Below are 144,179 nucleotides of genomic sequence, written 5' to 3'. Positions count from 1 at the left end.
TGCATACTCTCATTCCATTTGTTTAACTCTTCCAACTCATTGAACAACCATGTGAAGTCAGTATTATCCTGGCTTTTTTATATGAAGAGGAACCTTGCTTTTCAGCACACAATGAATATTTAGGGGAGATAAGATGCAACTCTGGGGCCATGTGGACTTTAATTTCCCTACTTTCCACTTCATAGAAATAAAACCCAGAAACAGAACATTGACACTTGCCTTCTGGCACAGTGAACGTGGACCTGGAAAACAAGGGCAGAAAGAAAGGAGGATGAAGACCCGGGCAGGTAAGGAAAAGGGGGCAATGGATTCAGCCCGTAATTCACCATTCATGAGTACAGAAACAGTTCTGGTTATTTAAGATGTTCACTCTGTAATTTGTTTTTGGATCTTAAACTGGGAAAATTCTGAAAGAGTCCAGTCTAATAAAGGATCCCAACAGGGAGAATTTCAAGGGGCTGGGAGTTGAAATAGCCTTAAAAAATTAACCTCAAGTCTCTGGCCTGGTGCTGGCCTGGCCGTGGGGCCTCCTGAGGGTGGAGGGTCCAAGAGGAGGGCAGGATTCTCTGCAAAACGGGTAAAAGGGACCAGTTCTCCCCCTCCTTGCAAAGCAGTAGTTCTCAAGCTTGTCTGCACCTTCAAATTCCCGGGGAGACTCGGAAAAATTCTTGAGACCCTATCCCCACGAAATCCCGATTGAATTGGGCTAGAAGGTGGCTTGGCTATGTGGGGTCTTTAAAAAAGCCTTGCTGGTGATTCTAATGTACAGCCAGGACTGAGACCTGCTCAGAAAGGAATAATATCTTCACTACGTATGGCCTTCCTCAGCCAAAAATACCTGTGTCCTGGCTGTGGAAGGTGACTGACCGTAAATCACATCCAAGAGTACCTTTGCTTCCCAGTGGTATCTAAAAATACAGAAAATCAGTAAACAGTCATCAGTAATTCTCAGCCCTCTGTGGGATATATGTCTCCTCTAGGACTCCCTGGAGATGGGACTGCACAATCTTCTCACCTGGGGGCAGAGTCTTGCATCTCAGAGTGTGGTCCTGGGTCCACAGCAGCATCCGCATCACCTGGGAGCTGGTTTGGGGGATGCCGAGTCTCAGGCTCTGCCCAGACTTACTACATGAGAATGGGCATTTCAACAAGACCCTAGGAGATAAAGATGTATGTTGCAGTTTGAGAGGCATTGTTGTAAGAAAAATAACATGTATTCATTAATATTTTGTAAATTATTTAAATTTAGCTATTAAAACTGACATGCATCCACACAGTACAGTAGGAATAAATATTTTAAAATCAGGACAGGAAAAAATATGTATTAGAGGATATTAAGAATAGGACCAATAATAAGTACACAGATAATTAAATCACAAGGAACCTTTGGGTGAAATTGTTAAGCACAAATTTGAATTTAAGTTTCCTAGACTCCAAAGAGGAAAATATATAGTTCATATTACCCAAGGGCAGCTGGAATTGTTTTTCACCGTGCTTCAAAGGGCACCCAGTTTTGGTGAAAAGTATCTTTAATAAGTACCAACATGAAGTCAAAGACATTCTGCTCATGCCACTTTCTAAATGTCTTCAGAAGACAAGTTACCTAACATCACCAGCTCTTAGCCTCATCATTTCCAAGACGGGCATAATACTTTCAATCCTACCAGATTATTTTGAAGACTAATTGCAGACAGTATGATAGGTCCCACTTCTTTGGGCTCAGAGTGAATTCACACTTCGGTTTTGATTCCAATAAGGTCAAAGCCTACTCTTACTACCTGAATCACAGCGTTCCATTTTGAAGAAAAAAAGATATGGGTCTTACCCTAACAGGTATCCTTACTGAAATCTATAATCATTAGAAGAATATTATGTTGGTTCAGAGACAGAGACATAGATTAATGAATTATGAAAGTGACAAAAAGCAGAACTATAGGTGTATCAGAACTTGAAATAGAACAGAGGGAGCATTATAAAGCAGTAGAGGAGATGATGTTCTTTTCCATAAATGATAGTTTGACATGTGGAAATTCTATATCACACATTATACAAAAATAAATTCTAATTGAGTTTAACAATTAAATGGGAGAATGTGAGAAATTAGAAATTAATCAAACTCTCTCTCATCTCTCTTTCTAGAGAAAGAGGAATCTCATATCTCTCTCCCTAGAGAGAGATGACAGATAGATAGATGGTAGATGTAGAGAAAGAGGAAGAAAAAAGTTAAAACAAATGAACGAGATCTTGTTCTGTATTAAATGGATAACTTTAAAAAGTTAATGTTGGGTGAAATTGAAGACAGAAACATAGAATATGTTAACATTTATGTAAATTTTAAACACATCACTACTTTATATCATTTATGGATACACACATGTATAGCAACAGAAAAACATGGCTAAGCAGTTTTGTACCACCTGTAGAAGAGAAGGAAGGAGGAAGGAGAGAAGAAGGAAAGGGAACAAACATGGGATCAAAATGGACTAGAGCTGTCTGAGTGATTTTTTGGTTTTTAATCTGAAGTAAATATGCTACAACCTCAATGCTTGTTAAATCTGGGTATTGGATATATAATTATTTATTTTATTCTCTATACTTTAGTGTAGTTGAAATCGTTCTTAGTTTTGTTTTATTTTTACAGTTCTCTTCCACAGGCCTCATGTTCTTGGTAAGTCCAAGAACTTTGGAGACTTATCTCTTTCCAAGACCATGTGAGTAACTTAGCTCAGGAAGAGGAAGCTGGCAACTGTGTTCCTTCCCAGAGGGGTTCCATGGGAGAGGTGACAAAGCTGCAGCCACGTGGTGTCCCTACGAGCCATCAGGCCAATTCTGTGTCATTCTCTCCAGAGCCCAAGCCTGGCAGCTGAGAAACTCAGGCTGTGGTTCTGTGCCGGCATCCCCCGCCCCCCAAGGCCCCTTCCACCACCCGGCATGGGCCACGTGCGTGCACAGGGGGATGAGCCCCAAGCTGCAGAGAAAGAACAATCTCCCCTGCTCCTGGGCACAGCTGGGCCAGTCTACACACCCTGGCACAGCCCGTCCCCAGCACAGGCCCAACTGTTCCCCAGGGGTGTCCTGGAAGGAAGGCAGGTCTTCTCGCCTGTCTGTCCATCTCTGTATCTTAGTATGGGCCCAGCTCTCTGTCGTTTCTTCTGTCCCTCCCTCCATGTCTATCTGGAAGCCCCAAGTACAGTGGAAGCCTGTGTGTCCCAAGTCCTATCTCAAGAGCTGGCCTCCTTTCGGTGTTCCCTAAAAGGTGACATCTCCTCCAGGAAAAACCCCAGGAGGTTAGAGTTTGCTAAATAAGAAATCTCAGGTACATTTGCTTAGTAATTGTGAAAGCAGTCATTACATGTGAAGACAAAACCCAGAACTACAGAGCTGGTTTCATTCAGCCATCGGTGGGCTCCACAGGACCGTTTCAGGGGCCCTGACCTCTAGTCCTTCTATTTATGTCAGACTTTCTCACCTGGAGCTACAAGGACTTAGGAATCTTCAGGGAAGGAATTGGACTGGCTCACTGACAGCTTGGTGACATGCTCAGAAAGTACTTTCTCTAGCCACTGCCTCTGTCACTCAACACTGATCCAGATGCTTCTTTCCTCACACTCAGTCCCTTGAGTCTGAGGAGCAGGCCAGTCCCTTCTTAGCTTCTGGTGCTGGCCCTAGAGATCAGTGCAGTTCTGTGATGAAATGGAGGTTTCTGGGGCTTTTGCCCAGTGACACCTTTGTCATTTGTCTAATCTGTTCCTCTCTTTCTTATTCATCTTTCCCAAGGCATGCCCACTTTAGTTTTATGATTGTATTAGCTGCCATGAGGCCTCTAAGTGGGTACTATGGACCTGAACGTGAAGACTCAGTCCAGCCCTGTTTGTGAATATAAAACTTCTCATTTCTTCTGTCTCAGAGCTTGTGACCCCTGTTGAGCCACCTACTGAATTCCCTTTTCTTATTTGATGATTGCCTCTTATTCACAGTTCGCTTGCAAAGAGACGGAGCCCTGGTCCTGACCTAGCTCCTTCCCCATCTCAGATTCCGTTGGATGACTTCCCACAGCTAAGCCTCTAGGGTGTCATTAGTAAGAACCCTCTCTCCACTGTTTTACAAATAAATAAGACTGTGTACATATGATTATACATGTATACGTTTCTTATCAAAAGAATTTTCTTACTCATCTAGATATTTCTGAATATATATCAAGTGTCAAGCACATAAAATCCTACCACTCTTTGTTAACTGGCTAATCAGTATCAATAATATATATGAATGTCAGTGGCATGGTTGAATGTTCATGAGTCCCTTATAGATATAGGCGGTAGTATGGTTATTTCTAGTTTTGATAGGAAGATATCTGTATGTGTAACAATGTGGCATATGACTATACTTATAATCCAATCATTACACACCACTGTGGGGCGAGTAATGGAAAAGCATTCTAAAATGTGATTTGAATGCAGGAAAGACCTTTGAGGAATCAGGAGACTGGAACCTGAATTTTACATGAACCCCACCCATTTCAAGTTTGCATGGTAGACCTGGAAGCTATTGTGTTCATCTGATGATTTTAAGCTTGGTTCCCTAAACCATCGGCCACGCTACTTTGGCGTTACAGCCTAGTGTTACGATTAAGCTTACCCACTTCAGGTATGCATCTGGCTTTGCCACTTTCTACCTGTGTGACCTTGGGCAAGTAAATGAACACTTGTCTATCTCATTTCCTCCTTTGGAAAACGGGGGGAACAACAGACCAACCTCCTAGGTTCATTGTGAGGACAGCCAGTACAAGGAAAATCACTTAGCATAGCGTGGGCAAGTAGCACTCAATAAATCACTAGGATCATCACCATCACTGAGATTTTCATTTAAAAGGAATATCTAGTCTTCGCTGTATACAGGATTCAGGGGCTCCAAGCCCTGGGGATGGGGGAAAAACTGATAAAAACAGGGAGGAGTCTCTCTGGCCCCAAATAGTGGGCTGGAGTTCAGGGAAGAGCCCCAAGCCCACTGGGTACCTGGTAAGTTGGGCCAGGAAAGGGGGCAGAAGTCCTGCCTGGAGGAGGAGTCGTGGGGAGGGCTTATTGTACATGGAAGACTGCCACCGGGAAGGAAGATGCCCCCTCCTCACCATGGGTCATCCCTGACATAGTAGATACCAGCTCTACAGGTGGTAAGATCAATTTCAAGCCTCACTGAATGGTGGCCCTGAGGTTTTCGCTCTATTTTCTGCCTTGGCTGTGAACGAGCACTATGCTTTGTTCCAGAGATGGGGGCCAAATTGTAGACAAAACTCTAAAAGTCATAGAATAACATCATGGATAAAATCATATGCCTTGGTGCTAGGTAGGGTCGTGTCTAAGCTCTGCCCCTTTGTCATGAATGGCTTCTAAATTGTTGCCATGAGGAGTAGATGAGATAATCTCTCCAAAGTCCTTGGCTTCATATTTGGCCTATGGCAATGATCATAACCTAGTGGGCTAACTGTTGTCACTATTATTATTAAGTTAGTCTGGTAATGATGAGGGAGATGAAGATGATGAACATGATGATGGAGAGAATGAGGGAAGAGGCCAAGGGAGGGGAATAAGGATGAGACCTTCCCCAGCGATGGAAAAAGAGGTAAAGATTTAATCAATTTTTAATCAAGTAAAATGAACCCCTCAAATGGGACATAGTTAGTTCATCTTGCACAAGCCACCTCTCCCAGACACAGGACTCTCATGGTTCTGAGTTAGTTTGTGGGGCACACTTCTTCCCACAACCCCTGAAAGACCTGTTTAGCCACAATGGGCTAAAAGCCCACATCAGACTCTGCACTCAGGAAACAGAATTTAAAACGCAAGGAGCAAAGGTTTAAATAACAGAGCTGACAGCCGAGAGTTACATTCCCACACCTTTGGCACCGTGTACAGATCTTTGACATTTCACCAAAGCTAAATGTTCCATCTCTAGAACCCGACTCGTTCTTTACTATTTTTATTGTGTTGCAGCTTAAAAAAAATTGCCAATTAAGTTAAACTAAACCGTCGCACAATCAGCTTCTATAATTACCAGCAATGCTTTATGATAGGTTCAAGCAAACAGAGGGTTTGATTTTTTTTTTTTTTTTTTTTTGCCAGAGTTGTAGTTTCTTTTTGTAGAAACAATTATCCTGGCAGTGCTTCCCAGCAAAGGGAACACATAGCCCGAAGCCATTGCATATTTCATTTTCAGTCCAGCAGTTTTAGAGTTCTCGCTTTTCCTAGTGACTGTTCAGTGGGAGGAAAAGACAACCAAGGCTCTGGGCAAAGAATGGCATCTCGCAAGGTAGGCGGCGAGGCCACCGGGAGCTGGACAAAAAGAACACTGCCCCGTTTTGGTGCTGCCAGCTTCCCACATTCACCCACAGGATGGAGTAATGACAGGTTAAGGTCCAGTCCCACAACAAAATTCATGCATGCCTTCTCCAGCAACAGATGTCACAAGGCGTAAGGATTCAAAATCTAATGGTATATTTACTAACACTAGCAATGAATGGCAAAAGACACATAACAACTTGCATTGGGAATATGTTGGGTTTTAACTTCCATACCATCACCTCCTGGTTGAGTGACCAGTCTCAGTTTTCCCAACTGTGAAATAGGGATACCAGTAGCATTTAGCTCACAGAGCTGTTTTGAAGATTAGGTAAGCTAATGGGTGGACTCACTGATTCAACAAATATTTATAGAGTAGTTACTATGTGTCAGATGCTGTTCTAGGTGCTGGGGATACAACCATGAACAAAGAAAACAAAACAGGCCAAAGGAATTCAAGGGAATATTAGCTAAGACAGTGCTCAGCACATAATAAGCACAAGAAAAATATTAGCTATTTTTATGTGATATTATTTCACTTTTACATATGGATTTTATTTTTGTTATTGGTACCTATTATATTTTACACAGACCATTGTGTATTTTATTGTTGCCACATCACATATGGGAAAACTGAAGTTCAGAGAGCCCAAGGAATTTGTACAAGGTCATATAACTAATATGTAGGTCAAATTTCAAACCTGAGTTTATGGGACTTGGGTCCATGTACTTCCAACTCAGAGCATAGTGTTGATTTCTAATGAGTCCAGGCTCTAAGTCTCTCAGCTACGATCCACTTGGACTCAACATTTCCCTTGTTTCTACATCGTGGTATGATAATATTATCCAATTCTTCATCATACATGGTGATCAGAAGCTAAATGTATGCATCATCCTTTACCTGGAGAGGAAAGCAGGATAGAAGTAGTGAAGAAAACGTCAGACTCAGGTAATCCTAAGGAAGAGCATTTCTATAATTACAGTGATTGGACTTTGCTGTGGGTTACAGTAAGAGCTAGCATAATCGGTGGTGAATTTCCTGTCCTTGAAATGTTCAAGGAGAAGCCAAAGAAGTATTGAAGGAGAATGTAATCCAGGGGATTTATATATCTGTTAAGAAGTTGGTCCAGATTTCCTATTTCCCAACCTGGCTGACCTGAAGAAGCTTTCAAAGACCTCGATAAAAATACAGATTCTCTACACTCCTTTCCAGAGTTACAGGATATCTGGAGTATTTAGTATTTAGCTCAGAGAACTGCTTTCCGATTAGGTCAGCTAATTTATTTATTATTTATTTATTAACAAATTTTTATTTAATGAATTTATTTAATGTATTTGCTTATATTTATTTAACAAATATTTGTCAGTTATTTAGCAAATATTTATTTATTTAACGAATATTGATTGATTGATTTAACAAATATTTATTTAACAAATATTTATTGAGCATTTACTATGTGCCAGGTCCTGTCTTAGGAGATGGGGCTATAACAATGAACAAAACATTCCTTCACTTAAAGGAGCTTAGAGGAAGATGTCCAGTGCAGATCTCAGCACATAGTAAGCATGTGATGAATATTGGCTTTATTTATTTATTTATATGAATATTAGCATTATTTAGTTAAATAGATTCATTAGTCATCTCTGGTCTTCTAATGTAGCCTGTCCTTATATATTCTGAACTGAAGGATAAGCTCTGGGGTGTGACCCTTTTGGGTCTTAGGAATGGTACCTAGCACAAAAACTCTCCAAGTGTTTCTTGACTGGGTGATGAGAATACACCACCAGTGTTTCTTCATCTGCATCACTGAGTTGTAGAGAAGCTTAAGACAAAAGCATGAACTGGAGCTTTCTGGGAGCACCACAAACTTCTAGTTTCTGGACTCCTGGGGGGCAGGACCCACCTCTCTTCCTGCTCTGTCCCCACAGTTTCTAGGACACCTCCTCATGCAAAACTGGTTATCAAAGAAGTTTATTTAGAGAATGGATAAATAAATTAGGGCAGTGTTTTCTCACCTGCCAAATCATAAGGTTCATCCAGAACCCTTTAAAATACTGATTCTTGTTACCTACCCCAGGCTGACCGAGTCAGAATTTCAAGGTGAGAGGTCTCTGGGAATCAGTATCTTTAACAACTGGCCTCTCTGAGGACCCCTGATGTCAGGAAAGTTAGGGATACACTGATATAAGCTGAAATTCCCTGGATTGGCTAGACTTGAGGATGCTCTCAAGTGGGTTGACCATCAGGGACACTGGTTTGGAAACCAATTCCCATGCTGGGCTTTTCCCGCTCATTTCTGAAGCTGCCATCCATGTGGAGACCAGGAGTGACAGTGGCTCATGCTGAATTAGGCACTTGAGCTTAATTCACCTTGTTTTTCTGTCTCTTTCTCCTCTGTGCTAAGCACCTATTTTAGAAGAATTTCCAAAGAGGCCTCTGAAATGCTCATTTTAAGAAAGGGAGAGAAGCTGTAAGAAATGCACCTTCTTTTTGTTCCGCTAAAATCAAAACCTGCATTTTCTCCTTCTCCCACTGATTAGAATCTCAGCATTCCACCAAGACAATCTCCAAAAAAGGAAAAGCAAATGAGCAGGGCTGTTTCTGAGGATATGAAATACTTTACAATTAAATAAGGTACGGTCGGGCTTGGGGCTGATCATCGGTGATGGGTAGGTTTCTGCGAGGCTGCAAATGAATTCAGCGCGGGACAGCGTTCCAAATGGCTCCTACAAGCTTTCCCTTTATTATTTTTATTTGGTTATGTGCTGACTCTCATCCAGAATTGCACTTAATGCCCTAGTCTGAAGTTGTTGAAATGGCCCCCCATGGCATAGTGTGACAGTGAAAGGATATTGCCTTTGGAAGCTGCTAATGGTCCATGAAAAGGAAACAGCAGCAAACAGGAAAGCAATGCTCCAAAATAATGTCAGATAAAAATATTCACATCTTCGTTTTCATGTCCATTTATTGAGAGAGAGGCATGATCCCAGGGAAGGCAAGCATTTCCAAAACAGGCAAAGGTAGAATGCAGAGGTAGAATGCAGGCACCCAAGGTTTAAAATACACCCACATTCACACATACATTTTTCTAAAGTTCATAATTAAAAGACAGAATTTACATTTGGAAGCCTAATTGAGCGCCAGACTGAGCACAGAAGGGAAAGAGCTCTGGGGCTATCATGGTAAGAATGGCGGTCAGCTGGGGGCAGGATCCTTAATTCCTTTATCTAACCCGTCTGCACGGGCACTTAGGATACACCAGGCCATGTGCTAGGAGCTGGGGATGGGGAAGTGAGTAAGGTGGGTTCGCCACCTCCAGAAGGAGCCCCCATTGGTGGGGAAGAGAAACTCAACACACATCTTCTGGTAACTTGACGGGTCAAAACAAAATACCGGAGGGGCCCAGGAGCATTCAGAATTCAAGGAAGAGCTGGTATTGGAAGTTGTACATTGCCAAGAAAAGGTGAAGAGAGGGTTTGGGTAGGGAGAGTGGGGAGTGGTAAGAATGTTCTAGGCTGAGGGAAAGTAGGTGCAAAGACACAGTATGGATAAGGGGTTGATGAGTCGATAGAGTTTTGAGATGTTCAATGTGGAAGAAGCAAGGGGTGTTCATGGGAAGAAGGTCCCGGTAAAGCTAAGGCAGGGAGAATAGGGAGATGGGCAGCAGAGACACTTAGAGAGAACCCGTCAGACGCCGTACAAGTCTACAAGTACAAACAGCCAGCGACCCCTTCACTAATGATGAGGGCACCCACATACTCTCCTCTTGCTCTCAGGGAGTGTTCGGCTTTGTCTTGAGTGAGAGTATGTGAGAAAACATGTATTACCTTTTGGCTTCTAGAATGTGACCTCCATTACATTTGCCTCCCACCAACACTCTCAAAGGGAAGATGGTAAGACATTCCAGCAAGAAGCAATCTCTTCCTAGAAGAGAATAACAAGTAATCAACATCTTTTGAAACTCAGTTATGTGGCAATTTTATCCATCCATAACAATAGACATATATTAAACACTTAATATGTACCAGATTCTACTGTGATTTTTAATGTCTTGTTTTATTAAATCCCTCCAGTCACATTATGAGAGAAGTACCTCTTTTCTTCTTGTTGTATAGATTGAGGAAACTGAGTCACAGAGAAATTATAAGCCCAGACCTCACAGCTAGTCCATCTGGCCCAAAGGACTTCCGAACATGGCCTTCAGCCAGGATAGAGAAGAGAAATAAATGGCAAGAGAGCCTAAAAATATTCTGAGAGGCTGAGGTATATCAGTATATATTTATGTTAATTAACAAAACTTATTCATTAAGCCCCTTCCCTCCTTCTTCCTCCCACCATCCCCACACATGATTTATATGACTTGAGTATGTTCTGAAATACAGTTATTTTGGTAAGGATTACAAGACATTTTGGCATCAATTCAGAAATGTCATGATTTATTAAAGATTAATGGATACAGGGCTGAAAGACCCAAGTCTTAGTCTTAGTTCTGTTACTAATTAACTGTATAATTTTGTCAAACCAATTGCTTTTCTTTTCTGGATTTAGTTTCCCCACCTGTGACTTGCACTGAGGTGAGAAGCTACTGAGGTTTCCTGGAAGGTTAGTTAAGAAGGAAGATGTTAGTCAAGACAGAAGCCAGGACCCAAGACCACAACCAGTGGTTCCATGTTCATGCCTCTTAGATAATCACAAATTTTCTTTCTCCTTTTAGTCATAGACTATAGTTGAGATGAGTTAGTATACATATTTAAGAAGACTCAAGAATTTATTGGCTCATCACTGAATATGCTTTTATAGATATGGTAGACTTATTCCAGGTTACTTTTGCATGAGACTAACTAATTTGAACGAATCTAAACTTGTACTGTCCAATATGAGAGCCACTAGCCACATGTGGCTATAAGCACTTGAAATGTGCTTGCTGAAGATAGGCTGAAAATACACACACATCAGAGTTTAAAGATTTGGTTGGGAAAAAAAATGTAAACGGTCTCAACAATTTTTACAGTGATTATAGATTGAATTTCTAGTTCTGAAGAAACAAAATATACATTCAATGAATCAATAAACAGAAGTAATTGAGGGGCAGTATACAGGGGCATTCATGCACACACAGTTCAGAGGGTCGAAAATAACAAAAGCCTTTATGGTCTTCAGTGGATGAACATTAGTAAATACAAAAATGTCTTCAAATTAAATTTAAATGTGCATCTTACCGACCTTGTGTCTTAGTCTGCCCATGATCCCATAACAAAGCACCACAGACCGGGTGGCTTAAAAAACAGAAATTCATTTCTCACCGTTCAGGGGGCTGGAGGTCTGAGATCAAGATGTTGACAATTCCATTCCTGTAAAGGGTTTGCTTCCTGGTTTGTAGCTGGCTCTGTTCTTGCTACATCTTCACATGACCTTTCCTTTGTACACACACACACACACACACATGGAGATCCTCCTCTTTTACAAGAACAGCAGTCCCATTGGGTTAGGGCCCTGCCTTTTTACCCCCACTGACCCTTAATTACTTTCCAAAGATCCCGTCTCTAAATATGATCCCATCGTGGGTTAAGGCTTCAGCATGAATCTTCGGCCAGAAAACAATTCAGTCCATAACACTCAGTGTGGCTATCCTTTGTTGGAAGGTGTAGGATAATTCACTTCGTAAGTACCTACTACATTCCATGTTGCCTAGAAATAAAAGATTTTAATTTTCCAGGGTAACCATAACTTGGCAGCTTCAATCTTGAGTATTTTTTCATCTCCTCTTCTTCCCAATACAACAACAATAATAATAAAATAATAATAATAACATTTAGGAGGAAAAATATTACCCTAAGAGACACCCATGTTTACTGTGTAGTGATTTCCCAACAGAAATTAATTCCAAGCAAATTTACATTCTACATTTAAAGAAGGTATAAATAATTCATATTTTCATATCATCAACACTGTGCATTTCCTACACCAGGGTACCTGTAATTTTTTCAGCTTATCTGTTCTAAATTTTGGTTCCGTAGCTCATTATCACATTGTTTGTGCTTCTGTTCCAAGGTGGTAATTTAATAGCCTTCCATAGAATTATGTTCAATTAAAATGTTTTCGGTTTTAACATTCAAAACCTTTTTAGTTTTCAATTTAATTGCTATAGCTTCGTTTGTATGTATCATTGACATACCTCATTTGCTCACTGCACTCACACAAATACCAAACCTTCCGACTACATGAAACCTTGGACACCTAGGAGTGTGTCCAGCTTCTTCACCCTCCGCACCATGTGATTCATTCATGCCAGCCTCTTGGAAGGGACTGATTCAGCAACATTTTCTGTCTAACATCTTCAGCATTTTGATTCTACAGTCTCTTTAATGGGCTGCACAGTGCAGAAAATGGAGTTGAATTTTTTTTTAACTCCTGTTGCTTTTCTGAAAAGCCCAAGAAGCCTATTTATATCACAGTGCTACATTCAGCATCAGTCTGCATGTTACATATTCATGGCATAGATCTAGATAGATTTACAAGCAAGAACCCAGGGAATTCCAAGCTGTAAACTGCAGAAACCACACTGATTTCTTGACAAAAGTTTGCAAATTGTAGGTTGTGGTTTTCATTAGGGAAGCTGTCTAAAAGTTGCAAAAGCATTCCATCTACTATCTACAATACTTTCACTTTAAGTGAAAGTATTTCAAAGGGGACATGACATGCCTCGAGTTATAGAAAAAAAGTCAAGTGGGCTAGAAAAGGTAATATGTAGAATTATAAGTCCAATTTCATTTATTGCACCTAAGAAATGGTGAAAAGTTTAATACTATCCCTGGTGACCTATGTGTCAAATAACTGTGACAAAAATAATAAAATGATAGTTCATGGAAGCAAACAAATCACCTACCGGCCCTCTGGAGGTGCTAAAGCCACTGAACCCTGAGGTCTCCAAGATTATAGCACAAGTGACTCCTTCAGAGAAGACTCGCTGGCCCAGGATTTGTGCTAATGCCCTAAGAACCTACTAATCACCACTAAGCCGCTTGAATTTTGTTTACCCCCTCTTAATGGGTAAAGATGAATGAGGAACATGGAGGTCAGACATGTTGTAAGACAATTCTAGGGCAGCTGAAAGGCAAGGAAGAGAATGTGATGGGGCTGTGGACTCATGACTTGGGATTATGAAATACACCTTGCCTGTTCGTTGAAGGTAACAAAACGCACAGCACAGGCCTTCTTGATACTCCCATGAACCTTATTCCTAATGCAGCGACTTCCGGGAGTCCTGGCTACAGTTGCTTGCAGAAGGATGAGTCCCTCTCGGTGGAATGTCTGGGTCAAGTTGCTCACAGGTACTAAGAGCTCCTTTGGTTCTTGCTAAGTTGCCATCTTATTTGAAAGGATCAAAAGCCCACAATTTATGAGGTTATAAACAAGACCTTTGAAAATATGGGGATGGGTGGGCTTAAAGCACTGTAATAATTCCATTTTCTTAATCCAAAAAGGAAAATGACTGTAATTAGGCTGAGTTGTCTGCCAAGTTTCAGCCTGGAGGGACTATTTTGGCCAAGATATAAACCCCTGAGAATAGAGGCTCATAATGGACGCATCAAATCACACTTAACTATGGCAGAACAAGTAGCTGCTTTGTAATGCAATCACTCAATGATCATGCCTTATGTTAGCATTTTAATTAAAATAAAGAATACTTCCTCCTTTTTACTGTCTATCACCCTCTTCTCAGATATTATTATCGGTTAAGACATTTAGATTAACCAAAAAAATCTGTGAAGTACAAAAGTAGAAATGAAACCTCACCTTCATCATGTCCTGACTTACAAGATACCTTCATTAAAGCAGACTGGGAGGCAAAGAAAAAAAAATTAAGTAATATAAGCCTCAAGAAAAATTCAGGTTTTGGTGTGTTCATGCTTCAATCTATTCAGTGTGAATCTCAAATTCACTGGGGATATAGAGAATTTCATTTTTAGGGAAGTTGAGTATAGTTTAATTAATTATAGCTACAGAGCACTAACTGGAACCTTAATGACTTGAGAGAATGAATTCACCTCCCAATGAGCCTAACCTCCTCTCAGGGAAAATTTACACAGAGGGAAAATCAAAATGATTATTAAATGAAATTACTCAGTGCAGTCAGACAGTGCAGCTACACCATGATTTCATGTCCCATCCAATGGGGGCCTCCAAAGCCAAGTGGCACCTGGTTTACAGTTCTAAAGTAACAGCTTAGATGAAAACTCGTAACAGTGGCAAAGCTTAGCCTGAAAGGTAATCACATCTTAGTATCTAAGGGTAATTTCCATGTGTGATGAACAGGGTATTATTCAAAATACTATCATTCAGACATGAGTATAAATCAACCAAGACAGATGCTGGCCATGAACAGACTCTAATAGTCATAGTGGGAGGTACTGGGCAAACATCAGTTATACAGAAGGGGGAATGGGGTTAAAAGGAATCTACCCAGGCTTCGTTAAAGGAGGCTTTATGAAACCAAATGAGATCATGAGCAAACAGGAAGGAGAAAGATGCTGTCTATCCCCTGACCTGGCACTCTGATGCCTACATCTGTGAAAGAATGAGACATCCCCTCCACTTCTGTGCTGTTGAAGTCCTTTGGAAGGTGGATGGCTGGAGGATAAACGTCTGACAAGATCTCTGTTTTGTCTTCCCACATCCACACAGGGGCTGAAAATTCCAGAAAAAATCCAAGACAGGAAAAGGAGCTAGGGGAGGGCCGATGGTGGTACACTGCATTCAAAACAAAGCACTTCCAGTCAGAGACACAAGCAAGGAGAAACCTAGAAATAGCAATTTTGAAAAAGAGGAATAAAGTTGAGAGACCCCGTGATTTTAAAAGCTATTACAGAACTCTAGAAGACAAGACAATATGGTAATGGTATAACAATAGACATACTGACATATTCCGTAACAACAGAATAGAATTGAGAATCTAGAAATGGACCCTCCCATTTATGGTCAATTTATTTTCAGTAAAGATGCAAGACAAATTAATGGGGGAAAGATTAGTCTTTTCAACAAATGGTGCTGGACCAATTGGATATCCACATGCAAGGGAATGAATTTGGACCCCTACCTCATACCATACACAAAAATTAACTCAAAAGAATCATAAGCTTCCTTGTAAGAGCTTCAGCTATAAAACTCTTAGAAAAAAACATAAAAGTAAATCATTGTCACTTAGGTTAGACAATGGTCTCTTATGATTAAGTGACAAAGCAAAAAAACTTCATCAAAAGGATGAACTTTTGTGCATCAAATGACGCCAGAAAGAAATTGAACAGACAACCCATATAATAGGACAAAATATCTTCAAATTATATCTCTGACAAGAAACCTGTGTCCCAAATATGTATACCATATAGAATTCTCACAACTCAACAATAAGAAGACAAATAACCAAATCAAAAATGTGCAAAGCCTCTGCATAGATAGTTTTCCAAAGAAGAGATATAAATGTCCAATAAATACACAAAGAGATACTCAACATTGTTAGTCATTAGGGAAATGCAATGTAAAAGTACAATGAAATGTCACTTTATACTTGCCAAGGTGGCTAAAATAAAGACTGACAATAACAAGTGTCGGCAAGAATGTGGAGGAATTAGAACTCTTCTTTCCTGCTGGTGAGAATGTGAAATGGTTCAGCCTCTTTGCAAAACAGTTTGATACTTTCTCAAAAAGTTAAACATAAAGTTATCCTAATACACAATAATTCCACTCCAAGCTATGTATACTCCTAAGAGAAACGAAACATCCTCACACAAAGCTTTCACATGAAGGCTCATGATAGCCCCACAGTGGGCACAAGTCTAATATCCAACAAGGGGATGGTAATTTTATGAAATAGATAAATAAAATATAGTGCATTCAAACAATGGGATATTATTCAGCAACAAAATGAATGAAGTACTCCTACATGCTACAATGTGGGTAAAACTTGAAAACATTGCTCTACGTGAAAGAAGTCAGTTGTAAAGGCCGTGTATCGTATAATTCCATCTACATGAAATTCCTTAGAATAGGCAAATCCATAGAGACACAAAGTAGATTATGGTTTCCAAGCGCTGGGAAGAGGAAGGGAATGAAGAGTGATGGCTAATGTGAATGGAGTTTCCTTTTGAGGTCCTGAACATGTTCTACAACAGATTGTTGTAGCAATGGAAGGACAGTTTCATGAATACTAAACATCACTAAAGTACACACTTTCAATGCAGGAATTTTATGCTATGTAAGATATGTCTTAATGAAGCTTTAGAAAATAAATACAGGGTTCTGAATGGGAAACTTCATGATCTGAGGCAAAGTTGGGTTTTTACATGTGAAAACATGGAACTAGAGTTTCAGATACATAGGAAATTTTAAAATGTACTCTTTAAAAATATTAATTGATTATCTACTTCAACTAACCTCGGAAGAGGTCAAAAAAGAGGAATTCGGCAAGACTGTTACCTGTTCAATGTTGATTTTCCCTTTTTAATTGTGTTCATGTTAGTGTGTCCATCAAAAAGCTACAAGTCTCCCTGGAAGAGGGGTGTGTACAGGAGCTGGCTGGGCCGGACATAGTTCTGGCCAATGAGATGTAAGCAGAGGGTGCTGAGGGCTTCTGTGAAGGTATTGCTCTCCTGAAACATAGACAGCCTTCCTTCCTTCCCAAGGCCCTTCTTCATAACTGTTGAATCCAATGCAGCCACCTTGGAGAAAAAAGACCACATTCCAGGGATGGTATAAAAGATCCTGAGTAGCCAATGATATTGTGAAGCTTCTATACCAATTCCGATTTCCCTACATTTAGACTTCTTGTTACACAAAAGAACGCAAATAGCTATCTTGTTTAAGCAACTATTATTTAAGTTTTCTGCTACATATTGCTGAGTTTACTCTCCAGCTAACAAAGGTTATGAAACAGTGAGTTTAAGTATTGCAACCAGTTAAGTTAGAAATAAACCTAGGGGTCCCTCCCCTGGGTGGCTCAGTCAGTTAGTCTGCCTTCAGCTCAGGTCATGATCCCAGGGTCCTGGGATCGAACCCAGAGTCAGGCTCCCTGCTCATCAGGGAACCTACTTCTCCCTTGCCCCCTCGGCTTGTGATCTCTCTCTCTCTCTCTGTATCTCTTTTGTTATCTCTCTCTCTCTCAAATAAATAAATTAAATTAAATTTTAAAAAAAGGAAGCCTGAAGAACATTTGAAAATCTAGCTAAAACAATGAATAACCTGAAAAAAATATATATAAAGGAAGAACTAATAATGTAATGCATTTTTGTGTATTTCCTTTTAGAGTCATGAACATGTTCTAAAATAGATCTTGGTGATGGGCACATAGCTCTATGAATATGTTGAAAACCAATGAACTGCATAATGCAGAATATTTTATTCTGATCTAAATCTCAAATATTCATATAAGTCAGGTAACAGGAGTGTGATTAAATATAACAAAAGGGAAAGTTGGGAATTAATAATTACTTCTCTTAAATAATGAGATATTGAAGATTTAATTCAATTTTTGAATCTTATAGGAAAAACAGGTTAAAAATCTTTTTCAACAAACATTAACTAATAGTAGAAATTCTAAGAGAGGAGAAAAAGGAAAGAAACAATCTACTATATAATGCTAAAAGATAAAAAGGGGGAGAAGCATAATGAGAGGATTAAAATCAATTATAATAATAAATCTAAATGTCACATTTCAGATTGCTTTAAAAAATCATAATTTTTACTTCCAATAGACATATTGCAGCAGACAAGAGTTAGTTGGTTAATTAGCCAGATATTTCTGACTCATTCTTCTTTATCTTCTACCAGAGACTCTAGAATAGATAAATACTTTCTAGCCTCTCTTGCAGCTACGGCTGGTCATGTCATACAGGTCTAGTGAAGGACAGGGAAGTGTGGGGTGTCTGGGAAAGTTTTTACTTTTCACATGGAAGAAACTAACATAATAATGGTGCCATTCTTACCCTTTGTCTTGGCTTGGAAACTGTTGTGATGTCTAGAGCTGCAGTATCCATCTTGCAAACACGAGGCAACAAAGTAACATGCTAAAATGGATGGCATATGAAAAGAACCTATGGCCTTAGAGGTCTTAAAAGGCAAAACAAAACAAAATAGAAGAGCAAAAGACACTATTTTTATTTGTTTAAGCTTTGGTTAGTTCTGATATCTGACTTATGGCTAAAAACATTCTTTGCTGATCTTTACAACCTACACAAAATAAAATGACAGAAAAAGTTTTAATTAATGGAGTGTGGCATAGTAAGCAATAGCAACACAAAAAGAACCTGTTTTATGTTAATATAAGAAAGAATGAAAGAAAAAGTCTGGAATAGAGAGCCTTGTTTATATCGATAAAGAACAAGTGTTATAAATGTTAGAAATAAAACAATGAGTAAAAGTAACAAAGAAAAGTTTATTGAAATATGGAAAACACTTGGAATCAATATAAAAATATTTTATAGAAAAATAGGAGGAGTAGCTTTTTAAAAAACTTCCATCTAAATAAAATATATGATAAGGTCCATAGAATGTAACAACTCTTTTTTGTTAAGACCAATGAAATAGGCAATTCTAAGATGGGTAAAAATTATTTTAAAAAATCAGAAATGTGCAACATTCACAATTAGACTAGAGAGTATGAATAAGAGACTATAACACCTGTAAGTGAATACTAACTATGATTCTTTGAAACTAAATGTAAAGATGCAGATAAAATGAGTAATTTTCTAAAGAAATGTAAATGACCAAAATCTAACCAAAGAAGAAAATTTGAATATATCAATAATCATGGACAAAATTGAGAATACATTCCAAGAATCACTTAGCTCAGATGGTTTTATAGGCCTCACTGTAGATCCTGTAAAAAGTAGATACGTTTTATATAACTCTGGGACATATTAAGAGATGGAAATTCCTCAAATGATGTTAGTAAGGTGGCAAAGCCTTGACACTAAAAAAATGTTAAGATAAGTTGCACAACACTGATGGTAAATGTCACTTGCTAATAGAGAAACTAAGACCCTAATTAAAAATTAACAAATATAAGACTATATACATCATGGCCAAAAAATAGTTCAGCTAGAAACTGAAGAATGGTTTAACATTTTGAAATTAATGTAATCCATGCTGATAATAGCCAAAGAAACAAAAAGCATGTAATCACTTTGGAAAATGCTGCATATATATGCAAGCCTGTTTTAAAAAAGAAAAATATATAAAAATAGAAGAAATCTGTAAGTAAATGGGATAAAGGAGAGCACTTTCCATGCATGGCAAAACTGGAGTATGAATGGCAACTGGTTTTCTCTGCCTTTGCTCATTCCTACCAGTTGGCAATAGCTGTGGGTAGCTGTCAGAGCAGAAGAGGTATGGTGTTCTGCAGAAAGAGTTCTGAGATTGTTCTGCAGAAAGAGTTCTGAGATTGAGTCTCAGTTTCCACCATATTAGTGCAAGGCTGAGGAGGGCCAGAACATTTCATGATATCACGAAATCAAGACTAAGATTAGGATTTTCATTTTCATGGTATTACTTAACGTTTTCTGAAAGTTCTATCAAATATAATAATTGCTGGAAAGAAGGGGAAAATGTTACCATTATTTCTAATGAAGCCCCTTAGCTTAAGTTAATTCAGGACATGTTAAGTGAAGATTACCATTACGTCAGTTCCTACAGCAGAGGGATGTCATGAAAACCAACCTGAGTGGTGCATCAGCCATGTAAGAGCAGGGAGCAGGCCACCGGTAATGCACAGAAGGAGGCAGCCCACCCTGTCCTTCCTCCTTTAAGCCTGCTCCTCCATGGGAAGAAAGTACCTCCAGCAAATCTGGCCCCAAACTGTCTCTACTGGAGGATATTTCCAAGGAATTATGAACTTACTAAGCATGAGGAATCCAAAAAATAAGGAGGTAATTTATTGTTATGGGAAGATCAAGACCTAGCAAGCAAGAGTCCTGGATCCTGGCCCACCTTTGCTGGGTAGCCTTGAGAATATCAGTTGACTTTTGTGGTCATCATCTACAACATAAGCAGTCTTTAGGAAAAAAATCAATAACCCACCTACTTTTCTACTATGTAACCACATCCTTCACTGGCAAAAATAAATGCACTTTCTAGTCAACTGAGCCCAGAAGCTGTTCGTACAAAAGCTCATCGCATTGTTATTATTATAATCACCTTATTTTCAAGAAAATACATGTAGAATAACAATCTTGATCTCTGATTTTGCTAAATAAAGACTTTTCATATAGTCTGTGCTAAATGTGTTGAACGCCGAGTTATTATCTGAATGGAGTTCTATTTGGCAACTGGTTTAATCAACTGTTTCACAATTTGTCATGTATTTATGCCAGTTCAGTTGGGTGTCTGACAATAGGAAATTTACTTTTAAAGGCTGTGATCATTGTATGAGTGGCATCACTCTTTCGACTCCTAAATTAAGTATCATGAATTTGAACAATAATGCCCCATCTGCCAATAAATGAGCAAACAAATAAATAGATAAATAAATGGCCTTAGTTTTTCAGGAGCAAAGGAAAGAAATAAATGTCTTTCCCTCAGCAGCACCTCTTAATTACTCCATCAAAATCATGAGGTAGTATTTTCACAGTCACTTTTGAATGTGTCACATTTGGTAATTATTATATAACTTCCTTTCAAATGCACTCCTACACCCACTGTGCACGCAAGGTGATTTTTAACACAACTCTTTCTTTAAAAAAAAAAAAAAAGATTTTATTTATTTATTTGAGAGAGAGTGAGAGACCACGAGAGAGGAAACACAAGCAGGGGGAGGGGGAGAGGGAGAAGCATGCCCCCTGCTGAGCAGGGAGCCCAACACCGAGCTTGATCCCAGGATCCTGGGATCATGACCTGAGCCGAAGGCAGACACTGAATGACTCAGCCACCCAGGCACCCCAACACCACTCATTCTGTTTCTGCAAGAATTTCCAAAGACACCCTTGAGAAGATTTGGGATAAAGGAAAGCTAAGGCATAATAGTATTTCTAGTTCACTTCGAATGAGACTTTGCAGTGTTTGAGTTGATGCTCTAAATGTAAAGAGTGGTGAAGAATGTGGACTTGCAAACAAAGTTCAGCTTTGTGCCTCCCTTTTCTCACCTGCCAAGGAATGGACACAGTATGTCTCTCACGCCGTTGTTATGAATAAAGTAATATATACAGCATTTGGAATAGTGCCTCGCCCACAAATGCAAGCTGCTCGTTTTAAGTGGGTGATCTCATTTCCTTCTCACGACAGCTCTAGAATGGAGCCATGAGCTTCTTCCTTTCATAGCCGAGGAAAGGTTAAAGGTTAAGGGACCATCAGAGGCTGCACAGGACTCGGGATAAGGAGGCGAACCCCCATTCCATGGTTCCTTGAGGCCTCACTTCTATTTTATTCCAGCCATTGTGTGAGAGAGCAAGGCTCAGAGCAGAAATGCTAATGTCCCTCGTGACCTCAAATATGAGGACCCCATTTCCAGATTTCACCCCAGTCTTAAATTCCTTAAACTCTCCAAGTTTAGGGAGAAGTTGTTAATTTTACAATTCTCCTCTAAACTGATAATAAAGTTTTCAATTCTTCCATAGTTGGAAGCTCAAAAACAGAGAGAATCCCTTAGAATAAGATAGTAAAGACAATCATCTATATACAGCTTATGGAAAACAAATAGCTATTAGACCAAAAAAGTTATATTTATCAAGTGGCTTACACATCCATATATTTTACCCTCTCATTCTATGACCTAAAGTTGGCAGGATGATGCAGCTTTTGGAATGGGAGTAAGGCTTTTAGGCAAAAGAGAAAGTAATAAATATCTCACTCATTATTTATCACTTTAATCTCCTGGAGAAATAAAAAAGTCAAGTAATTGAGCTGACATGTTCATGTTCTATAAGGATCTCAAGATTTGTGAAAACAAAGGTCTTATCAAGATGATGAGCATATATATAATCTCAATACAAAATCAATATGACTCTCCAAGTGAAGGTCAGTATTAACAGAAATGTGGTTAAGAGCTAAACATGCTCTTGAACTGAAGAATTTGGAACAGTATAAATGATTTGGAAGGAAGGAGAGTCAGAGTCTGGAAGAATAAAAGATTTTGTCCTTCTGCCCACTCCTTGTATCTATCACTACTCAGTGTCAAAGGACTGCTTATCTCACTCCTCTCTTTAGATCCACTGAAGGTGAGGACAGAGCTCTGTGGCACAGCTCATGGACTCCCTGCCAATATGGCTGCCTTTGCAGTGATACCACCTTGGCATGATAGAAATCAAATGCCTAGATCTGTCTGGATGGAGACATTCTTCTCCTGGCCTCTATTTCAGTTTCACCATTGGTTGGGCTTCTATTTACCTTTCTGGATCTCCCACCTCTCAGCATCTTATTTATCCTCTATCCCTCACCTCAGTTATACTCCAAGGAAGATGGGTCCCAGGTCACTAAAGATGATTGTATCTTCTGCACTTTGAACGTATATCCCTCTGCTCCAGTTTATTTTATCATGTTATTGTACTACAGATCGGAGAGAGCATTGAACCAACAGGATTGACACAGGCTGACATCATTCATGAAGATTTTTATGAATTTTCAGAACATAAAACAAATGAGGTTATGAGCTTAAACTATCTATGTACAGGCCATATTGATTTTGTGTTGCTGTGTTCTGTTTTATCATTTCCACTCTGTTTCATGGCCAACAACCACACCTTAACCCTGCAACACATTCTCTTGTCCAAACCATCTCCTTTGATGGCAGTGCGAGATACCACAATAGAGTCAATTGTGCCAAAACCTCTCATCATGTAGAAAAATAGATAGGCACAAACTCTTGAGTCAGGGGCATTTGTTACTTTGTTTGAAAGGTAAAACCTTCTTATCTAGTTCCCCACATAAGCATTGTTCAAGAGTTACATTTGAAAACACTTAAACGGAAGCAGAGGTCAAGTGTCTCACTTTCTCGAACCAAACCCAGTGCTCTGGCACGTAAAGCTGTTTAAGGAATGGTGACTCTCAGGGGCACCTGGCTGGCTCAGTTGGTTGAGCAGCTACCTTCAACTCCCGTCATGATCCCAGGGTCCTGGGATCGAGCCCCACATTCAGCTCCCTGCTCGGCAGAGAGCCTGCTTCTCTCTCCCCCTCTGCCTGCTGCTCTGATTACTTGTGCTCTCTCTCTGTCAAATAAATAAATAAAATCTTAAAAAAAAAAAAAAGAATAGTGACCCCCCCCTTCAAGTATATTCCAAAAGCTCATGGTTGAGCTGCTGCTTGACTTCCAGAATGTTCCCATTCTATCAGTCCGTCATGACTGGAGTCCATCATTTCTTCTGGGAAAGACTATGAAATTTATGTGATTTCAAATGTTCAAAGAAAGTATTTACTCATGCATGATGGTCCCTCCCTCTCCCCCTTCCTTCCTGCCTTTTGTTACCTTCTTTCTCCCATTCTTTATTCATGTGTGATTATATCAATTTTCAATGAATAAAAAGCTACTAATTCAGAAATGTAATGTGTACCTAACCTCATTCTGGATTTGAAAATAAAAACTCTTAGTTTTCTAAAAATGTTGCTTTGGTTGTCATTAAAATTACATCCAATTTCACTGTGCTGGTGAAGACACTGCTAAAATCATCATTTGGTACTAAGAAACATCAGGGATGCTTGTTTGTTTTTTTAATAAATAGTTCCAATATTTTAACTTAGAAAATTTTTAAGTAAAAAATTTAAAAAGTACTCTGGGAAACATGAAGAAAAACAAAAGAGAGCTGGAATGACTTGTAACCTCCGTACAGGAGCAAACAGTTGATCCACAAGTCTGCCCATGTTGACGCAGAGAGATCTGCAAAGACATCACTATGATGGCTGAGTGCAGGTGATTGAATATAGTACAAGGAAAGGGAAGCATTGCAGGGAAAAGCAAGAATATTTGGCTAGAGAGATTTAGGGAGCAGGTCAGGGGAGGAGGAGAGGAAAAGATGCTGAGAAAAAAGTGAGAAAGTGTGAAAGCTGTTTATTCCATATTCTATACACTACAAAGGTTGGGTGAACCCCCGCTAATAACAAATCCATATATGTGACATGTGGCTAACCATAGTCTAAGAATGACACTAATGGTAGCCAGACACGTATAAAGAGGGAAAAATAGGTGACAAACCCTCTAGAGAGGAACTAGAATGTGAAATGTGGAATGGAGGGGCCTGGGAAGTATCACTTAGGATGCAAAGGTAGCCTGGGTTCACACAGCCACACCAGCCTGGGGAGAGTCCATTTTTCTCTGGCTCGACCTTTATCTACTACTTGGTAGAAATTTGAGCATGACCTCAAATACCTCCATATTGGTTCCTGGGTCTTTACAGCTAGTGCATCTGTCATTCTTATCTCCTCCTGCTCCTGCTGCTGTGTATGGTACATCTACTGCGGACGGGACCCAGAACTTCTGAAGGAGGTGGTCCCATGTCTCCCATAGCTTCTCACCATGTCTACCGCTCGTGCCAATGCTAAGGCTGCCATGTGGACAGTGCCTACCTCACCATGTGGCACACCTGATACCTGGGCAACCACACAGCGGTGCTGACTTCTGCTCATGCCAACTGCAAGCTCTTGTTCTGCTTCATACTTGTTCTGTATTAGACTGCTTTTCCTGAGATGAGGCGGAAGTCATGAGACTAGGGCCACAGGACAGTCCACGTGATGGACACCACTGTAGCCAGAAACACCCATCCCCTTGCATGACAACCTCAAACAGACCCCAAACATCGCTTCTGCGTTGGTATAAATTCCTTCCTGGGAGGGCCTCTGTACAGCCCCTTCCAAATAAGTCTCTGAATAGTAATGACTACCGCACTTTGACCTTTTGGCAGCACTGAATTTCACAGGAGTTTTCTTTAGTGAACCAATAATCCTTTGGGATGGAAATTATCTCCCCTTGGCACATGAGGAAACTGAGGCTCAGAGAGGTGAGAGCCTCGCCCAACACTTGTCAGCCAGGATATTATGGAGTCTGGATTTATATTCAGGTCTTCTGTGCTCCAAGAATGAAACTCTTAACAGCTAGACACAGTGGGTTTCAGAGGTAATGCCACACAGACAGGGTCCTGACTCAGGGTGCAGGGCTGTCCCTTGCTTGGGTTTAAAGCTACTACACTCCTTTAAATGGAATGCCCAAGAAAAGGGACATGGTAAAATAATTTATTCTTCCTCAGAGCTTATGGTATCCCTTGACAACTTTTGATTCCTATGGACCAGTCCCAATCACACCGCTAGCAGCAACTTGGTGTGAAGTAGAGAGAAGTGGCATGTTACAAGTCTGGAAAGTCCCAAAATGAATTAGCATAATACATGTACACCGGTAATGTGGACTTTCTTATAGTAATAGTGTATGCTCATGTCAGAAATGGTTTTTTTTTAATATTTCAGTTTTATAAGACAATTAGCTACAAAGAACATGGCCATAGGAAATTAGATGTCATTGTTTGACGCTGCTTTATGGAGTGGAAACAGTGTAAATTTTAATTCCGTGACCTGAACGGTTCTAAGTAAGACAGCAGAGAATAATCATTCTACCTGATGTTTGGAAGGAACTAGACAGGGGTAGACGTGTATCTGAGTTTGTAAGAAGCTGTAAATGACAGTCAAAGTATGTGCAAACATTTGTCTCACATGTAGAGGAGAAAACAACTGACCATGCAGATTCCAGGTATAAACCAGCAATGGCAAAAGTATAGAATGAATCTGTTTTGTCCACTTGCCTAAGTTTGCTTCACTTCCCCTCCCCCAAGCCCATGATGTTCTCACTTACAACAACGTTCTATGCTCAGGTGTAAAGCCCAAGACTAAAAATTCTATAAGAAGCATATCCCAGGGGCACCTGGGTGGCTCAGTGGGTTAAAGCCTCTGCCTTCAGCTCGGGTCATGATCTCAGGTCCTGGGATCGAGCCCTGAATCGGACTCTCTGCTCAGCAGGGAGCCTGCTTCCTCCTCTCTCTCTGCCTGCCTCTCTGCCTGCTTGTGATCTCTCTGTCAAATAAATAAATAAAATCTTTAAAAAAAAAAGAAAAGAAAAGAAAAGAAAACATATCCCAGAGGCACCTGGGTGGCTCAGTCAGTTAAGTGTCCAATTCTTGGTTTCAGCTCAGGGATCGAGCCCCTGCATCAGGTTCTGTGCTCAGCAGCAGAGTCTGCTGAAATTTCCTCTCCCTCTCCCTCTGCAGCCCCACACCTGGCCCTGCTCACATGTTCATTCTCTCTCTCTCTCTCTCAAATATATAAATCTTAAAAAAGAAAGAAACATATCCCAATATGTGAAATTCCAAGCACCATGAGAAGTGTCTTATACCCTCGTTTCCACACCTTGGGGACAATTCCCTTCTTTAATTTCATCACAGTAGATACTCTTTCTTTATGAATATGCTGATGTTCCTCAATGAATAGGTTAACTTAGTTTTGCCCTGATTAGCTGTATTTCTATCATATTTGCTTTATGTATTTCAAATCTACACACATTTAGAATGACTGCAACTTCCTAAATGGATTGAGTCTTTTATTTTTTATAAAAGGGTGTTACTTTATGGGACTCGAATATATCTTTTTCTATATTTTGACTTCCATTTACAGCATCCTATTTTTAAGATGTTTCTTTTGTAAGTAGCATATGGTGGTTGTTTTTTAATCTACTTGGATAATCCTTATGCTTTCACTGGGGGATAATAGTACCACTGTATTTTGTAGCATGTGCTTTGGTACTGGTGTCCCATGCCCAAGGCCCACCTCTGACCTGAGGTGCAGCTTTTGTGAGCAATCCTGAAACATCCTGACAGTGTCCCACCTCAGGCACCCACTGTGCATCCTATGTTCCTTATGTTTCCTTGTGTGTGTGCTTTTCATCTATTTTTCTATATTTGAATGCCGATATTTTCTACTGGCCTTGTTTCCAGTTCTCTAATCGTTTCCTTGGCTGTATTTAATTTGTCATTGAACCCATCTGTTTATTTCTTAATTTAATTAATTTCTTATATATCGTTAAGTTCTAGAATTCCCATGTGATTTTTAAAAATTATACATTATAGTTGCCTGGGGAAATCCCTCATCATTATTTTCTTGAACTCACTAATTAGTTATTTCAAAGTCTGTGCTGAATAACTCTAGTGTCTGGATCACCCGTAGCCTTATTGCTCTTTTTTTCCCCTCAGTTTTTCATTATTTCTTCTTTTCCTAATTACGTTTGAGATTTTTTTGTTAAATGCAGACAGTGTGTATGAAAACAATTCAAGGCTCAGAGTGATGTTATTTTCTTTCAGAGATCATTGATTTTGCTTCTGGATGGCAGGTAGGTAGGCACAGTGTCTTTTAGTCCAATATAGAAGTTAGCTGATTTCCATTGTAAGGGCTGGTTAAATTCTGTTAACTCATAGTTCTTACACACAGTCCTTCAGGTGTCCAAACTGACTCCAGGTGATAGCTTGAGATGTTTACCAGGACTTGCACTCACAGAAGGCCTTGAATTCCAATTTTCTTGTCTCCCCAAAGTTCTGCCCACCTTCTCAACCTCTCAGCCTCAGTCTCTTAGAAATTGACAGATTCCTGGAAGGTAATTGGTCATACCTCCATGTGCTTACTTTCTCTCCAGGGTCCTGGTGCCCCAAACCCCGGCTATCTTCTGACTGACCTGACTGAACCCTGATATTTACATATATTCTGATACATGTGTGTGTTTACACACATATGTCTACACACGTGCACATACGCATGTGTATATACACATGTACACATATGTACACACATAATATACATCATCTCCAGCCTTTCTAATTGTTCTAGGTGAGAGGGTTTGTCCACTGAGTTAATCCCTCACATAGTCAGAGATGGAATTATCCATCTCCATGGGTCAGCACTGTGGGAGACCGTTGGCATTGTACTGGAGCCGTAAGTTCACCTAGTTCATCAGACTGAATCTGCATCCAGTGCACTGTGTAACCTTAGGCATTGATTTCACCTCTATGTGTCTTATGTTCCAAATGAGAGGTTCAGCTGCACAACCTCTCAGGTCTGCTCCAGCCATGTCGTGCTAGAATTCTGTTCTGCTGATTCACAACATGATCTTCGTTTAAAAAATGAAGTACAGCTGGGATTCAGAAGTCACTGGCCAGTCAATCTAAAAATAATTTCCTAACCTTGCATTTTAAAACTTCACTGGTGTTTCTTAGTATTTCCTTTAAGAGGCTTTAAGAACTTTCTGTGAGACTTCCCTTTAGATCTCAGATAGTAAGGGAAACAGCAGACCACTGTTAACCCATAGGCCTATTAGCAGTTTTGCATTCCTGGGATAAACACTTCTTGGTTGTATCTTTTTTGCATATGTTATCTTGGTTTGACCATAACTTATTCAGGCTTTTTGTGTCTATGTTCGCATGTGCGTCTGGCCTACAGTTTCCTTTTCTTACGCTATCCTTGTCGGTTTCCTGCATCAAGGTTATTTACCAGGCCCACGGAGGCAGGTGGTATCATTTTCTCTTGTTTTATTTTCTGGAACAGTTGGATAAGACAGATGCTTTCACTTCCTTGGCACTCTGATAAAACTGAGTGTGGTAGTTTGAGGAGTAGATCTTCATTAATGCTTTAAATTCTTTGAAGATATTAGGGTTTTCTACTAATTTTCCAGCCAACTCTGGCAATTTTTGCATTTCACCTAAGTTTTAAAATCTATTGGCCTAAAGGTTTCCAAGATATCCTCTTATGATTTATTTGATTTTTATCATAGTTGTGACCCTTCTGCATTTCTAATATGAGTTTCTTTTCTTTTTCCTGAGCGATATAATTTTTTTATTAAAAAAAGATAATATTTTTTTCAATATCTTTAAAGAACTAGATTTAATTTTCTTGATCCTCTCCATTGTATAGTTAGTTCCTGTATCATTAATTTTTTTTACTAGTTTATTTATGCCATTTCCTTGGATTTACATTTTAAACTGAAATCTTAGCTCATTTGTTTATAACCTTTGTTAATTTCTAACATAAGTTTATAAGTCTGTATTAAATGAGTCATGAATCATGAGGGGCACCTGGGTGGCTCAGTGGGTTAAAGCCTCTGCCAGGGTCCTGGGATCCAGCCCCGCATTGGGCTTTCTGCTCAGCAGGGAGCCTGCTTCCTCCTCTCTCTCTCTGCCTGCCTCTCTGCCTACTTGTGATCTCTGTCAAATAAATAAATAAAATATTTTTTAAAATAAATAAATAAATACAATGAGTCATGAAATTATGACAGAAAATAGTATATTCAAATGAATCAATTGATAAAAGCTTAATAAAGGAATTATTTTGAAGTTGTGGAGAGAGTTAACAAGTCTATTTCATATAATGAAGTCTAAATATCAGAGCTGTCTATCCTACAATTGTGTGCCATTGGGAAGCTTTATACCCACTTTCCCATTCTCATTCTGCCATCTTATTCTGTCTCATATCTTAGGTCTAACTTGTTTTTAACTACCTTACCACTCTTTAGTTGTTATTGTCCCAGTTTTGCTTTTATAGTCATTTTATTTAGATTTACATATGTGTTTCCACGTGATTTCATTCTCCTTCTGGTCTTTCTGGTCCAATTTCCTTCTTTCTAAAATTTAGCCTTTATTTAGTATTCCTTTCGATGAGGGTCTGTGAGTAGTAAACAGAGTCATTTATTACATTAGTATGGTTTTGTTATTTTGATGACAACTTATGTCAATTATTCAGCATGGAGTTTCCTCATTATGTTTTTGGTACATGCAGGATCCCTCACTACTGTGGTGTAGGCATAAGATTTCAAGTTTTCATGAGTAGACTTTCTTCTCTTACAGGGCAAACTCTTTTGCCCCTTTGTCAGACCAGGGAATGGAGATTTTCTAGATGCTGAGGTCAGGTATAACTTTGACACTGGAAACTTTATATGTAGAGCACTGTTCTTGTTTCTTTGTTCAGACAAAGGCTCAGTAGAAGAGCTAAACTTGAGTAGTTTAAAAATAATCCTTAGAAAGACTTTGCTCCAAATCTTGCTGTACTGAAGGTTGCTCAATACTGGCTCATTCTTCCTCAATGGACCATTCACAAAAATCGATCCCAGTTCTTACCAAGACTGAATCGATGATTACCCCTAGAGTAAAATATAAAATTGAATTCCTTCCTCATGCCAAACGTAAACTTTGTCTGCATCCTTAGTCTTTTTGCCAATCTGACAGGTGTGAAATCTTGTGGCTTATTTACATTTATCCTGATTACTGATGAGGTTGAGCATTTTTCATTTGTTTCTTTACACCTTTCTTTCTTTGTTTTTTGAGAGAGCGAAAGTGTGTGTGAGGGAGAGAGAGTGAGGGGAGGGGCAGACAGAGAAAGAGAGAGAGAATTCCAAGCAGACTTCCCACTGAGCACGGAGCCCCACACAGGCTCAGACCTCATGACCCTGAGATCATAACCTGACCCAAAATCAAGAGTCAGATGTTTAACCAACCAAGCCACCAGCTGCCACTACTCCTTCATTTCTTTCCTCATTTTTCTATTTTAAATTTTTTCTTCTTATTGATTTATAAATATATATTCTGGAGGCTAATATACATGGTTATGCAAGTTAGAAATATCTTCTCTGGTCTGTGGGTTGTCTTTGCAAATTTTCTTCTCTTTTCTTTTCTTTTTTTTTGCCTTTTGGTGAAAATAAAATTTTAGTATTAATGATGTTAAAATTGTCCACGTTTTTCTTTAGGTCCTCCATTATTTGAGAATGTTTAAGAATTTTTTTTTTCCTACTCCAACTTCATAAAACATCATCCTAGATTTTCTTCCAAACGTTTAACTTTTTGCATTTCATTTTTAACTCCATCTTTACGTTTGGCATGAGGAAGGAATTCAATTTTATATTTTACTCTACGGGTAATCATCAGATTCAGTCTTGGTAAGAACTGGGATCGATTTTTGTGAATGGTCCATTGAGGAAAAATGAGCCAGTATTGAGCAACCTTCAGTACAGCAAGATTTGGAGCAAAGTCTTTCTAAGGATTATTTTTAAACTACTCAAGTTTAGCTCTTCTACTGAGCCTTTGTCTGAAAACCTTTCTGTAAGACAAACAGTTAAGTGGCTCTTCTCTCCGCAAGCTAACACTGAATTTTTCTACTTATTAGCAAGTGTTTCTTTTTACTGGGATATCTATGTGCCCTCCTATTTCCCCCACTAAACTGTGGCACCTTCAGGTCAAGGGCAGAGCCTTCTGATCTTTGCATCCCGGTGCCTGACATGTAATAGATACTAAACGTTTGGCAGATTAATGAATTAATGAGCATATTTGGAGCACTCAGAGGGGAGCTTGGAAGAGCCGCAGACGGCTTGCTAAATGCTGGATAGAATCCTGTACAAATTCTTTACTCTTCTCATTCCTGCATCTAAAAATCAGGGAAGAGAAAGATATTCTAAACTGTGCAATAATTAGTTCTAGAAGTGTCTTGTCCTAGGCTTTTGTGAATTAATTTGGGAAGCAGCACAATGCCCCATTTACTTTCATTTTTCTTTTAAAGAGAGGCAGAGAAACATCATGCATACAAAAAGCTGCATTAGGCGGAATCCGGCTCCAAGTGGTTAAAGAGTTACAATCCAATCCTGTGCACATGATTCTAATCTTTTTTCATTTGTTTTATCCCAATGATTAGTTATTTCATACTGCACGTTTTTTTTTTACCTGCCTTAACATATTTGAACTCTGTAAAATTCTCCTTTGCACATGAGTTAGTGTGAAATTTATTACCATATTCTTTCCACTTATTAAAAGGGATGTGCTCTACAAATATGACTGTAGTGCAGATTTATTATTTACATCCCAAGCCCTAGCCTTCATAACTACTTAATATGGATAAGGTGTTTAGTTTTCCAATGGAGTCCAGCTGCATCACTGGAATCAAACTTGTAATTGCCTCTTTGGGATTTAAAACCATTATAGTTGTGCTTTTATGTTCTCTTTTGTTTTGCTTGAATCACTTTTTCAGGTCTATGAAGTACAGCTGGCACAATAAAAGTTTGATCAATGCATAACCAATGCGGTGTATATTTCTTCCAGAAATATAAAACCCAGGTGAAAAATGTTAATCTATGAAGATTATCTTTGTCAGCTACTTATTCTTGGCATTTAAATGGGTTTCGATCTTGAGGTGAGGACTGAACTTGGATTTCTGTGTGAAAGTTTTGTGACTTTGCCCATGTTGTTTGTGGAGGTGGATGTTAGGGGCTGTAGGATGGAGGCTTTCTGATACCAAAAGAAGACTTTTTATCGTCTATAAGATGATCCATGGTTAGATTGGTTAAATAATATTCACTTGATTGTCTTACATGTTCTCTTAATTAGAAAATGGGGCCAATGAAGTATTTTTTCCTTTGTTCAGGGGGGCAGATAGCACACAATTTTTTAAAAATATAAACATTATATTTATTAAGAAATCCTTTCAAAATCCTCACCATTTAAATTTGAGTACTAGCATTTTTTTTTTTTTGAGACAAAGAACTGAGGCTAGCTGGTTTTCACTTGAAGGTAATATGATTTCAAAATGGTGTGATTGTCTCTAATTTCTAAGTGCAATCGGGGTTAATCATAGACAGATGTTCACCATTAACTCCAAATTTCTTTGTTCTTATCCATGAAAATTAGCTATATTTTGAAGGAAACACAAAGCTGTGTCCATGGCCTCCTCCTCCAAGGAAAGAGAAAACATATATACCGATATGAAAAATATGACAGTGATAACCATTGCCTTAAAAGCTCCGGTTCCATCACTTCTACCACCTGGAATCAACCTGACTGTAACACAGATGTGTCTGTCAAATCTGTCCCCAGCCCTTCCTGTCTGTGCATGTTTTCGCTCCCAGGGCACATGGGTCCCTTTGCTCTTCCTCTTTACCTTAAATCAGAACCTTGGAAAGAATTAATATTAGTCATTTACTTAATAGTGTAAACTAAAGGCATTCTTCTATCTTTTCCTTGACATAGTAAGTCTGGAAGCTATTATTGTGGAATGAATTGAACTGCTTTATCCCTAGATAGATACATTTAAGCAGGTGCTCAGGAGAGCAGGGAGAGAGACACCATCCCAGTTTCCACGACATTTAGGGAGCCATGAGTCGGGACTAGGGAGAGGAGAGTGAGGCCCTTGCCTTGGGTGTGAAATTTATGGGGGTGCACACGTGCACCCCCAAAAACTTAGTAATCAAGATAAATATTGTGTGGCAAAATGTAAAAAATAAGTTTTGGTATTTTGTTTGTCTCAGCTAGTCATACACACTTAACATTGATCCTGAGGTGAATAATTCACCTGTGGCCTGGCCCTGCGTGGTAGTCCTGTTCCAAACATGTTTTAGAAACTACTTCTTCCCAGTATGTGCCTAGCGTCTCTGACATGAAGGACAGTCCGAACTAGGCCCTACCCACGGAGGGTAGATAACCAGCTCATCATATGAGAGAAGTGTTCATTGTCATGGCACGCCAGGCCAAAACCAAAATGATCAATAAATATTTTGAAATAGGATTGAATGAATGAATTCATGAATTCGTGTTTGGTTTTATTAGTGCCTAGATGAAAAGGAGACTTTTTAATGGGCTCCCTAAACAAAGGTTGCTTCCAATTGGGTCAGCTACATTTTTGGAAAGAAACTTAAGTAACAATAAACCTTAACACAAAAATTTCTTATTTAAGTCACTGTAATATAAGTTAGATATATAAGCTGGAACCATAAATATAAAAAAAAAGGATCTTCAGTTTCTTATATAATGCAAGTGTCATAAAGGAGTTGTTTTTAGTAATCATACTGCCTTTTAATTTTGAGATGAACGAGGGTAATTTTACTTCTTGGAGAAAAAAAGGACACTTTTTAGATAGCAAACTATATTGTAGATCTACTGATTTTTATATCTATGGAATGACAAGAACTTAGCTTCAAGACCTTTATTCAACCAAGATTAGACCCATTTTCATCTGCCTTGAAATATTGCATTGAATATTAAGGAAGCAATGTCTGTGTTACCTAATTAGTTCACTAGTTAGAGCACAGAAATATTTATATTATAGGTAGTCAATCAAGTCCTATAGAGACATTATAGAAATAATAAAGGGTATCAGATGATATAAAGTGGTGGAAAACCCAAGAATCACTAACATAGCATTTGTTTAAACGTCCAAGATTCGTATATTTAAATATACAGAAGTCTGGCGCTCTTGGAATTCAGTTTAAATAAAACAGCTAAAACACATGATGAAGACTTGGTTCAGGAAGAGCTGGGGATTTGTATCACTTCCTTCGTTTACCTGTGCCTGGAGCTCTCATCTACCTCTCCCTGCTCTGCTGGAATTTGACCAAACCCCCTCAGAAAGAGGCAGGTTTCTTTTATTTTATCTGTGGCTCAGCCAAGCACAGTCAAATTCATTGAGCAATGTCATTGGTCCCAGCAGGGCAGAAAGGAATATGGAGGGAGGACCAGGCAGAAGGGCTGAGGTAGGTAAAGGTCCAGAAAGCATTTCCAGGTAAGAAATGGGCATGGGGTGTGGTGTTTGAATGTTCGAGGTCTGGCCGGAATCACAGAAATGCGTGGGGACTACCGTGGGCTGAGAAAGCAGGCAGGGTACCATCATGTGAGGTCTTAAGTTTTCACTTTCTTCTGAAATGTATGTGGCTATTGAAAGATTTCAAACACACCTTCCCACCTGCAGTTTGGAAGGCTTCCTTGGGGCAGAAGCTCAAAATGGTTGGAGGGAGGTGAAGCCAAGAGGCTACCGCTAGTATGGTGAAGGTCACAATAATTTGGATGACAGCGGAGAGTGACCTGAAGTAGGATTGAGGCTGTGGGGACAGAAAAGAGGGCACGGAGCACATTCTGGTTTAAAGTATATATTTCTACTAAAAATACCTTTGCGGATGGCAAGCTCCAAAGGAAGCAAGCTAAACAAGAGATGGCAAATGATTGAAGTTTGTTAAACTCTGTAAAATTTCACTATGAATTTCAAGCAATCCGTTTCAGATAAATGGAGGTTTGGATCATAGTCATAACAGATGTGTGCTGAACAGGTAGAGTCAGACCCAGGGAAGAAGCACATTGGTAATTGTTCCCTACAGTGAAGCTTTGTCTGAGCTCTGACAACCCACATAAAACTTTGTCCTGCTGTTTGGCCCACAACCTATTCCACTGGATTAAAAAAATAATAATTTTTAAAAATTAAAAAAAATTTAATTAAAAAAATCTCTTCCAACAGATATGTTCACAAGTCCTATCTATTTCATACAGATTTATTTATTTATTTAGGTTTGGAAAAACATTACTTTGTGGAATGTAGTGATAATTACACTAAAATACCCAAATATAGTGCTGGTCCCATTCTATGGGTGCCATACCTGATGGTGAATGTTTCCAGACTGTTGTTTCAATCATCTCAAAAACATTTAGGAGGCCACCCCTCCACGGGCAAGCAAAGAAAAAGTCTTCGGACTACATCTTTCCTTTAACAAGCATCCATTGGGATGCTCTCAGCAGCTAGAGGAGTTGCTGGAGCACTCGTGAAGGATTTGCTGGTGGATAGCCCCTTTCCTCCCCTACACTTCTGCCTCCCCGAAAATACAATGATCCTTAGCAGAGGGAACGTTCTTTGATAATGGACATACACTCTTTCTGTCCCAAAGAGCAGCCACACTGTGTTTTTAAGACTCTCCCCTGTAGCAGGCATAATTGCCACTTTTGCATGAAATGCTTATCTCAACTCCAGGAGGAAGATCTCAGATCCTTGCACATGTGTCAGATGGACCAGCAGGCTCTCTGCACGTACGTGTGTGTACGTACAGCATTGAGCACCGAGGCAGGTACCTGCATCACGTCCTTCAGCTCAGGTCCGATTTCAGGGCCAGCTCATCCAATGTCAGACTCACCTACCCTCAGTGACACCATGGGTCTCCACCTTCTGTCCCAGGAACTCAGACTCACCTACCCTCAGTGACACCATGGGTCTCCACCTTCTGTCCCAGGGCCTTCTACACTCTGTGCAAAAGTACATCCCCTTCAGAGGCACCCTTGACTCACATGAGATGGGGACCAGTAGTTAAATGACCTGGCTTCTTGTCCCCGGAGACCCTTCTGAGGAGGCCTCACTGGAATTGAGGTGGTCCTCATCAACCCTTGCACAACATCCCCTTAAACTGGCTTTTCCTTGTTCCTGCCACATTCACCCTTGACCCCCGCTACTGCTTGCTCCACGCTTTCCAAATAAGCTGCTGTGCCCTAGTCCTTATCTCTGGCTTTGTTTGGAGGAATTCCAACCCAAACAAAAGCTATGCCCAGCACATAATAGGTTCTCAACAAATGCAAAACTCTTGACCCCTTCTTCTTCCCACTGTGAACAAGAGAACTCTGAGGCTCAGGCGCACTGAGTAACTTGCCCAAGACCACACAGCCTGAAATGACAGAGAATTCAAATCAAAGCTGCTTTCTGGTGGTTTCTAGTTCAAAAACTGGCTTTTGCTCTGTCCTGAGTAAACCAATGAGGACCCCTAGTGGTGCAAATAAGATGGACATAGAGGAACCAAAAGCAGTGCCTTGAAACAGTCCAACACCATTCAGCGGAGAGGTGTGAGATCCAGGTCTGCACCCTGGTCCCTGGGAGAAGTCCAGCTAGCAAGTTACAAGCAGGCTTCAAGCAAGGCTCCATCCAGCATAGCTTCACACCACGGAGCTGTCCCCAAAGTGAGCATTTCTCTTTCTTGTAGAAGAAAGATAAACATCTTATTCCTGGGTTTCCAAGGGAGGTTTCTTTCTCTAGATCTTAAACCTCCCTTTCCTGGTTTGGATAACTTCTAAGCTTTCCTGTCCCCACTAATTGGCTTATTTGTCTACCTTGGAAGTGAGGGAGAGCCCTGCCCCCAGACTGAGCACCAGTGAAAGGGAGGGTGGGGGAGGAGGACAAGGTCTACATCAAACCTGGTGTCAGATTACAGGGCTTTAGCTGAGGACCCACACTTTGCTGTGTTGGAACATCCTGTCCCCAGGCTGGGCACAGATGCCCCGGCCTCCCATAGCGCAGCCCATATGAGAAACAGCTCTCATCCGCACTCTTTTCAGAAGCCAGCCCACAGGCATCACTGCAGAGGTGTTTGGTGAGTACCCTCCTGATCCCCCCATAAAGTCAACCATTCTGCTCCTAATGTGCCACCCACATCCTACTACAACTAGGTCTCTTTATCGTCCATGCTCTGTAGCCAGCTGTGTCACACTTACTTCTGGGAAGCTTGGGTACATGGAGCCATTGTTCTGAGCAGACCCTGTCAAGAGCTATGGGCGTTGCTTAGGGGCGAGGAAGCAGATGGTGCCGATGGAGACCCAGTGACAGAGCATAAGCCCAAGAGTAGACATCATGGGTGGACTGGCCCGGCACAGGGTGAGGGAGTAAGAAGGAAGCAGAATCTGGGTTGACTAGTCTTTACTGGTCTTTTTATCCCAGCTGCAGAAGCCACCCTTTTCTCTTTTACTAGCTCCCCACATAAGGTATGGCCCAAGTGTCAGGAGTCCCTGCTCTCCGTGAAAGCAGGGCAGTCTCACCACATCCTCCCTCCCCTAGAACTGCCTGCCTATAAGCAAGATTGCTTACAGACAGATAACTTGGGGGAAGTGTAAAACAAAATAAGCTAAGTGCAAAGGGCAGATATGAAACAGATTTTTTTCAGGGCTCCAACTGTGGTAGATATTATAAGCAGAACAGATTTCATATGGAAGACATTGACAAGGAATAAACATAGTGCCCAAAGCTAGCGTTTTTAAGGATTTGCTTCTTTGAATGTAAGCGGGTTTTTTTTTTTTTTAAAGCCACACACATTCTTATTAAACAATAGGCAGCAAAATCTCTCCCCCAAAATGGCAAAGCCAGATCAAACCTAGGTATGGGTTACCTGTATTTGCAAGACCTGCTTCAAAAATCCCATTTCAATTTGCTATGAAAGCATGTGCTGCCCTAGCGTTCTAATCTATGTTGAAAACTCAAAGGTTAAAGAGACTTGGCTGAATTTGTCTTAAGATATATCCTTTGTTCTGATTCAATCATTTATTTGAATTTAATATTTTAAAGAACTTTTCAAACAGACTTCACAAAGCCCTGTTACCATCAGGTCCATATTTATTATTTAATATTTAACTGGGGAGATTTGTCAAAACCCTTAAGAATTAATGGTTGCAAACTTGTGGAGTGAAAAGGTTTGTGGAGGAAACCATTTGCTGACAACAGGGGGACCCTGCCCCACAGGCTGGGCCACCACACAATGTGAATTCACACTTGGTGGGGGGTCTAGTGACATGGTGAGCCGTCTCCCTGGAAAAGGCAGGAAGTACAGTGGCCTTTAAATGAATGTTCTAATGTGTTTGACTTCTGAACTCAGCTTGCACCATAAGACAAGGTGGGAGTAAGAGCAAAGAATTTGAATGCAAGTCATAAACAAACTATCACTTCTGGTCTTTTCCAGACCTTCTGGAGAGAGTCCCAGGGGTCCAGTGCCATCGACCGGAATCGACTGGAATGTACCTCTGCCTCAAAGATCTCAGAACTTGGGGGAAGTGATTTTTGATCTTGAAGATCCATGGGTGGTGTCTATATTTTTATGATGCCAAATGTCAAGAAGAAAACCCAAAGCCTTCATATTTATATGTAGGCAAATGGGTCACATCACAGAGATGATGGATCATGGTGATTCCCGAATTGTTCACTCAGACAGTACTGTGTCCTATAGACCAAGAAGGCTGTTAGGTGGAAGTTGTCATAGCTCTCAACAGCCTTTACAGTCATTCAGTAATTTTGATTAATGGCCTCAACTATGCAAAGTCCCTGAACATAAAAAGAGGTGAAGATCTGTTAGCAGCAAGCCAAGAATGTCATAGGATGGACGCCAGACATGAAGCTGACTGGGTCGAGATTGAGGAATGGAATACCCAGGGTGACATTTCTGGCTGTGGAAGGATGTACTTTCCTAAGAGGAAGGTAAGTCACCGACCTAGCCTCACAAATACCCCGGACCAATGAGAATAGGGGCTAGGGTAAAGGGTGGGCCATGGGAACAAATCTCAATTTTATGAATGAGGCCAGGAAATAATGCAGTTTATGAGCTACCCACCTCTCTCTGAACTTAAACTTGGCCAGTTGGAGTGCAAAGCCAACGTGGAGTCACTATAAATGACACCAGTAGAGACCACAATGGCCTATGGGGCTGTCTCCGCCTCTAATCTGGAGTAGCCAGCTTCTCCAAGCAAGAGTGAGGGACACAGAGTCAGCAGGGTGAAAAGAAAGCCCTGACAGGGGCTCCCAGAAAGTGTGAACAGGATGACAACAGAGGTCATCCCCATCCTGCTGCCTGGGCTGCGTGGGGCCGGCCAGACACTAAGGGACACCAAGAAGAAAGTCATGGGCTCCAGAACTCAGAATTCCTTGTCTCAAGCATCTGGAACCTCTATCTGCCACAATAAGAGTTCCCCAAACATGTCATTCTCTTTGTCTGGAACTCAAATACCTGTGAATGGTGATTTATAAAACTGCCAACGAAGCCATCACAATGCTTTAAAATAAATAAGCATCAATCTCCGTTTCGACCCTCAAAGGTAAACATTCACCAGACAAATGAAAAGATTTGCTGGGCCAAAAGAAGCAGCAGAGTCAAATTCCCAAAACGATACCGATTTATGACCAAAAAACTTGTAAATATTGTACATTCGAAGTTGCATGTTTGGTTTCTATGACAATATATCCTGTGGTCCGGTCAGTATATTGCAGTTGCATCTCTACAAGGGAAAAATCCACTGCCAGGAGAGCATGCTTTCAGATGAAAAGCAGGATTTTCAATGCAGAAGTGCAGGTGCAGCGGTGAACAGCAGAACAGGGAGTGCAGAAAACGGAATCCCTGAACTAAGACAGCTTCAGAGCTTTGCGCAGAACTCAGTGGGAAAGGACACACAGAATAAGCGCTAAGCAGAGAGAGATCAGTGACATGGATGCTAGAGCCACAAGACGATGGGAAAAACACCAGAAAATAGAAATACACGGGAGAATGAATTGTCTAAGAAATAATAACAAAGATTCGTGTGTTGAAAAAATGTTAGATGAATCTGGATTTCATGGGTCCATTCCACCAGGTAGGAAGAAAGACACAAACCCACACACAGACACACACACACATACACGCACAAATTCTAGTTATGGTTTTCTATTGGAAAGACAAAGAAAAAAATCTATATATATATTTAGGCATGAGTAATTTTTTTGAAAATGGTATTCCAAGAAGGAAAAAAAAAAAAAACAGATCAAAACTCAAAGCCAGAAACTAATTGGGAGGAATATGCAAAGAAATTTGAAGAAAAACTTCAAAACAAATCCTGTGCCATTTATGTTTGAAGGCAAGATAAAGGGTTTTTTTTGATATGCAAGTACTAAAAATGCTGATCACCCACATACCCTTTCTGAAAAATGTCCTCAGAAAGTATTTCAGTTCATTGAGAAAGGTATCAAAATAAAGTATTTAAATATACGTCAAATGTTGTTTAAAACAAATGGCAGTGAGCAACGAGAGCAGTCAAGTCCAGACTTACTAGTAAACAATTGTTACTATGAATCTAAGCAATGCAAGTGTCGAACACAGTTCTGGAAAGGAGAGCTACAAACTGTATTTCAAGAAATGGATCTCAAAACCCCCAATTATTTAAATATCAACTGAGAATTGGAAGTGGGAAGAGATAATAAAAACAAAAGTATCTTCTCTCACAGGAAAGTGGAGGTGGGAAATTAGCAGAAACTGATTAAATCCTAATGCTGATAAAGATTGATTCAAATATTTTCAATAAAAAGATAATGAGTACTAGAGAACAATAAGTGTAGAACAAACCACTAGTGGAAAGAACTGTAAGCAACAAAGATAACAAAGGAAAAGGGAGGCTCACAAACATAAAATAGGATGACATATAAATGTAAAAAAGACTGAACTGAAAACAATTCAGAATGTCCCACAACATAAGACTGGTTGAATAAATTGTGGCATCTCCATTCCCACAACTGAATACTCTGCAGCCATAAAAATGAGGTTGTGCATTTTGAAAAAGTGACACCAATGAGTGACAAACATGTGCACATATACACACACACATATACACACACATACCCTAAAACAGCAGCAAGGGGTTGACTGCACTTTTGTTAAACAAATACCAGGTGCTTCTCAACGTATTTATCAACCAGGGAAGCACGGACTCTAACCAACCAGAAGGAGCCTTAACCCACTGGTCCAGATGCAGCATCAATGCAAACCCCAGCAACACCAGGGACAAGTGTGTAGAGAAGTACGAATGTACATAAACACAGCTCTAGACGTAGCTACAGATAAAAGTCTGGAAGGATGTAATCCTAAATGTTCATGGTGGTCATTTTTGAGTAGTAAGATTAAGGGTGATTTTCATTTTTCTTTATGCTAAAACGTGAATATGAAAGAATGTGTTTGAAAAGGGCATAGATTTTAAATTGCTTTTCTTGGAAACCTAAGGCATTTCCTTTTATAAGCAACAGAACCTGTTTTCAGACGAGGCGGCTACAGGATGGAGGTACAGAAGAGAGTTTCTTGTGATAAGCCCGCTGGTCATTTTAGGACATGAAATTCTTAACCTCAGCTCAGCGTCATCCTTTAACTTCAGAAGAATTGCCAAGAAATGGTGAGATCAAAAACAAAACAAAACTCAGTCATTTCCCATTCAAAACATGGGCTAGGAAAAATAATCTGTTGAAAAATATCTCCTCTTCTAGAAAAGTACGACTCAAACACATTACACATCTAATATATGGTGCAGGGTTTCTAATGTAATTTTCTGAAGAAAACATGTTTACTTTTTTTTCCGTTTCACCTTTGTAAAGCGTTAAGAACATTTATTTTTTTCTTTCAGATGGAATTTTGAAGGTTCGGCGCTGCAGATTTTGAACCATACCCTTTTGTATTCTTAAAAATCTGCATCACTATTCACGTTCATCAGTCTAATTATGATCTAAGATTGTTAGTGCTCTCAGGCTCTCATATTAAATAAATAATCAGCCCAGCTCTTCCCCTTTGGGCCCCACAGAGCACAGCCATATGCCCTGCAGAGCGGAAGGGTAGGAATTCTTCCACACACATAAACCCACAGAAGGGCCTCACAGGCCTTTCCCGGGGCTGTTCCCAGACCAGAAGGTTGGAGGATTCTGCTGAAGAACTGTTAATCATCACAAGCCAAGGAACATTCAAACGAAGTTTATTTTGTTTTATCTTTGAGAAAATAATCTCCAAATTGTGTTCACCTCAAGACAGAAAGGAAGAAAACTGAGCCATGCTGGGGGAAGATGGGGGCTGTCACAAGCCTGGGAAACACTTTGGGGTCCACCAGTCGATCAATGAGCATCTCTCGTACACGTATGATTGGGCAAATTGTCCTTGCTAACAGGGCATAGACGAAGACATAAGTTTTTTATAGTTTATTAACACACACTGAAATATCATAAGAAGGAAAAGGTGCTTCAGAGAGAGGGTGAGTTTAGTCATGTTTCAAAACTTTAAAGTATGCATCCTTTGATCCAGCAATATTTTTCTACATATCATTCTACAGATCTACCTCACAAGGGTGAAATCTTGTACATACAAGGATATTAACTGCAACATTATTTGTGGTAGCAGAAAAATGGGGGAAAATGGAATGTCCACCAATTGGTGGCTAATATAAAAACCATGACTGTGCTCTGATACGGTGGAAAACACGCAGGCTTAAAAAATGTGGCATAGCTTTTATGTACCAGTATGTGAAGAGTAAGATGCAGAAGAGCATTATGGTATGCTGTCATTCATTTGTATTTGGGAAAACACACATGTGCCTGTGTATGTGCACATGCACACGTGTATACGCACGCACACACACACACACATATACCCTATCTCTGTATCTTTGGGAGGATGCACAGGGTTAGCTGTTGCCACTGGAGAGGGGATCAAGGAAGGAGCTTCATTTTTTATTAATTTTCCTGTGTAGTCTTAAAATTTCATACCCTGGACATGTGTCTGACAGTCCAGTTTTTCAAAAAATCTGAAAGTAAAGAATTTCTATAAATAACAAGAGATCAAGAACTAAAGTCACATAGAAAGCAGGTGGGAGGTGAGGAATGGGCGCTGAGCTGCCTGACTGCAAAGTCCTGGCACCCACAGTGTGGGTGATAAAACCATCACTCTGTTTTTGCCCACGAGGAAACGGATGCCATGAGATTAGATGGCTTTCCCAAGATCCCCAAACCTCCAGTGGCTGAGCTAGGGCGTGACTGCCAGTTGCCCAGCTGTAATGATAGCAGCTTCCTCTTTATTGCTTACACATCGAATCTCACACAGAGAAGTCACAATAGAGAGGAAGGAGAATGGAAAGTTAAAGTAGAAATACCTTCTTGAGAAGGAGAAGGAAGTGAAGGGACATTGAACACGTGAGGATTTCACTCTTAACCACCATGGCTCCCTCCTCTCATCTCCCAATCACTGAGTAACACTTGGCACCTACCCAACAAAAAGGCAAGACTGTACATGAGTAACAGTTATTGTTACCTTAACTAGACTGGAAGTCCCTGAAGGCTGCAGCCATTCATCCATCCATTCATTCATTCATTTGGCAAATACTTCCTTTTTTTTTTTTTTTTAAGATTTTATATGTGTATTTGACAGAGAGAGAGAACACAAATAGAGGGAGAAGGGGAGAGAGAAGCAGGCTCTCCATGGAGCAGTGGGCCCAATATGGGGCTCAATTCCAGGACCCTGGGATCATGACCTGAGCTGAAGGCAGAGGCTTTAACCCACTGATTCACCCAGGTGCCCCACGGCAAATACTTCTTAAATGTTCTCTCTGGGTATAAAGCTATTAGCACAGAGGTAAATCAGACATAGCCTCTTATCCTCCAAGAATTCACCATCTAATTGGGAGAGACCATTTCCATGCATCACTTGCACGTCATTCTCTCCCCCACAGCGGGTAGCTGCTAACACAGTAGGTCTCCAATAAGAATTCATGAAATAAATCGAGGGCTCATCGTTCCTAGACATGTGGAAGACAGTTCCCTCCCCTACCAGCTCTTCCTCACCTCCCTTTTGCTGAGCCCCCTCCCCTGATACAGTTTCTTCAATGCGCCCCTAAACCTGAATGATAAAACTTTTCATTCAAGGGCGCAGGAAAGCAAGATGATCATTTTGGCTTAAATCAACAACGATAACAACAAAACCCTTGAAAACATTGGATCACAAGCTGTAGCATTCCAGCAAAGAAATGTGATTCCCTCTCTATATTCTCATTTTATTTATAAGTGTTTTGCTGCAAAGTGGGTGAACTGCCGAGCTCCGTGTCACAGCCTGCAGCATAGCAAACCGGCTTTTTCTGAAGCTCATAATGTGATAATTAAATTGCTAACAGGCACCTTAGTGATGGCATTTGCTGAAGATGTGAAAGCCCTCTCACAATTGCACCTTTCTGGAGGGGACTCATCAGTAGAGGCACAGGGATCAACTCAGGGTGCCTTTATATATATATATGTGTATATATATGTATTTTTTTCTTCCATGAGTACATTAAATTTTTATGTGGAGTGAAATGGGACAGGACTTGTTTCCCTTCCACTGCACAATGATTTATTACCCAAAAAAGACCGCAGAACTAATTAGCAGAGTAATTAATTAATATAAATTTGCATATTTGCATTTGCAATTAGTGCAGCCGACTGATTAGTCTGAAAATGAGAAGTTTGACTCATTAGATGTTAGTGTCTGCTGGACCAGAAAGCGGCTGCCAGATGAGGCGGAAAAGGGTGGAATAAGCATGTGTGTTTCTTTTGTTAGAAGAATGGAGAATATGCTCAGATATCTGGGGCCAGACATCGGGGCTTGCAATTTGAAAAAAAATAAATTATTTGCTTCCATTTCTGCTACTCAATGTTCCTTGCCCTTTTGCCTACAGCAAGTTATTCCAACCAACCCTGGAAGCCAGCGTGCCCCTCAGAGTGGGCTCCTCCTATTCCCCAAAGGCAGAGGGGTCTCTGTTGTTTGTGGGCGAGCAGATCTGTCCTGGTTTGATGTCCCAGGAATTTGACTCCTGCACCCAATTCAGTGGTTCTGTCAAAACAGTTCTCCAGTGTTGATGAGGACCCTCAGGGGACTGCGGGAATAGACTACCTTCCCTTCAGGGGCTTCTCCTGACTGCCATCCCTTTGTTCCTCCAGCTGAGAGCTAAGCTCAAAGCTCTCCCAGCTAGTTGACTGAGTGAATCCATCTCTGCAGAACGACACAGGGCAAATAAACTATAAACACACCCACAGATGCGCAGACACACAGACATCAAATAGCGAGCATTAAGCACCCATGGTAAAATGAGATCTGCTCACAAATTCCCAGGCAGGTTGGTGAAAAAGGGTGAATGGGAAATAGTATGTGGTTGTGACTTCCCTAAATCTATTTTCAAGGGAAGGATGCACATGGCAATACGAGAGAGCCTGACCTGTTATGAATGTCTTCTTTAGGAATAAGGGATATTTTTAGTCTCAAGTCACACCAAAAGGGAAATCAAATCATTTCATTTGTTTCCTTAACATTCTTTCTAAAAATGAAATGTACTGTATATACTTCCCTTGATGTTCATGTATCTTTTATGGATGCCAAAAGCAATTTCTGAGAATATGTCATATTGGCCCAATCCTATAGATTCTTCGTGGATGGAAAATTGTCACTGAGCTTTGTTAATTTATGGAAGAACTTTCTGAACCACACAATTGGTTATGTTGTGGCTCAACTCCTGCCCTCAAGAGATTCTAGAAAGAAAATATACATGCGTCTTGTATCAGAGTTGCACTTTTATTTTGCTTTTGCATTATATTTTTCAGATTCAAATAACATCAAATGCCTCCTCCTACCACCAAACCCTAAGCCAGGGCTTCCACAATGATGGCAAGCCATAGTGGTCCTGGGGGGCTCACTGCATCTTTTGTCCTCTAAAGCACCTTGTTCTTGACCCGGACACCCTGCTTGCCAGAGAGCATTCTAACCGTTTCCTTATACCTTTCTCTCACTCCTTAGACTGAGCACTTTTTTTTGACATGGCTGTCTTACACCTATACCTTGGTACCTGAGAGCCTAGAACACTACCTGGTACATAGCAGATAAGAAGTGTTAAATCACGGCGGGGACAAATCAATGAAGGTATTGATGGTTTGACTATAGAATGAATTTATCCTGGGATTGCCCACAAGGAGAGAAAGGAAGCACAAAACATAGGCAAGGAAATGGGTAAGAAGAAATGCAGTCAAATAGAGTGAAAGAGAATAAAAGTGACCAGTGGATCAGTGGAGTTCCGAGGTCCAACCTGTATCTGGGGTCCACGCTTCCCTTCTCTTGGTTTTTGCCTCTCTCGGCGCTTAGGAAAGAATCTCTGGCACTTCCTAGATATCTGGCAGATACTGATATTGGGTTCTTTGGCGTTGTATAACAAACGACGCCTTCTTCTTTACACGTAGGTTAAAAATAAAGATAAAATTTAGACACGTAGCCTGACTATTATTTTTAACCACAACCTAAAGCTAACATTTAACTAGTAGTCCTGAAAGAATTGATATTATAAACACATGTAAAAAACTTAAGGGCAAGGCAAAAGGCCTGATGTGGTGTGTGAATCTACATGTTTCCTTATCGAATGTTTTTCCTTATCGAAAGGAAACAAACCTATTTTGACGTTATCAAGTATTTTGTTGTTGTTGTTGTTCTGCTTTAATGCACCTTCCGTAATAGACCCCCATCAGGTCTTTTCCAACACTATATTCTCCCATCCCCAGGGCAGAGGCCTAGCAGGATGCCCGTAATGTGGGCCATACTGGGTCAGGGAGGAGCGGAATTAATTTAGTTAATCCAGTGACCTGGATTAACTTAGACATTATGTCTACCTAGCATCCCTGAAAATAATGTCCCCACGTATCTTAAGAAACACTTGGAGCATATCCTGAGTTATAAACCGTTTTTCCCGTACAAATTTTCGTACACAAATACTGCACCAGTCATCACTCAGTCACTTATTTCTTTGTTGGTCTGTCTGTTTGTTTTAAATTTATTCTCCACTTATCTCCGAGAAGATTTGAGGTAGCAATCGCACTGAACATTTTTATATCCTTTGTAAAGCAATTCACCATTTAAAAAGATTCCTTGTTTCCTAACAGTGCCATAATACATATGATAAAATATATCTTTATATTTGTTTTCTATAAACTGCATGGTTTATTTTCTGGAAATGTATCACAGATATATTGAGAGGACACCAGCAACGATGGATGGCAATACCTTCTGTCTTTATCACTGGAATAGAGGGAAAATAAAGTCATATCTCAGAAAATGTACGGTAAGAATAGCTATAATTGTCCATTCCATATTTGCTTGTTGAGAAAATGAGGAGTGATTTTTATACTTGTCTGAAAACATAAATTAGGACTTGCTTATCCATGTAGTCATTTCCAAATGAGACAGGAAAATATGGACTCATGCATTACTACCGTCCAAACACGGCACTTTTGCGCAAAGACTTTGTTTCTCTGGTTTTGTCTTTTTATTCTCCTAGTCAAACAGTGACCAGAAATAAAAGAGGTTTAATTGTGCGGGTGACTCCTTAGATATAGGAAGTTACAACCCAAAGGGGACGCATGGCTCTGGTAATGACAGAAACTTTTTCGTGCCCTGGTAACTTATAACACTGATTTTTTGAAAGAATCATTCCAGATCATTAGTCCATTAGGTGAATTAAACACTTGGCTATTTTCGTAAAACACATCGCAGGCTTTAAACATTTCTCGAAAAGAGAGACACTTATGCCCCTTGCAGGGCCCAAGTCTTTAGCAACTGCACATCTCTGTGGTTTTGCCTTCCTGGGTACTCGCAGACAGGCGGGATCCCTCTGACCACCGACCTTTAACATTTAAAATATATTTTGTGAATTCATCCTCTCTTTCACAAACTATAAGGTTTAATAGCGATTAACACTAGACCACAGCACTTTCAAATTAACAATAGCCCTGCCAGTTCTAATTGGTATTCTAATTAGCCCAACCGATTCAACTAATTAAGAACATTAAACTTTTTAACAAAGGCTATCTTGCTTTGTGTGTTGTAAAATGGAATTTAAGAGGGGTGGAGATGGTGGGGGAAGGGGGAAAGAAAAAGGCTGGATTTCCATTACAGGCGGAGGAACAGCCCAGAGTCTGGAGAGAGGGGGTGGGGAAGGGGGGATGCTTGATGGAGGGAGGGGTCAAGGCAGCCTTTGCATCCGAGATGGGTGAGAGCTGGTTCATAGAGCAAGGCTACCCTACAGTCCGGGTCCCTGCTGAGACTTCTCAGGGCTGGTGGTATTAAGGAGCAGGCAGCCCTGTGTCAGTTCACAATGAAGCGGAACCATAAACCGTCCAGCTTTAGGGACAGTATGACCTTTGCTACAAAGAAGGAGATTGGGGCGGCACAACTGAACCTGCAATTTCAAACTGTGTTTAACTGAAATCTCAGATTTTCAGGACACCTCCGTGCTGTGGTAAACAGGGTGGAACAGGGTGAGCAGCGCAGGCCGTGCTAGGGATGGCTGGGTTTATGGTGAAAACCAAAAACGTGGCCTCACACTCGCGTCCCCTCTTTCTCTTGTTCCATGTCTCATCTATCAGTAGATTCTGTGCCTTCTTCCTTCAAAACAGATGCCAATTCTGGCGACTTCTCTCACTTCCTACACAGAACCGCTCCCATCCAAGCCACCAGGGCCAGCATGCAAGGAGGTGCACACTCCCAGGATTGTAGTCCCAGGAGCATGACCCCAAGGATAAATGCCTCCTCCAGCTTAGGACCCCGGGTGCCTTCCTTGCTTCACCTCATCACGGCTCTGTCTCTGCCATCATCTTTCACCTTGACACCTGCGATAGCCTCATGACAGACCTCCTCCTTACTTCCGCCCCCTTAAGCCTATTCTCCAACAGCAGCTCAAAGCAGCTCCAATGACTGCCCATCATGGTTCAGAGGAAGTTCAAAATCCTCATCATTGCACACCAAGCCCTATGTGTTCACAACTAACTACCTCTTTGGCAATCTTTCTTGGTTTTTCTCTTAGTCACTATACTCCAGGCAGGAGGGCTCCCCTGGGGTGAACCAAGGAGCCAGGGCTGTCCTTGCTACAGGCTGTAGAGGGTACCTTGTCTGCAAAGAATTTAAAAACATTAAAACTGACATAGTGGTCTGCTTTTCATGGTCATCATTTTCTACCCATTCTAAGCCATGCCTGTGAAAACACCCATCTCTGCAAAATAGCGGTCTCTTATTATTCTGAGTCTGTGCTGTCCAACATACTAGCTACCGAGCACTTCAGATGGGACCCGGGTTACTGACAAACTAAATTTTAAATTTTACTTAATAAATTTAAGAACTGACCCTAGATTCAACTACTGGAAAACATTTAAAAATGTTTCTTAACTCGTGTACGTGAATCTGTTTTCTGCTGTACATTTTATGAAATCTAAATCCAGATTGAGTATTTCTGATGGAAACTAAGCATACCAATGGAGATGTGCTTCAATGTTAAAACACATTCCAGAATTCAAAAACTTAGTACAAATGTAAAGAATATAAAACACATCATTAATTAATTTTTATATTGAACACATGTTGAAATGATATTTTAGTTATATTAGAGGGGAGTGAAACATCATACTAAAATTAATTTCACCTGTTTCTTTTGCTTTTTTTTTTTTTTTTTTTTTACTATAGATACCAGAAAATTTTAAATTACATATGTGGCTCGCATTATATTTGGAAAGTACTGGTCTAAGTTCTAAACCAGGGTATGCAAATTACTGCCTATAGGCAAAATTCAGTCTACCATCTGTTTTTGTACAGACCAAGAGCTAAGAACACTTTTGCCTCTTTAAATAGTAGAAAAATACCCAAATAAGAACCAAGATTTTATGACATGTAAAACTGTATGAAATTCAAATTTCTGTGTCCATAAATAAAGTTTTATTAGAACCCAAGCACTCTCATTTGTTTGTATGTTGTCTATGGCTGCTTTCACATTATAACAGCAAAAAAGATCCCAGGACCTGCAAAGCCTTTAAGTATTTACTGTCTTTTTAGAGAACAAATTTATCCACCCTCGTTTTAAGAATTGATTCAGTTGCTATGGAGTTTTGATCTATGTTCTAAAGGAAAGTAAATTCAGAGAATTCCTAGTTAGGTAGCTGGCCCCTGACACACAAAGACAGTACTACACACCGGGCACGTGGACACAAAGAAAAAAAGCACAGGACTTTACTGGAGAATCGTGACAGTTAGATAATGTAATAAAGCACCCAAGAGAGGCTAACACTTAGAAGCACCAAATAAATGCTCTTCCCAAAACACAGCCTCCCGAGGAGCTTATCTAATTCCAGAAGAGGAGACAGATAGGTAAGCAGGCAATGATAACTTCTCACGGCAGGTGTGGCTGTTCAGGTCCTTCTAAGGCGGTATCTAACATGGTCTCAGGGGAAGTACCAATCAGTGGACCTTCAGACTGACTCTGGTTGCCACGCTGGTTGGCCACTTTGGTAACACAATCATCACTCATCTCCAATTCTGAAAGCCCTGTGCATAATGTTTGTCAATACTGTTAGTGATATGTGCCAGAAACTCCAACCAGAATTTTTTTAAGTGAATTAATTGTTCCCATAACTAAAAGTCTGGTGTGGGACTTGCTTCAGACATGGCTTGATCCAGGTGCTCAAAAAATGCCATCAGGAATCTGTCCCTGCCAGGTCTTGACTCCTCCCCCTCAGTGTGTGCATTCTTCTCAATCAGCCTCCCCTCAGGAGTGGCCAAGATGGCACCCGCAGCTCCAGGCTGACGTTCTTCCAGCTCAGTAGCCTCAGTGGAAAGGAAGGGCCTTTTTCTAATAATTCCATCAAAAGCCTGGGGCTGATTCTCATTGGGATGACATGGGTCATAAGCTGTCTGCTAGCAATCATTCCATGTTAGGGGAAAGAATTTGCTCATTGGCCACACCTGGCCCCTGTGTCCAGCCTATCCTTGAGAGTGCAGCCAGCCCCATGGGGGTCATGGGGAAAGACAGTGGAGGAGGTTTCATCAACCAAAGAAAAGAGGAGCATTTTTGCCAAAATGCTTGACTGACTCTTGGCACTCAGAAGCAGATGGTACTCAAAATAATAAACCAACAATTAAAGTATTCTAGAAACTTAAAAAAAAAATAACTAAAGCTGTGATTTGTTAAATAAGGACAGCTTCTTCTACATTGTTCGGAAGTTAGACTTAACCAGGTAATTGACTTAATATAGAGAAAGAAAAAATAAAGCAGGTAAATATATTTGGCCACAACTTTCTTTTTAAAGAAATTTGCCTTCTTTGGGACAATCATATATATGAGATATGTATAATTCTAATGACAGAACAATAGATTAATTTTACATTTTTCGTCTCCATTTACAGTTTTTTATTATTTTTTTAATAATTTTTTTAAATTTATTTGACAGACAGAGATCACAAGTAGGCAGAGAAGCAGACAGAGAGAGAGGAGGAAGCAGGCTCCCCGCTGAGCAGAGGGCCCGAGGCGGGACTCGATCCCAGGGCCCTGGGATCATGACCTGAGCCGAAGGCAGAGGCTTTAACCCACTGAGCCACCCAGGTGCCCCTCCATTTACAGTTTTTTAAAGAATGATTCCAGATTTTATGCCAGCTATTTCTAAGAAATCATATTTATTCATCAGGATACGTGGATGTATCTATGTATATATGTGTGTATTTCTGTGTGTGAATTGTAAAACAAAAATAAATGAACAAAATGTTCTCTTTTAAAACATAATTTTTTAAGTAATTGATAACCCATACTTTTTTCCCATCATCTTTTACTAGACCAAAAATAGGATGAGACCCCTCCATAAAATTTGGGGGACACCTATTATGAACTGAATATGTGTCCCCCAAAATTCATATTCTGAAGACCTAACTCCCAATGAGATGGTACTTGCCGATGGGACTCTTTGGGAAGTAATTAGGATTAGATTAGGTCTCAAGGATGTGGCCTTAGAAGAAGGGATTAGTGGCCTTAGAAGAAGAGAAAAAGGTGTCCCTCTCAATTCCTCTCTCTCTCTCTCTACTCTCCATACCAACCCCAACCTCCAGCTCCCATATGTGTACAGACAAAAGGCCATGTAAGGACACAGCAAGAAGGCAGCTGTCTGCAAGCCAGGAAGAGTGTCTCCCTCATCAGAAACTGAATTTGCCAGCACATTGATCTTGGACTTCCAGCCTTCCTATGAGAAGTAAACTTTTGTTGTGTAAGCCACCCAGTTTAGGGTATTTTGTTCCAGCAGCCTGAGAAAACTAAGACAGCACCAAGACAAGATAAATAATATCCATAATACTAATGTTTTAAAAATTCAAAATTAATGCAAAAATACACACTGAACAAAATACCAAAATTTAATGTCCTCTTTGGCCAACTCTAGTGACCTTGGTTTTGCTTTTGACCTTTGGGTATCTGAAGATAGTCCTGATTATTAATTAGCCTTTGGAAACTTCTGGGGGTTTCTGGGTGAGGACTCTCCATATTTTGGCATTGAGGATGGTGCATCAGCAGGGCTGAATTCATGGGGGTGCCACCTGTGTGCCCTGGGCTAGGTTTAATGATCTGCTGACGCCATCTTGAAATTTTTAATTATTTCTGAATAAGGGGTCCACATCTTCATTTTGTTCTGGGTTCCACAAATGAGGTAGCCAGCCCTGTACACTTGCTTAGGTGTCCTTCATTCAACAATAAGGAAAAATCCACAATTCCACAGACCCCAGATTGTAAACTCTATCTCCAACTAAACATAATCCAGTCAAAAAGGGGAGCCAGTAAAACACTTGAGATGAAAGAGAAAGGTGGATGTCACCCTGCTGTGTATTCCGCACCACAGAAGCCAGGAACAAAAGAGAAGAGGATAGTAAAGCAAATCAGTAAGGCAGATTCAAAATATCCATCACACTCAACATAAATAAAGACACATTGGCCTTTGTAGGGTATTAGGTGCATCCCATCAGAAATTTCAATCCTGTGAGAAACTCCAGCAGAAAAGGAAACCACTCAGTGGAACGATAAGTTTGGGACATGCTCCTCCCATATCCTGCTCTTGGAGAATCATAATGTGCACCGATATACAGAAGAACCCAACAGAACATGCTTTAAAGAAAACAAACATCTTCAACCATGCAACTTTCTCTCTCTCTCTTTTTTGAGTGATTCCTATTAATAGTTTACAGAGCGTTCTTTGGGCAACACTTTATTAGTGCATGGCATATTAATCAGAAAGTGTATTTTGGGAGGAAAAAACAACTTGAGTTCCAAGAATAGAGGAAGCATAGAGAGTTGCCAGGTAAAATACAGGATGCCCAGTTAAATTTGAATTTCAGATAGACAATGAATACTTTTTTAGCATAAGTTTGTCCCACACCTAAATATATCTAAAATACAAATTCAGCTGAGTGTTCTGTATTTTGAATTGCTAAATCTGGCAATTTCAGTAGCATACCTATTCTGCCATATCCCCACACCAGGTGTATTTCATACGCACAGTGGGTGGCTTATGAAAACTGGAAGGTGGAGAAAGTGGAAGAGGCAGACACTTGTCCAGACGCCTCTTCAGGTCCTTGTGGGTTAGTGGGTAACTCCCAAAGCACAGGGATTCTCAATCCTGTGGAGATTTAAAAAATGCTCTCGGCCAAGCCCTATCTCCAATGACGGGTGGACTTCTCCATCAGGCACGGTACCCAAGAATAAAAATGAATGTAGTCAACCTTGTATTATAGTTTCTTTATACCAACACAATCATCAAATATTTTTATTGTTTTTATGGAGGACAGAGCCTCTGGAAGCCAAGTGTCCAAGACCCAGAAAAATGATCATTTCACGCTACCCAGAGATTCTGAACCAAAGGCTACACCCCCACCTATCTGATTTCCTCTTTTCATATAGTTATGACTAAAATTCCCATGGAAAATAAAAGTAAGTTTTCTCCTGAGGAATAGTTAAAAACCAAATGCTCAAAAGGCCTGAAGAGTTACATTTTCGATTTGCATTTCAATCTGTCTTTTTTTGCCATAGAGAAATTATAATTCTCCAGGTAGGAAGGTCGATTTCACCCCAGTTCTGAAAGGGCTACTGTATCATTATTGCCATCACTACTAAAAATGTCTAGGGTCATTTCAGACCAAGAAGAGACAGACGATCTTGCCCATGCTTCAGCAATGTCTCTACATGAATCTAAATGCCCCTGAAGACCTGGAGCCCCTCCAGGGCAAGCACCAGGTTTGAGTCATTTGCCATGCGAGGCATTCAGTAACCGCAGTCGTGGAAGTACATGTCATCATTAAGTGTCCTCTCTGGCCTTTCATTCATTCATTTCTATTTCACTTCCAGCACTGAGCCTTGCTCGGCTCCCTCCCAACCTGGACTGTTTGTAAGAGAGTGGCTAATCTGGAAAGGCTTCTGCTTTGGAGAACAGAGATTCATTATTAATATCGTGGATTTCCCATTCCTTATCAGTCCACCAAATGTATGTGGTGCCTCAGTCGCCAAGTAACCAGCAGGGCCAGATGGAGCATGACGGAGGATGGTTCCTTCCATTCTTTTAATGTCAACCAACTCCAAAAAAAAAGGTAGGAGTGGAAAAAGTCGAGCTAGCGTAATGCAAGTTAGCATCGTCTCTGACAAGCCAAACTTGCATTCTGTGAATGGTAGACAGTCCAGCTGGGGAACGCTTAATCTTCAGATCAAAAGGATAATGATCGATTTCCTCCAGAAAATGACACTGGGCAATCAAAGAATTCAAAGCCATGTGCTGCAATCTTAGACTGGATCTTGAACCAATATTGGTGGCCAAAATGAACTGCAAACTGCTTAGTGGGAAAAGTTACTGTAGCTTTTGAAAGAAATAATTAGCACTGGAGAAGCCTTTTTGGATAAAGAGCCAGAAAGGAGATAGCTGGGTTCAGTCTTCACATACAGACTGCATAAAATTATGGATCATTATTGCCATGACATTGACTCTTGCTTTCTGAAGGATTTTTGCTGCTTAAAGAATTATATAATCTAGCGTCTAACTTACTGTATGTGGGGCATGCAGCTCTTTGTCACTGACTTATTACCTCATTGCTTAGCCATGGTGCTAATGAAGCAAAGATCACAGCTTTGATTGACAGATGGGTCTCATTTCTTTAAGGTGTTCTGCAGCCAAATGTGCTGTGCTGCCCCCAATCGACTCAATTCTACTATCACTATTTATTGAGTCCCTACTATGTACAAATCAGCGCATTGTGTGACACAGGACTGCAAAACAAAATGAAACAGACATCCAGGATAGTTTTTGTCCTCACAATCTAGTGGGGGGGACAGATGCATTCACAAATAAGATACACTACAAAGCAAATTATGCTAAGCACAATCGTAGAAGCACAAAGTGTAGTGGGAAATCAGAGGAGAAAGATTAATTCCAACCCATGAGGATGTGAATGGATCGCCACGAATTTATCACCACCCAGGAACAACAACTTACCACATATGTTATAATAACAGTGGGCTAGGATTGCTATTTTAAAACACAAATGAAAAATATATTGTAATTAGATGAGATTCGCCAGCCAAACAGAGCAAACCAACCAGAAGTCTAAAATACAAAAAGGCAAATAATGATTTGGGCTTTTGCATTTTGTGCAAGATTATTTAGCTGCTGATTTTATTGCTATAGGTGTGGACCATGATTTTTTATTTTCTAATGTGATCTGGAGGTTATAAGACTTACCTGCATATGGCAGATCCCAGGGCAAATACGTGCATCCCCTGGGGAATGATTGGATCATGCCTGTGTGCTTTTGAATCTGTGGCATTAGCAAGGTTAGGCTTTCAACCTAATGCTTTAGTTTCCAAAGTCATCTCTGGGCTTAGATCAGCAAGTATGTGAACATTAGGACTAAAAAAAAAAAAAAAAAAATCTATCTTTTGGTTGTGTAGTGTATTCTTCTATCAAAGCTGCTAAGAGATTCACAAGTAGGTAGAGACAAAGAGCAAAGCTTTTGGTGTTTCTCTGGGAAAGAAATGGAGTATACACAGCCATGAAGTTCGAATCTCTAAAAGATCTGTCGGCTCATTCGGCCTTAAATCAGAAGTTATTTGTCCTTAAGATGTTGCTATCTTTCCTGGGGTAAGGTGTGGAAAGTGCAGGCAGATATCTGTAATGTTTTCAGAACTGGTTCAACTGACATCATAAAATGAGCTCCCCATCTATACCCCAAATGCTTGAGTGACCAGAGGTCTCTGCCATAGACAGGAGCCTTTCCCTCACAAAGAGTTGAGAAATTATTTCACATAAATGCTTTATACTGAATTCTTCCCACTCCCATTCTTATTTTAAAATAATCTGTCAAATAATAGTGCAGTGTCCACCACATACCAGGGACTGTTCTAGCCACCTACATCTAACAACCAACCTATAAGATAAGAATAGAATTATCCCCATTTGACAGATGGAAACAGTGAAGAATAGAACCTTGCTCCGAGTCAACCAGCTAGAAGGTGGCAGCACCAGGGAGCCTGGCTCCAGATGCCATGCTTGAATCACTACACCAGTCATGCTCATGTATAAAGTCCTCATATAGCTGTTGTAAGAATTATATAACATACACAGAAAAGCTAGCACAAAGAAAGTATTCAAAAATATTAGGCAATAGTCCATTGATCAAATATTAGCCTCTGTAATTTAGCTATTATGTTTTAAAACTTAAAATGTGGTATGCTGTAAGTGCAAGTATTCTGAAATGTGTTCTTGGCAAAACTACTGCATAGTCTTAAATTGGTACTGAGCTCCTAAAGGATGTCGGATAAACAAAGAAGGGAGTCATTTGTTTGATACTCTGCACTGTACTCTACCCTTCGGGCTTCTCGATACTCTAGGTTTGTTACTTTTCTTTCCTCAATGGGACTTTAGATTCCTTGAAGAAAAGGATTATCTCTTCTACTCTTTCTTTCCACAATCAGAGTGGCTTGATGCATAGGAATCCTTCAGTAATGATTTGTAGACTGGTAATCAATACTCTCCTCGATTAGAAGACAGGAGTCCATAAACTTGGGATAATGTTATTGATCTTATGTAATGATTTTAGAACATGGGTGCTTGTCATGTGGGTAATTACCAAAAATCAACTTTTTGTCAATGTCTTATTTTAAACTTCTCTTAAAAATCATACATACAGAACACACATATGCATTTCTGTTGGATATATACCTAGGAATGGAATACACCTAACGTATATATGTTCACTAAAAAATATGTACTAGAAAGCATGACCTATAACATCCCCAAACTAGACTGTCCAAACATCTGTCAACAATAGAATGGAGAAACAGATTGTGGTCTAGTCACACAATTGAGTACCATACAGCAATGAGAGTGAACAACCTATAATTTTGTACAAAAACATGGGCAAAGGGCACAAACAAAATGTTGAGATAAAGAGTCAAATCCAAAATATATTTAATATAAAAATGTTTCTATTTATTTAAAATGCAAAATAAACAAAATCTATTAGTGCTGTTGGAAGTCAGGACAGTGGCTGGTCTTGGGGAGATGTAGTTGGTATGTTGAAGGGTCAGGAAGGAAGCTTTTCTTGATGGGGATCTTACTAAACAGATGTGTTCAGTTTATCAGAATTAATCAAGCCACTTGCTTATTGTCCATATGTATTTTAGTCTCTAATAGACTTCAAATAAAAGTAAAGGAAAAAAAACCCTACCTACCCATACTTGCAAGCTCTGTACTCAAATTTTTCTTCATTCCCTGCCAACAACATCTCTTATCACAGTGAGCTCACATTGTTTTTAATTAGACTATCGTGGACATATTTTATGTGCTAATTCAACTTGAACTTCCTTGACAGGTGCGGCTCTTGGTTATTTACCTTTATTTCCCCTTACAATGTCTATAGCGGTAATATATAAAAAGTGTTTTGTTGAGTGAATGAAAAATAAGGAAAAACAACTCCTTTTCCTGAAGGAACAGACATGAATAGATGAATAAATGGATGAATGAATGATACATAGCTATTAAACAGCAGGATCAGGATTTTAATGAACAGCTCACCCCTTCTAGAAGCTCACTGTCATGACAATTGCAATCATTGTCAGATGAATACATCATACATGGCAGTCTACTGACCTATCTGTAAACCTCAATCTAAAATACAAATGTATGAGAAAAAGCTTAAGTCACCAAATATATTAATGGGATGATTCTTCATTTTGTGAATAGGTTCATGGTTAAGTTTCTCTACTCCATCTAATATTTAGCATTTATTCAGGATTTGTTATGTACTAGAAACAGTTCTAGGCAGTTTGTTGACATTTGATTATTTAATTCCTAAGGTCAACAAGTGTAGTTGGTAAAAAACTAGAATTTTGATTCACACAATCCCAGGTCCAAATCACGATCCCTTCACTGAAACATGGAACAGTTCTGGGTACGTTAGCGAAGTTCTCCGGGCTGCAGCTTCAGGGCTCCTACAGTGGAGACAATCCCATCTACCTTACTGCAAGGATCCCAGGAGGCCATGGATGTGAAGAACCTGGCCTGGTGCTTGGTGGATTGCAGCGGAGGAGCACGGTTCATCGTCATCATGACCAGAGGATAGATCACTTCCCCACATCCTATCCACACCCATCCGTCCCTAAGTTCTGGAGAGTCTCTCTCCAAAATATGTTTCTAGGCTTCCTCCCTTCATTTCCTTCATCCCACCCCAAGCTAGGCCATGGTCAGCCCCTCGTGATCTGTCCACTCATATAGACTTTGTAAATCCACTCCCTGCTTCTTTTTCTCTTTCCAACTCTTCTCAGCCAGAGCCATCTTTTCAAATCTTTAATTGCCTGAAGTCCTCCCATGACTTCCAGTGAAATAAATTCTAAATACGTTCCATGACCTATACGGTCTTGTAGGATCTGATCCCTACTCTCTCTGTTGTTTCCCCCAGAACATTCGACACGGCACACATGCTCGTGCCTCTGCTTGCTACTCAGTCTTCATGACTCAGCTTGAAAGGTGACTCAGAAAGGGCTTCCCAGATACCCGAATCAAGCAAGGCGTCCCGTGATTCTCTGTAGCCACGTACATTTCACATTTCTGTGATTACGCTACATAAATTTCACATTTCTGTGATTACCTATTTATCACCTGTCTTCCCCCTCTAGACTCTGTACCCTCCAAGGGCTTGTCATATCTGTTCCACATGCCATCGAATGGCCATCACTAGGGCATTGTGTTAGCAAGTGTTGAGTGCTATGGAGAAAAGCAAAACTGGAAGGCAGATAGGAGGGACACATGGCTGTAGGGACACAATATAAAGTAGGATGGTCAGAGGGGACCTCCTTGACAGGGAGCAATTGAGCAGAGACTTGAGGGATGTGGCGTGGGGATACTCAGGAGAAGGAGTCCAGGTAGAAGTAAGTGCAAGGATCTCGATGCTGACATGCCTGGGAGTGGGAGGAACAGCCAGGGCCACTGTGGCTGGAGCTGAGTGAGTGGAGGGGAGAGCAGTAGAAGTCGGGAACAGAAAGACCAGAAAAAGCCTCTGGGCCTCTATGAGGACTTGGCTTTGACTCTGGGGAAGGGGAAGCCACTGCAGGGTTTTGAGCATAGAGGAACGCAGTCTGATTTAAGTTCTAACCACATGCCTCTGGCTGCTGAGTTGAGGACTCTGTACCAGATACAAGGGGCCAGGAGTGAAAACCCAGAAGCTATTTGGGCCAAGTGAGAGACGGTGGTGGTTTGGATGAAGGAAGGTGTGGTGGAATTACCAAGAAGTGGTCAGATTCTAGATGTAGTTCTAAGGTAGTACTGAGAGGATTTGCTGACACACTGGTTCTAGGATGTAAGAGCAAGGAAGGAGTCAAGCATGACTCCAAAACTGATAGTCAATAAACCTTTGTTGAACGGATGAATGGGTGAATAAGTGAGTGAGTGAATGACACAGAGCCATTAAAGGGCAGGATCAGGATTTCAGGCAAGTTTAGTAAGACATCAAAATAGTCACTGAGATTCTTAACCTTTTAGAATCCGACAGAGGGTCTTTCTTTAGAAAAATGCACATATGTACATACATGCCAAATTTGCACATAATCTTAGGAAGCTCCAGAACTTCCTGAAACCCACCCAGAAATCCCCTGTTAAGAGAGCCTGCATATCATCCTGTAAGCATGTAACTTAAAACTTGACTTTCAAAATGTGGTTTGCATGAAACCTTTGCAAAACATCTCTTGCCTGAAGTTCCCACTCTAATCTTAAAGTGGATTAATGTAACAGAAAAGAGACAAATTGTACTTCTGCTTTCTAGGCTTAAAAATAACCATCACAACACACATTATTGGAATATAACTCTAATTTCTAAGTCAATATCATAAAAAGTCATAATCAGGGCCAATAAATCATTCTTTCTACTTGTAAAGGACTAAAGGAAACTATACATTTTCTTACAGTAACATCACAAAACTTAATAAAGCACCTTCTTTACGAATGGCTGGAACTATAATAACTCAGTCCAATAATACCGGTCTTCTCATACTGATAGGAGTTTAACCGGAAGATTTAGAGGACTTTATTTAATAACAAGTTAGAAAACGAATTTAATACATGCCGTTGAGGGAGTCAAATAGTAAGTATGCTCCATGGAGGAAAAATAATAAAATGTATTTCTGGAAAGAACAGCAGTACCATTTTGTACAAAAGCTAAAATAAAAGATCGGATGGTGCCATGTTTTGTGAATTGCATAAACAACCATATAATTACTGCAAAATAATAGTACAATGCAGTTTACTCTTCACCCTGAAGTAAATCTGTAAAAGCAATTCAAATGTTGCCCTCAGATTTCCAGATTATCTGTTGGAGCTAAGTAATCCTTGCAGGTGTGTATATATTTATAATATACACATACCTATACATACACACATGCATATACATATGTATATATGCATATATAATACACACACACACATATATTATAAAACATTTAGACATCTACGTTCAAATCATACTTTTAAGCCCTCTAAGTCTTCAAGGGGAATAAGGTGGTGCCTTATTCCTTTTGCCTTATATTTTCAATACTTTTATTTAATACCCAAGGGCTGTTTCTCCAAAGTCGGTTGCTCTGCCACAGCCATAAAACTCTTTCAAGCCACAGGGGATGACAGAGTTAAAACTCTAAAAGATTAACACAGGGCTCGCTCACAGGCTTACACACTGCCCTGAAGCATTTGTCTAAGAGCTTAAAAAAAAAGGCAATAGAGAAAATTGTACAAAATCTATCTCAGGAAACACCCTACTTCTAGGGGAAAAAACTCTGGTCTTAAGGTTTCGCTGCCTGACCCTGCCCGGGTCTGCATTCTGTTGCCTTACTCTCTAGGAGAGCTGAGAAAAATGCCTGTCATGTACCAGACTGATCTCTTAGGTGATGAGAGGAGTGTGAAAGGGAAGTCAATAGAATCCTCCTTTGCTATGACATAGGTACTCACTGGATGACCTACAAATAACAATCCTTCAGCCTTGATTGAGACGTCTGGCTTCTACTGCCTTGCAATGAATCAAATTATATCTACATTTTCTGTGGGTCACTTTTATAAATGATATATGAGGAATTACCCAGTGAAAGCAAGACAGATGAAGACAGACAGACATTGGGCACATTAAAAATATAAATATATAAAATGTCTTGGTCCCAGAAACAAAGATCGTATCAGTTAAATCAGTATCAAATTGAGTTAAGATGTAAACTTTGGTGTGCAGGGATTACTGTAAAATGAGAAAATATATTATAGAAATGGGGATAATACACTCCCCATACTCGGAGTGTTCGTCTATAATTCAGAATGTATTTCTGTTTGGAGTATTGGTGTTAACATGCTTTCTTAGCAGAGAGTAGAACAGCCGTTATGGTGTATGTTATGAATGCATATTAACAGCAAAGGCATTTGCATATCTGGAACTATAGTAGAAAATGCATAACAAAATTTCTTTTGAAAGATTATTGTACAAACACACTGAATCCTTGCTAGATCTTGACATAACAACTTTTTGTCCCCCCTGCCTTTTTTTTGTTGTTGTTTGAAAAGGAAATCTGGGACATTCAAACAATAGATTAATACTCTGCAAACCTCAACACAGATTCTATCCCCCCTTCACCCCACCTCACCACCACCACGAAAGGTTTTTATTTCATGTTCAAAGGCAGAAATAGAACAGTCCCAAATGTTTTCATCAAAAAACTGTTTCTCATTTGTCTGCGCATTGGAAAGATAAAATATAAAGTCTATCCTTGCAATGAGCTACATTGGTGCTAATTTTCTACTAACATGTCATGTTAGCATTCCTTGGATTTTGATTCTCATGTTTGTGATGCCCGTAATACAATGCAGCTTCTGGAGACTTCGCAAGTTTAGAACATGGTACGATATGTAAAAAAAAATGAGTGACAGGCTTTGTGGCTCCTGACTCTTGATACTTACGCCCTTTCACATTTCAAAAATTAAGCCATACGTGAGGATAAACGAAAGTCTGCATCTGCTCTCCCTGTAGAAACTCTCTGTTTTGAAGTAAAAAGTGTGTGTAGTTTTTGAACCAAAGGCTATATGAAATAATCTCAGTGCACCCATGACCAGTAATATCCCCTTAAACAACACATTTTGAAATGTCTTTGGTGTGTCTGACTTTTTAAAAAGGTAATGAGGACAATCTACTTCACTTAACTTATTAATTTATAGGCTTATTTTTCTTTTAAATTTGCAATTTTAGCAGACCATGAGAGAGAAAAATTATTTTCTTTTACCTAGCATAATTCTCCTTTTTACCATCTTCCCCATCTTTTCTAGAACTGTCCAGGCAAAGCTGAATAACTTCGAGGGGGACGGGAATGAGTGGGATATGACAGGAGGAAAACTGAATTAAATTTGAGGCCCCCAATGCCAATTTGGAACCAAAGTGCATTAAAGCAGCAGAATTCTAAACCTTTCAAAACTGGGATTTATAAGGGGAATGCTAACACAGATTCAACAGTTACAACTCTGCCAGGGATTACTTTAATACCAAAAGCATACTGTCTCACTTTATAGAAAGAGATTATTCAGTTGTCAAACAACAAAGGTTGTGTTTGTCCATTTTTAAACTTTTTTAAGTGCACTTTTTGCTTTACTGATGGGCAATTCTGAAATAAAATAAAACACTCTCTTTCTTTCTTTCTTTCTTTTTTTTTTTTTTCTTTGCAAGGGAACAGGGTGACAGGGGAGCAGAGAAAAGGAGAGGAAGGTGGAGTTTGCCTCTGGTTTCACAGTTTATTTTATCAATAAGGCCTTGCCAGTTTTGCTTAACTCTTTCTACCCCACTTTCGTTAAGATACCTAAAAGGGGGAGTGGGGGAAAAGAGGAATATGAATAAATCTGACAAAGAAAAGCAATCGGACAGCGGTACAAGAATGAGGAGACTTTTAAATTGGGTGTTAGTCAGAGGGGGAGGAAATGTGAGGAGAAGATTTTTAAGAGAAAGGGAAAAAGAAATCTGAGGGCTTCAGAAAACAGAAAAGCTAATCTTTGATTAAAATACTCAGCAGAATGCCAGGGAGAGCAAGACAAAAACCTCAGAGCTATTTTTTATATTTATTGTGTATGAACTGAAATGAGAAAGAACAAGCAAGTTCACGCTGGAAAGAGACTGGGACAATGCAAGAGTGGAGTTGGGACTTTTCGGTAGAGGACACGAGAACGGAGTTTGAAATCTTTCACGGGGGACTTGCAGACGTCTCTGCATTTGATACAGATAAAGAATCTCTCTGAAAAGTTGTTGAAAGGTACCAGCAAGTGTAGAAAGGGGAGCGTCGGAAGATGTCTTTCAGACCCCAGATGGAGAGACTGTTCTTTTATTCCAAATTCCCAAGAAGCACAGAAGTCGTACATGTTAATAAGAGAACACACAGACACACACCCATAAGTTACATGCCATGAAACAAAACAAGGAAATAAGGAGACCTTTGTTGATCCCTGTTCGCTTACAGAAATCTTAGTTTGCTTAAGCATCTCAAGACCCTTTTCCCGATTTCAGCTCCTCCTCGCGGCTTTCTCTCCCCGGGTACCCAGGTGCACGAACGGGATGGTGATCTTTACAAAACGTCAACATCAACAACAACAAAAACCTCTCGCTCACACAAAAGCCCACCTTGTAAATGAATGGAATATTAACGACTACCTAATAGTTACACCGTTGGCAGGGCGAAACTGAACACTAACACAGCTATTTCTCCAGACTGCCAGTGAAGCCGAAGCAGCTCGAGGAGAAACACACCTACTGTATGTGAAATGCTGGTGCAGATTTTTTCCCTATCAGTCTAACCTTCTGTGTTGATGCATGAATGCTGGTACCCACTTACAGGGATGCCAGATGATCAGTGCAGAATGAAGGTCCCAAGAGAGAGGATCACATGGTTCTCTCTGCCCTGTGACGTCACTAGCAGATGGCATGGGTACCAGCTCTGGCAGTTGGCATCAATGTCACTTTTTAGAGATCAATGAGATAGTGCAGATATACACAGATCTAGAGACTCCAGGAGACGATGCGACACTCAGCCTGAAAAGATTTGGAAGATACAAAATGAAAACTGATTATTGAATGAAATTAAAACCTAAGGTAATATAAATAAAGATCTACTTCAATTGATGCTGGCTTTGCATGCAAGTATTTAAAGATACAGTGTCACTGTCTTATAGTATTTATATGCTCTTTGCCATCTATAACTTCTTATCATATTTCATTCTTATGATGTAATTGTCACATACTTTCACTGCTATTATGTAACACTGCAAGTATGTGGACATTACTAAGAGTTTGTGTGTGTGTGTGTATGTGTGTGTGCTGAGGGGGCTGGAGATTGTTAAATTGAAAAGTCTCTGTTTTAACGTGCCTATTTGTTTGAAGACTTTAGATGAAAATACTTGCTGCTTCACCAAACGAAAGCCAAAATTGCATTTGAAACACAAATTATTTTCCCCTTTCATTCGGGATTCTGAACACACGTGCACAATTGCAGTCAGAATCCTTGGACCGTTCCTGTCAGATATTAGCTAGAGGGAGACTTCTGTGGCTCGTAGAACAAAAACACTACGAGAGTGGTTTTTTGTCCAGGATGATTTGAACAGCAGCAAACAGACGATTACATTTGGAAAAATTGTAAATGTAAAAGCAGTCTTAACATTTTCTTTGATTAAAAAAAAATGCCAGTGATTTTTATTTTATTTTATTTTATTTATGGAGTTTATTCCAAATTAGCCCAAACCCCCTCCCCCCCCCTTTTTTTGTGAAGGCTGGGAAAATAGTGCTCTTTTACATATTTCTTCACTGATCAGAAAGAAATCAGTTTAAAAAAATTGGCTCTGGTTAATCTTTTCTTTAAATTTGTAAATGTCAATAGCCACTTATCTAGATTTGCAGTTATATAATACAGCAGATAAAGTTAAGGCTTATTTCTTTTTCTAAAACAAAACAAAACACCTCACAAATCTGTCAGCTAATGGAAAGATAACACTTTTTTATTTTAAAAACTGGGGTCTCTTCTCATTTGGTACTCAGGGGAATTGGAATTAATGAAATTCTGCATTGCTATACCATGTTTTGCATTTGCTTGAATTCCACGGTCCTTTTTGTGCATTAAAACCGTTTAAAATCAAAGGGAAGTGGAAATGGTGGTGGCATTATCATAAATGCTTCTTGTTTTATTTTCTTTTGATAATTTGCCTATAAAAATCAATCCTATTGCATGTGCCAATGTTTTTTTTATAATTACTAGTCTGCACAAACTCAAAGATTCTATTTAATGTAAAAACTCGGTCCCAGAATTAGTCTTATTCACGTGTTTTTGTATTCTTATGAATAAGTCATTAAATATGCTTTAAGTGTATAAACTTTTAAAATGAAAACACTTTAAATATTGTGCTGGCATTTTTTCAGGTAATTTAAGATTAGAGAACCATGTTAACACTACCGTTTGATGAGTCTGTTGTAATGCCAGAATCCCAGATGTGCAGAAAGTTTTCTAGAGAATGTGAGGACCAGAAGCAAATTAAGAAACCAGAAAGCTTTTCCAAACAGATTGTCCTTCGAGGAAAGAGCATCAAAAGGGCCCCAGGAGAAGAAACCGAGAAGGAAGAAGAGGAAGAAGACAGGGAAGAGGAAGATGAAAATGGCTTGCCCAGAAGGAGGGGTCTTAGGAAAAAAAAGACGACCAAGCTCCGACTGGAGAGGGTCAAGTTCAGGAGACAGGAAGCTAATGCACGTGAGAGAAACAGGATGCACGGCCTCAACGACGCTCTGGACAATTTAAGAAAAGTGGTCCCCTGTTATTCCAAAACCCAAAAACTGTCCAAAATAGAAACTTTACGACTGGCCAAAAACTACATCTGGGCACTTTCTGAAATTCTGAGAATCGGCAAGAGACCTGATCTGCTCACGTTCGTCCAAAACTTATGCAAAGGTCTTTCCCAGCCAACTACAAACTTGGTGGCAGGCTGCTTGCAGCTCAACGCCAGGAGTTTCCTGATGGGTCAGGGTGGGGAGGCTGCGCACCACACAAGGTCGCCCTACTCTACTTTCTACCCGCCCTACCACAGCCCTGAGCTCACCACTCCCCCAGGGCATGGAACTCTTGATAATTCCAAGTCCATGAAACCCTACAATTATTGCAGTGCGTATGAATCCTTCTATGAAAGCACCTCCCCTGAGTGTGCCAGCCCTCAGTTTGAAGGTCCCTTAAGTCCTCCCCCAATTAACTATAATGGGATATTTTCCCTGAAGCAAGAAGAAACCTTGGACTATGGCAAAAATTACAATTACGGCATGCATTACTGTGCAGTGCCACCCAGGGGTCCCCTTGGGCAGGGTGCCATGTTCAGGTTGCCCACCGACAGCCACTTCCCTTACGACTTACATCTGCGCAGCCAATCTCTCACCATGCAAGATGAATTAAATGCAGTTTTTCATAATTAATGAGGAAAATGAAAATAAACAGTGGTCATTCACCTCCCCCGTCTAATTAAGACAAAGCAGATGCTTGTGGGCTGAGTAATTGGCACAACTCTATCTGAGGTGTTTACTAGTTCCTGAAGTGTGTTTCAACTATTGTGAGAATTTTCTATGTAATAATAAATCTCTTTTCGTATGAGAACTTCTTTTCCTTTCCTTTTGTCTGTAAAGCACTGTGATTCTGTTTTTACTGGAAGGATTTTTTCCCCTTGTTTTATTTTCTCTTAAATTCACTTAATTTGTTTGGACAAGGTGTCTAAGAATATACTGTTGAATAAAGACATGCACACAGCATAACTCAATGTCTATTTCAGTTGTACAGTAATTATAAAAATGCATGTTATTAAAATCAGATGAATAAAATGATGTGTTTATAATTACTAGCAATTATATATTATGTATCTCTGAAAATTGAAAATATTGAGAATAACATGAAGGTGACATTGATATTGGAAAATGCATTTGAGGATGTGCAACAATATAAAAAGCTATGCAATTTTCTTTTTACTAAGGATGAATCTAAATGCATTCAATTGGTAACTATTCCTCTTCAAGTACTGCAGATGGGACAACATGATATTTGGGTGGACGGTGTCATGATTTGGGAACAATTATTTCAATCGTAAAGAAAAATTTTTCAGCACTTGTTTTGTATTATTCAGAAATTATCTGTACAGGTTTGTTATCACAATGTATAATTGTGTTTTTCCACCCCACATTTTTAAAGCAATTAAACATAGATATTTACACTCCTAAAGGACATCTATTAGCTGTGATATTTTTGCACGGTACTTATTATTTCCTGGTACGCAGCTGCTTTCTGTCTCTAACACTCCCTTCTCCCCATTTCAGAAATATTTCTGGATCTCAACCGTATGAGGTAAAACAAATTTCTTAAACAAAATGGCCAAAGCGCTTACAAGAATTTTTTTTCCTAAGTATGTTAAATGAAAGAAGAGGAGCCCATGAGGGTTAAACATCCTGGGGAAACAATGATAAATCCTGGTAACCTTCAGCTCCAGCCGAAATTCGGTGGCAAATTTCCAGCAAACACCAAGAGTGGATGTTAAAAATGGAAGGTTTTACTCTGCTCGGTTTAAATAAGTCTGGCCGATTAGAGGCTAGATTCTGTGTGATTAAAAGTTTCCTGACAAAAGGCCACCAAACACCTACTTGAATAGCTAGCGCCTGGGGAGCTCACCCTCTTAGGCAGAACTGAGCCCCTTCTAGAATAAAAACCAAGGTGGCAGTGACCTCCCTCCAGCTACCCTCTTGCGCAGGTTTGTCCCCCAGGGGGAGCAGGGCAACAGCTGCGAAGGCCGGCAAGGTTAGCAGAAATGGGTCCTGCGGTGGCGGGACGGAGCGGGTCGGGTGGGCCCGGGCAGGGGGTCCGCGCTCACCGCCGCCCGGCGCTGCCCACTCCTGCGCCCCGCAGGCATCGCCCGGGCCGGCGCAGGCCCGACGGCTCTTCTCGCGCGGCGCGTGGGGAGGACAGAGGCGGCTTCGCTCCCCGACACTTGTCACCCGGGCACAGGGACACAGGCTGCACTGACCGTGGCTTGCCCGCAGTGGGCGCCCTGGGGCCGGGGGCCCTGCGAGCAGCTCCGGAGCCGACCTCGCAGGCCAGGAAAGGGGCTGCGCGCTCCGGGGAGCCGGCGGGCCCGGATGCCATAGTCTGAAGCTGGGAGGAGCCGACCTCCTGGGGCCAGGACCCAAGAGGCTGGAAAGGGCGTCGACTCTTCACCCGCCCCGTCTACCGCAGTGGAGGAAGCGGCGGCGGCGGCGGCGGCCGCTCCAGTTTGCCCAAATTCCGCTGAAATCTGCCCCTGTCCTGCCCTCCCACGCCTGCGGGACTTCTAGAGCCCAGGCTAAAAGGCCTGCGCCGGGGTTCTCCAGGGGCAGCGGCTCTCCAGCTCCCCCCGCGTTAGCGCGCACCGCAGACGCGGTCCGAGGGGTAAAGGTGCCCAAGCAGCTGCTAGCGCAGGACTTGGCTGGTTTCGAACGTGCCCTTCTCAGCGGTGGTGACAGCACCTGTTCATTTCAATCCCTCGAGGGCATGAAGTCGGGGAAAGAGGAGGAAGTGTGCCCTCTAGGGGTGGAGAGAAGTTTGCCCGAGGTAGGGAGCCATCAGTCTCCTGTCTGTCCGATCAGGGAGTGACTCGCCCGCGTCCTCGAAGACGCGCACAAAACTTGCCTTCTCCGGGACTGTGTCCAGGATTGCCAGGCCTCTTTAAAGCCCCTTAGACACTGGGAGTCTCATCACTGCTCATCCCGTCTGAGAGAAGAGCAAGAAAGTGAGGAAGCATCTGGAACGAGAAGAAGGGGACTTGAAAAATTAAGGCATTTCTCTTTAGTCACTTACAGAGTAAGTGCGGTCTCCTCCACCTTGTTCCAAGGTGACCCGCTGCCTGACTGTGAACAGCATTGCGCCGGCTAAGAGTCTTCTTTGTCCAGACAGGCTTTGAAAACTACGGTCTTTCCAGGGTCACAAAGCCATGTTGGAAGTAGAGACTGCCACAGGAGTTGCATTCTTCCCTCTCCCTTCTGGCAATATGGGAACGCTAAGGGAAAAAGCAGCTGGCTGAATGTGTGGGGAAGAAGCAAACATGCAGAAGTGTCTTATCTCCCTGCTTTGTTTGAAATGAACTCAAGCAAAAGAGTGGGCTTTTCCCGCACAGACCACAGAGATCATGAAATTTCTTCTATAGTTTGGGTACACAAACCTGATGTGGGTGCTCTCCTCTGCAGGGCTGCTGAGATCTGGGATACCATGTTGTGTGTTAGTAGGGTGTGTGGGACTGCTCCCTGTGATTTAATTATCCTTTGCGTCCCACTTTGCCTCCCTATCCTTTGATGACCCCTGGTATGGGAACCACCCAGCTGGTCCCCTTTACACTAACCAAGGCCGGGGTGTCAGTTCTCTTCCTCAGCAGGGCTGTCCCTGTTCCCCAGGGACTGCAATCTTGAGAAATCATGACTCGTTCTTTCACATACCAGCATTGCAGATGCCATGCATTGCAGAATCTTGCCTTTTAAGGTCTGACTCCAATGGAAGGGGAAATAGGATAGTATAGAAAGTATACTTCAGGACTGGGAAGTCTTAGGAGTCAGATTTGGGTCAAAATCCTGTGTCACCATGAACCTCTTATTACAACTTCAGGGAGACCGCATACAGAAGCCAAAATGTCAGGATACCTTCGTTCCTTGCTCTCTTTCTGACCTTCTGCTTTCCTCATCTCCCAACGTGAAAGGATGAAAGGCCTTTCTATTTTCTGAATCTTTTAAATAATTACTGCCTTTCACATGGAGAGGCATCTCTTTTGAGTTGAATTATGTGAATATTACATTTATTTTTTTTTTAAAGATTTTATTTATCTACTTGACAGATAGAAATCGCAAGTAGGCAGAGAGGCAGGCAGAGAGAGAGGAGGAAGCAGGCTCCCCACTGAGCAGAGAGCCTGATGTGGGGCTCGATCCCAGAACTCTGGGATCATGACCTGAGCCGAAGGCAGAGGCCTTAACCCACTGAGCCACCCAGGTGCCCCACATTTATTTTTTATATTATAAATCTTGTATCTCTTTGTTTGTCCTTTCTCCCATGTCAGGACTTGATCAATAGGTAGATAGATAGGTAGACAGACTTAGATATAGGTATACGCTCAACAAAATAAAACAAGTAGTAGGTAGTACAGGACTGAAATGACTGTCCAGGGGCACCAGAGGCCTAGGTTCCTTTTACCTCCATTAACCTTAGTGTGGTGCTTCCATTTTCAAATTTGCCTCATGGCCCAAAATGGCTGTTGGGGTACTAACCATAATGTCCTCATTCCAATTAAGGAGAAGGGAAGGGGATGGCAAAAGGGTGTCCCATCCACCTGATCAGACCCTTTTAGAAAGTTTTTATGACTTCTACTTAGTATCTCACTGATCACCTCCAGATTTAAAAGAAGCTGGGAAATACACCCTTTTTATCAGAACATAGTGCCACCTGCAAGTAAGAAAGAAGACGACGCGTATTGGTCAGGCACTTACTAGGCCTCCCTTTCCAGACTCTGAATCCTCAAGAGGTTGGACCTTATCTTATATGCTGTGTGGACCACCTTAGCACTCTGCCTCGCACACCACGGGTTCTCAATAAGATTTTTAATTGTTTCCAAAATGCTCCCCACTGTTCAGGAGGCCTATGTTGTTGCCAGACATGTCCTCCATCCAGGTGCTAATGGGACACACCACACAGCACGCCTCCACTGGACCACTGCTGAAGTACATGCATTCTTCATCAGTGCCCTCATGAGGTTGTCTTGAACCATGCTGACCTTTCCCCCCACACCGCACTGCCCTGTCCTCAAACCTGACACATTCTGCATGTGGCATCCCTTGCCTTAGCCAGAAGGTTCAGTCTACCAGACAGGAGATTGTCTTCGTTATCCTCTTTGTAGTACCATGAGCCCCATCTGTGAACCCCATCTTTACATGCATTTTCCCTCACCAGCTGTGTGTGGCTGGGCTTGCTTACTTCTTTCCAGGACCAGTGCCTTTCACTCTGCTGTCTACCAAATCCTTCTTCTCCTCTCTGAGATCATATCCTTCGCCCAAGCATTCTGTTTCCTGTTTCTACCATCTCTTTCCCATCTGACTACATAAATCTGTGTTATACATGCTCTCTTAGCTCCCCAGTTTGTGGATTCTAAGTACTTTAATTCTTATGCCCAGTCCTCCTTCCTCCCTGTAAAATGCGTGACTTCAGGCCTCTCGCTCTGTTGGAAGGCATGGAAGGCCAGGGTTTCCTGTACCCCCAGGTCCCCAAGTTGTCTGTGCTCATGCCCCCTCTACTGAGGCATCCCATGGCTGGTGATGTACCCCAGCAATCCACCTCTGACCTCCTTGTAATGTCTCGTGGGCATCTGCCCTCTCCCTTGGAACTGCTTTCTCTCCCTCATCACCTGTCTATGGGTCTCTGGCCTTGAAGAAGCAACATGTTCTCATTTTAAAGGAAAGGCAGACTGCTCAGGCTCCTCCCCCTCAGGTAAGGGTCTCCAGCTTTAATCACTCAGCTCTCTTGGTCCCAGGCCCCTCAGCCATCCCAGAGAGTAGATTCAAGCAAAACCTGATGCTCTATGCAAAGCTCCTGCAGCCTTCCTTCCCTCCGGCCCCTTCTCACTTGACCTCACTCCATCTGGTACTTTCCGTACTTGTGGGGTCTCCCCCTCTCCCTCAGGGACCCTGTTTCTTAATCAGGCTCCAAATTAGGACAAGGTTCAAGTTCTTCCTTTGAGTAACTATACAGCAGGGGATGGAAGGGGAGGGTCTACACCCTGTCCTCTCATACTAGATGGGTAACGCAGTGAGTGCTCTAACCTCGACAGAGACTCGGCTGGGTATGTAAGACTTCCTTCCCAAACTGAAGAACCAAAACGGAACAACAACAACCGAACACCTTTCTTCATCCTAAAGCCCCACCTAGCCTCTTGCTCTCTTTCCTTCCCAGTCAAAACTTTCCAATAAGCGCTTGACACGAAATGTCACACCTTCTTTAGCGCCCTGCCTCTGTGCTCCACTGCGGTCCTTCCTCCACCTCCACCATCCAACAGAGACTGCATATGTTGTCATATTTACTCCGATGCCTATGGTATCCTTTGAACAAAGCATACTGATGTTTAAACATGAAAGCGTGTAAAAACCAGGGATAAAAAGAATTGAGAGAGCAGGTTGGAAAAGCCGACAAGAGATCTCATTATAGGAAGCCCTGGGTGCCAATGAAGGGGATGTGCAAGATCACCTGAGGGCAAAGCCTGAGGGCCCAGCTGTGTCCAGCTGTGTCCATTAGCTTTGTGAGTGAGGGCAAGGACACGACTTTGTAGATTCTTGGTTTCTGGTAAAAGAAGGATCATGAGAAGTAACACAAGTTACTGATGCCCAGTGACTGTCTTTCAGACCTTCTCTTTCCTTGCTCCCTGGCTGCCCCTGCCCTCCCTAGCTAGTGTGGGTCACCTCATACTTTGGTTACTCTTCTTCCGTCTCCTTTACCAGCTCTTCTTCCTTCTCTCATCTTTTCTGGGCATCCCCACTGAATCTGTCTTCATTGTCCTATGGATCCTACTTCTCCTCCTGGGTCCCCTCCTTGAGGACTACCAGACCTATACTTCAGGCCACTAAATACCACCACTTGGTGATCCCATTGTCCTCTAAAGCTCAACATGTGGACAGTAAAGCCCTCTCCAAAACACTACCACTCCTGCTAGCTGTTTCCAGAACTTTCTTACAGTGTGTATGAAAAAAAAGATATTAAATATTTCTCATTTTTCCTTTTCTTTCTGGCCCCTGTACTTTCAAGTTAGTTTCCATGTTCTGCTGATTTCCTCTTATCACTTCACCTCCATATTAAAACTGAAAACAACTTTTGATGTCATATAGCACTTTAGAATTTACAAAATACTTTTCACATATTCACGTTTTTTAGTTCCAGAAACTTCAGCATTAGGTGGTAATTTATATCATCCTCATTTTACTTGGAAACCAAATCAGCAGTCATGTCACTTTCCCATGGGCACAACGCTAATGGACAAAGGCGGACAAAACCTGTCCTGAGGTTTTTCATCCCTAGGCAGTAAGTATTCCACAGTCCCTAATTTGGCACACAATGCCTCGTGGGTGGGATCTGTAGTCCACTTCTCCAAACTGATATCCCATTTCATTATCAATGGTTTTCACCTGCTTTTTAAAACAACATCAGTATGCTTTGGTCAAATGGTAACTTAGGAGTTAGTGGACACATAAAAAAGGTTTCTGATCCTGATAAAAACAAGACTGGAGGGCCTGGAACCAAGACACCCTCAACTGTGTTCTAGCTCCTGAGATATCTCTGAGGAGCAAGATTAGACCACTTCATACTACAGGAAAATGTCACTGAGGTTGAACTTGTTTGTTGCACCTCTATCTGCCTTTGGGTCTCGTGCTGGTCCACCTATTTGGGATATCCTCATTTCTAGTCTTTTTACTTTCTCAAATTCACATGTACTTCAAGGCCACCTCCTATATGAAGCCTCCCAGAGCCCGCTAATCTGTAGGGCATCATGCTGCTCTGAAGTCACATCTCTGTTGTTTCAGTTACATAGTTGTCATCTAAATATATGCTGCCTAAATGTTATTGTATTCAAAATCTTACTTAGGTTTCATGTTGCTGTGTAACATATAGATATGACTAGATTGTATACTCCCTGAGGGCAGGGACAATATTTAATCCTCTTTGTGTCTGTATAGTACATACGTTCATTAAGTACTTGATTCAGTGATTGTGATTGGGGAGATAAGCTCTGGCTTTGTTACAGAAAAACATCATGAATCAGAGACAGAACAGCACGGACCTCTCACATCCAACAACAACTGACACTAAGGATCAGATTTTCACCTAAAAAGTGAGAATAATAACACATATGTCATCGGGTTGTGAAGATAAAATGTGATCACTTAGGAAAAGTACTAGCTCACTTCCTGGTTCAGAGCAAGCACGCAATTGATGAAACCAGCTATTGTCCTTATTATTAACATAGTATCAACATACTGACTCCTACTAAATCTGAACAACATGAACAACAATTTTTTAAAATACAGGTTAGATCCAAGTAGCACATTGTGATACAATTTAGGCTAGTGAACTTAATCAATGTAATTTTAGTATATTACAGAACATAATTCTATTACATGTAAAATATAACAAATTTTATTTACAGAATAAAAGATAGAGTCCCTCACACAAAATCACCAACCTGCCTTAGAGAACATTAGGGCAGTGTTTTGGCAATTGCTCCATGCCTTCAATAAGACCTCAGAATAACGGGTCATGACCTTCAAGTGTTTCCATCCTCAGGAGAGGCAAAAAGTGGAGGATACAATGAGAGTTGTTGATTTAACAATTATTTATTGAGTCCCTGCTCTGATGAGTCACGCACTGCTCTAGGTGGTAAGGACACAGTGAGGAAAAGAGGAGGCCAGCTCCCCATTCTCGTGGAGTTTCCGGTGTAGTAAGGATGCCTATGAGTCCCCCACGCAGGGAGCACTGCTGTCAGGGGTGCCATCCGGCTCCAGATGCTGTAGAAGGTGCTGGGAGAGGGGTAGACACACGTCTGAGCAGGACAGGGTGCTCTCTGTTCTCTTGGGGTCTGAACAACCAAGGCCAAAAGAACACCCATTCAACAAATATCTATTAATAAATTACTGTTTTTTAGACTCTGCTCTAGGGGGGCGCCTGGGTGGCTCAGTGGGTTAAGCCTCTGCCTTCGGCTCAGGTCATGATCTCAGGGTCCTGGGATCAAGCCCCACATCAGGCTCTCTGCTCATCAGGGAACCTGCTTCCCCCTCTCTCTCTGCCTACCTCTCTGCCTACTTGTGATCTCTGTCTGTCAAATAAATAAATAAAATCTTAAAAAAAAAAGATTTAGTCTCTGCACTAGGTATGAAGTGTATAAAAAATGAAAAAGACATGGCTAAGAACAGGGAGTCCAAGACAGAAGACATCATACAGTTAAATATAAATGACTAAATCAAAGGCATTACTGGAGGGGACACAAATGGAGGCAAAATCTGCTTATACTGGGCCAGGCCACGGGGGAGGCAGGACCAGGAGTTTCCTGTAGGAGATGCTCCAGTTAGAGACATTTCACAGGTGGACCAGTGTGAAAGGATGTACGGTGGGAATGCTTCTTTCCTCTTCCTGTTATTTCCACCCAAATGGAAAGGTCTAACATTCTTGGCTTTGCAGTAGCTCCTAAACCCCTTCTCTGGGGAAGAAATTGATCTCTAAATTGATTAGAGGATGTTGTCAAAGAACACTGGGCATGTGTGCCTCAGCCCCTCCTCCTTTCCATCCTCCCTTGCTCCCTAGAGTTCTAAGTTGAGAAATGATAGAGGTCCTGCAGTCTTCTGGTGTCTTCCAGTGTTTCCTATGATCACTTGAAACAATCTTTCCAGTTCTAGAGTTGTGTTAGCAAGCTCATTTAACTCACACTCAAAGCAAAATTCTCTAACTTTAACCTCATCAATTATAAGGTTGATCTTTGGCTTTCATCTGCCTATTTCTTATCATATTAAGCAGCTGTTACTTATTGGGAAGCCCCTCTGAGACTCTAACAGAAGGGAGTTTCAGGCAGAAATGTTCAGCTGGAAAGAGGAAGATGCAAATCAGTTCTGGAGTTGCAAGTTCAGTTTGACGGGGATGTTTGGAGTGAGCTGGGATTGGCCTGAGGTGGGCCTGGACTCGCCGGCCAAGCCAACACCATGGAAAGCCTCGCAGGTCTGTGGGGGAGTCTGCTGGAGGGTCTTTCTGGAGGAGCACATCAGCAGATGTGCACTGTGGGAGGGTCCCCGGGAACTGGACCCAGAGGAACCTGTCAGGAAACAGCTTCAATGCAAGATGACTGTGGACTAGAAAGGAAGGGAGAGGCCTAAGGGGTGATGAACAGAGAGAAACCATTGATGGTGACTGCCTGGACCTCGAAGTGAGGAAGAGAGGAGAGGCTGAAGAACAGGTAGACATCTGTGGTCTGTCTGTAACTTGCTGAGATGAAGCGCCTTGTGCTCAGTCCCAGTCGCATGGAGGGGCAGGCGGTCCAATGGCAGCTCTCTAAGTCTGGAGTTCAAGAGAGGGGTCTGTGCTGCAACTGGACGTTGGGGCAGGGGTGGGCTCAGACTCAGTGTGTGGAGACTGAAAAGAACAGAGGAATGAAACTGGGGGGAGAGGGGACACCAATAGTGTTTCTCCAGGTACAGCTTGTCTGCGGTGTTGAATGTGGCACAGTATGTTTGTGCTTGTGTTGGGGGTTGTGACCCCAGAATCCTCCCTGTATTGCTGCAGGAGCTGTACCACAGCTGACCTTGACTCCTGGGTAGGATCACTGAGGACCATGCAGACAAATGAAAACATGGCTCCTAACTGCAAGATTTTGGAACAATATTTTTGTACAGGTTTTTAAAAGCCCTTTGTTATAAAGTTTGGTGTCGTGAAATCAGATATTGTAACAAGAAAAGAAAAAGCTGAAACTGACCACTCGACTGCATTCCATCACACGCGTGGGTTGAACCATCAATTTAGGAAGTGACCGGAGTCTCTTTTTAAACCTATCATCAGTATTTTTACTTGCAATTGTGAGATTCTGTAACAATTACTTGATAGCATTTAGGGGAAGATTAGATTAGATCCTGTAAGTAGATCACTCAGTGTGTCTGGCACATAGTGAGCGCTCAATAACTAATGATCGGTATTGGTATCTGTGAAGGAGTTGAACATTTGGGATATTACCATTCCAATGACTCACATACAGATTACCCATAGCAATATTTTTTTCAGTATAAGCTAGTTTCCTCCTCCTTCAGGGGAGGCCATCTAATTATAATATTATCCATTATCAAACATAATTAGAAAGAAATATCTATAACAAAAAACGCAATATATTTTAAAAGTTATATATAAACATTTAGCACATTATTTGTGAGTATAGATTTTTCATATTACCCCTATTGTCAGAAGTCTCCTTTGGCATGGAGTCTAAGATTATAGGGGGAAATGGGCCATCTGACTGAGCTGTGACCTCACCCCCACCCCAAATAATAGAAATGAGGCTACTTCCCATGAAAGAGAGAGGAAATGAATGTGAATGAATATTTGTTGAAACTATTGCATGACTAGCATTATGTTACACTTTTTCACATTTTGTCTCATGTATCTCTCCTAGCAGTTCAGGGAGATGGGTTTGGTATGAGCATTCCATTGTACAGATAACTTCATTTCATTGAAGTTCAGAGCAGCGAAGCAACTTGTCCAAGCTCACTTAATGTCTAAGAACAGTAACCGGTAGATCTGGGGTTCCATGTAGGTCTGCCTCACCAGCAACCTCCCCAGCTTCCCATGAAACTCATTCTCCCCCAGAGAATTACAGTAGCTCACATTCAACGAGGCATCATCAAGGTGGCTCTCATCCAAGGGCTTTATATCCACTTTCTCTTTTAATCCTCCCAACAACCTGTGGGGTACATACTATCATTCATCCCCCTCAGAAAACCGAGGCACACAAACCAGCCCAAGGTCACACAGTTTGTAAGCAGTGGATGAAAGATCAATCCAAGTGAGTCGGCCCCCAGAACGTACAGTCTCCACCACCAAACTAAATAGCTTCCCTTGAGACCACCAACCACAATTTTCAAAGTTTTGCGCTGACATGAAAGCATGATTAGTTTTAATCCAACAGAAGGGAGGAAATGGGAAGTTACTCAATAAAGACAAATCACCTATGAAATCGGGGCAGGGGGTGGGCAGGGGAACACTTGCAACAGTGCAGTTCCCACTTGGCTGTAGTGCCGTGGGGGCCGCTCCTGGGTAGGAACACACCCATTGTTTACCAACAAACTTCTCCAGTTTGAGCAAAATCATTTTCTCTCTAAAACTTTGGTGTTGGGGGAAATAGTAAATGCACTCTTAAGCTTTCAAAATGACAATCTAGCATTACTTAAAAGTCTACAAATTTGTTCCTAAATGTATTTAAATCTTACCAGCGAACATGATGCTTGGTTATTAAAAAGTAATTCTGGAGAAATTAGCTTGCAGCTACAAAATTAATATAATTCATTTATTACTAGCAGCCACAAATCAAGATGCTGTTAACACTGCTACACACAATTTAATATGCACAGTAAGTTTCCATATGGCTTCAATTTTGGGTTTCTGGTCAGTCCATTGAATCATTTACAGAATAGGCCAGGATGTCAAGTCAGAGGGCACTTGACTTAACTGAAATGTGAAACACTAGCTTTCAAATTCTGGAATTAGAGGTCTGGTTTATTTCTTATTTTCATCATATTAGACAAATATATATTTTTAAAGCTATAGGCCTACTATAACATGGAGATTTACTGATGGAGAAAAACCAAAGCACCCAGTCATGAATATTAACCAAGACTCTTCTTCTTCTTCTTCTTCTTTTTTTTTTTTTTTGGTTCCCAGTTTCTTTCTAATTCACTGTTTTTCCTTAGAAGATGAAGAAGAAGGAGAAACACACACACATACCCTACTCATTTAAGAAGGTTGAGATAAAAGAATTTGTCAGGAGTTTAAAACTTCTTTTTCATGACCATGCCAGAATTGATAGGTAGCTTATGTTTCATAGCTAGATTTCATGCCTCGATGAGAAGGAGTTCAAGTTCCCTAATGAATGAGATACCTAACTTGCATCATTCTAGATGAGAAATAAATAAAATAATTGCTTTCATTTCTCAGGCTCAAAAGAGAACGGTAAGCTGAGAGAAAAACCTGTCACCTGTGACTTCCTCTAGTGTTAAGTGTTCTTGGGAACTTGTGTCTCATGGACCAGCGCCATGCAGTACCCCGATTTGTTTTGTGCTGGACAACTGCTTTTCTTCCTTTACCGTCCTCATTCTGAAGGCTGGTTGAACAGACCAGATGAGTCGAACCACTTTCCTTCCAGACTTTGTCCTGCAAAGAATCTCTTCATCAATCACAATGAAGTCTGTGGTTAAGTCACTGCATTTCACTCTAGAAATCTTGCCAGGGATGTTTTTCCTGCCACTTGTCAAAAGTTAAACTTACAAAGGAAACTGATGATTGGGGGGGGGGGGAACCCTAAGTGACAGAGTTCTCTTCTCAACTTTATATTTGGCAGTGGCACCTTTTCGCTTCTGTTATATACAGAAGGAGGGGCTGATTGAGGGGGGAGAAAGGCGAGAGCTGAGAAGACAGAAGGGCAGTAAACCTTTGCTTGGATCTGTACTAGACAAGGATGTTCCTGCTAGAAAAGGGGGCAAGGCTACGTGAGAGAAACAAGCCCAAAGGGCTTCTATTCTCAAATGGACATGAAGCTGCACATCTTTGTAGAAGCCTTCTGTGTTTTGATCCAAAGCTAGAAAATATGAAGTGATTAGAAAAGAAACACTCTATGAAGATCAGTGAAGAAATAGAATATTAGAAATTAGAACATTAAAAATAGAACATCAATAACCAGTAACAACTAGTGAAAAAAGTTTGTTATGATAATGAGCCCTCCCACCTGAATGATACCTGTGTTATTTTGCATAGATTATCACAACTATCCTTTGGGTAGATTGTGGCAAATAAACATAATTGCCAGTCTCGAATCTAGAAAAGCAGAGAAATTAGGTGACTCGCCCAAACTCACCCTGTTAGCAAGTGGCAGAATTTAAATTAGATCCTAGACTTTCAAACTCCAGCTCCACAGGCCATCCATAGCACGGCTCAAAAAGTCCTGGCCAAAAAAAAAAAAGAAAGAAAAGAAAAGACAGTGGTTAAGAAAACCTTAGGAAAAAAGAAAATATGAGAAAGAAAACCTGAATTATGGCTTCACTTTGTCCTTCCCAATCTGAAAATGCATTGCCAATCCCTCTCTTGACTTCCTGGGATATTTACGCCATCATCTGCTCATATGGTACTTATTCCCTTTATGAATATTTAAGATTCCATATTATGTCCATGTAAAGCCATATATTCTATCAAATTGCAAATCCTGGTCATACTGTTGACTCACAGAACTCAGTATAGCACTCAACATAACGTCTTGCACACAGCAGGTGCTCAATAAATGTTTGTTTAACTGAATCCATTCTTTCTGTATGCCAAAAGTTCCCTATGTGTTTATCAAGTGCTATTCCTATGGTAGAAGATGAGAATGAATCTAATTTGTGTTTCGTGTCAGTTTGAAATGCTAATTTCTTGCCTGGTTTCTGAATACCAACTATCTAGGCCACCATGTGGAATCTGACATATAGACAGTGCAAAAAGGCACCCCATCACCCGAATAAAAGATAACTGTATTTTGCATGTATTGTTTTCTCCAGGGGATCCCAGAAGGAAGTAGAATCTCTTTTAAGATCTTCTAATAAGTTTAGAAAAAGAAGGCACTGCCCCTTTAAGAAACCATTTCTGCCAAAAGGTTGGTCAGAGGTCAGGCTATAAAACTGCAAGATTAGTACAAGTACTAGTGAGTACACTTTCCTAGTTTGTTAATGGAAGGAAAAACTCAGCTTCAAAGGGCAGAAAGCTAGGCAGGAAAATAATGAGGTGGAGGAGAATTACTCCCTTCTGATTGGAAAAGGATCATTAGGAGGGAATCACACTGAGGAACCCTAGTGGGGCTCTGATCTCTCCCTTCCAGCTTTTCCTAAGTGATGTGGGGCAGAAAACCACGTGCATCTGAAAGCTGAACAAAATGCCAAGCCCAGTTCCTGTGTAGTGGACAGAGAGGACCTGTGTGGTTGGATACACAGAACTGAATTACAAGCAAGAGAGAGGGAAAACCAAAGGGGGAAGGTCCCAGCATCTGCAGGGACTGCTGGCCTGCTTGTCCTAAAACCCAGGTGGTTGGGACAACATTTTAGCACTGAGAACTGTGGACTCCCACCTCCTATGTGAGGCACAGAATCCGATGAGATTTGGAGGGGACCCACAGCAGTTACTTGACAATGGTCAAAGAGCAGATGAGAAGGCATCTGATTGTTTCTAGGATTATATTAACAATGTGTCCTCATTGTATCATTCTCTAAGTGTCACATAACACAAACAGTAGTGCTTAGAATTTTAAATAGCTGGGCAATAAGAATTCACCGTTTTGTTGAATGTCACTGTTCTTCTCTTCCCAAAGAGAATAATTTTCTTTCATCCAAGAATGATTTCTTTTTAGGAATATGACAGATTCTGGCTACATTATCAGAAGCATATTGAGCACTTGACTCCACCAGCCCAAGGTGGCCTTAGTCTGTAAGATCGCTGTGGTCTGCTCCATTCTGCAGGGAGGCATTAGGGAAATGTTGATCAGCGATGCTGTATCGCTTCTCGGCCTTTTGGCTAAGATCAAGTGTGATCAGCGATGGTGACTAAGCACCTATCACTGGGGGCAATGAGGTGTGCTTCTACTTGCTCAAGCCCCGTGTTCTGCTTTATAGTGCGTTCTCCAGAAGCTTGGAGCAGCGTTTGCTCTGCTTCTCCACCTCCCAGGCTTGGCGATCCTGGGAACCCTGAATGTTGATGCCAAAGTTCCTTCAGCAATCTTCCCGGAATCCAACAATTTTGAGCAGACAGATGTCCTAGTGCACTTTCTTGACACACCGAATGGAATTTCTAAATTGTATGACTAGATTAGGCCTTTCAAGTTTTGCTAGCTTGACAAGTTTTTCACTATTTGACATTTGACAATATGTGACAAGTTTTTCAATATTATTTCGAACAATACGAGTATTGCATATTCACTGTAGAACATCTACGTTGTAAATCTTGCTCTCTTGACAGATATGCCTGCCTAATGAATGGGAAGGCCTAGTTCAAAGCAAGAATACTCTGACTCCTTGGAGTTTTTCCTTGGACCCCCCTGCAATGTGGGGAAAGCCATCCCCCAGATGCTAGTCTGTCCCCTGTTCTACCTCCCCACCCCGGTTCCATTTGACCATCATTTGAGCTTGAGTAAGTGTGCTCCACACAGGGAGTGGTCAAGCCAGCAGGTCAGTGGCCCAGGAATTCAGGAAAGGAATTCTGGGCCCTGGCACCTGGAGCTTGTTCTAGAGTACGTGCCAGGACTCAAGGCAGGTATCTGTCCTTGACTCTCTGTCCTTCCGCCTCTCTCTCATATGGCTTCTTCTTACAGATGAAGGTTTGGGGAAGCTCACTTCGGGATCATTTATGTTGGGGTTACTGGGATATCTTCCTGTGGTTCTCAGTCACTTCATGCTACTGCTGCCAGCTCTGTCTGTAGGATTAGCTTCCTGGAATAGTCCTGCTACCTACATCCTGACCTAAGTGGGGAATGAAGGTGTAGCACCAGAAGCCTCGTGTCCTACAGTAACCAGCAGTGTGATAATGGGGGAAAATAAGAAGCCAGAAACTAGTCAGTGGGAAGTCCTACCAATGACTGGATATATGTAAGTGTTAAGGGAAACTTTCTGTCTCATCTCAGTCTGGTCAAATGAAAGCTCTCCTGTCAGGAGTGGATCTGGTAAGGCAGTATATCCAAGTATAAATGCACCTTACATTTCCCCCTTTTTTGCATACAATGGCTTATTTGATAAAACTTATAAAATACCATCTGAACTAAAGTTTGTAAAGGCATTTTAGGATGTTCAATAAGGCAAGTGATAAATTACAAAATCTTGATTTGAACATACATGAAATACATCTTCTTTGCTAATCCTTAAAATCATTTGTAAACACACACACGCACACACACACAACACACATAGAGAACCAAGTTGGATAAAAATGATGGGCCATCATTTTTGGTGATATTGTGATTAACTATGGTGGAGGAAAGACTGGCTCAGCTTTCTATCCTGTTAAAAATTGTATTACCAAATTGTTGTTCTGTGAAGAGAGGATCAATAATTATAATAATTATATAGCCAAAAATTGTAAGAGGGAAATGTATTTTTAAGTTGGCAACCAGTTAACTACTGAAAATATTGTGTGTGTAAGTGTGTGTACTTGGATGTCTTAATGTTTTTCGTATTTTCCAGCTTTTTAAAAAATCTATAAAGTACCTTAAGTAAATATTCATTTTGAACCTAATTTTGTATTTTTCATTTTGCATCCTTTTTGTTAAAGATCTTCCGCCCTCACCCAGCCTCCTCCCCATACAGCTCCAGAATCCACACACCTAGGTGTGCCACTGGCTCCAGGGTTAGAGTAGATGAGCAAGTGCAGGGAGTCCCTAGATCTTCAGGTTGGATTAAGATCCAGAAAGGCAGAGTCACAGCCAGAGAGTTTAAAGGGATAGAGAAGGTATTCTTTAAATCAAATTAGAAGTCATGATCATTGAGTAGAAGTCAATATATTCAGAATAGTAGAAGTAAAAAGTCAATATAAACAAAGTGTTTGAATTACAGATATCTTTAAAGATTTTTTTTAAATTTATTTGTCAGAGAGAGAAAAAGCACAAGCAGGGGGAGAGGTAGGCAGAGGGAGAAGCAGGCTCCCCACTGAGCAGGAAGCCCGATGCGGGACTTGATCCCAGGACCCCGGGATCATGACCTGAGCGGAAGGCAGACACTAAACCGATTGAACCACCCACGTGCCCCTAATTACAGATATTTTTAATAGAAATTTGCTTTATCTTCTTTCAAGTATGTAAGTGAAGGCTAAATTAGTTCAATAAAACATTTGGGTATACATATTCTTCAGTTAATGACTAAAATATAATTAATTTGTTATTTGGGGCCATTTATTATATTTACATGTTAATAGGTAACATATAGTCTTACAAACATACCATGTTATTTTTTTAAAGCAAGTGGTATATGAGCGCAGACTGTACCTTCATCCCATGGATGACGATTCTGGCTTCCTTGCTTACTATCTATATGACCTTGGGCAGGTGACTTACTCTCTCTGGACCTCAGTTTTCTTCCTTGTATATCTTGCTGACTAGTAGCTCCAGCCTCATTGAACTGATGTGATGATTAAGTGAGATAATACATGGACAATGCTGAAAACAGCGCCCAGCCCAGAATCAGTGCTGAATTCGTATTACCTCTAACTTGCTAATCAAACACCTCCTTTATAGATCATGATAAAATGAATTTCAACCAAGCCAGGACGAGTTACTACAAAACCTGAATCAGATGGTAGGCAAATCGGCTTGACTGAACAAATTGTTTCATCTTTAGCCCAGTCACATCGTGGCAGAGATTCTGACAGGTCATGCAGTGTTAGGCTGATGGGAGAACACGGCAAGAAGGAGATTAAATTAGTCATGAGCGTAGCAAGTGATTGATATCATCTGTAACCCTCTAGGATTTTTCTGCATTGCCATGCTGACCAATTTAAAGCATGGCATTTACTCTCTAGGTCAGATGTTTGAATTCTAGATTTACATGGACTGACTTCCATCCACCTGACAATATATGGAACAGAATTAAAGCAACAGAATAAATCTCTAAGTGGTTAATTGTCATGGCAATAAAACTGAAATAGATTTTTCATGTGATCATAGTACAAGATTCCAAGTATTATAAGTGATGTCCAAAAATATATATTTAAGAGTTTTCTGCTATAAAGCAATTCTATTGCAAATTAGCAAGTTGTAGTAAGAAAATATTAGCATTTCCCCTCTTTATCTTTACAATACAGTCCTTCACTTGAAAAATTATCTTTGGGCCTATGATAATGATGTCTTAGAAAAAGAAACAATAAATGCTGGCATTAAGCAAAAGGCTTAGTATTTTTCTCAGCCACAGACTCAATGACTGTCTAGAGAATAACATGTGATGTTCATTGCACAAAGATTTCTTAAAAAGACTATTAGCACCATAAGCTTCGTGGATTTTTTAAAATAACAATTTCCTACTAAAACACAAAAGAAATTAATAGAAGTAATTTAAACCATATTCAAAAATAAAGAAGAGATAAGAATTTGATAGTTCCTCTTAATGTGCCTATCTTCCACAGGAAACTTAGTTCAAAAGTAGCATGTTCCTCAGTCTTGAGTCAGGAAATGTGGAATGGATGGGGAGGTCCACTGTTACGTATCCTAATTAATGTACAGACCCATAGTGCTTTATGTGATTCATACTATTTCATTAAAGTCGTGTTTGCAGGTCACTGGCAAAGTGTGGGCAGTGCTACAGTTAAATTCTGTTCTGTTAAGTTACAGTTATGGTTATAATGGAGCCAGAACTAAGTCCTGTAAAAAAAGAATAGAGGAAGATTTCTAGATGACCGAGGTCATGTGTTGCCAACACTCTCTCCCCAAATTCCATTTAAAATGCAGGAAGAGATTTAAAAAATTAAATACACAACACTTGAAAGCTGGAAAACGTAGCGCCAACAGATCAGAACAGAGAAAATTTTCTCAAACATATAACACAGAGAGAGAAAATACAACTGAAAAACCTATAATCACTTTAAATAAAAGAGAAAACTTCCTGGTCCAGGTGAGTTTCCCCAACAGAAACCCTAGGAACTGCAAACTCAGAAACAGCAGAATCTGGAGAAGGAAGACAAGAGAGACTGCCTAGTTAACAAATCAGGTGACAATAAAAATGTTAGAGCAGCTCCATAATCTTGTGCTTCTGGATTTAACACTTGACTGTGGATTAAATTCTGGAACACCCTCTGACTTCAGAATTCTGAGGGGGCAGGCCTAACAACAATTAGCATGGGGCAATAGAAGCAAGCAGCACTCCAGTAGACCTATGGTCACTGAGAAATTAGTCTCTTAGCCCAGAGGTAAAACCACCTGTACACTTGAAAGCAAAGCCTGTCCTAACCTGCTATGTGTTCTCTTATTCCATTCAGCCAGCAGGAACTTTCCAAACCAGACTCAAATTCATGGGTCAGACAGGAGGTTTCAGTTGAGCTGAGGAAATAACTCTTCTTGACTAAATTAGAACCACATCTATAATATGAACAGATCGCAGAGTCACCAAACATCCAAGAAAAACTCCAGCATGAAAGAGACCTAATACTTAGCAAACATTAGAACTGCATCCAGAGAACACAGAATTAACACTGAAAACAAAAGAAAACTGAGTAGATTATCCTCTAAGAGATTTGCAAAGCCATCACATTTTTAATTTTTAAATTTATTGCAGGCTATGATAAGAAATAAGCTATGAGAACTCATATTAATTAAAAACAGATTGTTAAAAAAATCAATAGTTCATCTGAAACACAAAGTGCATGGCATTGAACATCAAAGTAGAGTTCTAGAACAATGTTCATGCAGTGTTAGTCACCTTCTCTCCTATTGGAAAAGAGATGGCCTGGAGGAGCATGGAGTTCAGGGCAAGGAGTCATTTAGTTTGGCTACATGGCAGTATGAAAAGTGAGTGTAGCAGGAGATCCTGCTGTCCCATGGATTAGCAGATGGCCAGGGAGAAACTAAGGTTGCCCCAGGGCTGGTGGAGAGTCAGTTACTGGGAAATGTGGCAACAGGGGGAGCAGGTCCAAGGTAGCTATCTGGTTAAGCCTCAGCTGCCTTTATCTTCCTCTCACTGTGAGCTAATCCGGGGAGAGCCCACAAATACAACAGAAAACATCTCTGACTGTATATTCTGAGTGAAGGAGCAAGAGCAAACTGTTTTCTAGCAGCCACACCTCCCTGCAGGTAAGGGGCTAAGGATCCAGGGAGGCTGCCTGACCCACAATGGAAGGAATGTCCCAGTCTTAGGCTCAGCAACACTGTGGAGTGAAAGCTAACTAGCCATAGGCATTCACCCATCTTCCAAAGGTGTCCCACTCCACAGTATTGCTCCTGCCAAGAGAAAAGCCCCCACCCAAGCCAGACTTCAAATAAACCATTTCTGTTAAATGGACACAGTGTTTCAGTGAAAGGAACTTATCCCAGGACACCCATGAGAGCTGTGTAGATAGTAGAACAGCATTTACACTCGCGTCATTGGTAAGAGCAGCAACAGTGCTAGACTGGTAAACATTTAACAGCTAGCTCTGCAGGGGAAAAGCCTTGATTGTGGCATTTGCCACGTTTTGTTTTGTAAATACTCCCACCTCGGACAACATCATCAAACTATCCATATAAAGGCACTGAGTGTGGTGCTGGGAGGAGATGCTTGGCCACGTCCCCTCACAGTGGTATACAGATGTACAGATCACTCCCATGTTGATGCTGGCCCCTCCCACAAAAGCCCCACAACCTGCTGTGATCTTTTGGACCCAAAGTGCATCTTCCAAAAAAAAAAAATCACAGACATTTAAAAATTATTGATCTTTCACTCTTTTGACAGTCAGCCAGCTCCTTGTCAGCATCCTTTGAAACGTACTTGCTTAACACCTTTTACCACTGAAATGGAACTCAACCATTTAAGCAGGTGTTTAGGTGAGACTGTGGATGTCTCCAAGAATGATCCATAGCAAACCAATTCAGAAACCTATTAAAATGACACAAAACGGGGCGAGGGGGGGAGGGAGAAATCCCCCTCTGCTTCTAAAAACCCGGAGACAAATCTGGACTCTATTCCACTATTTTCCCAGAGCTAGAAAGAAAGTAACTAGTTCATAAATTCCATCAGGAGCTTGGGGATTTTTGATGTAATGAGTTTTACAGTTTCAGAGGAGAATGCTTTGCTAATAATTATGTAACAGTAATTAAATCTGAAAAAGGCTGTACTCTAACTATGTTGATTTATTGCAGCTCCTACAAAGTACTCCTCCAGCGTGCATTGGAGTGTGCGCTGCCTCCCTCCAGTTTTCTTTAAATTCTCACAGAGCACTGGGTCACAGATGGTCTGAGCTGCTATATTTTCCCTATTAAATTCCTAATAATCTTTTTCTGAGGCTGAGTCATGGAAGCCTGGGGATTTCTCATTTTAATTAGAAGGTTTAAGGAGCTAACTCTGTTTGAAATTTTCTCCTAGGAGAGATGGGTGCAGGTGATCCCATTCAGAAGAATGACACAGTACCGTGGCCAGGACAAATTTCCATATTAGATTGCAGCTTGCTTGGCTCCGCTCCTATTTCTGAGGTTGATGATGCATTGTCTGAATCTGAAGAATAAACTTTGGAAAATAGGGTTATTTGGGGATTATTCTTTTTGGGGACATATTTTGGCATTTGGTTCCCATCCCTACTTTGCATATAGAGCAGTGATTCAGGGATGTGAATTATTTGTTCTTCCTGGTGAAGTTTTTAAATCATATCACTCTGAGCCAAAGTCACTAGGGAACAGATTTGAGGCCCATTTGTCCATCTTTATCCCCATCGTTTTCTCCCTTTGGCCCTTTCAGACTTGGTTTTTAAATCTTCCAAGTTTTGGGACAACCTCCTATTCAATCTCATCTTTTGTATTTAGTTTTGTTAGCAAAAGAACGTAAAAAAAAAAAAAAAGTGTGTGAACAGACAGGACAAGCTATTTAGGATAAATAATACCCATAATTTATTGAGTAACCAGAGAGTAACATTCAGGATGAGCCATAGAGCTGAAATAGGATTATCTTTTGGAGTGGACCAATGTTTGATCGTTTTTTTGTTGTTGGTGGTGGTGGTGATGGTGGTTTTATTTATTTATTTATTTTTTGGTAGAAAGCCTGTTATGTAAGACAGAGTATGTGGAGCTAGGCACCATTCCCTTGATATTATAATGTACAAAAAAGAAAATGCTTCTTAGAAGACAGCTGTTCGAGTTTCGTCTGTCTCCATCACAAGGCTGGTTTCTCTGCTTTTGTGAAATAATGAGCACCTCATGCTTTGAATGTGGCAAGATCCAGAGAAGAAGATCCACATGATCTGCCACCCCCACCTCCACGGTTTTCATGTGGGCACCTGCAAGGGAACCAGCAACCACTGCATCTTATAAAACAAAAAAAGTATAAGCAGAATGAATGCAACCTTTAAAAAATAGATTTTGTAAGTGTAGAATGTACCTGGATTTTTAGTTCATTGAAACCCCCCCAGAAAAAGACTCCCCCCCCCACACTATTACATCAAAATGGAGCTCTGCTTTCTGTCTGTATTATTAATTCTCTGGCCCCTTCATGTTCAGCTAATTGAGTCATTTCAAAGTTTGAGAAGTATCTTCACTTAGTTATTACTAATCTTCAATTATTATTTTTGTAGCTTTATATTTTTCATAGCAATTAATTAGGTTTCTCAGGACAGCTCCTAGTCTTTATGGTCATAGTTTTATATGTAAATATATTTTATTTTGTATTCTATACCTGTGGAGAAGAAAATATTAAATTATAGATATATTTTTTTTCATTCCTCCTGTTAGGATATGTGTCATTTGCCTTGTGTTAAAATTCAATCAAGAAAGGAAGTAATAGTTCCCACGCTAAATTCTGGGTTACACCAGAAGGTTAAAAGAGTAGAGACATGTACAGCTTGAGGATATTATACTGAAAAAAATTGTTTCGAAGGCTTTTAAGGATCTTTAATCCTTAAGAATAAATTTTCTCTCAGATAGCTGCAGCCCAAGCTGATGTTTCTAGAATGTGCTGGCTAGAGCCATATGTTTGGTGATTCTATTGGTGAAATGTGTGGACAAGGTGGCTGAGGACTGCCAGACTGCCACTGTGTGAGCAGGTTGGCCTGCATGATGGGTGTGGATAATCCTGTCATAATAGGCAAAATGACACCTGCACTGTCATCATGTGGGAAATCCAACCACCTTTGCTCCTAAAGGCCAGATTTAGAAGAGGAGCAATTTTGCATACCTCATTCACAAAATGGCTAGAGAGGAAACTAAACTGTATGAAACGGTCCGATAAAAATGTATGTGGGTATATGGAGGTGGAAAGAATCTCAAGTTGTAGATGTTTATCCACATTTTCAGATTAATGACTGAAAGCTTTCTCTGACATTCCCCAGATCTCCTGCTACCAAACCTCATCAAGGGAAGGGAGCACACTCTCTGAGCCTTTGGGCAGGGAAGAGTTAAGGGCTTTATGCCTGCGACCAGGTTCTTGAAGGAGTTAAACAAGAAAATGTTTCAGACTTCTGATTAATGGCCAGGGACATTCCAAGCTGCTTTGCCTACCTCAGCAGTACATGACTGGTACGGCAGGGTAATATCTAATAACTAATCTTTGACACAAGAATTAAGTCATTTTGCAAGAAAGCAGATCATTAGAAGCCAAATTGAATTATAAGTAATACTATCTCTGTAGAGGATTGTAAATTAATTGGTTTTTAACAATAACATTTCTGTGTTTTATTAAAGCAACGTAAGAATTCGGTGAAGAAGCGAGCGCAGCAGACAAACAGGCCAGGTGCCGGCGATGCAAATGAAATGGATGACAGATGGCGAGTAGCACGCTCACTCACTGCGCGTGTATAATGGATAGAGGTAATCAAATTCCTCTGTGAATTGGCGACTTTCTTTACATCAGGAACTTGAACACGGGCTCCCTTACACATCTCTCTACCCTGCACTCAGCACGCACATGTGCACGTGCATACACACCACCCTTTCATTACATACACATACGTCCTAATTATAGCCTATGTTAGTATCAGAAAGATGGGCTATAACTCTATTTACATAACACCACACGCAAATATCATTCCGCCAAATCAACCTGTATACACTAAACAACAGATTTCTCTGATGAGAACACCACACTCAGGAAACAAAGCAACCTGTTTCCATGAAAGAAGTTCCACTCAGTAACAGAAGTGATACTTAGACCAAGAGGCTGGGTGTCAGTGGGGAAGAATTACTTCTGGCTCCTTACCTTGATTTTTCCAGGAATATCTTTGAAAACTGAGGAGAATTCTGATGGGTTTCCTTTTGGCATTCAAATAATGGTTGAGGAGTCTCAACACTCAAAGAAACTGCTGATCCAAGTCAACCATTGGATTTACAGGTTGTAATGGAACTGATTTGTCTCCTCCCCATGCTGCTACCAAAGAGATTGCTTTATGTTACCGCTTCTTCTGAAAAAGGAAAACTACTCAACTAATTCAAGGACACAAATTCATATCCCACAAGAGATACAGAGAGTAGTGTCCCTCAGGATTGTAATATATGAACACCCAGATTGCTGAGAACTACCTCGCATGGACTCAAATCCATAATTCCAGTCCTATCCTGGCTTTATTCCCTTCTTTCTAACTCCTCATTGGACATTTCCATTTAGTTTTTTAAATGTCTCTTCAACATCAGTATGCCCCAATCTTACATGTATAGTCCTTCCCCCCCCCAAAACCATGTTCATATGGAAAGTATCCTTTCTCTGACCTCCATTTTACAGACTTGAAATTCTAGAACTTTCCTCTCTTCTTTATACCTCATGTACAGTCAAAATACAACATCCATTGATTGTTCTTCTAAAACATCCTAACTTTTATCATTTCCTCCACTGTCCCACTTCTGGATTCTAAACAGGGCATCATGGCTAGACAGCCTCATCTGCTTTCTGTATACTTTCCTCAGACTCTGTCTCTTACATCTCCCACTTTCTCTGTTCCCCTCCCAACTAGTCTCCCCTACACACTGTTTCCATGATTCTTTCCCACCTCATCCAATCCTTTGCTGGCCACCAGCCTTCTCCAGATAGTCCCAGTTCACACTGGCTCTCACAGGGTTCACAATTTGCTCAGTTAGGACCAGTCTCCAGCCATCTCTGCAGTGCCATGTTTGTTGTGGGTCAACCTACCGTGATCCCTGCAGCCGCCAAGTTCCTTCACCCTCAGGATCTTCACACGTGCTCTTCTTTGCTTGGGAGGCCCCCGATCTGTTTTCCCTTCTCCTGACCTTGTCAGGGCTGGCTCCAACTCCCTTCTCTGTGAGGATTTCCTTGACTATCCTTTCTGAACCCACACATTCAGGAGTCCATTATTTAGTCCATCATTAGTTGCTCTTTTAAACAGTTTTCTGATTGCTTCCCTTGTGATGATGGAGTCTGCCCAACTATACTGGGAGTCATTTGAGATCAAGGATTATATGTTGCATATGTCTATACCCATAGCCATTGGCACACACTCCATGGTGTTCAGAAGCCATCATGTCTGCTTTCTTACTGTGTAGCAGGTACCAGGCCAACAGGCCTATAGCACTCTCACTCTTCAGGAACAACTGACCACCCAGTTAACCTCACCGCCCCTTCTCCCTGTACCTTTGAGATTTGATTCTCACCACGGTCTTGTCTTTGACTATACCCCTTACTGGGTGCCCTGCCTTAGGTAAGCCCCTTTCTGGCTGACTTTGGTCCTGGAACCTGTACTCTTTGTCCTTTGAGGAATCTGCTTGGAAAAGCTACCCTTATGAGTGCTGAGCAATAGTAAGTGCCTAATTAGTGTGTGTTCATCAACGTGTTGTTTCCGGGAAAAATACATTTCTTTCTCTGTGATTTGTAGGCTATGGCATAAGTTTACCAGATCATTCTGAAGTACACTTTATATATATATATATATATGTATATATATATATATATATATAAAGTATGTATGTGTGTATATATATACATATATATATAAAGTATGTATGTATGTGTGTGTGTGTGTGTGTGTATACACACATATATATATATATGCCTGCCAGAACACCTCCATACACCAGGCCTTAAATTTGATTCCAAGAAGTAAAAATGACATTTGCCTTGCAGGATTCTGTGCTTAAGGCAGCAGAAAGCACTAGAGTTTGGCCTGGTGGTACTAATTTTGTGTTGACTCCTCCTAAGGGAATAGTATGCTTTTGGACTGTTTCTGATTTCCTATTAGATGGCATTAAAGGAAGTATATTATATCCTGAACCTAAAAGGATCAGCTCTTTAATAAACCAAATTGACCTTTCTGCTTTTTCCCCAAGGGGATTGGGGTCCTCTTCCATGCCTTGAAGCCCCCTCTCTGCCTTGCTAACAAATTGATTTTGTGACTGTTTTGTTTTTTTTTTTTACATGACAACCACATATATGGTGAAGAGTAATGACCAAAAGTCATATTCCTGGGCAACTGGATATAGCCAGATGAGACGATAAATATAATTTGTCGAATTACAGAGGTAGCTCCTGTTCTGCTGGGTGTGTGTTTCAGCTTCAACATCTTGGCAAAGAGATGATGTCACCAGAGTCATAAGGCAAGTGGCAGACCACCTGTTAAGCATCCAGTCACAAGTCAAAACCAAGAGCCCTGAGTCTAAAATGTCCCCTTTTAAATCTCATGATTCCAATATGAAGATATATTGTTTTCAACAAAAATCTTTTTATCACGAAAGCTCTATGTTAAGGATGATCAAATATTGGAAGACTTGGTGTTTTCATACTTTCCTGTAGTCACTGTATTTATCCTGGTTCATATTTCTGGAAATGGACAACCTTTCAACACACAGACAATTCAAACACTCACAATCCTGTGGCATGAATGAACTACATATATATTCTAAATGAAACATAGATGGGTATACATGTTACTTTTGTGGGGCTGTATAAGAGTAACTGATAAATGGGAAATATTCTGAACCTCACTCACCTTTCTTGTGGCCAACCAAAGCCTAGATTCTGATTTATTGTAACTGTAATGCTCAGTTTTAGACCTTGTGCTCTTACTGAAGATTAAATTTACTTATATCCTTTAGATGTGCTCCCTCTCTGATAATTTTGGCCTTTCTTTTGCACAGGAGAAATTCTGTAACTGAGTTCCAAAGCCTCTCCTTCCTAATGCATCTGTAAACAGCTGCAGCTCCCTGTTCAATATTGGCTGCAGCTGCCATAATGCCCCAGAAGGACGAGCAAATGGAGAGAGCTCCCCTTAATTGCCTTGCCACCCCCGATTGAATTTATGTTTTGTTTTTAAGTAACATTTTGTTGCATTTGCATTACTGAAATTACCAGGTTACAGTAAACTATATTCCCAAATCAATGTCCCCCCAAAGAAAGCAGACATGAACTTTATCACCAACAACAAATTCAATTTTCACATTACCTACTGACAAAGAAGCTTGTGCCAACAGCACTTGCGGATTCCTGAAAAGTCCGCCAAGCAAGAGGAAATCCACAAATCTTAGATTTTATTATCTCATAGTTTTGCTTTCTATTTAACTATTGCTTTCACCTATGGGTAAAAACTAATCTTCATATGCTTTGTTTTTATTTCAAAATCAGATAGGGTGACATATAAAGATAATCCCAACTGGAACCCTCATGCATTACTGGTGGGAATGTAAAATGGCGCAGGCTTTATGGAAAACCATTTGGCAGTTCCTCAAAAAGTTAAACATAAAATTACCATATGATCTGCCAGTTCTGCTCGTAGGTATATACCCAAAAGAATTATAAACAGGACTCAAACAGATACTTGTACACCAATGCTCATGGCAGTATTATTCAAAATAGCCAAAAGGTAGAAACAGCTCAAATGTCCATCGACAAATGAATGAATAAACACAATGTGGTATATACACATAATGGAATATTACGGAGCCACGAAAATGAATGAAATTTGGATACATGCTACAACATGGATGAATCCTGAAAACATTATGCTAAGTAAAATAAGCCAGGCACAAAAGGGTGAATACATGATTATGCTTATGTGATGTACCTAGAATAGGAAAATTCATAGAGACAGAAAACAGAGGAGAGGTTACCAGGATCTGGAGAGAGGGATAATGAGGAATTACTGCTTAATGAGCACAGAGTTTCTCTTTGGGATAATGAAAAATTTCTAGTGGTAATGTGATAATGGCTACAGCACTGAATTATATGTTCAAAAATGGTTAAAGTTTCATGTTATGTTATGTACATTTTTTCCACAATAAAGAAAGTTATTGCCAAATATCTAGAGTTTAAAGTTGTGTTTGTATACATTTTGATGTGAATTCTATTAAGAAATGAAGTGAGTCAAAGTATCAGATTCAAGTTGATAAATTTCTTTAAAATATTTGTCAAAGATAAAACTAGAATTAAGAAATGTTCTTTAATGTCTTTGTTGCATTTTTCTTCATGGTTTGTAGAAATACGTATATACACATACAACATTGCTTTGTAATTTTATATGTGTTACATACCTTTGAGTTTGTGACTTGTCTTTCATTTTCTTTATAGTGTTTGCGAATAAATTTAAAATTTTAATACTGAGAATATTTTGTGCTTCATCTAAAAAAGTCAGAAAGACTTCTTCCCTATTGTGAAGTCAAAAAGATAATATTAGATACTTATTTTCAAGCTTTTATTGTGTGTCTTTCATGATTAAATTCAGTAATTGAATGTTGTACATGGTGTGAGGTGGGATTAAGATTCATTTTTTCCACATAGAAAACCAGTTGTTCCCCTACACATTTACTGAATTCTCTGTCTTTCCTCCCAAGAACCTAAAACGTTTCTGTCTTCTATAAAAATTCTGTATATACGTATGTCTATTTCTGTACTCCCTCTTCTGTTCCATTCAATACTCTCTTCCTGCATCAGTACTATACTGTCTTAATTACTTAGTTTTATAAACCTTGATACCAAGTACACAAGTTCTTCTTCCCCTCTCTTCTGTAATACTTTGATTCTTTTTGGCTCTATGGTCTTACATATAAATGTTAGAATTTGCTTCTCAGGCTCCATGAAAAATACTCTTAATTAAGTGTTTGTTTGGAAATTAATTAAATTTATTTGGAAAGACTTAACATCTTTACAATATTGGGCTTATGCTATCTATAAATGTGAACTACTTACCATTTTTTAGCCTTCTTTAGTGCTTTTAAACAAAGTTTAATAAATTTCTCTATACAGATCTGTGTATATTTTATTAGGTTTATTCTTATGTTCTTTAGAGTTTGTTGTTATAAATATAAGGCTTTTTATTTGCATTTTCTACCTATGGTTGGCATTTATTGTTTTTGTATATTGGTTTTAAATTAACAACTTAGGTTTTATGATATCTAATAATTTGTGGATTATTTTGGGTTTTCTAGAAATATTCTATTATCTACAAATGGTGACACTTTTGTTTCTTCTTTTCTAGCCTTACAACTTCAAATTTTTTTTCCTTATCTTATTTCAACAAGTAGGATTTCCAAAACAAGGTAAAATAGGACACAAGAATGGGCATCCTTATCTTTTTCTGATATAAAGGGACCTCTTTTAAAGTTTTCCCATAAAGAATGATGTTTGCTGCAGTTTGGGACAAATACCCTTTTTTTATGATTTTATTTATTTATTTGAAAGGGATGGGGGCAAAGGGAGAGGGAACAGCAGACTCCCTGCTGAGCAGGGAGCCCAACATAGGGCTGGATCCCAAGACCCTGGGAACATGACCTGAACTGAAGGCAGATGCTTAACCAACTGAGCCACCCAGGTACCCTGGGACAAATATTTCTGATTTGCTATGGATTTTTTAAAAATATTGTATTTATTTATTGGACAGACAGAGATCACAAGTAGGCAGAGAGGCAGGCAGAGAGAGAGGAAGGCAAGCAGGCTCCCTGCTGAGCAGAGAGCCTGATGTGGGACTCGATCCCACACGACCCTGGGATCATGACCTGAGCCGAAGGCAGAGGCTTTAACCCACTGAGCCACCCAGGCACACTTATGGATTTTTAATGACAAAAAGGTATTGAATGTTATCAGTGTTATTGCATTTTCTCCTTTTATTGAGATGATCATATATTTCTTCTATTTTAATATATTAATGTGAATGCTAATAATAATTTTAGAATGTCTAATACTAAAAAACTGATAAAAATAATTATAATTATTCTACTTTATGTGACTAAAACATAGAACAAACTAAAACAACAGCATAAAACTTAAGGAATAATTGGTATCGAAGTGTTCTAAGGTCCTTTTTGTCTTTCAGGAAAGGAGTTACTATATTAGGAGTTACTAACTTAAAATGGATATTTGTTAAATAAGGGATCCTTAGAGATTGGATTCACAGTATATCTGCTCCTTAAAAATGTACTTCCTTAGATGCACCTCAGTTAGAAGAAATTATTACTCTGATTTTTTTATATGCATAAGCATATCTTTTGCCCTACACCTTCCATCCCCCTCTCCGGTGATGTCACTTCTGTATATGAAAGTCATTTTCTGTATAGCTTTCTCTTGTTACAATCTTCAATGTCTGCCTCAGATGGGGTCAAAGCTGTCCCCTGCTACTCTGAAAGTGTTTGAGAATCAGAAATATTTAAATCTCATAATATATAAAAGTTAGAAGAATTTGTTATCAAAATCTATCATTTAAATGACATATTTAGGAATCACTGAATTATTTTCCCTTTGAATTCTTTCAAACTGTATTTCTTCTTGAGCTGCAGAGAAGTAACAATGATTTTACATGGAAAAACAAGATAATACAGAGCTATGGGCCAAGGGTCTTCTCAGTTAAAAGAGACTTGAGAGGGATGTCTATGAGGCTCAGTTGGTTAAGCAGCTGCCTTTGGCTCAGGTCGTGATCTCAGGGTCCTGGGATCGGGCCCTGCATTGTACTCTCCACTAAGCAAAGAGTCTGCTTCTTCCTCTGCCCCTTCCTCTGTGATCTCTGTCACTTTCTTGGTCTCAAATAAATAAATCAAATCTATAAATAAATGAATGAATGAATGATACTTGAGTGTCCCAAAAGCCTGGTTTGGACAAACCAGTCGTAAAAGACATTTTGGGGATAATTTTTAAAATTTCAAAAATGGACTGGGTATTACTTGATATCAGTGAATTACTGTCAGTTTTGTCAGATGTAACAATGGTTTTGTGATTAGGTAGATACATGGAATCCTTTTCTATACGTGCCTATTAGGTTGTGGGTGAAATGTCGTGATGTCTACAACTAACATAAAAATACTTAAATAAAAATAAGAAAGTTAATGAAGCAAATACGGCAAAATGTTAACAGTTGTTAAAATTAGGTGCTTTATTCTTTATTATACTTCATTATACTTTTCTATATTCTTGGAACTTCTCATAAGAAAATAAGACAAGATTTTAGGTACTAAATAATAAGGGGAAAATACTGTGTTAGGCAGTGGCTGAGATAGCCCCAAATATCCCCACCACCTAGTATTCACACTGTTGTGTAATCTCCTCCCCTTGAGTGTGGGCTGGACTTTGTGAGTCACTACTAATGGACAGAATAGGACAAAAGTGATGGAATGTCATTTCTGAAACTAGATAACACAAAGACTGGCTTTTGACTCACCATCTCTTGTTTCTCTCTCCCAGGCACTCTCCTGTTCTCTCTCTTTCTCCTTTCTCCCTACCCTCCCTCTGGGAAAAGCCAGCTGCCATGTCCTGAGCTACCCCCATGGAAAGGCCCAAAGGCAGGGGATTGAGGCCTCTAGCCAACAGCCTGGGAGGAACTGAGGCATGCCAAAAGCCAGTGAATGACCGTGGAAGAAATCTCCTCTGAGTCAAGTTTCGAGATGACTACAGCCTCGTGAAAAACTCAGAGCCAGAGGACTAGTTGAACAGTTCTGGGTTCCTGACTCACAGAAGCTATGATGTAGTAGAAGTTTGTTGTTGTAAGCTGCTAAATTGGGGGGTAATCTGGAATTCAGCAATAGATAACGGATACGAATATTATGAGAAAAAAAGAGGCTAAACCCACAACATTGCTAGAGGCATTTGGAAGCATTGTGATTTCAATTCTGTTTTCAGTAAAGAGCTCCTCCTATTTAGGAGTTAATCAGTTTGGTGGGAAAGGAAAGTCCATGTGGTCATAGGAAATGATTGCTAGAAATTAAGAAACACTGAACTACCATTCTGCGAAAAAACACATCTATTAACTGATAATTAAATCAATAAGCATTTATAAGACACCTACAATTTGCGCAGCAGTGTTTTAGATGACAGAATGAGAGCCGCATAATTAAAAGATAGCCCCTACCACTGATGGAATTGGAGTCTATCCATGCATAAACCACTCGCTGAGATTACGCAAGGCAGGTTTTGAAGCCATTTTCATGCTTCCAGGCCATCTGGATACCTCACGTGGAAACTCCAAATGGACAACTCAGCTTCTAAGATTTGGTTAGCTTACTTCTAGAAATTAGTTTATGTTAAGAGGAGGAGCTGCAATTAAGCGCCCACGTCTGGCAACGTCTGTGTACTATGGTGGCGTAAGCAAAGATGTGGGGCCGACCTGCTTTCAGCCTTCTCTTTAAAATAATCATGAAGACCCACCAAGAGGAGAACATCTGTGACAATCATGAAGGAACCAATATTCACTGAGCCCCTACTGTGTGCTACGGACTGTGTTATATGCAGCACAACAGAGGTGACTACACTAGACGTGGACCCTGCCCTCACTGAGCTTATCCTGTCATTGAAGATGCTCAAATAAATTCCAACTAGTGCTACCCTGTATAGGAGGAGGGAAAAGCATATCGTGGGGAGAACACTTCACTGAGGAAGTTTAAGTCTAACTGTGACCCAAAGGATGAAGAAAAATGAGAATATATCCAGCATTTCCAAAGGCCTATGGTCTCGGGCCATGGCCCCGAAGGCACAGAAAGCCCAATGTGGCTGGGGTGGAGGGAGTATGAGGACAGAAGGTGGGGGGAGAGGAGGATGGACAGAATCCTGCTGCCAGAAGAGAATATTATATCTTATCTGAAACACAATGGGAACCCTCTGAAGGGAATGGAGAGGGGGTGACCCGGTCTGGTTTTAGACAGTTAGTAGATTGGTTAGTAGATCACCCTGGCGACTGTGTGGGGAAAAGGTCGGGAGAAGCCGCAGTGGAGTGAGGGGCTGACCTCTGGATTATGGGAGCAACTGTCTCTTGGGACTGTACCTCCTCTATCCTGTCTTATTCCCATTGTGTTCTGCTCCTTATTTTTGTCTTCCACATTCTGAAGGAATTTACTGAATTCATCTCTTAATGTGCTAATTCAATTTTCTGAAGTACCCAATTCTCTGTCTGGATTACAGATAAAAATTTTGCAATTGTGCTTTTCATCTTAACATAGACTCTTCAAAAATCTCAAAACTACATTTTCTTCATGCCTATGTTGTCTAGTTCCATGTGTGCAAGATATCTTTCATCTTTTAGAAACAATTTTATTGGCTTTTTTTGTTGTTGTTTACAAAATCACAAGACATCTTCACATGAGGAAAAACTAGAAAACACAAACAAGCCAAATGAAGAAAATAAAATATAGTTTTAATTGCACACTTCAGAGATAGTCAATGTATGCCTACAGGGTTTTAAGTTCTGTGCCCTTTTATTGTCTGTCTTCTTTGACTTAAAATACATCACAAAAATCTTTCCATGTGAATGTCCATCTCCAACATATTTTTTTTAAAGATTTTATTTATTTATTGACAGAGAGAGAGAGATCACAAGTAGGCAGAGAGACAGGCAGAGAGGGGGGGGGGAAGCAGGCTCCCTGCTGAGCAGAGACTCAGTCTCAGTCCCAGAACCCTGAGATCATGACCCGAGCCTAAGGCAGAGGCTTAACCCACTGAGCCACCCAGGCACCCCATCTCCAACATATTTTAAAGCTGAATAATATTTGTGTTTATGTGTTGTCATTTCAAGCAGTATCCTCTTTTTTTACCTACCCCCAAAATGCTATGCTTTCCCATGGGTATTCTTTCAGCCCCTCCTTTTTACTGGATGTAATGTCCTTGAGGGAGTTTACTATTCTCATGGTTTTAAGGATCATTTAAATTAAATAATGCAACCACAAAACCATAACCTCAGCCCAAACCATTTTCTACTTAACTTCAGACTCATGCTTAGCTACTGCCCAATAGATCTACCCAGATACCCTACAGCAATCTTTCTTCAATGTTAGCACATGTTAGAATCACCTGGAAGGTTATGCAAACAGATTGCTGGGCCCTGCCCCAAGGATGTTTGGTTCGGTGCATCTCAGGTGAAGCCCAAAGATATGCTTTCTTAGCAAGCTCCTGAGTAAGTCACTTTTCCTTAGGGGACCATACTCGAGAACCGCTGTCATATAGACATCTCAAATTCAGAATATGTAAACAGAAATCATCCTCTTCACCCTTAATGATTCTCACCCTTGCTTTTGACATTTTTGTTGCGGTATGAAATTCACATAGAAATATGTCCATATCACATGTGTACTGTTCAATGTATTTTTCATAAAATGAATGCTCATGTGTACCTAGTCCTTAGATCAAGAAACAGAATTGTCAGCACCCCCAAAAGCCACTTCACAGCCATTACAATTGCTATATCCCATCTACCAAACTGATTGCAGACACCCTGGATTGATTTTTGCCTAGCCCTGTAGTGATATAAACAGTGAGTGCTTCTTTGTATCTGCCTTCCTTCTCTCAACTTTATTATTACATGTGGTGTTGTTTTTATCCGTGGTTGTGCCTGTCAGGCACACAAAAAAGGTTAGGCATATTCTAGTCTCCCGTTTGTCCCCACTCTCACACCCATCTATGACCAGGTCCATCAAACTAACTCATAATTATGTTTTTGACTTATCCCCATAAAGCCTCAAAAAGGGCTCTAATCACCTCTCAGGGGAATTGTTAAGATATTCTGTCAACTGGCTTCCATGCCTCCATTCTCTTGGTCCTTTCACTTTTGTGTCAATTTAGTCATTTAAAATGGATGACATTCTCCTTGTCACTCTCTTTGACTTAAAAGTGAAGCACCAGGAGCAAGTTTTCAATTATCACCATCTCTTTTCCTTTCTTCCTGCAATTTCATTCTGTCTCACCACAAATGGGGATGGTCCATATGGCGGAAACATGCTTTACAGTTTTCTTCTACTCAGGAGAGCTAACTTTGTTAGCTTTGTTCCAGTTAAAAAGAAAAATCCTGGAGAAGGATGTTGATTGGCTCAACCTAGGTCAGCTGACCAATCCTGAATATCCAGGGCAGATCCAGACCAGAAAGCAGAGGCATGGCCATGGGAAACTCGCATTAGGTGTGGGATTGACAATAAGCACACACTGGAGCCCATACAAGGCATGTAACTGGAGTTCCAGAAGGGTGAATTTAAGTGGGCAGAGGGGAAACAAAGTTCAAAAATAAAAAGAAAGATGCCAAAACACTTGAGTCATCAGATCTAAAAGGTCCTGGGCAGGAATATTGAAGCACACTTCACTCATATCATAATGGCATTTCCAAATGCCAAGGATAAATGGCAAGTGAACCAGAAGAGATGTGGACTACATACTATAACATAGAGAAATGTTCACAAGTTATAAGGAAACAGGAATTTTCCCTTAGAATTCTGACTTGAATAGGCTGTTACTCAAACAAGAGTGGGAAAGTATGACATTTGTGGACAAAGACTGAAAATGTACCACCTATGTCCCTTTTCTGGGAGAAAAAAACTTTTAGGTCCCAGGGAAAATCATTGAGTCAGTCACTCCATAACAACAACAACAAAAAAGACTCTGAATACAGAGCTCAAGACAGGGAAAGTAAAGATACAATGACGAGCAATACGGCCATTAAAATATGTAACTAAGTCAAACAATGGTAGTTAGTGGAGTTGTGACATTTAATGCTACTATTTAGACAAGTACCTAAAAGTAAAAGATACTAAGTCAAAAGTATATTGAAACTAAAACAATTGGGAGGAGGACAGGTAGAAGGTAAATAAAAGCATATGAATATGCTTTTATGTGTGAAGGGAAGGGCAGTTTTATAAACACAATTAAATTCTTGTTCAAAAACATTGTTAAATTCTAATCCGTTTGCTCAAAAACTTAAATCAGCAAATTATAGCCCAAGGGCAAGCTGACTGTTTTAGCAAATAAAGTTTTATTGAAAGCAAGGCTGGGGCTGAAGGAAGGCCATTGAGAGGCAAGGTGTGCAGTGCAGGGTTGGATTCTTGTTTATTTAAAACTTTGATATATGGTTCATGGTAGACTTTTTATATTAATTTTAACTTTTTATTTATTGCAGGAACATACTTTTAAATCTTGAGTGTTGGGCATCTTCCTAAATTTTGCATTCAGTGTCTCTCACTTACCTCAATCTGGTCCTAGCTGTGCATCAAAATTTTTGAAGGAATAAATGAAACAGAGAAAAGCGGTCAGTCCTTTAAAACCACCAAAGAAATAAGGGGAAATAACAACACACACACACACACACACACACACACACACACACTGGGGGAAAACTGATAAGAAACGTATACTATATAAAGCTGATGATAAGAAAACAGAGGAAATAGTAAGCTCAGAGAACGAAAAAGTACATCAAAAAAGAGGAGTATTTAATATAGGTATAAGTACTTTTTTACTTGATACGCAAAATTTGAGACATCTATGAAAACATTATTCTATAGCAGATATACAGAAATATCATTTACCATCAATACTGGTAATTTATACATCATCTTCAGCTGAAAGACAAGGAAATTTATATAAAACTTTCAAGTGCTTTCCGTTTTTCTTAAGGTAAAATTAGAAGTCCTCTCAGCCTCTCCTAGGCTCCTAAATAAATTTGGTTTTTGAGCCCTCTCCCAAGCCTCTCCTGGCTTCCCTATACTCAAATGTGCCAGACTGTTCCCACCTAGGGTGGTTCCCCCACAAGAACCATGTCCTCCTGCCACTGGCCTCCTTAACCTGGCTTAACTGTAGTGATCCTTCAAGACTCAGCCAAAATATCACAGTCTCAGGGAGGCTTCTTATGGACCCACACTAAGATCTATCCCTCTGTTCTGCATTTCCTGGCACCATTCATTCTTTGTCCATGACATTGCTCATACCTTCCAAATATTCAGCCTATAATGAGGGCAGGGACTGTATATTGTCCACAGCTTTTTGACCTAGTGACTTAGCATAGCACTGGTACATAGCCTCTGCCTAATAAATTATTTCTTGCTGAGTGACTGCAATTAGATATTTACTATTATGTTTTCACAATTTATTTACTATCCGTATCCCAGTCCCATAGAATTTTCATTGCAATATTTTTAGTATTTATTTATAGCTGATAGAGTAAATACCTCCCACTAGTTCTTTTTTAAAATTCTCTTGACAACTGGTACATATTTAGAACCAGCTTGTCCTGGTCCAAAGACAAGCAAACAGAAAAGACAGTTGGGATTCTGGTTGTAATTGCATCACATATCTATATTCATCTGGGAAAGACCAACATTTGCATGACATTGTTTCCTGTCTAGCCAGGATGCACTTTCCCCAGTGAGGGTACCTCCCAGGGTATATTCATAGCATTCAGTTGGTTGGTGAATTTTAGGGGTTTTGGTTATCCCCATGGGAGAGGACGGACAGGGGAGTCAGGTAACCCTTCTCCCAACACAGTATACGAATATCCCACAAAAGCGATAGAGTAGTGGACCATAGTCTCAAGAGAGCTTTAACTTTCCTCACACTTCATCCTAGGAGTTCCTTAATTTTATCTTGTCCTTGGGTGCTCTTATGCCAGCACGATCTTTCCCATTGCTCATACACCAAAGCACCAGCATTAGCAACACCTTGGAACCCAGACTGAGACTCTACTATTCTTTTTTTTTTTTTTTAAGATTTTATTTATTTATTTGACAGAGATCACAAGTAGGCAGAGAGGCAGGCGGGGGGTGGGGGTGGGAGGCAGGCTCCCCACTGAGCAGAGAGCCTGAGGCGGGGCTTGATCTCAGGACCCTGGGATCATGACCGGAGCGGAAGGCAAAGGCTTTAACCCACTGAGCCACCCAGGCGCCCCGAGCCTCTACTATTCTAAGTGAACATCCTAGTTAGAGGAAATCAAGCATGGTTCACCTTTACCACCTGAAATCTTATTTATCCTGGACTGTAATGACTGGTAAGTCTGGAGGCAGTCACATTTTCTAAACAATGGAAATTCTCTAACTCAGTTAGCCAGGATGAACACAATAAAGGAAGGGCAGAGGTCTGGCAGCCATAAGCATTCTGCCTTCAGATGTCTCCAGGAATGAGTCTGATGAAGGAACATAAGTTGGCAGTTTTCTGCTTCTTTTGACTTTTCTGCACATTTTATTCTGCTATTAGAAAACCAAATGTTTAATCATATTATAACGCCAAGTTCCATTTATCCTGGTCGTGCTCTATGTCCTTCAGAAAAGTCACACACCACAGTGGAGATTTATCTTACATAAGGATTGATTTCCAAAACCTGCATTGAGGTGACAATTGCTTATGGCCAAAATTATTCTTGAAAATCCTTTTCAGTGCCCCAGAAGAATAATATGCGGATGTAATATCTTACAATAAATTCAACACAGTCAGCTTTTCCTTCAGGATTGAAACAGATTGCTGTTTCTCAACTCGAACACCCAGGAAAGGACTTGCCCTGTATTTGGGAGCTTTACTGCATGAAATATACGTATCTTCAAAAAGAAGCATGTGTAGCATGGAGTAAGTTTAATTTAATTTGTATATGATAAATGGGCATATGATATGACTTCACTATATTTCTCCTTATGTAGATTTTTTTATTAAACATATTTCTAAGTACTTTGTTGTTTCTGTAGTCATTACGAGTGAGATCTGATTTTTCATTTCAATTTTTTTGCCAATTATAGCTAGCAAATGGGAACGCTGCTGATTCTGTGTGTTGTCTGTGCTCCTCTAATTTAATAAATTCTTTTAGTGCTATTAATAGTCTTATAACGGATGCTCTTGTCTTTTGTAGGTATAAAACAAGACAATCATATCAACAGTTAATAAGAGTTCCTCCTGTATTCCAATATTTATATGCTGCTCATTTTGTTTTCTCATATTATGACATTTGCTTGAACCTTCAGAATGTCTAAAAAACAATGATGACAATGGGCATCTTGTTATTTCTTTAACAGGGAATACTTTTATTTTCTTCCTACTCTAAGTACCTGTTCCTGACAAATTATCTTCATGATTTTTGAAAAGTTTCTTTATATACATTGTAATAAATATAAATTTAATGTTTATGATAAATCATGAATGACTACTTCTTGTTTAAGAAGGCTATACAAAGATTACTAGACAGGGTCTATCAAGAGGCGAATAAGTTTATTGATTAAGTTAGATGTATTTGCCATGCTCTCAGGTGTTGGAAAATATATTCAGACTATCTTTCATAATAAGGAATTATTTTTAAACATATCCAAGAATATGTATTGGCATGGAACAGAGCCTCTGAAGTTATGTCCACTTGTTTCCCAGGCTCAGATAGAAAGCACAGAGGAGAGGACCTGGAAACATATTTCAGAGTTTCTTAGAGGCTGACTAGTTTTAGTTTCTTTTTTTTTTTTTTATTATGTTCAGTAAGCCACAGTATGGTACATCATTAGTTTTGATAGTTTTAATTTCTTTCAAATTGCTGGGTGTTTAAACTTTTTAAAAGAAGATCTGATGGGATGGGTTTAGTCACCCAATACTTAGCAGACTTTGACTGCAAACCAATTCAGAGTTGATTAACCTTTTTTTTTTTTAATCTACATTTATATGCTCTTATAAGTTTCCTTATGGCTAAGACTCGAAACACCAATCTAATCAGTTGTAAGCATATCCAACCTATGTTCTATTAGATATAGTGACACATAAAAAGCAACCAGTTTGGGCCACTTTTATACAAGATAGTTGTGTGTGGCAGATTTGAGGCTTCATGAATATGGTAAGTATTCTTCCCTCTGTATTAGGTTGAATCTCAGATGCTGTGTAGGATGTTTATAATAAAATGGAATTTAATGAACTAGATTTTTGAGGTAAAATGTTTATTGTTTCATTTGGGCATTTTATTGAGAGCAATGCAACAAATAATAGTTCACATAATGACTTAATCATGTAACAGTAAGTGAAGTCTTATTTTACCAAATCTTAATGTATTAAAATAATATGGGCATCTATCATGTGGATTTGGTTACTATATATTAAAAAATTATTTTTTGATATTTGGATTGCAAAAATAGCACTTTCTGGTTTATTGGAAATAGACAATGATCTTTCTACTCTCTATTACATTTAAATAGATGCGTATACAACTAATATACTGAGATATTTGATTTAAGGCCATGTGCCCCAGCTTCTGTATCTGTTCTTTTTTTTTTCTACCATAGTTATATATTTATCTTCTTTGTATATATTCTCACCATATGTTACATAAAGCAGCAGAAATGTCAATGCTATCATTGCTGTTAAACAGCAAAGTACTTAGTCTTTATACTAAAATTAATCAATTGCCATGCTTGTCACCATATAAATATTATTTGAGTATTTATAATTACCCTCTATGTATAAAAGATTTTTTAGCTCCCTTCTTGCTGTCTCAGTCCCTTAGCAGTGAAAGATGAAGCCAACCATCAAGACAGCAAGCTGTCAAATTTCTAGACCCGCAAACCTATCCTTAAAATCTACTACACTGAGAAAATAAGCCCTACCATTTCCCACGCCTGGAGTTGGCTTTTAATCAGTTATGGCCAGTCAAAGAACCAAGGTGGAGATCTGACTGTAATACCACCAGGGGAAGCAACACTTGGAGAACAATACATCTGGAGGAACAAATCACTATGGAATCAGTGAGTTCACATGCTTTCCTGTACAGTAAAATCTTTTATTTGTGACTCAAGACCACATGCTCTTGTCTCTGTCTTCTATCCTTTGCATATCACCACCTCGTTGATGACTCCCAAGACATTTTCTCAAGACAGGGCAGTGAGTCTATGTGTTTCTCTGTCACTAATGACTATTTAATTCATTTGTACCTGGCTTTTGTTCATTTTAATGTCATGGTCATGAATGAGTGTTCTAGAACTGAGGAGAGAAGAAGTGATACTTACAGGATTCAGTGTTAGCTGCATCTGCTCCACTGCCCCAAACATCACCTGTGTTCTGACTCACATGAAGCTTACAGTTTGAAGCATGTAAGCACTCAGTGGGCTCCTTAGGTAACTCATTTTTCCCAACGTCTTCACAGAATTTGTGACTTACCATATCCTATTTCTGCCCCCAAAACTAATATATTTCCCTCTTCCAATAAAATGGATATTTCATTGAGTCAAAACTACTCAATAATATTTATGAAAATATGTAGATTTCCCACTATTAGCTTTTAGTTAAATTCTGTGTTCTCTGTGTGTGTGCATGTGTGTGTGTGTTTCTGGAAATACTGCCTTTATCTTACAATTAGTAGTATTATCAGTTTACTTATGATCCTATTCACCCATAATTCCACCCACCATTACTGCGTGCCTACTGGGTGCTAAGTATTTTGCTAGGCAAAAGTTAGTGTGATTTAACCTCTTTTCTACAAATGGACTCCAGCTCAACAAATCCCAGGCACCAGGAACCTGAAGAAAAACTACATCAAATAACATCCTATTCAAACTGCTTAAGATCAAGGAAAAAGAGAAATATTAAGAGCAGCCAGAGAAAAACGCATAGGATATAAAGTAAAATAGATAAGAATGACAGCAAACTTCTTGTCAGAAACAATGCAAACCAGAAGTCAGTAGAACAATGTTTTTAACATATTGTAAGGAAAAAACTGTCAATCTGGAATTCCATACCCAGCAAAAAAATCTGTCAGTATTGAAGGGAGAAATAGAGACTTTTGCAGACATACAAAAGCTGAGAGAAATCATTATCCATAGATCTGCACTACTAGAAATGTGAAAGGAAATCATTTAGGCAGCAGGAAAATGATCAGTGATACCAGACAGAAATCTGGAGCTACAAAAGGAATAAAGAGCATCAGAAATAGGAAAGATGTGACTAAATATAAAACATTTTTTGTTACTCATAAAATTTCTTTGAAAGAGACTTGATTGTTTAAAACAAAAAAATAAAGACAATGTATCATAATATTTATAATATAGATATAAGAAAGGTATACAACCAATACAGCACACAGGAGAGGAGGGAGGGTGAATATATGCAATTATAAAGTTCTTACTCTATATACAAAGTAACATAATATTACTTGAAGGTAGACTGTGCAAAATTAAAGATGTATACTATAAATACTAACACAACCACTAAAACAAACAGAATTATAGTGAATGAGCCAATAAAAGAGATAAAATGGAATCATAAAAAATCATTAATCAAAAGAAGGCAGAAAAGGTGGAAACATGGAACAAAGAACAGATGGGAGAAATATATCCTATTCTGAGGGAATAATCTAAAACACAAAAGTTAGAAACAAAGGTGTTTATCATGGCATTGTCTACCACACAAAACACTAAAAACAACCTACGTGATAATAGGGAAATGGCTAGTAAATGACAGGATGGAATACCATGCAGACACTAAAACTGTTGTTTATGAAGAGCTTGTAATAACATGAGAAAATGCTGATGTTATAAAGTAAATTGAATTAAGGAAGAATATAAAATTTTATAGTGAGCATTACCTCAACTACAAAAACTATGATAGAAAAAGGGCCAGAAAAAAAAAAAAAAAACTAGATGGTATAACAGTGGTGATTTTTTTTCTTACTAACATTTTTTTTCAATTTTCTATAATAAGCTCATAGTCCTTTCATAATCAGGGAAAAAAAAGCCCGGTAATTAAACTCTTAAATTTTGTCCAGTCCTGTGCTAGACCATGCACAGGATTATCTCATGACTCCCACAACAGCCTTGCCAAAGAAGAGAGAGAAGAGTTTTCATATGTTTTTTAGATATGGAAATTGAATCTCAGAGAGTTTGCTTTGGTTCATGTAGCAAGTAAGTGTCAGACTGTTGGCAGTTATTCTGTCTTCTGAATATGTTTGATTATTTTACTTGGATATTAGAAAACTTGGTATATATTTGTTGCAGAAGTAATGATAAGAAATGGCACGGAATTCTCTTTGTGTACGTTTGCTCTTCAGTTTGGGGGATAAAAGATGTAAGACACAAGTCTTTTTCTTGATGGAGTTTAAGACTTATAAAAAGACTTTATGCACTGAACAATAAAAACAAATATCAACTTGCTGTTTGGAAAGTCCCTCTGCTCGGTAGTATTATAAAATACAGAACACCAGTGTATTGTTGATGTGTTGGGCATGCTGGCATTCATGTTTACCAAATAAATAAAATAAATAAATACATGGATTGTTAATTGTTATCCTTAATCACAGAATAATTTGTTATTTATCCCAACATAATTGAACCTGGTGCTAAGTACTTTTACTATTCATAAAGGCAGAAAAATCCAGTTTTAAAATATCTCAGGTATTAAACTTGAAAGAATGATCTGTTCCAACATCAAATAACCTAAAGAAATCTGCATGCTGTTATTTATGGCCTGCAAGCACATATTTATGGCATTTACACTTGAGTGTTCTTCATGTGTTGAATCCTCTAGCGAAAGAACTCTGATCTGATGCAAAGAGAGAGCAAAATATTGTTTTTGTTTCTGAATACCGGCTGCCTGGACAGCAGACACAATGCTTCTACTCCGCTGAAAAATCTGAAGCTACAAAGATGATTTTCAGAATTAAGGGCAACTCACAGCTGAAAATTATACCTTTGGGCAAAGGGCCAACTCGGGATGCGTTTCACTCCGATTTGGAGCCATGCCAGAGTCCCTCAGTCCCATTTGTTCGGTTTTATAGCTAACAAAAAGGAGATACTGAGAGTGAGCTGAAATGTAGCTGCTCGGAAGTCAGGATTTAAGGTCTTGCTAAGATTCGTGTTAACATGTAGAGTGGCATGATGACAACAAGAATCACTGGGCATTCTCGAACAACCAAGCAGAACAGGACTCTGGAAGGAAGGCTGCTTGTTAGTGGAACCGCGTCAGCGTCTCTTTTATGCACCAGCCAGCGGGCATTGCCAAAGGAGCGTGGGAGGGGCTGGGACGCGTGTGGAAGCAGGACCACATTCTGATGTTAGCACGAACACCAGGATTTGTCCTAATGGCCTCGCAGGTTGACAAGACCCATTTCTAAAATAAACGCATGGTGCAATTTCACCTGATTACCATATGAAAATCGTTGTTTATTTTCACCTTGCACTTACATAACGGCTAAAGATCAAGCTGATTGAACTTGACGGTTTTCCTCAAAATAACTTTATTAATACTATTAGTTTTTTAGGCTGCGGATAAAAAAAATCCTGGCCTCATTTTTCATTATGAACCTCATTTGGGGAACAAATTTAGTTTCCTGTGTTTTTCAGTTTAACAAGAGCTGAGGTTTGGGCGAGAATGTTACAACTTTTAAAAGAACTGACTGAAGAAAATACAAACAAGAAGAATAAAAAATATTCTGAGTTAGCCACTTCCGACATTTTAGGGTATTAACATCCTGCCACATATATATGCATATATACATATACACACACACACCCCATATATACATATGTGTGTGTGTATATATATATATATATATATATATATAATCTCCTACCATATACACTTATGGATGTTAATATCCTGCCATATATCTATATGGACATAAAAAGATATTTTTGTGCAGAAGTGGATCATTCTGCTGTGCAATGTGTGTTTTGTTTTGTTTTGTTTTCTTTCACTTAACCATATATCCTGAACAGCTTTCCATAGACTACTATTTTAAGCTTAGGTAAAGAAAGACTTTGAGGATCCCTTTTTGAATAGGCTTTAAATGGAATGTGAGTAACAGAGTGGAAACTACTTCTTCCTCAAATAGGCTCTAGACATGATTTGTAATACAAGAAATTTAAATGGCTGTCACACTTGCAATATGTAACACGGATATTTAAAATCTCAGTATCTGAAGACCTTCAGACCTGCGTTGGAGTACCAGTTCTACCCAGCTGTGTGACCTTTGGAAAATTAAATAACCTTTCTAAGTTTAGACTAAAAATTTCATGAGGATTAGTGAGATACTGTATATTCCTGCTTACCACCAAAATACAATTGATAGCTAGCACTTATTTATTCTTTTATACTATTTTAAAAATCATTTAATTGATCATACCCACATGCCACTTCCAGAAATCTCATAGATTTTCATTTGAACTTGTGGTGAACATATACCTTAATTTAAGTGAGATTTTCCATCTTATAATATTCAGGCTTCCCTACTTGCTTCAAGAAGTCCTTCATGTACCTTAAAGAGGTGGATCCAATCCAGGTGGGTTATTTTTCCCTCATATAGGTACTAAACATCTCTTGTTATTTCTTTCCCTAGATACTTTTTATTTCCACTATTTTAAACACAACTATTTTTCCAATGTATTTTCTTTTTTTTAATTAATTAATTAATTTTTAAAATATTTTGTTTATTTATTTGACACAGAGAGAGAGAGATCACAAGCAGGCAGACAGGCAGGCAGATAGAGGGGGAAGCAGGCTCCCCGCCGAGCAGAGCCCAATGGGGGACTTGACCTCAGGACCCTGACATGGTGACCTGAGCTGAAGGCAGAGGCCCAACACACTGAGCCACCCAGGCGCCCCTCCAATGTATTTTCTACTGATGATCAGTGGCATAGAGAAAAGCTATTACATTTAATTTTTTAGCTTGTTACATATTAAATAAATAAGTTCAGAACAGTCCACCAATACTCTTGGTAGAAGTTCACATCATCTATAAGTAATGATTTTTCTATATATTCCCTTTTGAAACTTTCATTTGCTTCTGTTTCCTATCTATTGCATTGGCTAGACTTCACAAAAATGTTCAGTAATACTAGAAATAGTAGGAATTTTTGCTTAATCTTGGTTTTAGTGGGAATTCCTCCATGTACTGTGAGCTATTGTTTTGAATAAATATTCTTTAGAAGGTAAAAGAAGTTTCCCACTATTTCTCGTTTTCTTGGATTTTTTTAATTAGTGATAGACATTAAATATTTTTAAGTGCTTATATACAACATCAGTTATGATGATTTTATGTTGTTTCCTTTGATCTATTGATTTAACAGATCAATAGAGATCCTAACACTAAGCTATTCCTTCTAGAATAAAACCTATCTAACTAGGATGTATTATTTGATAGACTGCTCTATTCAGTTTAGAAATATTTTCTTTTATTTTCTTTTTTTCTTTTTTTTTATTATTAAATTTTTTATTTATTTTCAGCGTAACAGTATTCATTGTTTTTTCACCACACCCAGTGCTCCATGCAATCCGTGCCCTCCCTAATACCCACCACCTGGTTCCCCCAATCTCCCACCCCCCCCCCCGCCCCTTCAAAACCCTCAGGTTGTTTTTCAGAGTCCATGGTCTCTCATGGTTCACCTCCCCTTCCAATTTCCCTCAACTCCCTTCTCCTCTCCATCTACCCTTGTCCTCTATATTATTTGTTATGCTCCACAAATAAGTGAAACCATATGATACTTGACTCTCTCTGTTTGACTTATTTCACTCAGCATAATCTCTTCCAGTCCTGTCCATGTTGCTACAAAAGTTGGGTAATTACTTAAATTGATTGATATTAATAAGAGTATACAATCTCTAGTTTTTGTGTTAGATCTATCTTTATCAGATTTTGATATTTCTGTTATGTGAGTTTCTGAAAATGGTTTAGGAAGTTTTTCATCCTTTCATCTGACCTGGGATAGTTAAGTGATTTAGGAATGTTGTATCCTTGGAAAGCTAGATCACTATCTGTGTTGTGGCATTTTTAATGGTTAATATTCAACTAATGAATTTTCTGATTGATTTTATGATTATTTGCTTGAGTCTTCTCCTCTTCTCCTGCTGATTTAAAATTTGTCATATATTTACTTTACTTTCATTTTTAGTTTAAAATTTTTTGTTTTATTTCTCTTTTCCACTATTCCTTGTTAACTATTTTATATTCAGCTTTTACCTTTATTATTGCTTTTCTGTCAACTTCTGTGTTTTAAAAACTGCTTATATTCTATAATTAGTTTTCAGTCTTCCCTTTCCTTCAGATCATTGTTTATTGCATCCTAACATCTTGCTTTTGAGTTCATTTTCCTTCTTTCTTTTAATTTAAATTAGCGAATGTATAGTACATCATTAGTTTTTGATATAAGGTTTAGTGATTCATTAGTTGTGTGTACATATATTCATTTTCCTTCTTGCTGAAGTATACATATTTAGTGATTCTTTAAAGGAGGGTCCATGAATAGTGCATGCACTTGGTCTGAGCAACTGAAAGTGTCTTATTTACCTCTCATTTTGTGGGACTACAGTTTAGATAAGCAGGGAATTCTAGGTCAACAGTTATTTCCTCATGGCACAATGAAGATGTCACTCTATGGTCCTATAATACCTATGGTTGCTGACAAGAAGTCTGCAATACCTCTGATGATTGCTTCTTTACAGACTGCCTTTTCTCTCTGGCAGCCCGTAAAATTTTCTCATTTCCCTAGGTGTTCTGCGGTTCCACTGTGGTGCGAATCAGACAGAATTTGTTTTTACTTAACCTTTTTAGGACTCTGTACGTTCCTTCACTCTGAGATCTCATGTGTTTCTTCAATTATGGAAACTTATCAGTCTTCACTTATTTCAACATGCCTCTAACCTATAGCCTGGAGTCTGGCCGTGCAGAACTATTATATAAATTGAACTCTTTCATTTCTCCAAGACTCTTACCTTCTCTTTCATATTTAAATCTCTTGTTTCCTTTCTGAGCTGCATTTGATTTATTTCCCAAGATCCATATTTCATTTCACTAACTCCACATTCAACTGTATGTAAGCTCCTTTTGAATCTAGCTATTGAATATTTTAAAATTCTTTTTCAATGACTATATTTATGTCTCTAGAATTTCCATCTGTTCCTTATTCAAACTTGCCTGTTCTTTTTTTTATGTAATCTAAATTTTGTTTTATGTGTCCCATGATCTCTTTAACTATTTTTAAAAGTATTTATTTTAAAGTCTCTTTCTAATTGACATACTATCTTTTGTCCCTCCAATGTAATTTCTGCTCTTTAATATACTGGCTAACCATCTAGCATGAATTGTTTATGGCATTGAAATTAAGACATCTTTTTGAGGGCTCTTAAAAATGAAACAATGAATTTGGTGGAGGGGTCCTTCATTCATCCATGTCAGGCCCCTTAAGGAACAGCCTAAACTCCAGGAACTATAGTCTTCAACCCACAGGTCCTATAATCCATAGGAAGTTTATGAATCAACCATTGAGTATTATAGACTGAATAAATAAGTTTATTTCCATATGTATCTGTTTAATGTCTGCCCCTCCTGAGTGACCATGAGAGGTGACACAAATCTTGTTTATTGTAAGATTCACTGTCTTGTCTATACTCAGTAAATATCATTAAATGAGTAAGTCATTTAATGATATTTATTTTAACAATACTTAACAATAATAGTATGAATTTAACAATAATAACAATAATAGTATGAATTAACAAAAATGTCATATTTAACAATAATAGTATGAATTATTGTTATTTAACAATAATAGCGCGTATTAACAAAAATGTCAGCTGGGAACATTCAAGAGTGACATGAGATCAGCAGCTTATGGCCAAGACTTCAAGACTTCTGCAAATTTCTGAGAAGCTTACAGTGTCCAGTCCTTTTCTGCATCTTTACTGTCTAAAATGTTTACTGCTTCAACCCAGCATGAAACCTACATCCTTCTCTAATGTTCACATCATGCATTTCTGAGCTCACTAAGCAACTGAACTCTGTAGAGGGGTGGAGAAAGGTCAAAGGGAGGGTCATTTCAGACACTAAATAATTCTCCTTTTTTGCTAGACTCTCCTCTCTCTCTATCCTTTCTCTGCTTTCCCACCCTCCTTCTTCTCCATTTCATCTTCTTGCACTGCCTCCCGAAGTTCAAACTTCTCTCTCTGTGTTACAGAGATCAGTGTCCTCCTCACCAGCCAACACTCCTGTCTTCGGCATTTCCACCATTGTCCCTTACATAATCATCAGGCTATTTTCCCAAAGTGAACTCCATAGAAATAATCCTGGTGCTAGCTCTATCTTTACCTAGCCTAACTTTTAAGATAAAAATGTCTCAGTCTTGTTATACTTACTTAGATAGTAATCAGATTAATGTAATACAAATTAATTTTCAAGTCCTCCTCAAATTTATAGCAACTTTTTATCATCATGCATTTGCTGAACAACAAAGATTAAAAATTGACAACTGCTGTTGTGCAGGTAGATCTGCGTAGTCATTAGTGCCATTTACCCAATATTTCTGGTTCTCTCCTCCTTCTGAGCCCATACAAAGCTTATACATCTTGGCCCTCCTGTTATGGGGAGCATTGTGAAAATAAATGATGTGAAAATAAATGATGGCTGCCCCTTCTGAGCCAGGCTTTCATTGTCAGTGGGAGACCCTCCAGTATTCTGCTCTTCCTTCTGCTTCTGTGATCAGAGTTGATGGCTGCTCCATCAGCCTGGTTGCCAGAGTAAGGAGAATGATCAGGGCCCCCCCCCCATTGGTTCAGGGTGGACAGTAGTGTGATCCAGAAAGAAAGTTGGTGGTTTGATGTCAATGACATTTTGAAGCTGTTGGTACTACATAGCATAGCCTATCCAGGGTGATATAATTTATAGTGTGTTTTGACATTTGAAAGAGCTTTTCATATGTGAAAAGATTGTGAGCCACTTTCTGACTAGCTGACAGCCATCATGACCTCTGCAATCCTAGGAAAGGGGATGAGGCAGAGCATATCTAGCCTGCTTGGGTCTGCACTAGTCCCATTTCACAAATATTACCATAAACTCTTCAAGAACATAGGAGGTCTTTTATTTTGCTGTAATCCTCTACCCCACTCTTAATTTACATTACAGTGGTCAGTATATAAATATACTCTAAAATTTTAATTGGCTTATTTACAACTTGGTTCTTTCCATAAAACCTTCTGAGTAGGGGCACCTGGGTGGCTCCAGTGCGTTAAGCCTCTGCCTTTGGCTCAGGTCATGATCTCAGGGTCCTGGGATCAAGCCCCGCATCGGGCTCTCTGCTCAGCAGGGAGCCTGCTTCCCCCTCTCTCTCTACCTGCCTCTCTGCCTACTTGTGATCTCTCTCTCTCTGTCAAATAAATAAAATCTTTAAAAAAAAAAACCTTCTCAGTATAATATAACCAAAATCACTGACAAAAATGTAAATTAAATAGAAGTAAAAATTAAGATTATAGAAAAAAAGGTGACTGAAATTACATTGGTGTATAAGTTTATGAACCCTAATTGCAACTCAGTGATTCTAATTTGGCATCCACGACAAAAAGAGAAATAAGACATGCTATGTAGCTTTTCTTGTTGAAAAGTAGACAGGATTCCAGGCTTTTAGAGGGAGGCACAAGGGATTATAGAGGGGTAAAAAAGCATGTCATAAATTAGAAAATAAGGTTAAGGTAAAGGAAGCTCCACTTTCAATTTTGTCCTGCAGAGTGAAAAATATGCAAGATGGGCAGACTCTACTAGGTTATCAATCTCAAATGTCAGGATATTTGAGAAAGGTACAAGTAGCCAGGGGCCATATTTTTTAAAAATTTTGATTTAAATGTCTAATTTTTGTATGTTAAAAATGAATCCCATTTTTTTGCCCTTATCTATTTATTTTTTATTTATTATTATTATTTTTTTTTTGAGAGTGAGAGGGCACAAGCAAAGAGGAGGCAGAGGGAGAGGGAGAGAAAGAATCTTAAGCAGGCTCCACACTCAGTATGGAGCCCCACCTGGAGCTCTGTCTCACCACCTGAGCCCAATCATAACCTGAGCCAAAATCAAGTCAGTCACTTAACCCACTGAGCCACCCAGGCAGCCCTTTCTTTGTCCTTATCTAATACTAAACTGACAAAGCAGATCAGGAAATCTTTATGTAATAACAGATTGTTATTTCCCTGGCACAAACTACAATGAGAATTGCTCTAAGACGGCAGAACATAGCTTTTTCTTAGTGTGAGTACACATGCGTGTGTGTGCCCATTTCTTCTCCTTTCTCTTCTTTTTTGATGAAGTTGGTTCAGTTACAAACAGTATCAGAAGATAATTTAAATATGTGTTTAGATAACAGCTCTATTCTTTTGAACAACATAGAAGCTAGAAACACTATAAGAAATGAATATGAAGGGGAAAAAACAGAATCTTTTTTAAAGAAATGAGTAGAATATATCAGATGGAGTAATATTAACCTATTGAATAAGAGAGAAGTATTAAATAAACAAACACAGACATTAATCCCTCACCATTCATTTATTCAACAAGTATTTGTGCGATGCTAGGCACAGCTCTAGGCTTTGGGGATGTGCCGGTGAACAAAAGGGACAAAAATCCCTGAGCTCATGGAATTTACATTCTGGGAAGTAGAAGGGACCCAGACAATAAATAAATCATAAAATATGTTAGAAAGCGATAAGTGCCATGGAGGAAAGGAGAGCAGGGAAAGGGGTTCGGGAGTGCGAGGTACAATTTGTCCCTACCATCTGGACTAACCCCTGAAACATAGAAGAGTGTTTGAAAAGGCAGTAGTTAAGAGTTCCATGTGCCTGAGTCACAAGCATGTGGTTAGCATTTGAATCTTTAAAAGCACCTTTGGGGTGCCAACAAAGCATAAAGAAGACAAGGATTTGATTTTGATTTATTTCTATTAATTTCCTGGGGGAGAGGTCTTAATGGAAGTTAAGCAGCAAAGAACTTGTTTTTATTTGTTCATTTTTCTCTTTTTCAGTCACGGGGAGCACAGAATACTCTAACTTTTTTTGCCCTCTTGGCGCTCTTTATGCATCTTCTAGTATCAGTACCCTGATTTTTCTTTGGAAAGCTGCCCTTCCCCAGTCTTGGTCCCTGTGGCATTACTGGACCTACCCTCCTGTCTCCAAGGCCTGCCCCATTACCGTGTTTCAGCTCCTTAGTCAGAGCATTTGGTTCAGGGGTATTGCTCAGGAGAGCCCAGAAAAGCCCTGAAATCCTACCTGTGCTACTGGGAAAAGGGCACAACCTTCTCTCTGGATATTTGAACTTAGCATGATGTAAGCCTAGGATGCTGGGGCCATGATGAAGGAAGAGTCTGCCAGAGAAAAGGCCAACAGGCAGGGGCAGAGAGAGTGCTGATGACCCTATAGGAGGGCATGAGCTACCTATAATCTACTTACATGTGACAAGGCTTCATTTCAAAGAGGCGATAAGTTCTCTTTTTATGTTAAATGACTTTCCCCTTGGTTTATTTATTAGCTTGTTCATTCAGAAAATATTTTCTAAGTACCTAGCTTATGTGCAAGGCACCATTGTAAGTGCTGGTGATATAGCAGTGAGCAAAACAAAATCTTGCCCTTGTGAGATGGATAACACACATACATATCAATGAACTAACAGAGTGCCAAAAATGAAGACCCAGACAGAGAAACCAGGCAGGGTAATGGGAGGGAAAGTATTTGGGAGGTAGTTTAGAAAGGGACATTAGGGAAAGCCTCTGTGAGCAGAGACCTAAATAAATGAGGGGTAAAATCCTCTCTATGTGTTTGGGGAAGATCATTTTAGGAGAGACAGAAAGTCCAAACTAAGAAGGAAAAGTGTGTTGTGTATCTGAGGAAGAACAAGAAGGCCACTGTGGAGTGCCTAACACAAGGCATGATAATCTTTCTTTCATTGACTCTCTGACCACCATTTATTCAACTTCCACTATATGCGAAACTAGGTAGTGCTATTAAAAGTGTAGATAGAACTTACGCAGAGACATGACAAAGCGGAGACATCAGTGAAATACCTAAAACTTTCTTTGACTTTGGTTTTATGACTCACTGCTGCAAAAAGTGCCCTTCATCTTGATTTGCCCACAAGGCCAGAAAGTTCTGATGAGGCCAGCTTGAGCCCAGCCATTTTGACACTACTGTTTGATTATCTCACCACTGCCAGTTTCTGCTGCTTGCTTACCTTACTGCTGCCAATTTTACAACAACTCTGATTTTTCAGCCAATTTGTTTATTCATCATTTCATTTCCTGGCCTTTGTCAGAGGTACCTGTAATGTGTAAAAGGAGGTAATGTGTTCAGGTGAGGAACAGAGTCTTGGCAGAGTGTCACTGGGGATTTTTTGAGAGAAAGCACGAATGTGGAGACGGGGTGCTTGGTGAAAATTAATGAGTAGTGATTGGAGTGAGGAAGATAAAATCAAGAATTTTTTGGCAAGAGGAGAAAACACCCAATGTTTTCATATCAACCTCACACCTTTCTCCCTAAAAGGCAAATTATAAAACTTTCAGCTATTAAGTGTTCCTGCTGAGTTTCTCCAACCACCAACAATAGAACACCATAGAGTACCAAGTCATGTGTGTGACGGTCCTCCCTATATTAACAGTGCCACATACAACTCACTCTGCATTTTAATTCGTAGCCACATCCTGTTTAGTTGTTTGAGAAAAGTACTTTTTTTTGTTTCGCTTTGTGAAATGAGCTGAAGTACACAAAGAAGTTGATTAAGCAGATAGAATGGTTTCCGCAAAATGGTGGTGTCAAAATGTTGGAATAAAAAATTGAAATCTAAATGCCACGTGTTTCCCTGAGCACCGGGAATTTTATTTTAATTGTAAGATAATGTAGACACATTCCAGGTATTAATCTACCAGTAAAAGTGTTTCCCAGTATGAATAGCTTATTCTTCAAATAAATAGGATGATCTTGGTTTAGTAGGCCCTGCTCAATGGTAAAAGACTGAAATCTCTCCCTTAAGATCAGGAACAAGAAAAGAATGCCTGCTTTCACTGCTGCTATTCAACACCATACTGGAGCCATTAGAAGAATAAGAGAAACACAGGCATCCAAATTGAGAAGGAAGAAGTAATACTCTGTATTCATGGGTGAGATCATCAGATACATACATAAGAAATTCCAAAGAAGCCACATACTGGCTAGTTGCTATAGCTAATATACAAATTTGGAGAAAGTTTCAGGGTAAAAGAACACAAAAATCAGTTGTGGTTCTATAGACCAGCAATGAAAAATCCAGAAAGGAAATTAGGAAAGCAACTCCATTTGAAATGACATCTAAAATAATTAAATTCTTAGAAATGAATCTAATGATGAAAGTGAAAAAAACTTCTATGGTGAAAACTATAAAACATTGCTGAGAGAAAATAAAGAGGACAATAGTAAACAGAAAGACATCTCATGTTCATGGATAGGAAGACGTAACATTGTTACAAGTTCACTAATACCCAAAATGATTTACAGATTCAGTGTAATTACTATCGAAATTTCAACAACCTTGGGGTGCCTGGGTGGTTCAGTCAGGTAAGTGCCCCACTTTTGGTTTCAGCTCAGGTCATGATATCAGGGTCATGAAATCTAACCCTGCACCAGGTTCTCTACTCAGCACAGAGTCTGCTTGAGATTCTCTCACCCTCTTCTCTGCCCTTCCCACTCCTTCTCTCTCTCTCAAATAAATAAATAATTTTTCTTTCAGGAATGGAAAAGCTGATCCTCAAATTCAGGTGGAACCACAAGGGACCCTAAATAACCAGAACAATCTGAAAGAGAAGAGTACAGTTGGAGGGTTCACACTCTTGGCTTCAAAACTTACTGCAAAACTCTAGTACTTGAAACAGTATGGGGTACTAGCATACAAAAGACATATGGATCAACGGACTAAAATAGCCCAGAAATAAACTCTCACGTAAATGGTCAATTGATTTTTGACAAGGGTTCTAAGACCATTTAATAGGTAAAGCACAGTCTTCTCAAGAAGTGGTGTTGGGAAGTCTGGATATCCACATGGAAAATGTAACTCCACATGTATACCCAATCAAATTAACTAAAAATGTATCAAAGAACCAAAAAGCCAAAACTGAAAAGCTATTAGAAGAAAACCCTGGAGAAAATCTTTGTAACATTGAATTTGGTAACAACTTCACAAATTTGATAACAAAAACACTTTTAATAAAAGAATATATGGATAAATTGGACTTCATCAAAATTAGAACCTTTATGAATCCAAAGATACTATCAAGAGAGTGTAAAGACAATTTACCAAATGTGAGAAAATATTTATAAAACACATACCTAGTATGGGATTAATATCCAGAATATATTTTTTTAAACTCCCACAATTCAACAACAAAACAACCCAATTAAAAAATGGACAAAGGACCTGAGTAGACACTTTTCCAAAGAAGGTGTACACATGTCTAATAAAAACATGAAGACATGTTTAACATCACTAACTTCTATGGTCTGAATGTTTCCATTCCCCTAATATGCATATGTTGAAATCCTAATGCCCAATATGATGGTATAATTTGGTGGAGCCACTCAAAGGTGCAAAGGTCATGAGGCTGGAGCCTTCATGTATGAAATTAACACCTTCACGGAAGAGCTCCCACAGAGATCCTTACCCCCTTCTGCCATGGGAGTCTGCAACTTGGAAAAGTCCCCTCACCCAACAAACCAGCACTCTGATCTTAGACTTCCAGCCTCCAGAGCTGTGAGAAACAAATTTCTGTTGTTTAAAACCCACCCAGCCTATGGCATTTTGTTGTAGGAGCCTGAATGCACTAAAGGAGTAATCGTTAGAGGAATGCAAGTCAAAAGCACAACAAGACAGCACTTCAAACCTGATTATAGGATGGTTATAACCAAGAAAGAAAAAATAAAGTGAACTGAAAAGTGTTGGTGAGGACATGCCATGAAGAGATTCCCACCTCATACACTGCAGGGAGGAATGCAAAAATGGAGCAGCCACTGTGGAAAACAGTTTGGCAATTTCTTGACTGGTTAAACCTAAAACCACCACGTGACCCACCTGTTCCACTCCTTGATACTCATTCAGAAGAACTGAAAACAAGATATGAATAAATTTGTGCATGATGTCTGTAGCACTATTCACAATAGCCAAAAGGTGGAAATATTGTGTATCCATTAGCAGATGAATGGAGAAACAATAAAATATAACATGGACTATTATTCAGCCATAGAAAGGAATGAAATTTTGTGTATGGTACAACATGGATGGACCTTGAAAACATTATGCTTGGTGAAATAAGCCAAGCACTGAAGTACAAATATTATATGATTTCACTTACATGAATTACTTAGAAAAGTCACATTCAGTGAGACAGGAAGCAGAAGAGAGGTTACCAGGAGCTGGGAGGAGGAGAGAGAGAGGGAGGATTGTTAAAGGGCACTGAATTTTGGTTGGAGACAATGAAAAGATTTTGGGTATAGATAGTGGAAATGGTTATACAACGTTGTAAATGTATTTAATGTCACTTAACTATTGGTTAAAATAAGTAATATGTTATATGTATTATGTCACAATAAGAAAAAGTTAAATGGGTTGATTTTATCAGAGGCTTTTATAATGAATTTTGAATTGCCAAAAGGGGGAAGCATAAGATACAATGGCTTTTTATTGTTTTCCAGAAAATGTTATGTTAATTTAGTGGAATATACTCTGGGAAATGTTGATCACAAATCTATAGAGGAGTTTGTTAACTTGAGATTTTAATCATATTAAACGATGTTCAATCTCTCCCACAATAAGAGTAATGCAAATTAAAACTATAATGAGATACTATTATTTTCATGAGAGATCATTATTTTTAGCTACTGGATTGGTGAGTACCAAAATTAAGATAACACCATGTTGTTAAGCTGTGAGAAAATAGGCATGCTCGTAACATGTTTAGAATATAAATTAGTAGAAGTTCTATGAAGAATAATATGGCAATGTATATCAAAACACAAATGCATATTCCCTTTGACCAAGTAATTCCATTCTAGGAATTTTGATAACATATATTTGCCCATATGTGAAGTAATGGACATATAAGTTTACACACTGCTTTGTGGTTTGCAATAACAGATATAGGAAACAAACTGAGTATCTGTAAGTGGGGAGAACATAAAGACATTGTAGAGTATCCATACAATGCTATACTATGTAGCTGGACAAGAAAAGAAAAAGACATTCATCTTGTTCTAGGTAATTGGGGATTAATTCATAACAGACCAAATCTCTCACTAAGAACAACTAAAATAGCTGAATTAACAAGAAATTTGAAGACCATAGAGAGGTACCAAGGTGGCCAGCAAGTAAAAGGTCAAAGTCCTGGATAGAAGGGAAACCGAGATGCCTCAGGTCGTCTGCCACCCTGCACAGGGTACAGGAAAAGAAGCTGGGAAATGAGCCAAAAGAAGTGACTGAGAAACCAGGGAAGCTGAGGGGAGCTTTCAGCAAACTCAAGATCTGGTGAGAATGAAAGTGGAGTAAAGGCTGCTGAGATGCCCTGGGGCTGAGGGTCTAGGAGAAAGGCAGCAGAGACATGTGGGACTGACAGTGTGCAGCTTTCCCTTGATGCACTCACTGATGCCTCCCTGCTTTGCTGGGCCAAGAGAGTTTCATTTTGCTTTGTGGGCTGCACAGAGTGGCAGCCAAGAAGTGTCGAGTTTTTGGAGAATTTCTTTTTACTGTCATTTGGGGCCTTCCAAGAAAAGAACAATGATAAACACCCCAAGTTTTCCTTTGGGATCCCTGAAAACCACATGCTAGGAATTAAATGAAAGCAGAGATAGACAAGGCATTACAAATCACTGGGTAGAAAAACAGGACAATGTCTTTAAAAGGGACTTCACCAAAGAGAATATCCAAATGGCTAGGAAACTCGTGAGAAGAAACTCTATATCATTATTCATCCAGGAAATGTAAATTCAGCAATGAGCCAGAAGCACACACCTTTTAGAATGGCTCAAATTAAAAACACTGATATTAAGTAATCACCAAGTTTAGGCAAGAATGTAACAACTGGAATTTTCATAAACTGCTGGTGGCAATGTAAATTGTTACAATCACATTGGAAAACTGGCCTTATTTGCTAAAGTCGAATATGTACATACACTCTAACCTAGAAATTTCATTTCTAGATTTTATACCAAACAGAAACAAACATGTACATATGTTCACCGAAAGACATAGACAAAAATGTTATATTGGTACTTTTTTGACTATTGTCAATAGTACCGATATAACATTGTTGTCTAATGCCAAATGAAAAAGCAGACTGCCCAAAAAGTAGTATGTGATATATGGTTTCATTTACACAAAATGCAAAAACCAACTACTGGTGATTGTGATTGACTATAAAAATGGCCACAACACGTTGAGGTGGAGTCTCACCCCTTGAAATTAGGTTGGCCTCCCTACTTGCTTTGATACAACGTGACCAATGGATGTATCCATGAAGCCTGGGCCTTGTAACAGTAATAAACTGTTACAATTCTGCCCCTAGAAGGACAAGCCTGACTTGGCCCCTGGGAGGGCTTACATGGAGGAAACCTGACATCCCAGTCAGAAGTCAGCCAGCCCCCAGGCAATCTAGGAGACACCTGCAGGAGGGTGCTCTCACCCCAAGATTAGCTGAGCCTCGTCTAGATCAACAGAAATTCCCAGCTCAGCTGAGCCAAAGCTGCCAACCCACACAATTGTAAATGACTATTGTCGTAAGCCACTAAATTTTGGAGTGGTTGGTTACGCAGAAGATTTAACTGATACAGAGAGTCATGAAGGAAGTAACAGTAGTGATTGGCTCACAGGGGCTTCTGAGGTGCTTATAATATTCTATTTCCTGATTCAGATGTTGATAACACACATGCATACAGTGTTAAGATTCATTGAGCTGTGATATATATATATTCATGTGATATATATATTCATGTTCTGTGATATACAATTATTAATCATTATATTAATTACATAAATATTAATACTATATCTATTATGACATATATTCTTAACATGATTAATAATATATTAAGATATTTAATTTAAAAAGTAAAATAAAATCTTCATCCCACTGAGGTGGGATAATCTCTTAGATATATTGGTAAGAAACTGGAATCCTTGAGGTCAAACCTAAACTTATTGTTCATAATCAGTTGCAATCTTTGAAGAAAATGGTTTATGTCAATGCTCACTGTTAGATTTTTTTTGAAATTCAAAAATTCATGATTTTTAAATTTCAGGGGGAAAAATTAAAGCTAGGATTTTCATTTACTCATTAAATTTTTTTTTAATGAAGAAGTTAGTTTTGATGTGCTCAGTCTAGTGGATCAACAACAACAAAAATATTGCCATATCTAGAACAGGTGTTTTTATAATTGTGATACATTAGTTGGAGCTTTTGCCATGCACACTGATTCTCAAAGCCATGCTGCTTTCTAAAACAAACAGAAAGCTTTATTGAGGTCTGTAGGAATCGCTGATCTATAAATATTCCTCAACCAAAGTTCTTCAAAGACCTAAGTGCTTTGCAAAGCCTCTGCCAAGAGCCAGAATGGGAACTCCATTCCAGCTTCTCATTCCTGCCTCCTCTGGTGTCCAGAAACAGAGATGGCCACTGTGTCCATCAAGAATGCATTCACAGCCCCCATCACTTGCCCATCTGTCCCTCAAAACTTAGCTGAAGATCCCTCTCCTCTGTAAAGTTTATCTTGATTCTCCAAGAAACATACGCTGCTGTCCATCCCCCCCCCCCACCATGATAGCAATTGTCTTAACATATTATAATGGTCTCCCTGGTAGGCTGTAGATAAGTTCATGGAGGCAGACACCATGACTTATCTGTATAAGCCTAGAAGGATTTAAATGTCGGGTCCTAATATAAGATAGATGTTTTGTCAATATTGTTTAATGAGTGAATTTGTCCAAGTTCTAGGCTGAAATGAGAAAATATATTACCTTTGCAAAACAGAATGATTCCATACTGAAATATTCAAAGTGTGCTTTCTTTCCTAAGGATGCAAACCAACTTAAAACTTAATATATGGCAAAACAGTTGCTATTATATAAGCCACACATTATTTGAATCAAGCACTTTGATCTTCCAACAGTGGGCAGAAGACAAACAGTTTCCATCTCTTTCTAGGTTTCACATGCACTGTTAGGAGAAGCTGGTAGGATTAAGCACAAGCCTGAGTTGGCAAGAACGCTAGCAGCATGCTGGCGTACTGAGAAATCAGTAAAGAGGGTAGGAGGGTTTCTCCATCTCATTACCACTGTCAATGAGTTGTAAAGGAAATGGAAAATGAAGGAGAGGGACCTAGACCCAAAGCTCCCCTGCAAGAGAGGTCTCATGGTCTGCCCCAGAGGAAAGGCCACTCCCCATGCCTCGTTCCCCTCAAGCTGGAACCAGATGGTGTTCGGGGCTTGCCATGGTACCCACAGCCTCCTGCAGAACCCCAGCTGTGGCCCATTATTGGGAAGCCGCAAACTTACCTTAGGAATTTGGCCAGGAGATACCTGAGGCTTTCATCAGCTGCAGGCATCTGGCAGTGCTCCCCAAAGCCCCTCTGATCTCCCCTGCAGCCTCTCCCTGATCACCAGGAAAAGGGATGCCCATCCAAGAGCCATGATTAAACACCAGAATTTAACACACCCTACTTCTGTTGTTATTACTCCTGGGCTCACCCTGCTGCTTCCGGAGAATTGCACTGGCAACCCAGATACCTTACTGCTCTTTCACTGATGCATGGGCTCATACAAGGGCTCACTGGGCTCCAGATTCATTCATATAAAGAACAGGCAACCTAAATCTTGCAAAGTACTTGAGCCCCTGAACAGCACAGGCAACGGCTGTACCTGTTGAAAGATGATCCGGGACACTTCCCACAAGCTCCAATATGGCACGGTGTTTCCTCCCCGTCTCCCCTCTTAATTTACCACTCCTTCCTTTACCCAGCTCTCTAGTATATTTCTTAGCTAGCCTTTGTATCTACATTGATAGGTCTGTGTGGACACCATGACATGTAAAAAATATAGTTTTTGTGTGTATGTGTATTTTAAACTATACTCATGGCATTATGCTATTCATCTGTTCCCATTTCTATGTCACCCCATAGTTGAAAACTAACCATGTTGTTACATGTAAACTCAGTCCATGACTGAGTGGTACATACCACTTTTTGTCTATGCATTCCCCAGTGATCTTCAACTCCTTCAAACTACTTCAAACCGTGCTGCTAGGAACGTGAGCTGAGTTGGCTTCCTAACTTTGAAGTCAGCCTTGGCACAGAATCATATTCAGGGATGTCCTGTTTTAACAAACTGAAATAATTGAGAGGCTGTTTAAGTATTTAAATATATTCTTTTCCCTGTTTAAATCTCTTTTAAACTCTCACCCAAACCTGCCTTTAGAAATTTGGGTGTGTTCCACTGCTACCCTCTCCCTTTTCTGGGTCATTCTTTCCTCCCTGGGTTAGTTTCTCTTCTGTTTCCAAAAGAACACATCCTTTAGTTTCTGGCTCCTTTCCTGCCCCTGTCATCCCTACTAACACCACCTTAGCCAGGAGCCAGGTAGTGAGAGGAACAAAAGGGGAAAGGCTGATATTAACCTTTTCCCCAGACTTTTTTGTTTTCTTGACTCTCCATTAGCTTTCTCTGTAATAAATGACAGTGCTGACTAGGGAGTTTTGCTAATTACTATTATTGTGCTCTCTTTTGTCCAGTTGAGAAGATATTTTAGAATGACACGTGACCATTGGTAATATGCATGAATTTATTCTTGGTGACTTTAAAAGAACTGAATGCATGTCCACGTGACATACCACAACAGATAACCCAGACTTTCATGAGGAGCCTTGACACCAATCAGTACCTACCTCCCTAAGTAATACCTGCACCGCCCCCTCCCATGGTACTCCTAAGGCCCTGACTCAGCTCTAATACTACAGCATAACAATTGTTACTTTCTAACATACTCTATACAGTATGTATTGATCAGGTTTAGGTCACTGTCTGCCACCCCTTTCCTCCTTAAGAGCAAGTTTCTGTGTCCACCACATTCTCTGACGTATCCTAAGCACTAAGAATGGTGCATGCCTAGCGTGGAGTACAGATCTTTGAAAATGAAGGAACGAAGGAGTGGCTGATCTCCACTGCTTCCTGGCCATTGTAGGGTTCTTTTTCTGGGGCACTTTCACAAATCCTGCAGAAAGTTCTTCTTTGGGAATGTCAGCTTCTTCCTCTCTCAATTTTCCTCCAAGTGGCCACTCTTGGCAACCTCCTCAGTGCTTGCAATTGGAGAGGCCCTTTCTGCCAGTTTCTTCATCTGGAAGGAAGCCCTCCTTAGTAGAGTTCATTTTCAAATAACCTTTAGGCCTAGTCTCTGCCAAGGGACCTGTGATTGATCTGTGGGTGCTATGACCCCAATGTGGCACAACTTGTTTTCAAGGGCATCCTCCTCCCTTGCTCGATGCTAGGCAGATGTCTCCTACCACCTTTAAATTGAGTCTTCAGGCATGTGACCCCACCAGCTCCCTCTGTCTCCAGGGTTCAAATTCTTCAGCTCTTTCTAAGGAGGTGTTTGAAGAAGGGAGCACACCCTCCTCTTCCCCATGGGGGCTGGAGACAGTGGGAACTATACCAAATTCTAGAAAATGTCTCCAAAATTCTATCACCTGGCCTCCTCAGTTCTACTCATACATTCAAGGAGCCACTTAAAATGTTCAGACATCACCTTTTGCATGTCCTGTATATCTGGGACATAGTCATGCTAAAATTAGGTATTATTTATCTGAAATTCAAATTCAACTGGGGCATGTTCCATTTTACTTGGTAACTTATATATAGTGGGTATAGACCTTGTGTTGAAATAAAGACTACTTAACACCTAATGTTCTTCTTTGGCATTTGGGCCTCAAAGAAAGGGCAATAATACCAAATAAGTCCATCCACAGAACAACATGCTAAACCACATGGCACTCACCATGTATAATTTTTCTCATTTGGATCACTCTTAGCTTCCTTCTCTCATTCTATATCCACACAGCCAGGCTATTCTATTCATTTTTTTATTCATTTAATAGAATGGATTCATCAGATGCAATTTGATGTATCTTTACCTAAAGTTCATACCTTTAGGAGAAGCTATATTATACCTTTTTAATGTAGTGGAGGCAGGCATTCATCATACCAGACTTTAGAATTGCTCGGGCAAATTTTTCTCTTTTGTGGAAAATTGCTTGCCCAAATATTCATAGCATTGAAGCCTGTTATTATTTGAGAACTGGCCTGGCTTTGCCTGACCTGAGGTGTCTTTTGAAGAACTTTCCAAGCAGAGGTCCCTGTCCCCTCCAGGGCAAGAAATGAAACTGTGGCTTCTTAAATAAATGGATCAGCTCTAAGTGACACCTGGCCTTTCTCAGTGTCTCATTACAAATTCTTTGAAGACATACAAATATGAAAATTCATAACATCAGTGAAAGCTAGAACAATGAATCTACTTCCAGAACTAGGAGAATCTGGCTCTAACACCAGATAACTGTAACTATAATCAGACTCATAAGCACTATGCCACAAGGGGGGACACCTTGTGCTTTTCTTCTAAAGGGAAGAAATCCTGTACAGCTGAAAGAAGGGAGAAAAATCTTTTGTTTCTCCTCCACTGCATGATGCTTTGTTGAGAAACACGTGAGCTGCACCTACCAGAGAACTAGCTGGCTAGCCCCTCACTGAGCTCATGTTATTTTTTTTTAGGACAGCCAGATGGCAATTTCTCATTTCAGTCACTCCCACCTCACCCCCATCTACATCCAGAGACTTCAACTCTTCAGAAAACACCTGGGCAAGACTTGGGTTGTGGGCTACCAGCATAGTAGTCTCCATAAATAAACACTATGGGCCTGGGAGTAGATAGAAATAGAAGCAGTGAAAACCAGGGCTATAGTTTTCCATGTGGTCCATCTGTTCCATGTGCTGGAGAGCCAGCGATGGACGTAGGAGTGGATCCCATTTCTGTCTGAGGGAGCAAAACTAGACAGGAAATGTGTGAGGCACTGGGCTCACCAACCTACCTACCATCTGTGACTCCAGGAAAGAGACTCAGCCTCTGCAGAAGTGGTCAGAGCACAGGAACTGAGGGCCCCTCCCATGGTGGGTTTCCCGGGTGAGGATGGAAACAGTGAAAAGCAGGGGGACCACCTACTGGAGTACTCAGAAAAAGAATATGTCCAGACATTTTAGCTCAAGGAAGTAAAAGGAAAAGTCATAAGTTGTTTGTGTTTCAAAAGATGATGAGCTGTGATGGAAAAAGAAGGTTAGCGAGGGAATAGACCTGCAAGCAATAAGATGAGAAGAAAGTAGGGTTTACTGAAGTTGAAAATGCCGTAAGGAAACCAAAAAATTCAGAAAGCAGAAATAGCAGAATTGGCATTGACATACTGAATAAGTAATGTGGAGGACAAACTTGAGAATTCGTTATAGAATAAAGAGGAAAAAGACAAAAATGGAAACGGGAAGGAAGACAAATGACGGATACAGAAATTCAAAACAGAGATCTAACTGAAGATCTAGGTGATGCTCTACATGGAAATATTGGTGAGTCAATTAAAAAACCGATGGATCAAAGTTCAAGAATTTTGTCTATACAGGACAGCACAGCAAACTTAACAGGAAGGACAGAAGTTGAGAGAAGATTGTTGAGTTGCTTAAACTGACAAAGAGATTACCACCCATAAGTGCAAAGATGAATGAATGAATGAATGAAATAATAAACAAACAAACACCCTGACCAGAAAGTGGGCAAAGGATGTGTAAACTTAATTCATTACAAGAGGAAACCAAAGTGACTAATAAGAACATGAAACGAAGTCCAGCCTCACTGGAAATCACAGAGATGCAATTCAAAACAAGACATTACTCTTTACCTGTCCAAACAGCAAAAACAGGAAAGTTCAATTATATGTTAGAAAGTGCTGGGGTGCCTGGGTGGCTCAGGCAGTTAAGCGTCCAACTCTTGATTTTGGCTGAAGTGGTGATCTCAGTATCACAGGATCGAGCCCCAGGTTGGACTCTGTGCTCAGTAGGGAGTCTACTTGAAATTCTCTCTCCTTTTCTGTCCCTTCCCTGTCCTTTCTCTCTTTCTCTCTAATAAATAAATAAATCTTTAAAAAAAAAGTTCTGGTAAGGATGAGGAGAAAGGATGGGATTATAGATGACCTTCTGGAGTACGGTCTGGCCATGAGTAACATGTGTGGTTGCCCTTTGATGCGTGACTATCAGCAGAAGCAGCAGGAAATGATGGAGGAGGAGAAAGACACGGGGAGAGAGGGACACAACAAGGAGCAAAGAAAATAGAAAAGTCATAATTGTTGAGGAAGAAGAAAGTAAAAGAAGGAACAGAATTGGGAGAAATAAGCCAAAGCCGCCTTTGTTTTCTTTTTACTTTTCTGCACTTTTCATTTTTAATAATGAATTTTATAATATGTATGTATTATACATGAATTTTATAATACATTATACATTCACATCAAAAAGAAGTTATTTTTTAAGCATCCATAATCCCACCACCCGAGGTTTATAACTACTGTTAACATTTGGTATATTTCTTTTGGAACATTTTCTGTGCATAAGCACTTTCCCAAATCATTAAATATTCTTCAAAAATGATTTCACCATTTTTAAAGATTGCATAGCATTACATTAATTGAATGTACCATAATAATTTCTAATGTGTTCCCATTATAGAAAATATATGCTATTTTCAAATTTTAAAACTACAATTAAATAGTTTTTACACAAACTTTATTAGCATTCCTGATCACTTTATGGATATGGAATGACTGTTCAAACACTTTTTTGGTTTTATTTTGTTTTGTTTTGTTTTTTAGAGGGTGAGAGCAGCTAGAGGGAGAGAAAGAACCTTAAGCAGGCTCCACACCCAGCGTGGAGCCTGACACAGGCCTTGATCTCACAACCCTGAGATGATGACTGGAGTCAAAATCAAGAGTCAGATGCTTAATCGACTGAGCCACCCAGATGCTCCCCACTCCCTTTTATTAGAGAGAGAAGAAAGACAGAGACTGCTTAAACATTGTTAAGTCTTTTTATTCCATATTATCCCTTTGCCTTCAAAAACAATTATAGGGGCACCTCAGTGGCTCATTGGGTTAAAGCCTCTGCCTTCAGCTCAGGTTGTGATCCCAGCGTCCTGGGATCAAGTCCCGCATCAGGCTCTCTGCTCAGCAGCGAGCCTGCTTCCCTTCCTCTCTCTCTGCCTGCCTCCCTGCCTACCTATGATCTCTGTCTGTCAAATTAAATAAAATCTTAAAAAAAAAACAATTATAGCAGTTAATACTTTCTCCTAACTTGTCAAATCTCCATGTATCATAACCAAACTTATAAAACTTATATAAACTTATATAAACTTATAAAAGTTTATGCTAAATTAACAAATGGGATCTTATAACATTGTTTGAATTTCTCATGGGCCAGGGACCACCTGATACAGAATTACCATCTGCAGCCTAATCTCACCAGTCCCCATACTCCCTTTGCCTTTTACTTTGCCACAGAAATTACCACCTTCTTGTATACTTTAAAATACACCTATTCATTGTTTTTATTCTTCATTTTCTGTGTGTCTGTCTTCTTCTACTTTTATGTAATTTTCTCAAGAGCAAAGATTGTTGTGTTTTGCTCATTGAAATACAGCAAGATTCTAGAAGATGGCTTGGCCCATGGTAGGCTCTCAATAAATGTCTTACTTTGTTTAATGAGTATTACCAAACTTTCTTTAAAAAGTATTTAGTCCTCCAGTACGTGAGCAGGTAAATAAGCTATGGTACATCCTCACAGTGTAACATTAGTCTATGATAAAAAAGAAATGAGCTAGTAAACCATGAAAAGACACAGGAGAACTTGAAATGCATGTTGCTAAGTGAGAGAAGCCAGTATGTGAAGGCACCATACTGAATCGTTCCCACTGTATGACACTCTGGAAAAGGCAAAAAGTAGAGGTAGCAAAAAGACTGATGGTCTCTATAGGCACAAGGGAGGGAAAGGAGGGACGACCAGGTGGAGCACAGGAACTCCCTGTATGATATTGTGTTGGTGGACGTATGGCATTACCCATTTGTCAAAACCCTTATAACTACCTAACACAAAGAGGGAACCCAGACATCAACTACGGACTTGAGTTCGTAATAATCTATCAGTATTGGTTCACCAGTGATCACAAATGCACCACACCAATGCAAGAGGGGCTGATAGGAGGACCTGTGAGAAGAAGGGGAGCGAGGTGTATGAGAGCCCGGCACTTTTTATGCAGTCCTTCTGTAAGCTTAAAACTCTAAAAACTAAAAAAGAACAAGTATTGATTTTAAAGCAAACAAAATGTCTGTATTTTCTCCTCGTTTTCCTATATTTTGATTCTTTTACCTGTAAATCTTCATGCCATCTGGGAATCGTATATAGCATGAAATGAGAAACTAAATTTAATTGAGAAATTATCAACCAATTTCTGCAGCAGCAACACTCATTCTTACATTTATGTGTGACTCCATTTCACATTAAGTCTTTAGGTATAAAAATGCTTGTAATATTCTAGTCTCTCTTGGATTATTCTTGCAAGGTATAGTAAGGTTTTAAAATGTATAACTTTTAATATATTTTTAAAAACTGACACGTGGAGATGGAGTGGAGAAGGGAGTTGAGGGAAATTGGAAGGGGAGGTGAACCATGAGAGACTACAGACTCTGAAAAACAACCTGAGGGTTTTGAAGGGGTGGGGAGTGGGAGGTTGGGGGAACCAGGTGGTGGGTATTAGGGAGGGCACAGATTGCATGGAGCACTGGGTGTGGTGCAAAAACAATGAATACTGTTACGCTGAAAAGAAAAAATTTTTAAAAAATGACATTACTGGTTTCTCCTAATTGCTCTTCTTTATTACTTTGGTTCTTTGCTACTTTTTTCCATTTATCTTTCGGCTGAACTTCAGAAACACTTTCTCAAGTTCTGAACTGGGGTTTTAAATAGCATTGTGTTTAATCGATAGCTTGATATGTTTTACAATATTGAATGATCTCATTCAGGAATGAAGCAGATCTCTGAACTTACACATCTTCTGTATATTCATTTTTCTTAATTTGGGCTGTTTAATTCATATATATTTTTTGTGAAATTTATTTCTAAGTTGTTGTATTTTGTTAGTCTGTTAAATGTTTCCTATATTCTCCAAAATTGATCACCACTATTCATGTAGTATATATAGTCATTTTCAATATATTTATTTTTTAGCTTCAGTTATATTTCTTGTTAGTTTAATAGGTTGTCCCAGTTGGTGCTCTTGTATTTTCAGAGCTGACTCATAATCTGCAAAATCGTCATCTTGTCTTTTCATTTTTGTGTGCTTCATCTTTTTCTTTCCTTTTTTTTTTTTTTTCCTTTTTGGTCTTACTGCACTGGCTCACACTTTGCAGAATAGCAGAATAATGTAAATAATCATGAAGACAGATGCCTTCTTATTGCATTTCCTAATTTAAAGTAAAAGCCCATGCACAAGTAGCTGGTGGTGTCTCTTGGAATTAGTTCCAGCAGGTACTGTGTGTTCATGCACATGCACACACACACACTAAAAAATATTTAAAAACATATAGTACACAAGTTTATTAATTGAAAAACATACAGGAGCTATTAATATTCTAATGAAATAGTGACTTTTTTTTTTTTTAAAGGCTTTATTTACTTATTTGACAGACAGAGATCACAAGCAGGCAGAGAGGCAGGCAGAGAGAGCCGGGGAGAAGCACTGAGCTTTCCACTAATGCTAAAAGCTCAATGAAGTTCTGATGGAGGCCTCCCCAATTTGCAAACCTTCAGTGTAGTGGGGGACACACACAGTAAAGACAAAATAACAGCTCTGTGGAGTAGAGTGCCCAAGGAACACAGAAGAGGGGAGACTAATCCAGGCGAGCAGGTTGGAGTTGGCAAGGAAGTTTTTCTGGCCCTAGCAATGGACTTCTAAAAGGTATTAACTTGGCACTTTGGGGAGGGGCTGGGGGAATGGCGGCAGACAGCAGAGATGGCTACTCCAGGCAAAGAAGGAGAAAACATGCGGCATAGAGGAGAAACTGCAATAATTGAGACATGAGCCACAGAAGGTGCTTGAAGCCAGGGAGTGACACAACTCCAAGTTGTGTTTTAGAAATCCCCGCCCTGGCTGCAGGAGAGAGAAAGGGCCTGAGGCGGGCAAACCTGGCACCCAGGAGGCCCAGTCAGCAGGCTCATGTACTATCAAGGCAAAGGCGGCCAGCGTGTCTTTGAAAAGGATCAGGGAATAAACCAAGCCATTTCTCTGCTTCCTTCAGGTTGTATTGCCGCTTTTATTCATTTGATTAAAAAATAGATGCCTTGGCTATCTTCTCTCAGCTGTCTATAGAAACGCCTTCCAGAAACCTTCAACACAACCCTACATTCATAGCTTTTAATTTGCAGTCAGGGTAAGAAATAGGACACAGAGGCCCTTTGTCTACCACAAAATTTCTACTGTGTTTCAATGTCTCTTATAGACAGAAACATGTAATAATTCATGTCAGAATTAAACCAAAAAACTATTTCTTACCTTACAAAATTATTTTATTTTATTTTACTAAAGTAAGATGTGACTATTATATTTTGCTCTTCTTTCCTTCTTCTTTCTTAGCAGTGAGAAGCTCATTGCTAAGGTTTTAACTCAGTTATAATAGACTTTCTTAGCTTCTCTCCTCACCCTTTTACCAAGCTTTTGCTTCTTAGTCTTTTATTTTCTTTTTATTATCAAACTGTATTTTTATTTTTTAAGATTTTTATTTATTTATTTGACAGAGAGAGAGAAAGAGAGAGCACAACCGGGCGGAGCAGCAGACAGAGGAAGAGGAAGAAGCAGACTCCCCGCTGAGCAGGAAGCCTGATGTGGGGCTCCATCCCAGGACCCCGGGATCATTACCTGAGCCAAAGGCAGATGCCTAACTGACTGAGCCACCCAGGCCCCAAAACTGTATTTTTTAATATGATAAAGTTTAATCCTTTACAGAATATTTTTGAGAAGCAAGCATGAGGGGAGAGAAAAATTTTCACCTATCATTTTTTGTGGGGCAATGATAATAATAATAAATTATTGTTAATAATAAATGTTGTCCTCCTTTAAGATTCAGAGAAGTTAAGTAACTTGCCTCTGGGCACATTCATTCACTATTCTATAGTCAATTTTGGGACCAGGATTTACATCTATGTCTTCTGGGGCACCTGGGTGGCTCAGTTGGTTAAGTGTCCAACTTTAGATTTCAGCTCGTCATGATCTCAGAGTTGTGAGGTGGAGCCCCACATTGGGCTCCATGTTCAGCATGGAGTCTGCTTGAGATTCTCTCTCTCCCTCTAGACCCCCCTCAACTGGCTTCCTCACTCTCTCTCGTTCTCTCACCCCCTCTAAAATAAATAAATAAACAAACAAACAAATAAATAAATAAAATCTTTAAAAATAATAGTAATAATAAATGAATTAATCTATGTCTTTGATCCCAATCTTATCCTATTCTACTCTATGCCTATTTACACTATGCCTCATAGGCAGGTGAACTTGAAGAGGATGAATTGAATCTATGAGGCTTTAAACTCAATTTAAAATGAAAATATTACGGGGTGGTGGCTCAGTGGGTTAAAGCCTCTGCCTTCAGCTCGGGTCATGATCCCAGGGTCCTGGGATCGAGCCCCGCGTCTGGCTCTCTGCTCAGCGGGGAGCCTGCTTCCCTTCCTCTCTCTGCCTGCCTCTCTGCCTACTTGTGATCTCTGTCTGTCAAATAAATAAATAATCTTAAAAAAAAAAGAAAATATTACTAAAATTATAAAGAGGCACCTAGCTGGCTCTGTCAATAGAGCATGCAACTAGATCTCAGGGTAGTTAGTTTGAGCCCCACGCTGGGCATAGAGTTTACTTAAATCTGTCAGGGGCGCCTGGGTGGCTCAGATGGTTAGGCATCTGCCTTGAGCTCAGATCATGATCCCAGGGTCTGGGATTGAGCCCCATGTCAGGCTCCCTGCTCAGCAGAGAGCCTGCTTCTCCCTCTCCCTCTGCCTGCCACTCTCCTTACTTGTGCTCTCTCTCTCTGTAAAGTAAGTAAATAAAACATTAAAAAAAGAGAGAAAACTGTCAGTTTACACAACATATACATGTATAAAATCATTACATCATACTTTAAATATCTTACAACTTTATTTGACAATTATACCTCAGTAAAAGTGAAAACATTTTTTAAAAATAAAAATAAATAGAACAATTCCAAAAGGCATAATGACAGGATGAGAAAGAGCATGGCTAATGAAAATTTATCCAAAAAAATTGTGAGAATAAAAAATACTAACAGAATTGAAATTATTTAGTCTAAATCAAAGAAAAGTGAAAAGTGATTTCAAGCATATAAAACATATGTTTGTTGGGCTTTTTTAGGTAGATGAGGGTTTTCCAGTTTACTTCAATAAACAGGGTTTCTTATAAGGTGGAACGCGGGAACTGAAGAATGCAGAAAACAGCCTCCAAGTCACACTCATGGACCCTGGATCAACTTTTAAGACACAAGCCAGGTTGAGTCACCTGGTTTCCCTTTCCTCTCCATGGCAGGTAAACTTCTGATGCTCCTTCCAGTGACCTGCCATTATGGCCACACAGCCTCACATAGCTGCTGTTTGCTAAGATGTCTCCACTACCAACAGACTCTTCCTGCAGTCTCTGCCTCAAGGTTTCTGATGACTCATGGATTCTGGTCACCTACTGTTTTTGTTAATCTTGAACAATGGCTGATTGAATCTTCAGCTTCTAACCAGATTCAAGCATCTCCATTTGGCAGAGGTATTTGTCAGGTCACCTGGGTGACATGATCAGCCTAGATGGCTGGGGTGGCTGGGTCACAAACCCTGGGCACCCGGCCAGGATTCCTGGATACAGAGCTCTCCCTTGCATTCCACTCTGAACACTTCACAGTCTTCAGAAAGAGGTTCTGTTCTAGGTGTTTTTAAGGGACACACGAGACAAACTTTGTCCAGCTCAAAGATAGAAATACAAAAATAGTTTTTAATGGCTAAGGGAAAGATGTAAGTGAAAAAGAAACAAATTCTTCATAATAATGAGACCTGATAAGCCATGCAATGAGACCCTAAGGGGTGTTCAAAAGTCTTGTCCCTAAAAATCAATGACTGTCTGAGTGACATTATTGAAGCCTACCTTGTAGGATTCCAACTAATCCCACATATCTATAGTTTGGTCATATGATAATTATTAATGAGAATATGTACCAAGATAATTATATATATCATAATATATATAATATATATTATCATATAATATCTATATTATAATCAAGATAATTATTAATGAGAATATATATCAAGTATTACTCAGAGGCATCAAAGTCCCATGCCTTTTACATGTGCACCCATATTCTGAATTTCCCCATATCCAGCACATTTCTTTCTCCCCTTACCAAGTAAGCATCCATCTCTGAGCCTGGGTCCTCACAGGGAATCAATGCTGTGGAATGCATTAACCTGGAAAGCAAAGTAGACCCACTGTAACAGCACTGTCAGTGGCCTCCCCATATTCCTTTGTCCCTTACCATTTTAGTGGACAATGGCACAGTTTCCTCCTGCAATACCTGTATCTGTTTGTCAGAGGGCTTTCTCTTTATGCTGAGGTCCACTCTGCCCATGCTCAGCAGACCAATTTAGTGACCTCATCCCACACTAGTAGGAACAGACTTCAACTAATGACTGTGCTTATTCCAACCCTTCTGCCCCCTGGGTGGCATGACTCTGAGGGATATCTTCTATACCATTGCCCGGTTTAATCTAGTAAGATTAAGTTCCAGGTGGCAACTTGCTTTCCTGCCTCATTTCTCCACTCTCCTACCACTGTTTCCTAGGATCACCTCCCAGTAAACTACTTTCACCAGGAATCTTTGACTCTGGCTTGCTTCCAAGGCAATCCAAACCAAGACACCAAATGTCACTTTCGCCCTTGTATTTTACTCAACGATGGAGATATTCACTTGTTTTTATTGATTACACAGATGGTTCCCAGCACTGGGAGTGACCAATCCTGGTCCTATTTGCATAGGTCTTAAGGGATTACCAGGACTTGGGACTTGCAGTGCTGAAACCAAGTAAGTTCTGGGCAAACTGGGATGAGATGATTACCCTACCTGCAGATTGCCTGCCTGTGCTGGTGAGTTCATGCAGCAGTTTCCTTCTTATGGGCTCTACCTTCATCACCAAAAGCTTCTGAACAGACAGGAGGCAGACAGCTGGAGGTTGCTCTGAATCAACCAAGGACGGAACAGTATCATTAGCATGTGGGTTAATTAACTGGAAAAGAAGCAGAATTCTTCACCCATTGTGCACAATAGGGATGCTGAGGAAGGAGAATAAAGGGCTCCAGAGCCTGAGTGGACCAAAAGACTCGCAATCGTTGCCTTGAGATAGGGACGAGTGGTTATCATCTAAAAGTTATTCACAGCTCCTCGCTGTGCCTAGCACAGGGATCTCACATTTTGCCAAAAGTCCTGCAACACTTCATGGGATGTGAAAAAGCAAAGATGTTCATTAAACTAAGTGTCACTAAGTGTAGTGTTCAACTCTTAAACACATCAAGGTATGTTAAGGTCTCTTGTGGCATTAACTAGTTGATTTTCTTGCTAAGTTCTGCAACAGGCTCTCAAGCATATCCTTTCTAATGGAAAAAAAAAAACATAATCACGAACATCACTTTCATGACATATCAAGGCTCTATGGCCAGGAACTTCAGTCCAATACCTGGCATGTCCCAATGCTTCCATAAGGATACTTGGGTTGTAATGATGTATGAAAACATTTTGTAAACCATAAAGCATCATGTAAGTTGATTAACCCATAATTCATTCATCACACATCATTGTAACAATTAAAACTATAAAATTTTATATTAATGTGCTGGAATCATTTTAATTTGGGCTGTGAACAGGGTTTTTTTTTTCTTTTTTATCACTCATTTCCAGTCCTAGAAATGTGAATGGCACAGATCAGGTAATCAACAAATGTTTGCCTTATGAATACATAACCAAAATAGTGCTGCCTTGTGGACTGAGATCTGTGCATCAGGGCCTAGAGACCCTCTGACTTAATGACTTTAGGAATACTTTCTTTATGCTAGTTTTAAAGAGCGTATTTCATTACAGTTCTTGAATTGTACTACAATCTACCTCATTACAAAGACTTTAAACTGTTCCTTCTTTCTTTCAAAGGTTAGTCTATGTTAGATTACTTTTTAATTTTTTTTATTTTTTAAAGATTTTATTTATTAGGGGGGGGGGGACAGGAAGACAGAGTGGCAGGCAGAGGCAGAGGGCGAAGCAGGCTCCCTGCCGAGCAAGGGGCCTGATGTGGGACTCAATCCCAGGACGCTGGGATCATGACCTGAGCCGAAGGCAGCCGCTTAACCAACTGAGCCAGCCAGGTGTCCCTATGTTAGATTACTTTTAATGCTTGTGTCTTAGTGGATGCTTTTTCTTCCTGAGGAACTAATATGTTTCCTCCTTTTTGATAATGAAAAATTATGCATGCCATTTTCCATATTTCTCTTTTTGCACTGGTTTCTAGGAAGCCCAAAAACCAATTTTATATGTATTTCTATTCAAATTTAACTTCTTTTGCTAAAAAAAATCCCTTTATATCTTAATTTTAAAGAATTATGTTTCCTTAAAGAACATTCCATATGTTTCTGGGAGATGGAATATAAACATATTTGGTGCCATGAATTTTATGAACTTAAAAGTAGGTGTCTAATTTACCAAGGCATTGTTCTAGACTTGTGGTAGTCATTCTTACTTTACTCTGCAAATTTTAAAAGTTACCATGTATTATCTACACAACCTGGTAACTTCACTTTAAGATTCATGGAATCAATGCAACTTGCCTATTTCAACCAAATTAAGAAACAGTAGTATGGACTTACTTAGGCAATGGGAAGGTTATTTGGAATATGTTATTCTGGGTACAGTCAAAATCTGTATTGTGCAGGTAGATCTAGCTAGCTCCCTCTACTACCTAATTGTTTGGACTAGTTTTTTGTTGTTGTTGTTTCCTACTGGATAAGAAGTTGAAGCCCCAAATCCCACATGGTGAATAAAGCAGCCAAATCCGCAGTCTGGTACCCTATGGGTTTGTGTGGCCAGTATTTGGCCTCTTAAATAATAATTTCAATATAGACGGTGGGGCAGAGTGATTAAAAACATTGAGTTTGGCTTTTGAAAAACTCTAGACTCTGCCACTTAGTGCCACTTGAGCTCACAAATAACTAAGTCAGTACAACTCCTGTACAAGAAAATGGATCCATTTGAGCCATATAGTGACCTTGGCCTTTTCCTTAAGTGTTAACCTCTCCAAGGCCAATTCCCAAAATAAACCAAACTTGCTCCAGTGAAAGTGGGTCCAGCTTCTGACGGTTACTGCAACTATACACTCCTCAGGGTTGGAGCCCTTTCTATACCCGTCTTTCCAATGAACACCTCAGAGACCGGAGAGAAAATGTCAGCCTGATGGGCACACCTGCCAGGTATCATCAGTCATGGCTGGGAGACTCGATGCCTGGCCACTAGTTTGTTGGGACATATTTACTTGCTCTGATCCTTGAGCTCCCTCTTCCTGACTAGAGTCCATGGCCACCAATGGGTCATTCAACCAAGTCCCCCAACACGACCCCAATCCTGGGGCTGCTACCACTGCTACCTGCTATGGTTGTCACTCTCCAGCATTTCTCAGAGCATACTTGTGACCCACTGGGCACAGACTCTCAGGGGACATAGCTCTGAGCTCCAGCCCCAGATGGTGGAGATTAGGGAAGCAGGATGTTCTAACGCACTGACTCAGATACAGTTTTTCACCAGGTTTGTGACTGATGGAACAGGATCAACAGTATGGGGGATACCGTGGGAACACCTACCTACACTTTACTCAGGCCAAAAGTTCCTTTTCATTAACTCCTCCGAGAGCAAGTCACCTCCCTGGACTTTCTGGGTGACTGACTCCCAGGCTGACCTGAGAACAGGCCTCTGTGGCCCCTGGATCAGTATACCTACCTCATCATATTGCAACTGTTTTATTATGTGTATTATAATTATAGTTATAATTTCAATAATTTACTATTATAATTATGCATCTATGTATTTGTCTCCTATCTTAGATTGTGAGCTTCTAGAGTACAGGGACTATATCTGATTCATCCCTTTCCCTCCATTGGCCAGCACAGTGCCTGACAGACAGGAGGAAGCAGGCAATACGTGTGGGTTGAACTGCTCTGATTTCATAGGAAGGAACAGGACTATAATTTTGCAAGGGTTGTTTGTTCATGGTTAAGGCCTAAACTAATGCGTAACATTGGAAGTATAGTTTCAACAGAATGGTAAAATTGTCTAATTGTTACAGTTAAAATTAGGTCTCCCCCCTGGGTCTTCCCTCAAAAAATGCCTTAGTAAAATTATTTTATAACTAAAATCATTACAAGAAAACTTACATTTCCCACCACAATGTTACGCTATTGAGGAAGGCGCATGAAAAACCCTCATCACCCTTCATAGGATTCCAGCAGATAATCCTTTTCCATTCTAATCCACATCCCTATTATCTTCCATTAAAAAAAAAAAAAAGGAGGTGAAAAGTTAAAGTAGAATAATATTGCTGTGTACACAG

The 144,179-nt window shown here is 39.9% G+C and overlaps 1 protein-coding gene across 1 annotated transcript; it reads left to right on the top strand.

Moving 5' to 3' along the window:
* Window positions 1-66,469: 66,469 nt before the first annotated feature.
* On the top strand, window positions 66,470-67,483 carry NEUROD6 (neuronal differentiation 6; the record flags this gene model as incomplete). The annotated part of the gene is made up of 1 exon (XM_080819080.1): window positions 66,470-67,483. One exon carries the CDS (start codon window positions 66,470-66,472, stop codon window positions 67,481-67,483), a length of 1,014 nt encoding a protein of 337 aa, XP_080675206.1.
* Between the last annotated feature and the right edge of the window lie 76,696 nt (window positions 67,484-144,179).

The sequence above is a fragment of the Martes martes genome (genome assembly GCF_963455335.1).
Source record: "Martes martes genome assembly, chromosome: 11".
Lineage (NCBI taxonomy): Eukaryota > Metazoa > Chordata > Mammalia > Carnivora > Mustelidae > Martes > Martes martes.
Note: the sequence above shows the minus strand (reverse complement) of the source record. Positions and strands in the feature narration are given on the sequence as shown.